The sequence below is a fragment of the Phaseolus vulgaris genome, chromosome 8 (genome assembly GCF_000499845.2).
Source record: "Phaseolus vulgaris cultivar G19833 chromosome 8, P. vulgaris v2.0, whole genome shotgun sequence".
In the NCBI taxonomy this organism is placed as follows: domain Eukaryota; kingdom Viridiplantae; phylum Streptophyta; class Magnoliopsida; order Fabales; family Fabaceae; genus Phaseolus; species Phaseolus vulgaris.
In genome coordinates this window covers 30976528-31120706 of record NC_023752.2, presented here as the reverse complement: position 1 = coordinate 31120706, position 144179 = coordinate 30976528, and the positions used below count along the sequence as shown (strand labels likewise).

Here is a 144179-nt window from a genome sequence, read left to right as displayed (position 1 = left end):
CGGGATGCTATCACAAATGCCCCTTTTGTACCTAAGTTTGAAAAAGATGATGTTTTCATTGAAAAACTTTGGTCCCAATGGACTGAGATTGAAATAAAAAAGCTCAATATGATTGCATTACCAAGAACATTGAGAAATCAAAAGATGTTATAAATAGAAGAAATGGACAAGGGCCAAAGCATTTAAAGTTCTTCTTATTAGTCTTTGCAAAAGATGAGGCCCAAGCCCAAGCCCAAAGCCCAAGCCCAAGAAGGCCCAAGCCCAAGAAGCCCAAGTCCCAAACCATGAGGGGCAAGGCCAAGCATTAAATAAAAGAGCATCATTTGAATGACTCTTGTAGAGGTGCAGATATTAAATAAATAGGTGTGCATGTATTAGGGAGAGTCACTTTGTCCATGTGACTTAGTAGGGGGTGTGGTGTAGTTTTTAGGAGGTGTCATAGTAGAAAAAGGTCACACCTCCCATGTGACTTGTTTTTGGTGGGAATTTCAAATGAGTTTTATTTGAAAATTCCCACCTATTTTTTCAGCACCTCTAGACTATAAATAAAGGTGCTTAGCTTGTACAATTCAGATTGGAATTTTTTATAGTAAGAGACTATACTCAAATTTGGAGAGAAATTGTGAGTCTTGAGTCTTCTTCTTCCTTTGCCTTATCTTGTGAGCTATGGTGAGCTTCAAGTGGCGGCACTCCATCACTTATCTTGGATCAAGGAACCAAGTGGCGTGAAGTGTTCTTCCAATTCTCAAAATCCAGCAAACTCCTTCTATAGTGTTCTTCCTTCATGTTCTTTCAATTCGGTAGATAGCTTTGTTTGTTGTTTCTTTTCATTTCTACCGTTTGAATTTCTGTTTTTCCAGCTTTTGCTTCTAGTTTCTGTTCGGTTGCAGTAGTTTATTATTTCAATTCTGTCCAGCTTTCAATTCTTGTTCTTCATTTCTTGTGTTTTGATTCCATTTGACAATATATGGACTTCCATATGAGTCTTGGTTGGTGCTAAGTTTTGGTGAGTTCTTGAATTAGAACATTGATCCAATTCTAAAGTAAAGTGCCTTTTCAAATCCAGCTCAAGTTGCTCCTAAGAATGTCAAAGAATCATGTATTCTTGTAGTTACATTCTCATCAGAACATTATCACTTATGCCTTGAATTTAATGATTTTTCAGGGTCTTTCAATGTGGATCTGCAAAAGAAGATGTGGGACATCCTGAAGTAACCCATGAAGGGACAACGAATGTGAAGATGGCAAGAAGCTCCTGACCAAGAATGAAATGTTTAGATGCTGAAAGAAGAAACCATCTTGGACGTGCAGAAGAGATTACTCATTAGTAAATCACCTTATTGGTCTTGGCAAAATCTTTGAAAGAGAGAAGTTGAACATCAAGATCCTCAAATTCTTGGATAGATCTTGGAAACCAAAGGTTACAACTATTTCAGAATCCAAGGATTTCACTACATTGACCACTGCCTCCTTGTTTGGAAAGCTAAGAGAGCATGAGCTTGAGATGAACCGACTTAAAGATCAAGAAAATGAAGAAAAACATGTGAATAACATTGCCTTTAAAGTTACTAGTCAAAAGGGTGATCAAGACTCAAGTGAGTGCAGTGATAATGAGACTCTCAACTTGCTCACAAGGAAGTTTGACAAGTTCTTGAAGAAGAACAATAGGGACAAAAACCAGCCATCAAACATGTACAATAGCAACAATGTTAATGAATTTAATTCTACAAACTACACTTATTTTGGATGTGGCAAACAGGAACACATCAAGGCTGAATGTCCAAGCAATGTGAGCAAAGAGAAAAGGGGTTATAAGTGTTGAAGATGGATGAAGTCTCTTCTCTACCTAGTGTTGTGTGTGTTTGATGTAGAAAAATAGCTAGTTTGCTTTGAAGTTTGTAATAGGTTTAGATGATCTTGTATGTAGGCTTGTAATTGTGTAAGGTTGCCTTTTGCTGTATGACCCATCCTAGATGCCTAACCAAGTCTAGATCAAGCACATGATGTGGTTAAAGGGTTTTTGAAAAGCTTTTAAAAGTGCTCTTAAAAGTTTTAAATCAGTACAAAAAATAAATCTTTTTTATGGAGAAAGAATCGGTTTATTTCTTCTCTGTTAAAAAGGCTTTTCTAAAATTTTGTTAGGGCACCACAGGTAAAGCTTAGTTAGTTATTTCAGTTAAAGCTGAGCTGGCCTGTTTGCTATATTTTAATCTGTTTCACTGTGAAAGAACAGGTTTATTCTTTGGTCAGCTGAAAGGTTTTTCACAAGTTAGTTAGGGCACCAAAGGTACAACTCAGACAGTTATTTCAGTTAGCTGAGTTGGCGATTTTCACAAAATAAATCTGTTAAGTTCAAAAATGAATATGTTGTTTTCATAACTGCTTTTCAACTGTTTTTTGAAAAGAAGTTAGAAACTGTTTTCTATATAAAGAAAAGTCTCTCTCACATGAAAAGGTGCTGAGCAACTACGTTTTTGACAGAGATCAAACAATTTCCATGTGAGAAGAAGGTTTGAAAGATTTTTTGAAAGGTTTTCCAAAGAGATTTTCAAGTGTGCTTGTTCTAGGAAACCTTTGATCTTGGTGAAGGTGCTGGTGCAGTTCTGCAGCAAATTGAACTACTGGTTTTGAGTTCTTGCATCTTCTTTTCAGGTGTAATCTTTCCTTTATTCTGGTTTGTAAAGGTGTAAGTGTTAGTCACTCCTTGATAGGGTTTCTTGGAGTGCAAGGTGTGCTGAAATAGGGTTTTTCAGCATTGATTGTGTTGTTCTTGTAGTGTTCAAGAACTGTTGTGTTTGTAAGTAATTGGTACTGTTTTTTGTGGATTCCACCTTGGGGTAAGGTGAGACTGGACGTAGCTCTGTATGAGTGAACCGGTATAAAAACTTGTGTGCCTTTTCTTTTCATCCTTGCACTCATTTCTGGTTTTGCTTAATTCTGTCAAGAACTAAATCTGTTCTTTTGAAATTGAATCTGTTAATTCTGGGTTTAAGTAAAAATTGTTCTTCCTGATTTGTTAAAGTTCTCTAATCACAAACAAGACAGTTGTATATGATGGTTTAAGTGATCTGTGAACAAACAGTCTAATCATTAAAATCTGAGAAAGAATCATTCTCCTTAAAACCTTGTGTTGAGTAAATTTGTTTGATTTCTAAGCATAGTTGTATCCTTCATCCTCATAATATTAAGCAAATCTGATTCTGGTATAATTCTCTGTTGATCACAATTTTATTTTGAACAAATTCAAATTGTGCTAGACTGCTCTGAAGAATCAATTTGTTTCATGTAAAAACAATCTGTTCTATTTTGCCTCTGGTATACTGAAAATTGTGTGTTCTTGCGAAAATTTATAAGCTCAATTCACCCCTCCCCTCTTGAACTTAGACACTAATAGACCCAACAATAAGAAGCATGAGAAAAAAGGAAAAATCAAGAAGAGCATACAATGATGATTCATCCTCTAGCTCATCATCAAAGGAAGATGAAAAAGCCAATCTATTTTGATGGAAAAGGAAGAATCAAAATCAAGTAGTGTAAGTTCAAGCGCTTATTTTAATTTTGAAAATTATATCCAACTTCTTGATGCCTTCAAAGAAACTCACGAAGAAGCTAACAGGCTAGCCCTATTGAATAACCAGTTGAAAGAGTTAAACAACTGGATGGAAAATAAAGTCAAGACCTTGGAAGAAGAGTTGAGTCATTCAAAAACTGATTTTCTGGAAATGATTTATCAAAACTCTTCTTGCAAGTGTGTCAATTCTAGCTTTTTTGAAAACTATGAATCTCTTCAAAAGAAAGTTCATTATCTTTTAAAAGTTTTCGAGAAATCATGATTGTTATCACAGTGTTATCACAGTTTACAGAAATAAATCGATTTATTTGGAAATGAACAGATTTATTTTGGCACTGTTTGTGTTTGAAAAACGTTTATACAACCAGGTTAATCACAAGATTATGCAAATTGATTTTCCAGATACACACACAGATATTAGAAAGAAAAACAGTGAATCACAAAATAGCAAGCTTCAATTTCAATCAAGTGATTAAGGTTCAATTGATAGCTTGACAATTAATTGAGTAGCCTATCACAATCAATCTGATCCAGTGGCTTTTAACAGATTATATATGTTCTTTTCAGAATCAAACAGTTTTTCCAGAAACAAAGAACAGTATGTAACAAGCCCAGAAAGAACAGATTTATTATTAATTGAATAGATTTATTTATTGACAGATTAACAGTTATGCAGAAATTAAGTGCAGAGATTAAGGGAGAATGAACACGAGGCAATTATACTGGTTCACTCAACTGAGCTACATCCAGTCTTCACCTAAACCAAGGTGAAATTCACTAAAACACAATTCAAACAAACACAAATCCCACTGTTCTTGAACCCTACAAGAACTTAGGTACACTTGCTGAAAAACCCTATTTCAGCATACACACTCTTCAAGAAACCCTATCAAGAAGAGTTTACAACCACACTATTACAGAAAATGAAATGTGAAACGAATACACCTGATAGAGGATGCAGAAATCTGCCTTAAACCAGTAGAACAGATCGCTAAAACTGTAGCAGCACCTCTCACCAAGCTTTGGAACCAAACAAGAATAAGCACACTTATGATTTTTGAAATCTTTCAAGAACAAATGCTAATTCTTTGTAAAACCTTAATTCTCTTATGCAAAACTTGTTTTCTCAATTGTATGATCGATGTTTAAACTCAGAAACAAGTTTCCTATTTATAGAAAACCAACTTATAACAGATTTTTGAAAAACAGTTAAAGATGTTATAAAAAGAACAGATTGAAAATAAAATGAACAGATTTATTTTCAAAAGCAGTTAGAGAATCTGTTATGTAAGGAGACTTAATCAGCCATTCTGGAGCATGAACAAAACTGAAAACCGTTTAAGATGGACATGGCACCAGAGTCAAAAAGAATCTATTCATTTACAGATGAACAAATTTATTTTTCAAAACGATAACAGAAAAAGCTTAACAATTAGAACCCAGTCGTTTTGAAAGGTAGACGACTTAGTCAAAATACTTGATGCACAAAATCTAATTTTCACAAGACTAAGCCAAGGCATCAGTTTAAAAAAGAATCTGTTTATTTAGAAAATAACAGATTTATTTTTATGCAGTAAACGTGTTTTTTGTAAAACATGTGAAAAACAGTTTAAGAAATTTTGTGCTTGCTCTTATCACATGGTCAGTGGTTAAGAGGTGAGTTACTCCGCAAAAAACCTACTTTTAAACAACCTCTAAACACTACCTAAGACATTTTAAAGCAAAAAGAAATATACATGAATTGTACATAAGAGTCTTCATCAAACACATGTCTTGAAGGGGCAACAACCATCTTCAACAATCTCCCCCTGTTTGATGGAGACAAATCCCCATAGCTCTGTTGCTTTAAGAACCTGTACTGCACCAAATACTAAACCAGAAAAACAGAACATTGCATAACATGTAAAATGGTTTTAAGGTGCAGAACTTAACTTCCTGTTTCAGCTAGCTTCACCTAGCATGGTGAGCTATTTTTCTCCCCCTTTGGATTCATCAAACAACATTTAAGCATAAGGGAAGATAAACCAGAAACATAACCATAATAGTCCAAAAAATAAAGACACATTGTTCAGCATTACAGAATTTAAAACTGATAGAAGAAAGCATGGAAATCAAGATACTTCTAATCCTTGTAGTATAGCTCTGCAAGTTGCGCCTGAACTCCTTCAATTTGATCATCAAGGTGCTGAAACCTTGCTTGAGTAGTCTCAAAGTATGCCCTCTGTTCTGCAGTCATGACATCAAGGCGATACAAAACTTGCCTTTCAAACATGGACAATGGTTCACCTCAGTATTCTGGAGTTTGATAGGCAACAATCGCATTCTGATGAGTTGCAGCAGCTTCTTCATGCACATATTGGGGAGCAGGTGAGTCTCCTCTGACTTCTATAGATGGAGAACTTATCCTTTGATTTCCAGCATGTTCAGCAGATTGTTCTGCTACTTGAATTGTGTCATCCTCCATAGGAACAGCTTCATCCTCATCTTCATTGTTGAGGTTTGAGGCTCCATGTTCTTCTTGAGGATTCTTGCCTTTGAGAACCACCCAATTGTCCTCTATTTTGTGAAATCCCATTTTTGTGAGAGTTGAATTGTCAATCTCACTTACAGTCTTGATGGGTTCATTTCTCTCATTTGAAGCTTCAACACCAAAGAAATCAATCAATTTTGAAACAAGTATAGCATAAGGAAAGCGATAATTAGCCAACCTTTTGGATTTCAGCATGTGTTCATTGATAATAAAAACCCAGTTTACCTTAATGTGGTTCATGATGCAATATAGAAGGATTAAATCCTCTTCATGTAAAACAGCATGATTTGTACCTCTTGGGATGAGCTATCATGCTATAATGTAGGCAACAAGACGTGGTGTTAGGTTCAAATGACCTGCATGGAACCTGCTTATGCTCTGGGTAGGGTTCCTCATACAGCTCTTGTAATATTGCAGTTTATTGAATTCTTGAATCCCACTGGTGTTTCCTTTTCCTACTTTTAGTCCAGCATACTTGATTCCAGCCACAGAATTCCAAACATCACTTGTGATCTTCATTTTGATCCCTTTCACATAAGAGACAATGTTCTTTCCATCCAAGGTTAGATTAGTGTAAAAGACCTTAACTAAATTAGGATATACATTACCTGTTAATTCCAGCAGCTTTTTCAGTTTCTGGTGCTTCAATACAGCCCTTGTTTCTGCCAATTTTTATGATTTCAGCCAGTTGAAATCCAGCACCTTGGGTATATTAATCTGCTTTCTGCTTGTCTCGTGGATGTAGGCATTGATACCTTCTTCATTTCCAGTGAACCAACCTTCTAGCACACCTTGAAAGGTGCTTTGCTTGCCCTTATTTTTCTGTTTTTGTCTTGAAGAAGAAGCCATGGTTGAACCAGAATTTTCTCTTTTTTCAAATGGTGAGAACCGAAAATAGGTTGCCAATGTGGGTAGCAGATTTTCACACAGATTTATATTGAGAAATGAATAGGTTGATATGGCAGTTATGAATGGATATGCATGAAGATTTTATGCTCTGAAATTCTGCAGAGAATCTTTGAAAATATACAGCAAATATTTAGGGTCACGATGCACACAACTCATACCTTTATTGAGCACCCAAACCATCAAATCGGTTACATAACCATGACCAAAACCGTCAAAGGTACAGAGGTTAATGCCCACTAAGTCAGTCAAGCAGTCAAAGATCAGAATTTCTCTTTCCTAGTCATCAATGCATATCAGTACCAAAAATAAACACATTCAATTACGAATAAACAGATTTAATTTTTCACTGCTAGGCACAATTGACATTTATAATACCCAATTCATTAAGCAGAAAATTAAATCTATCTTTAGCCAATGGTTTTGTGAACAAATCAGCAAGCTGTAAATCTGTACCAATGAACTTAATTTCACATGTTCCATTTGAAATGTGTTCCCTTAGGAAATGATGCCTAATTTCAATGTGTTTGGTTCTTGAATGCATGACAGGATTTTTGGTTAAGTTGATTGCACTTGTGTTATCACATAGCAGAGGTATATGGTTAAATAAGATACCAAAATCATTTAATTGATGTCTTAGCCATATAGTTTGAGCACAACAACTCCCTGCTGCAATGTACTCTGCTTCAGCCGTGGAGAGAGCTACACAAGCCTGCTTTTTACATTGCCATGAGATCAAGCTTGATCCAAGCAAGTGACAGGTTCCACTTGTGCTCTTTCTATCAATTTTGCAACCTGCAAAATCTGAATCAGAATATCCAATTAAACTTAATGAGATGTTACCTGGATACCACAAGCCAACTTCTTTAGTTCCTTGCAAATACTTCAAAATCCTTTTGGCAGCATTGTAGTGTGATTCTTTAGGAGCAGATTGAAACCGAGCACACATGCACACTGCAAACATTATGTCAGGCCTGCTGGAAGTGAGATACAATAGTGATCCTATGAGTCCTCTGTATTTGGTTTCATCAACAGCAATTCCAGCTTCATCATGATCCAAGTGACAGCTAGTTGAGAAGGGTGTGCTGATTGGTTTACACTTGTCCATTTCAAATTTCCTTAGCAGATCTTTGCAATACTTAGCTTGATTCAAGAAAATGCCATCCTTGAGTTGTTTGACCTGCAAGCCTAGAAAATAGTTCAACTCACCCATCATTGACATTTCAAACTCACTCTTCATGACTTTCACAAATGTTTCACACAATTCTCCATTGTTTGATCCAAAAATGATGTCATCCACATATACTTGTACTAGAATTGTGTCATCTCCTTTCTTCTTAATGAAATAGGTCTTATCAGATGTGCCTCTGTCATAGCCTTGTGAGGTGAGGAAATCACTTAGCCTCTCATACCATTGCCTAGGAGCTTGCTTGAGCCCATAGAGAGCCTTTTTGAGTTTGAACACGTATTCTGGATGCTGATGGTCTTCAAAACCTGGTGGTTGTGAAACAAATACCTCTTCATTTATATAACCATTCAAGAAGGCACTCTTCACATCCATTTGAAATAGCTTGAACCCTTTGATGCAGGAGAAGGCAAGTAGCAATCTGACAGCTTCTAGCCGAGCCACTGGTGCATATGTCTCATCATAGTCTATTCCTTCTTCTTGATTATACCCTTTAGCCACTAGCCTAGCCTTATTTCTGGTAATCACCCCGTGCTCATCCATTTTGTTTCTGAATACCCATTTTGTTCCAATTATATTCATCTCAGGTATTCTAGGAACAAGAGTCCAGACCTCATTAAGAGCAAATTTATTCAGTTTCTCTTGCATGGCTAAAATCTAGTTGTTGTCCTAGAGAGCTTCATTCAGATTCTTGAGTTCCACTTGAGATACAAAGGCCTTTGCTTCACAGAAGTTGTTCAAGGATTTCCTAGTTGATACTCCTTTCTCAATGTTCCCGATGACATTATCAAGGGTTAGGTCTCTAGGGGTTTTCCACTCTTTTGGCAAACCTGTAGGCACAATAGATTCTTGCATAGCATGTGTATTAGCAGTATCAAAATGAATCGATTCATTTTGATTTAAAACAAATTTAAATTCATCATTGTCAAGGTCATCAACAACAGTTTTAGATATGCTATGATCAGTTTCATCAAATACAACATGCATTGATTCTTCTACTATGAGCAACCTTTTATTGAAGACTTTATATCCATGACCATTCAAAGCATAACCAATGTGCACACCTTCATCAGATTTAGCATCAAACTTACCAAGATTTTCTTTGCCATTATTCAATACAAAGCATTTACACCCAAAAACTCTAAGGTGGCTCACACTAGGTTTTCTGCCCTTATACAATTCATATGGAGTTTTCTTAAGAATTGGTCTAATTAAGGTTCTATTTAACACATAAGCTGTAGTATAGACTGCATCTGCCCAAAAATACTTAAGGAGCTTAGATTCATTTAACATGGTTCTAGCTAGTTCCTCTAATGATCTGTTTTTCCCTTCAACTACACCATTTTGTTGGGGTGTCCTAGGGGCTGAAAAGGTGTGTGATATCCCATGCTTCTCACAGAACCTCTCAAATCTAGCATTCTGAAACTCTCCCCCATGATCACTTCGAATTGATTTTATGCAGCAACCATTTTCATTTTGCAGAATCTTTGCTAATTTCTTAAAAGCAATGTAAGCATCATTTTTATGTGCAAGAAACAAAGTCCATGTAAATCTAGAGTAATCATCCACAACAACTAAAGCATACAAATTTCCAGCCAAGCTAGCAACTCTAGATGGTCCAAATAAGTCCATATGTAATACATCCAATGGATTTTTTGTAGAGACAATATCTTTTAAATTGAAAGAGAATTTGATTTGTTTACCTTTCACACAAGCATCACAGAGCCTGATATCCTGAAATTTAATGTTAGGTAAACCAGAAACTAGATCTTTAGATTTCAGTTTATTTAAGTGATTAGTGTGTATGTGAGCTAACCTCCTGTGCCACAGCCAAGACTCATCACTTTTAGACAGCAAACACTCATTTGAAGAGTTAGTTTCCATGATATTCAAAAGATATATGTTATTCACTCTCTTACTAGTAAACAGCACTTTACCAGATGAATCACTTGAGATTGTGTAGTCCTTTGACTTAAAGTTCACCTTGTATCCTTTGTCACAAAGTTGACTTATGCTGAGAAGACTATGCTTGAGTCCTTCTACATAAAGCACATTCTCAATAGTGGTTGAATTCCCTGTTCCAACAGTGCCTCTGCCCAAAATTCTTCCTCGGTTATTATCATCATAGGTTACATGTCCCTCTGCTTTGAGCTTCAAGTTAGTGAATTTTGTAAGATCTCCAGTCATATGCTTGGAACAGCCACTGTCCAAGTACCACTGATTTTTCTTGTTGCTCATCTGCAAAACAGAATAAAAATGATACAAATGGTACCCTTTTCAGTATAGGGTCCAACACAGATTAAAACCTTCTCTTTGGTAGCCATTTTGCTAAATTCATAGGAACAAGATGCTTTCTAGCAATGCATGACCTAGAGGTATGACCAGATTTCATGCAGTAAAAACAGGTTACATGAGATGCCTTTTTGCCACTGTTAAAAGCTGAAAACCCTGATTTTGCTGGAACAAAAAAACTTGAAAGCTTTTTGACATTGGTTGCATTTCGAGGGATATAACCAAGACCATTTTTATTGAAAACAACATTCTTTGAGCCAAGGAGAGACTCAAGGTTTTCTCTTCCCTTGGTGAAATTGGAAAGGATTTTTAGCAAATACTCCACTTGTTTTTCCAAATTTTTGCAATTTTCACAGGTTTTAATAGAGGCATGCAAGCATGTTAGTTCAAGGCTTACCAAATCTGTTTTGGCCTTATGCAGTTCTTCCTCAAGTGTTTTTACTTTAGGTGAAGTACATTATTTACCTTTTGCAACTTACTGCATATTACAGCTAGCCTATTTGCTTCATCATGTGTTTCCTTGAAAGCAGCAAGCAATTGATCATAGTTATCAGAATCAACAGAAAAATCACTTACTGAATCAGAGATTGACTCCTCATCCTTCATCATGAAGCACAAATTGTATCATCATTTTCAGCATCTTCTTTATCTTCCTTGATCTCACTCTGTTCGCTTGCCTTCAGTGCAAGTCCTTTGGATTTTCGTTCCACTGTTTCCTGCTCTTTAAGTCTCTTGAGCTCCATCTCATGCTCCATTAGCTTTCCAAAGAGTGCAGCAGTTCCCAGCTTTGACAGATCACGGCTTTCTGATATGGCAGTCACCTTTGGTTGCCAGCTTCTGTCGAGGCACTTCAATATCTATATGTTGAGTTCCTCTCTGTCAAATTCTTTTCCCAAACCAGTAAGGTGATTCACAATATGAGTGAACCTTTTCTGCACATCAGCAATGCTTTCCTCGGGTTGCATTCTAAACAATTCATATTCTTGGATGAGAGAATGTTTTCTTGACCTCTTCACATCTTCAGTACCCTCATGAGTGACTTCTAAGACTTCCCACATCTCCTTAGCTGACTTACATTGGGATATCCTGAAGAACTCATCCATTGTTAATGCAGAGGTTATGATGTTCTTGGCCACAAGATCATGTTGAGCCTTCTTCCTTTCGGTCTCATTCCATTCAGATCTTGGCTTTACCACTTCTTCATCCTTGACAACCTGCATTGGCACATAGGGTCCATGGACCAGAACTTCCCAAATTAATGCATCAATAGATTCCATGAAAATTTGCATTCTAACTTTCCAAAAAGCATAATTCATTCAATTGAACATAGGTGGTCTATTAACAGCATATCCCTCAGCAAAAAGCACTTTAAACTCAGACATTATTGCAAACAAACTTGATTAAAATACAAGTCCTAGCTCTTGATACCAATTGTTGGATTTAATAGTGCCAAAGTTCAAGAGGGGGGGTGAATTGACCTTTTAAAAGTTTCTCGCAGAATCAGAGTTTATCACAGTTTACAGAAAATAAATCGATTTATTTGGAAATGAACAGATTTATTTTGGCCCTGTTTGTGTTTGAAAAACGTTTATATAGCCACATTAATCACAAGATTATGCAGATTGATTTTCCAGATACACACACTGATATTAGAAAGAAAAACAGTGAATCACAAAATAGCAAGCTTCAATTTCAAGCAAGTGATTAAGGTTCAATTGATAGCTTGACAATTAATTGAGTAGCCTATCACAATCAATCTGATCCAGTGGCTTTTAACAGATTATATATGTTCTTTTCAGAATCAAACAGTTTTTCCAGAAACTAAGAACAGTATGTAACAAGCCTAGAAAGAACAGATTTATTATTAATTGAACAGATTTATTTCTTGACAGATTAACAGTTATGCAGAAATTAAGTGCAGAGATTAAGGGAGAATGAACACGAGGCAATTATACTGGTTCACTCAACTGAGCTACATTTAGTCCAAGGTGAAATTCACTAAAACACAATTCAAACAAACACAAATCCCACTATTCTTGAACCCTACAAGAACTTAGGTACACTTGCTGAAAAACCCTATTTCAGCATACACACTCTTCAAGAAACCCTATCAAGAAGAGTTTACCACCACACTTTTACAGAAAAAGAAATGTGAAACGAGTACACCTGATAGAGGAACAAAACTGAAAACCGTTTAAGATGGACATGGCACCAGAGTCAAAAAGAATCTATTCATTTACAGATGAACAGATTTATTTTTCAAAACGATAACAGAAAAAGCTTAACAATTAGAACCCAGTCGTTTTGAAAGGTAGAAGACTTAGTCAAAATACTTGATGCACAAAATCCAATTTTCACAAGATTTAGCCAAGGCATCAGTTTAAAAAAGAATCTGTTTATTTAGAAAAGAACAGATTTATTTTTATGCAGTAAACGTGTTTTTTGTAAAACATGTGAAAAACAGTTTAAGAAATTTTGTGTTTGCTCTTATCACATGGTCAGTGGTTAAGAGGTGAGTTACTCAGCAAAAAACCTACTCTTAAACAACCTCTAAACACTACCTAAGACATTCTTAAAGCAAAAGGAAATATACATTTTTGTCCTTCCATTATGTTTTGTATAAGCCATCATTATGAGTAGTTTTGAAATGGGTTGTCTTTAAAAGTTGTGATTCAACGTTGATGGCTAGGTGAACCAATTTTTCCAAAGAGCAATACTCATATAACTCTACCACATCGTGGATTTCTCTTCTTAAGCCACCTACAAACCTAGCTATCTTTGACTACTAATTTTTTTATTCAAATCAATTTTAGTCAAAGTTGTTTCTAAGTCTTTATAGTACTCATCTACACTCCTAGGTCCTTGTTGAAGTCGTTAGAGCTTGAACAAAAGTTCCTTCCTATAATGAGGAGGAACGCAATGTGCGTGCATGCATACTTTCAAATTATACCAAGAGATCACGACTGGCCTCTTGTTTAGCCCAATGTCAAGGGTGGCATAAAAGAAATAGAACGGATCTTCGGGGTCAGAGTATTCATCACAACATACAGGATTATCTTCCCTACTCTACTATTCTTATGAACCTATCGTGCCTCTTACCAAAGGAACAACCACTCTTTCTTAAACTCCTAATACGTTCACAAGTAGTATATGTTAGAATAGATGGCTTTAAACTAGCGGGGGGTGAATTGTTTAAAGAGGATTTTCGCAAACTTTTCAAACAAGAATGAAATTATCTCAAGAAACAATTGATTCAGAAATTCAGTTTGCCAAAACAGCAAGCAAAAGTTGCAGTACCAGAAAAACAATCGGTTGTTTCGCAGAAACAATCGGTTGTTTATACCAGCAAACAACAAAATAAAACTGAATTTAAAGAGTTAGAGATAGAGAGATTGTACACAATTATTTATACTGGTTCACTCCAAACCCAGAGCTACATCCAGTCTTCTCAGAAACCCTGAGGAAATCCACTAAGCAATCACACCTTGATCACTTACACAACAACCAAGAGAATAATGACCTTGAACACCTCAAGAAACACACTCTCCTTGGCCAACACACCAACACTAAGATTGCTGATCTTGATCCCCTCAAGAACACACAGCCAATCTCAGCAAACACAGAAACGAAACTTGTTTAACAGAGTACAAGGATTACACTTGTTACAGAAGATAATCTGAAATCAATACAAGTTGAATCCTATTCCATAGACTTTGATCAATCACAAACTCTTAGCAATCTCAGCTCTTTTAAAAACTCAAAAACTCTTAGCAAAAACTTGTCAAAGATTAATTGTCAAATCTGTTTTTCTGAATTTATTCAAAGATGTTGTTTGTTATCAAATCTTAACAAACATTTAAATTGCATTAAAATATTGGTCAAAGCATTTAATGACTGGAGCGTAAGCAGTTAAAACATTTAAAGCTCTGATCCTGCCTGTTGACCGGAGCGCTGGAGAATACCTCGTCAAAGGACCGACGTGCGCGCCGCTTCTCACTTCCGTTCCTCCTCTGGATCTATCTCAAGAACCTGCAAAGAAACGACACGGCGCCGCTGCGGCCGATCGCACTCCGACGCTCAAGTCAGTGACGGTATCACCAAATGCTAAGAACTGGAACCGTGCAAACTCTCTCTCACAAACAGCTCTGTCACTCGCAAGCGTAAAGTGTATGAACTGAACGCGCGTACCTTAGGAAATCTGTTAAGAACTCTTATATACTTGGTGATTTTCTCTCTCCTGGCAGTTACAGACTTGAACACGTGGCTCGTATCCAACCGTACACGTGCCATCATCTGGAGGCTCCCTGACTTGGCGCTGCTTCTACTCTCATTTTGGCTAAGTTACCTATGCATGGTACTGCCCAGCGCATAGCTAACTTAGGAGTGCGATCTCTACTGAAACTGGCGAGTTAGGGCCTTCATACACCTTCCCTGTGGTCTCGCCGGCCGCCTTCATAATCTGCTTCTCCTTCGTCTTTCGGCGATGTGATCATTCTGGCGATCTCCGACTTCCTGGTCGCCTGAGTCTACATCTGGCGACTTCATCTTCAACCTGGCGATCGCCTATTCTGGTAAACTGGAAATCGGAACACGCCAACTTAACAATCGGCGACCACACGTGCCTCCCGACTTCCTTCCCATCTGCCAACCTGGCGCCTTGTCAACACGCCTACACCGTAGCAGGGTGCCACGTCATCGCACCCGACCACCAGGGCGGTACACAAGCCCCCCAGTCTTAAGCGAAGACTTATCTAGCGAAAAGACTGAAAAAGCCTTCGTTAACACCGGTCTACGTGGCATGGACGCAGAATTCCAAGCGATAGTACTTTCTGCTGCTCTGACGCTCCACCAAACCCTTCGCGCATCGTTCGACACGTGGCTTCATCAACGGCTCTCTTCATCTGCCGTTAGCGCTTCCAAACTTATTTCGAAAACCCTTAAACCCCTTACGCTCCTACTGTTCCATCACTTTCTTCACACTTGCATACGCTCTTATTTCCTTCTGCGAAAACTCTCGACGTTCCTCGACGCTCCAGATCACTACCTCCCTTCAACGCTCTCCTGATCATCGAAAGGTAACTACTTTCCTTCATCTGGTGGGTTTCCTTGCATTTTCACCGATTTCCATCATCCTGTAACTGTCTGGTGCATACGCTGTGGGCTGTTTTTCCATTTCTCCTTCTGCGTAACTTAGGGCTTTGTCGATCGTCGCAACGAACTCACATTCGTTCGTCTTTCACTTTCCTTCTATGATCGAGTCAGCCTTTGTAACCCTCCTGATTGTTCTTCCTTTCTTCTTCCTTTGCAGCTGCCATCATGACTCGCACCAAGATCACCCCGAACCCCCCTCCATCAGCGCGAAACCCTCCTTCACAAGCACACGACTCAATGCAAGTTCGTGGTGCTCCCTCTTCGCAGGCTGTGAGGCCTGCGTCTTCCCAAACCGCTCTGGCCCAGGCGACTCCACCAAACGCTGGAGGAGCCCCCATCCCTCTGCCAGACTTCAAGGCTTTATACCCATGGGCTAACCCAACCCTCTTAAAGGAAACCTCGTCGGTGAACACCGCGGGAGCGGTTCTGCGACTGACCAATGGGGACGAGGTCCACCAATCGTTTCACAAGGAGCACGATGAGAGAATGATGGTGCTGCCTTGCCCCGCCGCTCTGCCAGTGTGCGCCGATGATAAAGTGAGCGCCGATGGGCCCTTCTGCTTCGTCTACACCACCTTCTTCAAGAAGGTCAAACTCAGGTTCCCTCTTACCCGATTTGAGAGGGAGCTCTTAACCGAGCTCAACATCGCTGCCACCCAGCTTCACCCCAACAGCTGGGCGTTTGTCCGAGCCTTCGAGATAACATGCACCCACCTGGGGTTGCCCGCGTCAGTGGACGTGTTTTTATTCCTGTTCGAGGCCAAGCACCCAGGAGATCGCCTGTGGGTCAGCCTGAATGCCATTGCTGGGAGATCCATTTTCACCATCTTCCAGCAGTCGTACAAGGATTGGAAGGGGAAGTTCATCCAGGTTCGCGCAAATGACAAAGACACTTCCCTTCTCGACGGTTTCCCCTTGTACTGGGTGGACAAGGGGAAAAAGGAGTCCAAGAGCTGCTTCAGGAGGCCCAGAAGTCCTGATAGCATGGGAGCTTTGGATCGAGACCTCTGCCTATTCTAGAAGAGGGTGGCAGATGCCCACATAACATTCTTGACCCCCACCCTGATTTCCTTCGAGTTCTTTGAGGACCAGTTGGAATTCCAAATAGGTTAGGACACTACACCCTTGTCTTGACACTGCTTCTGATATCGTTTCTGGGCGTCTTGTGCGACACGCACAAGACTTTGGTTTTATCTTTTCTGCATATGCCTGTTTTTGCTGTTTCATTGCCTTGTACACTTACCCCTTTCTCCTTTGAGCTAACTTATGTACTTTCATTTTATGCAGACACCATGTTGGGTAAGAACATGCTCGCTGACTTGAAGGCGCTCGCCCGCAACCACGGGTTGGCGAGCGGTTCCCAGACGGTGCCCAACTCGGCGGTCGAGAAGGCCATCATTCATGGGCGATCACCGCCGAAGGAGCCCGCCCAACGAAAGAAACTGGTCCTTAAGAGGCCAAAGCGAAAAGCCCCCCAAGTTGTCCAAGAGGATGAGGAAGAGGACGACGAGGTCACTGAGGATGGCCTCGTTACAAAGAGGAAAAGGGTGGCACCACCTTCTCCACCTGCCCCACCCCCTCTTCCAGCTTCAACACCACCATCAACACCTGCCCCTCCTCCCTCATCGCCAACACCACGAGCCCCTTCACCCCCAGTCCAAGCAGTTCCATTGGCCACTGCGCCACCTGCAACTGAGGCCCCAGAGCCAAACTTCTTGGAGGACCCCCCGAGCGCCTCTACACCACATATATCAGCAGGAGGGGGCCCTCCTTCCAACACTTCAGCTGCAGGAATCGTTCCAATCGGGGATGAGGTCGCTCACACCTCTCCAATCCTAATCACCGAGTCCCCGATTGCGTCGCCACGCCAAGAAGCAGCCACCAAAAATATTGCTAAGGAAGGTGGCGACGAGAACCCTCAACAAGCCCCCCTGGCGCCTCTCCAAGCTGCAAATCTTTCCCTCGAGATCACGAGGATGTGGGAACCTCTGACTGCTAAACTCAAAACCATTGCAGAGGATATCCCATCGATCATAACGAGAGCTGTGGAGAGCTCCACCAGGCGGCTACAGGATGATATCTACAACCTCAAGACCGAAAACAGCACAATGAAGGTCGAGGTGGAGAAGGTGTCATTCAGCCTGACACTCGCGGAAATGGAACATTCTCGAGTAGAGGATGCCCTAAGTACCGAGCTTAGGCTTGCGCGCAAGGAAGCTGCTGACCTTCGCCGCAAAGTTCATGAACTTGCCCAAGAAAAAGTTGAACTTGAAAGCAAAATCGTGCCTCTGCGCACCAAGGCGAGCGACCTGGAGGCTCACATTCAAGCTAATGCCGATAAGGTACAAAAACTGGAGCAAAGGTCAATCGACCGCGAGAAACTACTTGGGCAAGTAGAGAAAGCAAGAGACGACGCCATGGCTGATCTCGCCGAGGCAAACAAGGAGAAAGGGAAGATGGCTGCCGAGTTGGCCCAAGCTCAAACTGAATCCAAGAAGGTTACTGACGACCTTCTCCACGCTCAAGAGACTAACAAACAACTGCGAAAACAAGTCGAAGAGTTGGAGCAGCAGAACAAGGAGCTTAAGCAACAGGTTGAAGAATTTCAAAGGCAAATTGAAGAACTCAAGCTAAGCTCCGCTCAGATTCTGGTTGCTGGATTTGATGCCGCTCGGGAACAATTCGCATGCCTATTCCCTGATCTTGACCTCAGCATGGTGTCGTTAAACAACGAAGTAGTAGATGGAAAGGTCGTCCCCGCCGAAGGCTCAACCAATTCTACTCCATCTGCTTCTTTATAAATTCACTTGTATTTACCTTGTAAAAACTCTTGCATATGTGTTTTGAGCAGCTACTTATTTCAATAGCGAAACTTGGATATTCTTCCTTCTGACTCCTTTTGAGCGCTTTCAATCTCTTTGTATGTTTAACTTTGCCGAGTTTAACTTAGCGATTATGCAAACACAATCTTTGGCGTAACTGCCTCGAGCCAATTCAAACTTAAGCAATAATCGCTTTAAACAACGTGTACTCTCGAAGCACTAACCTGATCATAAGAAAAGCTTCCAAGCAACGAACTGTAACTTAATCATTGGTTCAAACAACGTCCCACTCGACCTGCTTTATCAAACAGGCCTTTCAACCTTCTCGCCGTGTTTGAACTTTTCGCGATCACCAGGACCTCTTGGTAACACCAGCTTTTCTTAGCCTCAGGCTTTGGCAGTCATTTCTTTATCTGGGGCAGAAATGCCCTTTGGGATCTTCCTTTACCCCCCCGAACTTCAGAGCTAAAGACTGGCTGGCTAGGCGTTCTCTTCGAACCTGCCTTGGCCACCTTTCAAGCTTCTTCCACCCTCTTCGCCATACCTGAACTCGTTCAAGACGAGAAGGATTTTATCTTGCCTACACCCGCATACAAGCGAGAAGGTCTTTAACTCGCCTGAACTCGCTCATCGGCGAGAAGGACTTTTACTCGCCTGAACTCGCTCATCGGCGAGAAGGACTTTAAATGGCCTTAACTCGCTCGACGGCGAGAAGGACTTTGTCTGGTGCCTCAACTTGCCCAGGGTGTACATCTCCTCCCCCCTGGATGCACTGAGGACCTTTTCTTTCTCGCCTGCACTCGCTCAACGGCGAGGAGGTCTTTACCTTGCCTCGACATTGCCCCAGGAGTTACATCTTCTCGCTCCCAGAAACACGGAGGACTTTTTCTCTTTCTCGCCTGCACTCGCTCAACGGCGAGGAGGTCTTTTTAAACTTGCCTCGACATTGCCCCAGGAGTTACATCTTCTCGCTCCCAGGAACACGGAGGACTTTTTCTCTTTCTCGCCTGCACTCGCTCAACGGCGAGGAGGTCTTTGACTTGCCTCAAAACGCGCGAGGGCGTTGAGGTCTTCCATCTGGTGCCTCCGATCGCCGAAAGACGATGAGGACTTAAAAACTTAACTGGTGCCTCCAATCGCCGAAAGACGATGAGGACTTTAAACTTTTTAGAAAGCACGCGATATATCTTTTCTTGCCTCAAATCATGTACAAATGACAAGGTCTTTTTTCAAAACTTTCGAAAATAGCACACATGCAATCTGGAAACACCTTATACTTCGAAAACTCTTCTTTTATTGGGTGGCCTCATTAAAAACCCTCCTTAGGGAAAAAAGAGTGCCCCCTTGAAACTTGTTTTAACAGAGACATCGTAATATACCATTTGTGTTTGTCTTTACTTACAAAGCTCTTAACTATAGTACAACTTCAGGTGTGTGGCGTTCCAGGTACGAGGGATCGCCCCTCCTTCCAGCGTCTCTAAGCGGTAGGCTCCGTTCCCGAGCGCCTCGGTTATTCTGAACGGTCCAGTCCACTTGGGTGATAGTTTATTCTCCATCTCGTACTGGTGGGCCTTCCTCATCACCAGATCGCCTTCTCTAAACTGCCTTGGCATCACCTTAGAATTGTACCTTCGCTCGACCCTTCTCTTCACCGCCTCCGCCTTCAGCCTTGCCTCCTCCCTGACTTCATCCAGCAGATCCAGGTTCAGCCTTCTCTCTTCATTCGAGTCTTCCTCTACAAAGTTCTGGAATCTCGGCGAGCTCTCCTGGATCTCTACTGGAATCATTGCGTCACACCCATAGACCAAGCTGAACGGGGTCTCATGGGTTCCTGACTGCTCGGTGGTGTGGTACGCCCAAACTATACGGGGTACCTCCTCGGCCCAACCTCCCTTGGCTTTCTCGAGCCTTCTCTTCAAACCTCTCAGCAACACCCGATTAGCTGATTCCACCTGGCCATTTGTTTGAGGGTGTTCGACGGATGCAAACACTTGCTGAATTCCCACCCCTTCACAAAGCTTCTTCAACAGGTGGCTTGCAAACTGCGTCCCATTATCTGACACCAGGCGCTTAGGCACTCCAAACCGGCACACGATGTTCTTCCATACAAAACCTTCGATCTTGTGCGCGGTGATCTGGGCCACTGGTTCTGCTTCAATCCACTTGGTGAAATACTCGATCGCCACCACCAAGTACTTCATCTGCCTGATCGCCAGTGGAAAAGGTCCCAGGATGTCGATTCCCCAAGTATGAAACGGCCAAGGGCTATAGATCGACTTCAGCTCCTCGGGAGGTGCCTTGTGCCAATCGGCGTGCTGCTGGCATTGTTTGCAGCACTGGGCATACTTCTTGCAATCTTCTCTCATGGATGGCCAATAGTAGCCTGCATGGAGAGTCCTTGCGGCCAGAGCTCGACCCCCGACGTGACTTCCACATATTCCTTCGTGGAGCTCTGCCATAATTCTCGTGCACTTCTCACCGTGTATGCACTCCAGGAGTGGGTGAGTGAACCCAAATCTGTACAGATCGCCATCAATCAATGTATACTTGCTGGAATTTTTCTTTACCTTCCTAGCTTCTGTTGGATCCAGCGGGAGGAGACCATCTGCCAAGCACCACTTGTACTGTGTTATCCAAGTGTCTGGCTCATGGGTGGCGCAGACCTGCATCACGTCCACCTTGTCTCCTCGACAAGCTCTAATTCTTGGCGATCTCAGAGTTTCTTGCGTCAAAGACTTATGGCTTCTCGCTGCCCTCTCCGTCGACTTGCTTATCTGAAGGACCAGGTGATCTGCTACAAATGCCCTCGGCGTCTTCAGAGTTTCTTGAATCACCGTTCTCTGCCTACCCCCCTTGCCTGAACTGGCGAGCTTAGCAAGCAAGTCAGCTCGGGCATTCTGCTCTCGGGGCACATGCACTACTTCAAAAGAGGCAAAGGAACTCTTCAATTCCTGCACATACGCCAGATAAGCCGCCATTTGTGGATCTTTAGCCTGGAACTCGCCTGTTACTTGCCCGGTGACTAGCAGCGAGTCACTCTTAGCCATCAGCACCCTAGCCCCCATTTCTTTGGCCAGCAAAATCCCGGCGATCAGCGCCTCATACTCTGCTTGATTATTGCTGGCTTTGAAGGCGAATCTCAACGATTGTTCGATCAGCACGCCGTTGGGTCCTTCCAATATGACCCCAGCACCGCTACCCTGCTGGTTCGACGATCCATCCACCGAGAGTACCCAACGGAAGTCGTCACCTTCAACCCGCGTTGCCTCGGATGAGAGCTCGACTACAAAATCTGCAAAGATTTGCCCCTTGATCGGGCCTCGAGGCTCATATTTAATGTCCAATTCTGACAATTCTACTGCCCACTTCACCATTCTTCCCGCAACGTCAGGTTTCTTCAAGACCTTCTGGATGGGCAGGTCAGTCATCACCAGAATTGTGAAGCTGTGGAAGTAGTGGCGCAACCTCCTCGCCGAAAACACCACAGCCAGCGCGGCCTTCTCAAGGGCCTGATATCTCGTTTCTGGGCCCTGATATCTCGTTTCTGGGCCCTGCAACACCTTGCTCACAAAATAAATAGGCTTCTGAGCCTGATCCTGGTCCTGGGCGAGCACCGCACTCACCGCACTCACCGCCCTCTCAGTCACAGCGAAATACAACCTGAGAGGGATTCCCGCCAGTGGTTTGCACAGAACCGGCGGGCTCGCCAGATATTCCTTCAGCTTGACGAAAGCTTCCTCGCACTCTTTCGTCCAGGCGAACTTGTTATTGCGCCGCAGGCATTGGAAATAGGGATGTCCCTTTTCTCCGCTCGCTGACACGAAGCGAGATAGGGCCGCCATCCGACCCGTCAGCTGCTGGACTTCTTTCACTGTAGCCGGGCTTCTCATCGCCAAGATGGCGGCACACTTGCCCGGGTTGGCCTCTATTCCCCTTTCAGTCAAAAGAAAACCCAAGAACTTTCCAGCCTCCACGCCGAAAATGCATTTCTCCGGGTTGAGCTTCAACTTAAATTTGGCGATCGTCGTGAACAATTCTTCCAAGTCTGCTACGTGCTTGCTCTTCTCCTGCGAGGTCACGACCATGTCATCGACGTAGGCTTGCACGTTCCTTCCCAGCATCGGTGCAAGTACTCGATCCATCAACCTCTGGTACATGGCCCCCGCGTTCTTCAGCCCAAACGGCATCACCTTATAGCAGTAGCACGACCTCTCCGTCATGAAGGCTGTTTTTTCTTCATCCATGGGATGCATTTTGATCTGATTATAGCCCGAGAAGGCGTCCAGGAAACTCAGCAGCTTGCACCCTGCAGCACTATCGACCAGGGCATCGATGCTTGGTAAAGGATACGAATCCTTTGGGCAAGCCTTGTTCAGATCGGTGGAATCGACGCACATGCGCCATTTCCCGTTACTCTTCTTTACCAGCACGACATTTGCCAACCACTCAGGGTACTGGACTTCCCTGATGTGGCCTGCAGCGAGGAGTTTCTGGGTCTCGTCCTTGATTGCCTGCCTCCTCTCTTCATTAAATTTCCTTCTTCTTTGTCGTACCGGTCTCACCATGTTGTCCATCGCCAGATGATGGCACAAAAAGTCGGGATCGATCCCGGGCATGTCCGAAGCGGACCAAGCAAACGCGTCCAGATGCCGCTCAATCACCTTGGCGATCTGGTCCTGGAGATCGACCTCCAGAGTTCTTCCGAGCTTGAAAACTTTTCCCCCGATCTCCTTCTCGAGCCACTGCTCGACAGGTTTGGGCCTGGATTCTCTGGCGATCACCGCCTTGGCGATCCCCAGCTCCCTTGCTTCCTCAGGGCGATTCCGCGCCTCTTCTTCCTCCAGGCCGGCATTCCTCTCCCCCAGCTCAGCATCCACCATCTCTACATCCCTTCCGGCGGCCTCCTCTATTACCGGCGGTCTGGGCTTCACACCGGGAGGCGGGGTGGTCGTTACATAGCTCACTGATCTTTTATTTTTCAGGCTATTTTCATAGCACTTTTTCGCTTCTTTCTGATCAGACTTTATCGTGATCACCACCCCTTCCATGGACGGCAGCTTCACCTTCATGTGCCGAGTCGATGGAATTGCGCCTATCCTGTTAAGAGTGGGCCTTCCCAACAGGATGTTATATGCGGAAGGGGCGTTTACGATGAGGTACTTGATTTTCTCCGTCCTCGACCCAGCCTCATCGGTAAACGTGGTTCTCAGCTCGATGTACCCCCTGACCTCCACCTAGTCACCGGCGAATCCATATAAGCACCCTCCATATGGCCTCAGCTGGTCAAGGGGCAATTCCAGCTGCGTGAAAGTCGGCCAGAACATCACGTCTGCCGAGCTTCCTTGGTCCACCAGAACTCGGTGGACCTTCCTCCCTGCTGTTATCAACGAAATAACAATGGGATCGTTGTCATGAGGCACAACGTCCCGAAGATCCTGCTTGGTGAACGTAATGTCCACTTCCGGCGAGTGATCTTCAAACATGTCCACTGACATCACCGATCGCGCGTACTTTTTCCTCTGCGATGCGGTGCATCCACCACCTGAGAAACCCCCTGCAATGGTGTGGATCTCCCCATGGATAGGCATCTCGTGCTGCTGGGCTTCTCCACCTGCCGGCTGGGAACTCGACGCTCCTCCGGTCCTTCTGTCCAGCAGATAGTCGTTTAGGAACCCGCTCTTAACCAGATCGTCGAGCTGGTATCCTAAAGACAAACACGAGTCCAGGTTGTGGCCAAAGCACTGGTGAAACTCGCACCAAACGTCCGGCTTTGACCCCAGCACCTTGTCGCTCACCTTCTCGGGCGCCTTCAACCTAGCAGATATGTTAGGGATAGCGATCAGGTCCGCTAGTCCCATGACGAATTTGTGCTTAGGCGGGCGATTGTACTCTCGGCGTGCTGGTTGTTGGCGTGCTGGCGGTTGGCGCGCTTGGCTTCTTCCCTTATTTCTCCTATCGTAAGGATAGCGAGTCCTTTGGTCTTTTCTGGCCGCCGCTGCCGTTTCCAGCACCCTCTGTGGCTGGATCCTGGTCTGGGCGCGTGGCCTGGCGGGAGCCACGCTGCCTCTCTTCTCGGCGACTTCGCTCTCGTCGGCGATATGGGCCACCGCAAGTCGCCTGACTTCAGCAAACGTCGCTGGGTGAGCCCTGATCAAGGCCTCGCAGAATGGCCCTGGCTGCACGCCCTTCTTGAAGGCATAGACCAGCATTTCTTCATCCTTGGCCGGCGATCTGACCATCTGCGCTCCGAAGCGATTGAGGTAGTCTCTGAGGGACTCCCCATGGTACTGCCTTATATCGAACAGATCATAGGACACCCTGGGCGGTGCCTTGTTCACAATATACTGCTCGACAAAGATTTTCGAGAATTGTTGAAAATTAGTTATGTGGCCATTAGGTAGGCTCACAAACCACTCCATCGCCGTTCCCTGGAGCGTGCTCACGAACATCTTACAGTAGACAGCGTCCGACCCTCCCGACAGCATCATCTGCGTGTGGAACGTGGTCAAATGAGCCTCTGGATCCTCCACGCCAGTAAAAACAGCTTTAACCGGAACCACGCTCGTGGGAATTGGCGTGTCGGTAATCGCCTGAATGAAAGGCATTGGGAAAACACGAGGTGGCGTCGACGGTGCCACCTCTTCAGCTGAAGAACGACCCTGCTGCTCCTGAAGAGCTCGACGCAGCTCCTCAGCTACCTTGCTGAGCTCCTCGTTCCTGGCGCGAGAGGCGACCAGGTCTTCATGTATCCTTGCCTGCTCGACGCGCGAGGCTTCTACAGTGGCCTGCAACGAGCGCATCATTTCCGCCATCTGCGCCATGGTCATGGCGGCGTCGCCTTCAGCTGCGACGGGAGCCACGGGACTGGAACGATTGCTTCTCATCTTTCTCATTAACTTCAGCGAACCACAGAAATACAGCAAATAACACTTCAACCACGAACGAATCAGCGATCAATCGGGGAAAACTCAAGAAACTGCGTAAGAACCCAAGAACACCGCAAACCTTCGCAGAAAACCACCAAAGAACTCGAACCTCCACCAGACAGATTGCGCGCAAGCAACAAAAGACCTCGCTCCACCGATTGAAAAACAAACAAACGGCACAAAACGCAACTCACCGAACGAAACTCAAAGAAACTGCCAACGACGGTTGCACCAGCACACAACCGCGCAGAAAACCTTGAAAACTTCCACGAACTCACGCTGTGGATGGGAGCACGTTTTACACGGCCCCACGGTGGGCGCCTGATGATCCTGCCTGTTGACCGGAGCGCTGGAGAATACCTCGTCAAAGGACCGACGTGCGCGCCGCTTCTCACTTCCGTTCCTCCTCTGGATCTATCTCAAGAACCTGCAAAGAAACGACACGGCGCCGCTGCGGCCGATCGCACTCCGACGCTCAAGTCAGTGACGGTATCACCAAATACTAAGAACTGGAACCGTGCAAACTCTCTCTCACAAACAGCTCTGTCACTCGCAAGCGTAAAGTGTATGAACTGAACGCGCGTACCTTAGGAAATCTGTTAAGAACTCTTATATACTTGGTGATTTTCTCTCTCCTGGCAGTTACAGACTTGAACACGTGGCTCGTATCCAACCGTACACGTGCCATCATCTGGAGGCTCCCTGACTTGGCGCTGCTTCTACTCTCATTTTGGCTAAGTTACCTATGCATGGTACTGCCCAGCGCATAGCTAACTTAGGAGTGCGATCTCTACTGAAACTGGCGAGTTAGGGCCTTCATACACCTTCCCTGTGGTCTCGCCGGCCGCCTTCATAATCTGCTTCTCCTTCGTCTTTTGGCGATGTGATCATTCTGGCGATCTCCGACTGCCTGGTCGCCTGAGTCTACATCTGGCGACTTCATCTTCAACCTGGCGATCGCCTATTCTGGTAAACTGGAAATCGGAACACGCCAACTTAACAATCGGCGACCACACGTGCCTCCCGACTTCCTTCCCATCTGCCAACCTGGCGCCTTGTCAACACGCCTACACCGTAGCAGGGTGCCACGTCATCGCACCCGACCACCAGGGCGGTACAAGCTCAGTCAAAGATAAAACAGTTTTTCTGTTATGGTCCCAAAACAAACAATCGGTTGTTTCCTTGAATCAATCGGTTGTTTTGGTACTTAACAGTTCAACCATTTTAAAAACAGTTTTCAATCTTTTTCTCAAAACACCTAAGTATAAACAATCGGTTGTTTCGACAAAACAATCGGTTGTTTTAACTTAGTTTGAAAACATTTTACTTTCACAAAGATTGAGAATGCCTATGCTTTAGATTTAATCAAAGGGTGGATTACAACATCCAAACTACCCCAGAACTAAACTAAACCAGCACAACAACATTAAGCACAGCAGAGGCTTCAACATCCTTCAAAGGGTTTGGATTCTTCAAAACTTGAACACCACTTGGTTCAACAGTATAGAAAGAGGTTTCATTTAAAAGATCATTTTTTGCCCAGGGGTACATGGCATTGTAATCCATTACAGTTATATCTAGAACAAAAACACAAACCAGGAACGAGTACAATTCAGGACAGAGAAAATGGACCCAAGGGAAAGCACGGTTTAGATAAATAAAGCAAATTGAAAGAAAATCTAGTTCAGACAATGCAATCAGTAAGTTGAGTACGTATTCGACAATAAAGATTGGCACAAGGGAAATACCTGGTGAGATGGCTGGTTGAAAGAAGAAGTGTGAAGAAAGAGTTCTCTAGTGTGGGAAAGGTTTGAGAATGCAAGGAGTTATGAGGAATGAGGGTTACGTGAAGAGTAAGTGAGAAATAGGTTTTTTGATGTTTAAAGAGGGAAATGAAGCGGCAGTTCTTCCTGGCCGTTGATGCATGTGCCACGTGGACGTCTCCGATTTAGTGTGGTGAGATGTCTTGTTAGGGACGCTTCGGTAGTCGTGCCTCACCAACCCGCTGGGGAAAACGTCTCATCAGTCGCCAAACGCTAAGGAGCCTCTTCGCCAAGTCAAGCTCGGCTTGAGTTCGAGGGGCTTGTGTACTAGACAAGAGTGCTCGGAACCTCGGTCCAAGCATTCGGGCGTGGTCGGCTCGGTTTTGGGCTCAAAGGGCAGGTCATGAGCCCAATCCAATTTTAATGGTAAGCACGGTGAAGGGTAATTAAAGTAGAAAATATTAAGTTTGGTCATACGTAAATATAAAAGTTATTAGTTGAATATATATTAATGAATATATAAGTTGTTAATTAAATATGAGTCAAAGTTGTTAGGAATAAAATAGTTAGCACCTGAGAGTGATGATGCACACGTAGAAAAGAATGTTTTCTTGTTGTTAGTACCAGAAGATAAGAGATGCACGTGAGCAGGTGATTTTTCTGTTATGATTAAATGCTTTAAGTTAAAATCATATTCTCGTGGGTGAAAGATGTTAAAGGGATAACTATAAAAGGGATTTGAGACCCTCATAAAAGGAATGTTGTTTCTGAGTACTAGAGACTGAAACTGATTATTATTTTGTGTGCTCTCACTAACTTGATCGTCGGGGTGTGATTAATAGGTAGAACCCCCTCTATCTCAGCGGAGCGTTGTTCCAGTGCACTAAGATGAGACTGACTAGAAGCGGAGCTTGCCCATCTAGTCAACCCGAGGTCAACCGGCGAAAACATTAATAATACTAATAATATTTAATAATATTAATAATATTTAATAATATTAATAATATTTAATAATATTAATAATATTTAATAATATTAATAATATTTAATAATATTAATAATATTTAATAATATTAATAATATTTAATAATATTAATAATATTTAATAATATTTATAATATTAATAATATTTAATAATATTAATAATATTTAATAATTTTTATAATATTTATAATATTTAATAATATTTAATAATATTTAATAATATTAATAATATTTAATAATATTAATAATATATAAACATATTTAATCATATTTATAATATTTAATAATATTTATAATATTTATAATATTTAATAATATTTAAAATATTTAATAATATTTATAATATTTAATAATATTTTTAATATTTAATCATATTTATAATATTTAATAATTTTTATAATATTTAATAATTTTTATAATATTTAATAATATTTATAATATTTAATAATATTTATAATATTTAATAATATTTATAATATTTATAATATTTATAATATTTATAATATGTATAATATTTAATAATATCTATAATATTTATAATTGTTCTTGCCGGTTGACTTGGCCGCCGGTTGACTCTCGCGACTGGTTCAAGCTCCGCCTTTCCCCTCTGGAATCTGCTCTTCTCTTGGTTGTTGAATGCTTTTACCTGTAGAAACAGAGGACGCCCTTACGGTCGTTTGCACTCCGATGCTCAAGTTAGTAAGGGTTCACAGAAGCAACAATAATTCTCAGTGTAGTGTGTAAAAACAGCGTCTAAAAACAGCGTACCTTTACCTAGGGTTTTAGCCCCTTTTTATAACCGCACATGTAGCAATTGCCCTTGAGATAAGCAAATAACTTGACTCCAGGTCCATGGCTGAGTTGACCTCTACCCTACCCGAGAACCGAGTAGTAGCTGGTCCAAGACCGAGAACTGAGTAGTAGTTGGTCCAAGACCGAGGACCGAGCTCCTGTCTGGTACAATAATATTTATAATATTTAATAATATTTATAATATTAACAATATTTATAATATTAACAATATTAATAATTTTAATAATATTAATAATTATTATAATATTTAATAATATTCATAATATTAATAATATTTAATGATATTAAGAATATTTAATAATATTAGTAATATTATAATAATTAATAATGTTATTAATTTGAATAATAATAATATTAATAAAATTAATAATATAAAATATATTAATAATATTTATATTATTAATTATATTAATATTGATAATCATATTAATAAATATAATAATAATTCTAACACGAGAATAAAACTCGGTGTAATGTAAAGAATTTTAAATAATATGTTTCTCATATTTAAATTATTAAAAAATTAGTAAATTTATCGAGATTCATAAAGCTCTTTAGAAATCCCAAATGAATTTCTTGAAAGTTTGTATCTTCTTTTGCTTCCTTACATAATTTGATGTCTTTGTCTCTTTTTTTGTGTTCTCTTTTCTCAAATGTTATAGAAGCTCTTTCTTTCGGTTGAAACCTCTCTTTCAAATTACACTTTTTTAATAACAGAATTATAACTTAAATAACCTTCAATGATTTTAATTTAACTTGAAACTTAACCATTACATTCATGATTTCTTATTAAAGTCAGTGTATAGTTAAGTTAATATTAACTTAAAAGAATCTAGCGCTATATATCCGGACAGATAATAGGTTTTAATGAGTTTTGCCCGAAATTCTTGCTAAATAATCCTACCAACGACTCCACTGTCAAGTAGTACCGACTATAAATATTATATTCATATTTATGAATGTATCTTTCAAAACTTAGTTCGAACGGTTTATATAGTCGATTGTTTATTAAATAATCATATTGTAATTTTCTTCAATTTTTAGTTTAATTAAGATTTCAGTATTTGAAATTTATTACAATTTGTGTTCTAAAGTTAATTTTTTTTTACTTAAAATTGAGAAAAATATATAATTTCAATCTTTGAACAATAAATTTGAGAACTAAAATAAGCTTTTTAGAATTTTAGTATTTAAAACTTAAGGTTTAAAATACTTTTAATACTTCAAATTTAGTGTTTAGAAACTAAAACCATATACTTTTAAATTTGACGAACCAAAAGATCTTTTCAAAAACCAAAATCAGAATTATCCCAAAATTTCAAAGGTTCAAATTATAATTAAACCTAAAATTTTACCGTAATAACTACTTTGTGTATATTGAAGTTGTATTCATTGTGAGAAATAATTGATAGTTATATCATGAACCATATACATACAAAATGATATACTTAATTTTAGTGTATTATGTTAATTTTTATCTATTTTATATTTAATAAAATACTTAATCTCAAAGTTAAAAAATAGAATTAAATTTTTTTTTATCTATATGAAATTGATTTTCATTCCTAATTCAAACTTTAAATATTATGCATAATTTAATAAAAAAATTACGAAAACAAATTTTTGACAAAAAAATTTACATAGTAAATAAATTTTAAATATAAAATAAAATACTAAAATATTTTATATTTACCTCATTATATTATAATTTATGCTGAAAATTTATTTATTATTTTAAAAAAAAATTGATAACAACTCATTTTATTTCCTATAAGATTTAAACTTTGGATTAAAAAAAATAATAATTTCACAACATATCAAAGAAAAATATTTTTAACCCTTAAAAATATAAAATTATTTTTGCTTATTTGTTTAACACGCGAAGTTCGTATTGGAGTCACAGAAAAGTACACAAAGAAAGTCTCAAATGCAATGCAAAAAGCACATGCAGCCATAAAAATAATGTTGAAAAGATTGAAAGATCGTTTAGAAGAAGCAGAAGCTGCCTTAATTGTTGCCAAATATTTGGTGAGCTTGTCAACTTGAGACATTATCCATAATTGTGAACCGTTGGATATCCACGTGTACCGACTTAGTTCAACCGTTAATAACCTCCATTAACGGCTACATCAACGAACAACACGTTTCTCAAATTCAATTTCCTTTCACCACGATTTTGTAGTATTTTCTTGAAAGAGACAACGTCGTCCTTATACGGCTACATTAACCTACCTATGTTGCCCTAAAGATCGAAGTGGGTCCACCCATGTGCTTTTGCCCCCTTAGTAAACCCTTCCACCAAACACGTAAATGATGTTAATTAGTTTAAAAAGTGACTTATTTGTTGCATTTAACTCTGTTTGTTTATGTTTTCTTGGTGATATTTGATTTTTTAAGATAGTAATTCTTCTTGCCAGTTGACTTGCTCATCGGTTGACTTCGTCTTTTCTTAAATTTGTTCACTACTAGAAATAATAATATTAGTCTCCCCAAAAAATTCACACAAAAAGTAAAAAGGAGACACTAAATGATACTTAAAGCGAATTTAGTATCTCATTAAGTTGACACTAATTCAAAGGTTGCTAATGAATTAGTGGGGACTATGGGGAACACAACTATTTTTTTTTTATGATTTTAGTGTCCGTTTAAAACTTATTTGTCCACACTATAATTAATATTTAATTTTGTGTCTCAATTATGTAGGATTTGGGGACACTAACAATGTCCCTTATTTGACCCTCACTTTTTTTGGCAGCTAATTACAACTTTTCTTGTAGTGGTTATGCGTCTTATGCACTGGAACATAGCTCCGTTGAAACAGAGGGGTACCTACCTGTTGATTGCACTCCGACGATCAAGTCAGTACAAAGCTTATAAGAATTTAAGAAGTAGTAAGTTTCAGTCTTAGAAACAACGTATATTTACATGGGGTCTCAAGTCCCTTTTATAGTTTACCTCTTACAACAACTTTATATCACGAGAATCTAATCTCAATTGAAAACATACACAACCGAAAAATATTCTATTCAAGGACATACCCTCATGGTGTTGCAACAAAATCGAATCTTTTCTACAGGGAGCGCATAAAATAATAACAGAATAACCACCAGGGCACCAACTCATGTACCAACATTAGGGTCCAGCCTGTTTATGTAGGCACCTTCTCTGTGGTGCTACGCTACTTTTCATTATACATGCAACATAACCACTACGTGCCCTAAAACACATGAACTTAGGTTCAAAATTAAACTCTTACTTAACTTAGACCCCTTATGCACTAAACGTACCCACAGGTCCACAATTACCCTTCGCTAGCTGCTTAGGTTTTACATGCGAATGATTACCTTAATTATTCAAAGATTGAATTACTTATACAACCGGGGCCCAATCACATGGACCATTATACTAGTCCAATAGCTGAGCTGATATGCTTGTACCATATGTACGGAGATTCGACCATCTAGTGCTGAGTTCTGAGCGATCTGGTCCAATACAATACTAAAAACAATATAGAATTTAGTACTATTTAGATATGTGTAATATTGAAGCAAACCATTTTATGTTGTTAAATCAATTAAGAAAAGGAAAAATAAATTATCAAAGAAAATAAAAATCGTGAACATAAACGGTAGTAATTCTGTATTAATTGTTTAAAAAGAAAATATTCACTTTATATTATCTATGTTTAACATATCTATTTAACGTAATAATCATTATTTTTTTCCAACAGATATTTATATTAAATTTTATTTTACTAAATGAAATTTATTAACTTTAATTTTTTTAGTTGTATATGGCATATGATTGACTTGATCGAGACCGTGATTAATCAAATAATACAATTTAAAATATAATAATAGTTCAATTAACTCAAAGTCATTTATAAAAAATATTTAATTACAAATTCAGATTTATAGATTATCAACAAAGATAATTGTGGTTTTAATAGTTCTTACCACTAAAACAATCAATTCAATAAAATAGGTCGATTTCTATCTTTTTGCATTGGATTGGATTGAAGCAGTGTAAAAATAGATCAGTTTGATTAAATCAGATTTTTTTTCGACCCTTAATCCTAAATATGATATTAATTGATTAAATCAAATTGATTACCTGTATTTAGACTCTTAACCTTAATCACATTAATCAAATTAAAAAATGATGGTTAAGTCCCGATTAATAAGTAGTTGACCCAAATCACTAATACAGGTATGAAAAAAGATAAAGGTGTTCCAAATGAAATTTTGTAGCACAATTTCAAAATTAAACTAAAATATTTTGTTGTCCGTATACGCCAAGTTCGGGTTGGTCCAATAATCTAATTGGTTGGCTTATTTATTTTAAGGTGTATCGATATGCACTTGCTAAATGTATTATTAAGTATGCTCTTTCATTTAACTTTTTCGATTATGAGGGAGTTTAGGAAAATAAATAAAAATATTGAATCCTAATTTTAAAACAACTAGTAGAAACGTTTCAACTAATGATGTTTTCGATGGTGCTTTAAATAGGACTACACTATAGAAATTTTACTAATAGATCTTTACTTGTTTTAACTATATATGTTATGAATATGGAAGACATTAATAATATAATTGTTTCAAGTAATATTTAGTCTAAGATACATGATTTTGTTGTATAATGCATTTTTTTAATATTATTTTTTCAAAATTTTGGACAATCATATCGCATGATGTTTTTGTATGAATAAATTGTATTTTTTAAAAATTTATTAGGTAAAAAATGACATTGATTTATGATCAATATAACATAGAGTTAGACTATATTAAAATTTATGGTTGATTTTAAAATATATATTACTACTAGAAAATTATTAAATAAAAATTAATTTTAGACATAAAAAATAGTTAGTTACTTATTTTGACTAAATTAAATATTATTTTAGAAACTAAAAAGTTATTGGTATCTAAATTAGCTTCTATTATTGATAAATAATTTTTAAATTAATATTGAATTAGTTATCAAAATTTTAACTACCAACTTTAGAATCTAAATAATTTATTAATAATAAAAATTATTTATCAATAATAGAAGCTAATTTAGATATCAATAATTTTTTTTTAGTCTCTAAAATAATATCTAATTTAGTTAACATAACAATTAATTATTTTTTATTTCTAAAATTGATTTTTATGTAATAAATTTTTTTAATAATAAACTTGATTTGATTCATAATTTTTTCTTTTAATTTGATGGTGGAGCAGGCTGAGCCAAAGTCAATGGTAGCCTTACAAATATTAACAATTTGAAATTAAATTTAAGTTCAGTTAGATAAATTTATATTAATAAGTAAAATTAATTATAAATATAGTCTAAAAACTAAAATTAAAAACGTTAAATATGAATAAAAATAAAATCAGTTATAAATGACTTGTAGTTTCTTTTACTAATGATTTATTTTGAAGTCATTATAGTGTAAGATTTTTCTTTTTCTGTTGGTAAATCGAATTTTTCTTGTAATGACGTAATCATAATGTTTGGAAAAATAATATGTAATTAATTAAGGTGTAGGGATAACCGATTATCTTTTAAAAAATAATCTATAATTGATTATTGATCATTTGAATGACTTCAATAATAATTATGAGTGTTTTTCTCTTAATTATTCGGAGGTCATGTGACTTTGTTAAAAAAAAAATAAAGGATACCAACATAAATGACTACGGGTTTTCGCTACTTTATGCTCATTTCTTTAATTATATGTGAGGATTCTCTTTTCAATTTTATTAGTTTTTTTCTCACTCACAAATGAACGCAAATAACTGGATTCAAATATAATAAATCATGGCCAATAAATCGGGTGAACAATATTCACCCGAATAAAAACTCATCTGAAAAAGAACATACCGTTTTTAATTTTAGTTTGTATATGCGGGTGGGTAGTGTTTTATAATCTAAAGGCATGATTGCACCTTCCATAGACGATTTTGGAAAAGGAAAATAAAAATAAACAAAGGTTTATTATTTACTAATTTAAAATATACTTAATGAAAAAGTAAAATATTATCAAATTAAATTTAGGCATCGTGATTTTATTTTTGAAATAAGAGTATCTTGCGTGGATTAGCAAAAATGATTAAAAATTCATACAAATTTCTACATATGTATCAAATCTCCTATATAATGTCCTTTCTCATTTTTGTCTACAATTTTTCTTAGGAATACCTTAATATATAGAGTAGTTAAATAAGTGCAATCAGATAAAATTACTTATATGCTACCAGGTTCCTCTAGGGGTTCCTTTCATTCTCTACCACATTTTTTCAAGCAAATAGAGTGTGTTTTTTTTTTTTCAAAGTTAATTTGTTTCATCAAATTTATCATAACTTAATTTTTCTTTGAATGATCTTACAGACATATTTAGACCCATTTAGAATGTTGTTTATATTTCCAAGCATTTGCAAAACGGAAAGAAGTTCTTTAGAAAAATTGGCTTAGACCATCTTCCCAATTTGCAATAACAAAAAAGTCTTATACAATTAGACTTTTAAGTATTGGTCTAATATTCAAGCACGAATAATTATCATTTTGAATAATATGTTTATGACATTGGAAATCTTCAATAAGATATTGTCTAGACCATGAAGGGTGATGAATACCTGATAGATACCACAAATTCAAACATCACATTTGTCTTATTCTTTGAAGAAAGTGAGGCACAAACCTCTCTCTCATGGATCAACAATATTCTTTTATATTGCCCAGTGGAATAATTTTACTTGGGAGCAATTAAGAACCCGGTTACTTCTCTATAAATACCACACTAGCCATTGCAAATACATCACACCATATTCCACAGTTAGCTACAACCTACCAAAGAAACCAAAAAAGATTGCAGTGATTTGTGAATTCTGATAACATGGCTCTTACACTTCAACGTGCTTTATTTGATCTACTTACCCTTGTAGCTATACTCTCAGTATTCCTAGTAGTCCCTTCCTCTTGTTTCAACCCCAAAAAGCTCCTTAACGCTTCATATTATTCTCCATCTGGTTCAGATTGGTCACCTGCAGTGGCCACTTGGTATGGACCTTCTAATGGAGATGGAAGTGAAGGTAATAAATAGCTATTAGCAGTTTCAATGATTAGTATATATTAATAAGACGTTTTTTTGTCAAATAATGCTTAAGTTATGATTGAAATAGTTAATTTCTATGATTATTATATGTTTTGTACTTACATATATATATATATATATACATATATATATAGGTGGAGCTTGTGGATACGGCAACGCTGTTGGGCAACCTCCATTCTCTTCATTAATATCTGCAGGAAGCCCTCTGTTATATGACTCCGGCAAAGGGTGTGGTTCTTGTTATGAGGTGAGAACATTATTACGTCTTTCACAAGAGGAAGGCTAGCACAATTCTAACACTATTTCATGACTATTCGGGACAAGTGAAATGATGTGTGATGATGACCCAACTTACAGTTTTATTAAGTTTAAGTAAACTACACCAACTAAATTACAAAGTGAAATTTTTTTATTATCAAATTGTTAATCCCAATATTACTTAATTCAAATATATTAAAAAGAATTGGTTTTAGTATTAATAAGATAAAAAAATAAGAAAAACATAATTTTAAAGGAGAAATTATATTAAATTTGACTAGTCATATTTTTTTACCAGAGATTATTGTTTTCAATAAAATTAAGAAAAAATATATATACTAAAAATTTATTAATTTTTAGCTTAACTATCGTAAAAGTGATACTGTCACACTGCTAAGTTCTCAATTTTGAAATAGAGAGTGATCATGCATGCAAAGGAGAATCATATTCACAAGACTATGTCCATGAAAGAAAATTATTTTAAGTAGTGCAGTTTTTGTTCTATTTTCAGGTGAAATGCACAGGGAATTCTGCATGCTCAGGCAATCCCGTGAAAGTAGTGATCACTGATGAGTGTGCTGGGTGTGGCTCAGATGCTCAATATCATTTTGATTTGAGTGGCAGTTCTTTTGGAGCAATGGCAGATTCAGGTCAGGATGAGAATCTACGCAATGCAGGAAAAATAAACATTCAACATAGAAGGTATGCTCTCCAAATTCCAATAATTAATTAATTCCATTTTTAGACAAGCAGACTAATTAATTCTCAGTATCCTTATACTTTTCTATAAATATTTCAACATTATTGACTTTCACTTATATTCTTTTGACATTTATTTGGTTTATGTTTTTGTCATTACCATATTTTATTTTCAACCTTTAGGTTACAATATTGTAACTGACAAATTAGAGACGGGTTTTTGCTGCAGAATTGAATGCAACTATGGTAGGTCAATAGCTTTTCACGTGGACTCTGGCTCAAACCAAGAATATTTTGCTGCCTTGGTTGAATTTGAGGATGGGGATGGTGACCTTGCCAAGGTTGAACTCAAGGAAGCACATGATGATTCAAATTCATGGGATTCAATGCAACAATCATGGGGTGCAGTTTGGAAACTTGACAAAGGCTCACCACTGAAGGCACCTTTCTCTATCAGGCTAACCACACTTGAGTCTGGCAAGACCATTGTGGCCAGTAATGTGATCCCTGCAGAATGGACTCCTGGTCAGACATATAGATCAATTGTGAATTTTTGAAACCTAAAGATTTATGTGACCATCATTTTGTAGCTATCCTACTTATCATATTATATATATAACCCAAGATATGTATCTAATCAAATGTCATCCTGTTAGTGGACTTTCGATTGTCTTCTATAATCTACTATGAATGAAATTGTGCTTGCTACTAGCCATTTTAATTATTATATATAAAATTCATTAGTCAATAAATAGACCAATTAATTAGATAAACTTTAAAAAAGAATTAACTTTAATTCTTATATATAAAGAATTCTTTTAAAAAAGAAAACAACCACTACAAGAAACAGTAAATTAGCATATGCCAAAGCAAAGTCAAATGTTGGATTATGGAGGCATAACTTGGACTGCTGAGCAAAAACTAAAAGGATGGAAGCTAATCTTCATGCGAGTGGTTGCTGCTACTAGTGTAGGTTTAACCCTCTCTAGTTTGAAGCTAGTAGAGACGACCTAACTCTCACTGTTAGAGTAAGGTTAGAGTCATTTCGTCGTTTTTTAAGAGCAAGCTTCCTCTTAAAATAGAGAAGGTGAAGCCCTCACTTAGTCTAACCTAGAGAGGGTTAGACCCTTACTGAATTGTAACCCATTATGAACATGCATGCGCTAAACCATAGCTAAAGAATAAAAAGACAAGCTAGAGAGGGTTAAACCCTCTCTAGTTTGAAGCTAGTAGAGACGACCTAACCCTCACTGTTAGAGTAAGGTTAGAGTCATTTCGCCGTCATTAAGAGCAAGCTTCTTCCTAAAATAGAGAAGGTGAAACCCTCACTTAGTCTAACCTAGAGAGGGCTAGACCCTTGCTAAATTGTAACCTATTATGAACATGCATGCGCTAAACCATAGCTAAAGAAAAAAAAAGACAAGCTAGTGGGAGCTAAGCCCTAGCTAACTCATTGCGACTTAGAGAGGGCTAAACCCTAGCTATTGTGAAAGTGGACTTGGTGAGGGATTGGCCCTTGCTCCCACGTATAGCATAAAAAAAATAGTTGATGATCCTATTTAGAATCTCATTCTCACATTCATAATAACTTGCACAATTCCATTATCACATCTAAAATAACCTATCCATATTTCATTCACATTTAAATATCGCCTATCCATCCATTTAAAAATTTACCATGCACCATTTACAAATTTACAAATATCCAACATTATGCATTTTCAATCATCAAATCATTGTTTTCAATCATCCAATTACAAGAATGTAAGAAGTGTTTTTTTTTTTCAAGTGAATGTACTAATTGAAAGAAGTACGAATATTATGTCAATATTACATATTTAAAAAAAAGTATTCAACTTAATACATATGATGTTTCCCAAGAATAAGATTGAGTGAACAATGGAAACAATGGAAAGTACCTGTAAAAAAAATAACAATAATTAAAATGAAATAAAAATTATATTTAGTAATATAGAATATAGAACAAAATGATCAAGTAATTTAACTTACAGTAGAAATGGTAATCAAGGAACATGGTGATCATCAAAGTCTTTGGCATAGTGGGGGTGAACCTGACTAGTACTTGTTGAAGTGTCTGCATCATGTTTTTCCATCATCATAGCTAATTGTTGTTGCATCAACCTCACTGTGTCCTCTAACTGGACACTCCTCTGATCAACCATGTCTGCTTTTGCATTTGCCTCTAAGATTTGTTGTTAAAGTTGTGCATTCTCAGCTAGTTGATCATCATGATCAATACTAGAAGCTAATACAGAGGGTTGAGTGAGGGATGAGGTACCATGGCAAAAGTTAGCAGCCAAATCCCCAGTCTCATAAAATCTACCTCTACTATTCCCTCCAACAACATCTTTCTAGCACTGAAGCTTTATCGTTGCATCAATATGAGAGATACTAGAAGTTGATCCTTCTAAACTCCCTGATCGCATAATCCTTAACCGCTTATGATAGGTTTCCTAAGAGTAAAGGAAATTGCAAATGTTCGTAATTTACATTTAAAAATTTAATGAAGTATTAAATTTTAAACAAAACAATTACTTACACAAGTCTCTCGAGAACGATCATCTACCCAATCACCCTTCTTGTTTGTGTGAGTAACGAGGAATAATTCATCCGGTTCAACAAGTCGCCCATATTTACGTTCCTGATAAAGGTATTATGGTTACAAAGAATTTATGTCTTAGACTATTGAACAAGATGCTTTGATGTCTCCAAATCCTAGTGGAAAGCTTGAAGACCTTGCTGTTGTTGTGTGTGTGTCTAGTTGTTTGAAACTTGTTAATTCACTCCTTAAGTTGATCCAAGCTCAATTGAATCTTTAACATTTTGAAAAGATGGATTTTCTAAAAGGAAGTGAAATTTCAATAGGTTGAAATTTCGAATCAACAGGTTGTTTGACACTTAGTGGATTTCAAAATGATTTGGAAAAGCTTTGTCTTTGCCTTTACCGTCAAACAAATTTCATCAGGTTAAAATTTCGAAATTATAGGTTATTTGACACTTAGTGGATTTTTATGCTGTCAAATAAAATTCAATCAGTTATTTCGAAAAATCAACCGATTGTTTTGCTGAAAACTTTAACAAAATTCTGTTAAATGGTTTTTCTGTTTTAAATGAATCCAACTGCTTTTGGGCTTTTGTTGTAACTATTTTAACCATTTGATTGAAAGATAAAAAGGTGGTTTTACGCTCCTATGCATTAACTAAGTAAAAGAGATAAAATAAAAAACAGTTTTGAAGTTTTGAAAGAGCTTTGGATAATCTCAAGTGTGGAATAGGATTGGGTCTTGTATTTTGATATTTGATCTTGTGATTTACCCAAGTGTATTCTATTCCCTTCCTTCTTAATAATTGTATTTCTGTACTAGAGTTGTCAAGAAGTGTTGTGTGTTCTTGAGGGGATCAAGATCAACATTCTTGGAGTGGTGTGGTGTTTGCCAAGAAGTGGTGTGTGTTCTTGAGGGGTTCAAGATCATTACTCTTGGTGTGTGTAGTTTGTAATATGTGATTGATTACATAGTGAATTCTCAGTGGTGTCTGAGGACTGGATGTAGCTCAGGTGTTGAGTGAACCAGTATAAACATTCTGTGTGAATCTCTTTATCCTTACACTCTTTAAATTGCTTTAAATCTGTTTTGATAAAACTGTTGATAAAAACAACCGGTTATTTAGTAAAAACAACAGGTTGATTTTTTGCATCAAGCTTAAAACAGTTTTATATTTGGCTAGACAGTTTTTCCATTGATTAATTCTTCATAGCCTTTCACTTTACCTTCAATACTTGTGAAAATATTTCAAAAACAATTCACTCCCCTCTTATTTTAGCCTTATAATTCTAACTATCCCGACCAGTCCTCGGTCATCGACTCAAAGACTGACGTGAGGTGGGCCCTAAATACACTTACCAGGGGTTTGGTTAGTCTTTGATATTGCTATCCTTAGCCCGATGTTGGAGATCGATATCGGACCTCGCCAGTAGAGGGAGAAGATCGGACATCGGTCGTTTGAACGTTGTAAAGGGCCATGTAAGGTGGGTCCAAGAGTCATGATAAGTTAATAGCTAAATACATGCACGTGGTGTGTATGACGCAAGAAGGCGCAACACGTATGGATAATCCTAGGAGGCGTTAAGGCCCATTAGGGTTAGGATTTCCAGGGAAAGCTGCACCCACGAAGCAGATGGCGTTAGAAATTAGGTGCACAAGTTGGTACCCAAGCGACCACTCTGTTATTCGTTGCATTCCAGTTAAGGGAAATTCATGTGCCAGATACGCTAAGATTCTATGAATAGCGGCGCAAGGACATTCTCTAAGGAACCCTAGACAAGGGTAACGACACAAAGGTAAACCCTAGTTTTAGCCTATATAAAGGGTGCCAAGAACCCTAGTAAGGTACGCAGTTTCTAAGATTGAAGCTAATATACACACTTGGTGTTTCTTTGCCCTAATACTGACTTGAGCGTCGAAGTGCAAACGGCTGCTAGGGCGCCCCTTTGTCTTTGCAGGTGAGAGGTTTCTTGATCAAGAAGGCAGGTATCTCAGGCGGAGATAGAAGGGCCAAAGCAGCTGTTAGAGTCAACCGACAGGAACACTAACATAGACATCTAAATTGAATTACATATAATGTCTTACATATAAGGAATGAGTAATATTTATCAGGCCTAATGCAATATCCAAGTGTGATTTTGGGCCACTTAAATGCAATGCTTCACCTTTAAGTGAAGATCGATTGATTTTGTTTTGGGATGATTTGTCTTTGAACTTTTCAGTATCCTAATAGTTCAAAAGTTCACCCATGCTTCTTCTCCTCTCCAAGTAGGTCTAGTGCCCTTTACGCGAGCTTTACTAAGCATGTCACAAGCATTTCCTGACTTTAGACTTGTAAATCTTTCTAATTTGTCACTCATCATGAAAGACCCAAGTCACTCTAGTTTAAAAAAATAAGAACAATTATATAAATATCATAATATTTAAGCATGAATAAATTGTTATTCATTGTAATTAATAATAAAACTGACCTTAAATTCAATCACTTTAGTATAAAAAAATGAAGAACAATTATATCAATATCATAATATTTAAGCATGAATAAATTGTTATTCGTTGTAATTAATAATAAAACTAACTGCTTCATAATGATGGTAGGACCCTTTGAACTGTGACCTAATTGAATGCCCAATGGCCTCAATAACATAATGATTAGGTGTCCATCTACACATTATATAAATGATTATTTTAAGCATATCATTTTTAACCATCAATTACAATATGAATAAAAAAATTTGCATACCATTTACCCACTGGTCGAATGATGACCCTTCCATTAGCATCACGCTGCACTTCCTCATGAGGGAGATCATGGTTTGCACTAACAATAGTGGAATGGACTGAGGCCTCATGGATGGGGTCAGAAGAGGGAGCAAAACTAGTGTGGACTGGGAGAATCGAGCTAGTGTGGATTGAGGGAGCATGACTCGTGTGAACTGAGGTAGCATGAGTCGTGTGGACTGAAGAATAGGACTATACTAGTGGACCTGGATTGGGAGTGACTAAAGGTAATGGAGCAATGGTGGCGTGAAGTGATAACATAACTGTGATTTTGTGATAAATTGGATGGCGGGGGTGATTAAAGGTAGGTTGTGGTAAAACATGTTCCCTAACAGCGATACAAGGAACTGAAGTGGTGCATTACAAAGATGACTGATCAAATAGGTGTTGCTCACCCGATGAAGGGGGGGGGGGGGGATGGTGAAGGTGATGTGAGTTGATTTTAGATTGACACATTTCAGAGGTTTCACTTTTGATTAAGCATTTTAAGATTAACAATTTAAGGTGAGAACCAAAAGAAGATCCCCACTGGACATGAACTTATGGAAGAAGAAGGGTTATCACACCACTTGGAGAAAGAAGGCATTCCAAGATGAGTGGTGAAAGAGCCGCCACTTGAAGTGCTCACACACTCAAGATAAGACCCACTATGAGAACTCTCAAGTCTCACAAAAACAGTCATGCAAAGTTTCTTTACTATCCAAATTCAATGTGTGAAATACATGAGGCTTATAGGAAAGAGTGTCTTGGAGAATAAGTTAGAGGGGTAGGGATGTCATTTGTGAGAATCCTTCTAGAAGGTAGGTCAAAAAAACCCTAAACCTAGAAGCACTTGTCATGAAAGGTGGGTTTGGCACAAGCCCAAATTACTGAGCATACCCTACTCAAATTGCTAAGCACACTCTACTCCTATTATTAAGCACACCCCACTCAAATTTCTAAGCACACCCTGTAAGAATTGATGGCTTAAACAAGAGGGCGGGGGGGGGGGGGGGGGTGAATTGTTTGTCAAAGTTTTTCACAAAGATTGTTTAAGAATGAACCTTTATCAAACAATCACAGATAAGCAATTAAGGAAAGCAATCAACCAACGATACAGAAACTGTTTTCAAAATTTTAACCGATTGAAATTGCGTTTAATCGGTTGTTTATATCAGCAGCAGAAACGTAATTAAAACAAACAGTTATAAGGAGTTAGAGATAAAGAGATTTACACAGAGAATTTTATATTGGTTCACTCAACTTTGAGCTACATCCAGTTCTCAGAACAACCTCTGAGTTCCACTAGTAATCACTTATAGATTACACCAACACACCACAAAGAGGTGACCTTGAAAACCACAAGACCCACTCACCATCTTTGCAACACCACACACCTCAAGTCAAAACACCCTCTGACTTTGCAGGATTTCACACACTTACAAGTTTATGAAAGTACAATTACAAGAATCTTGAAAGGAATAGAAAACACCTGAGATTACAGAAACCAGGAAGTCATATGATCAGATCTTATACCAGTGCAAAGCTTAACAACAATCTTGCAAACCTTTTGAAAACTTCTTTCAAAAACTGTACCGACCAGTCCTTGGGCGTCGTTGAACACTAGTGGTGAAGAGGCCACGTAAGCTGGGTCCCACGAGCGGCGCGGGTCAGTGTCTCGGGAGGCACGTGCGCCAAGGTACCGAAGAGTGGTCAGACATTGGTCACCAGGATGTATCGATGTGTCACTAAGAAATGTAGAGAGGTCGGACATCGGTGACTCGAACAACAGAGCTGGGCCACAATGGATCCCAGACCACACACCAGTTATCAGTTAGGGAGAAGCCTAGGTCACGAGAGTCCATGCGTGTGGTGTGGATGACGCGTTCAGGCGTAACACAAGTATAGAGCCACTGAAAAAGATATGACCTGTGAGGGTCACGTTCCAAGGGTGAGCTGCATGTGTGGCACGTGAACAGCTCAAGGCGCTCCCAAGACGGGTGACCCCAGAGATCAGGTGCACAAGGAGGCATCCAGGTGGTCATCCTGTTAGAGGTTGCACTCTAGTTAGGGAACCCCACGCGCTAGGTTATCCTAAGAGTGGGTAACAGTGGCGCTGGGGCCCACGTCCTCAGGAAGCCTATTTTGGGTAACAAAAGCAGTGGAAACCCTAGGCTATATAAAGGGAAGTAAAAAACTTAGTAAGGTATGCTATTCATTTGCGCCGCTTAACACACACAGTGACACAGAGCTTTACGTTTAACAATTTTGGTGTTTCCTAGCCCTAAGATTGACTTGAGCTTCGAAGTGCAAACGACCTCTAGGGTGCCCTTTGTCTTTGTGTTTTCAGGCATTCGATCAGAAGGAAAGCATGTGCAAGCGCAGGGATTCTGGGAGTGAAATTGACGTAGACGCACAAAGACGTTTTTGGTCAACCGGTAGGAACATTTGACACCTACCGTGGGGCACGATCTAAAACACTGTCCCACCAGCAAGAACTAGAAAGATCCAGAAAATGAGAAATACGAGGCAAGCACCTGTTGCACCAAACGGAGGGGAAAACCTCACCCTGCAACAGGTTATGGAAACAATGCAGGCCCTTCAAGAAGAAGTGAGCCGTCAAGAGTGAATCAAGAACGCATCCAGGCTGATTTGGCTGCGTCGCGGGCGACAAACGAAGAACTACGTCGATCAAATGAAGAATTGCGCAGGGATCTGCAAAATTAGGCAGGCGAACGTGAGGAGGAAGATTAAGAACCTGCGATGCCGCCCAGGGAGTTCCCGATGCCGTTCTCGCAAGAGATCATGGATGCCGTGATACCAGCCACGTTCGTAGGACCCAAAGTTACCTTCACTGGTACGGAGGACCTAAAGGCCCATCTCACGGCTTTCCATACGCAAATGATGCTGGTTGGGGGCTCCGACGCGGTGAGATGTAAGCTGTTCATGACCACCCTGGTGGGAACAACGATGGATTGGTTCATCAACCTCCTTGATGGCCACATGACGTCGTTCCCACAACTCACTAAGTTGTTCAGAGCACAGTACATCGCGAATCGAGCCCCCCCCCCCCCCCCACCTATCTCTTATGATCTCTTTGACATAAGACAATATTAGGGAGAGTCCCTGAAGGAGTTCCTTCACCGCTTTGGAGCACAGGTGGTGAGGTTGAACACCAAGGAAGAAAGGATAATGGTGCACTCGTTTAGAAAGGGCATTATGTCAGGATCTTTCAGTGAATCACTTATCAGGAACCGCCCCAAGACTTTTGCCGAGATAAGGCATCGTGCGGTGGCTCATATTGCGGCGGAAGGGGAAGTTAACGAGAAGCGCACGTGTGTGGTACCCACGCGCCCGCGTGCATCAGGTCGACCTTAACCCCTAAGGGTGCATGAGGCGACGACAGAGAAGAAAGCCCTCGCGAAGCAGCAACCCTACCAACCAAGAAAGCCTCCAACCAGGGGGCGCGAGAGAGAGAATGTGCCGCCGAGGCACGACTTCATGGTAGAGTTAAAGGATCTCATCGCTATCCCCAACATAGCAGAGAGGCTGAAGATACCCCCCATGACCGACAAGAAGCTCGGGCCCAACAAGAATGCCAGGTGTGAGTTCCACCAAGCGTTCAGTCACCCCATACGCAACTGTCTGGCGCTGGGACACCAGATAGATGAGTTGGTGAAGAACGGTTTCCTGAGGGATTACTTGTAGGAAAAGAAGAGTGTCGAGGACGTGGCGGTGACAGGGGGTGAACGGGGGCATGAAATTCCCGTACATGGTGAAATCCACACCATTGCGGGAGGATTCTCAGGAGGAGGTTGCACCGCTTCCCAACAGAAGAAGTATGCGCGGGCGGTGATGTCGGTCGTGTTAGAATGCATGGCTTTAAACTAGAGGGGGGTGAATGGTTTAAAGAGGGTTTTCGCAAACTTTTTAGTCTAGAATGAAATTCCTTCGAGAAAAACTTGATTTAGAATTCAGTTTACCAAAACACAAAGCAATTTAGCACAACACCAGAAAAACAATCGGTTGTTTATACCGGTTAACAAATATAAACCGAAATTAAAGAGTTTAAGGGATAGAGAGTGATGGAGATCAAGCTCAAGAAGACATGGAGGCCAATCAACAAGATCAAGAAGAGGTAGAGGCACAAATGGAGGACGCCCATGGAGGTCAAAGCCCACCTCAAAGGCTTACAAGAAGCATGTTCAAAGCTTTAGGAGCTAGGGGACATTTATTTTCTCTTTTTGTAATTTCTTTAGTTGAAGGTGCTTAGAGGGAAACATTAGAAACCTCTTTTGTTATAGCATCTTTTAGGATTTAGTTAGGAGCTTTAGGGGGGTGTGTGTTAGTAGATAGGTGTAGAAGTAGAAAAGGAGGTACCAAAGTGAAGGAAGAGGTCACACCTTCCTCATGCATGGTTTTAGGCGCCGGTTCTAGAATAGGTTTAAGGGGAAAATTTGAATTTGTTTAGCTTGCATTTTCAGCACCTTAGGCTATAAATAGAGGTGCTCTCTTTGTAAATTTCAGATTTGAATTTATCTAAAGAAACTATACTCAAAATTGGAGTGAGCATTGGAGAGCTTTTGAGCCTTCTTCTCTAGTCTTATCTTGAAGGATCTATGGTGTCCTCAAGTGGCGGCAGCACACTCATCTAGGAGCAACCACACTTCTAGTGGCGTGATCATTCATCATTCATCCATCTTCATGAGCAATTCTCTTCTCCTTCCTTTCTTCTTTGTTAATTCCTTGTCTTAGCTTGTTTCCTTGTTGTTTTTGGTTCGGCTTTTTCAGTTTTAATTTGTGTAGCTTCGGTTCTTTTATGTTCCTTGTTGTTCTTCATCTTATTCTCTTCTTTTTCCAGCTTTTGTTCGGTTCAAAGTTGTTTTCATTCAATTCTATTCGGTTCCTTTGGTTTTTACCTCTTTTTGTTGGTTCAATTTGACAATAATTGGAACTTCTATATGAGTTTGTGTTTTGACACTAGTTTTGGTGAGTTCTTGTTCATAGAACCTTGATCCATTTCTATGATAAAGTGCCTAGCTCTTAACCAACTCAAGATGATTCCTAAGAATGTCAAGAATCATTCTAATTGTGCTAGTGGAATCACATCATAGAGATTGCACACACAAGTTTATATTGGTTCACTCTTAATCCAAGAGCTACATCCAGGCTTCCAAAAAACCACTAGGGAATTCACTAAGTAACCAAACCTAGATTACTTACAACACCACCAAAAAAGTGACCTTGATCCCCTCAAGACACACACTTCCTTTGGCTCAGCACAAACACCACCAAGAATGTTGATCTTGACAACCTCAAGAGCACACAACACTTCTCGGCTTCACACACAGAGTTTACACAAAGTACAGAAGGATTACACTTGTTACAGAATGATCTGAAATCAATACAAATGAAAATCCCATTCCACACTCTCTTGATCAAAGCAATCTTCAACTCTTGAAAAGAAAAAACAGTGAAAAACTCAAATATGTTTTTTTGTGATTAAATCTCAGTTCTTGTTTTTTTACATAATCTGAAAAAACTCTTTTATTGCTTTCAAAGACTGGTCAAAGTATTTAAAACTGGAGCGCATTCAGTTATAAAATCATTTAAAGCCCAGTCAAAGCACAAAACAGTTTCCTGTTATGATTCCAAAACAAACAATCGGTTGAATGCTCGAATCAATCGGTTGTTTTGGTTTGACAGCAAGTCAACCACCAAAAGTAGTTTTCAACCTTTCTCAAAACACCTAAGTATAAAACAATCGGTTGTTTCGACAAAACAACAGGTTGTTTTTCACTTAGTTTGAAAAACACTTTCAATTAAAAAGGTTTGAGAATACTTAAGCTTTGGATTCAATCAAGAGTGGATTTATACAATTGTGATTGTGGTGTGCCAAAGGAAGTGTGTGTTCTTGAGGGGATCAAGATCACTTCTTTGGTGGTTTTGTGTTTGTAATCTGGTTTTTGATCACTTAGTGGATACCAAGAGGTTTCTGGGAACTGGATGTAGCTCTTGGTATAAGAGTGAACCAGTATAAAACTTCTTGTGTGATTCTTTCTCTCCCTTAACTCTTGTATATCTATTTTTAGTTGTTTTTATACTCTGCTAATAAAAACAACCGGTTGAATCGCATAAACAACCAGTTGAATTTCTGGATTCAACTAAAGTTGTTTTATAACTTGTTTTCTTTCATTCCTTTGGCTGTGATTCTTCTTTGACTTTCATTATACCTTCAAAGTTTGTGAAAATCATTTATAAACAATTCACCCCCCCCCCTTTGTTTAAGGCCCTCAATTCTAACAATTAACACAACTTGTAATTTACAAAATCGTATTTACATAAAACCATGGCAAATAAGAGTCCTTATGAAGTGTGTCTAAAGATTATATAGAGTATACAAATCTAGAACTGAAGTGGTAGAAGAGGTTAATCATGTGAGATTTAATGACTATATGCCTAATAAGAAATTATCAAATCAAGAAAACTCCTTTGGTTTTAACTTGCAGAAATTAAAGGAAAACCTACCAGACGATAAAGATAAAAGGCAAGACAATCTCACAGAACCTCTTGATGATCCAAAAGAAAAATCAAATGTTTCTACAGATGATTCAATAGAAGAGATCAACATGGAGGTACTCAACGCTTATAAAGAACCACCATGTAGACGCTATCATTGGTGGTCAAAGTAGAGGTGTACCAATAAGATCCAAATCAAAGAATGAATTCTCTATGATCTCATAGCTTGAGCCTAAGATTGTTAATGAAGCTTTGGAAGATGAATAGTGGATAAGATCAATGAAGGAAGAGCTAGAACATTTTTAAAAGAAAAATGCCTAAATTCTCATTGAACCCGCACTGGGAAATCAATCATTGGAGCTAAGTGGATGTTCATAAACAAGTTGAATGAACAAGGAAGAGTTGTGAGAAAGAAAGCTAGACTTGTGGCTAAAGGCTATTCATAGAAAAAAGGTATAGATTATACTAAAACTTATGCTCTCGTAGCTCGATTACACGGTATTCAAATTCTATTATATTTTGTTGCCTTCAATAAGATAAAATTGTACTAAATGGATGTTAAAAACGCCTTCCTAAATGGATTCATCAAGGAAGAAGTCTATGCTGAACGACCCCTAGGCTTTATAGACAATGCCTTACCATAGCATGTCTTCAAACTCAACAAAGATTTATATGGACTAAAGCAACTAATTTGTTGTGCAAGCAATTTGTTAATTTTATGCAAAGAGAATTTGGAATGAGAATGATAGGAGAACTAAATTTCTTCTTAGAACATCAAATCAAGCAGTCAGACGATAAAATCCTTGTACATCAAACCAAGTATGTCAATGAATTGTTGTATAAGTTCTGATTATACGATGTTATGTCCATGATCAATGAAAAGCATGCCACAACATCCCTTGGACATAAGAAAGAATCTAAGCCAATAGACATCACTGAATATAGGAAGATGATTGGATCCCTACTTTATCTTACAACATCAAGACCTAGCATAATGTTTAGTGTATGTCTATGTTTTTTATTTCAAGCTGACCCAAAAGATGTTCACCTCAGGGATGTGAAAAGAATATCCAACTATCTCAAGAGAACTTCTAATCTTGGCCTCTACTATAGAGCTTAAGAAAAATACAACATGCAAGGTTATTGCGATGCTGCCTATGCTGGAAATAAGGTGGAATGAAAGAACACCAATGGAGGTTGTGACTTCATCAGAGGTAATATCGTTTCATACACTAGTAAGAAACAAGAGATGATTGCTTTGTCCATAGCAGAAACTCTGAATATGTGTTAGTAGCAAATTGTTGCACACAATTGTTGTGAGTCAAGAATTAACTTTAGAACTACGATGTTCATGAGTCACACATCCCTCTTCTAAGTGATAACAATGGTGCAATACTTTGTCCAAAAACTCTATTTTACATTCAAGGACTAAACATTTTAAAATTAAACATCACTTCATAAGAGATTATGTCTAAATATAAAATGTATATCAGCAATTTGTTCCTACTGGGGACTAACTTGTAAATATCTTCAAAAAAACATCTTGTAGAAGAAAGGTTTTCAAAAAAACATCTTGTAGAAGAAAGATTTTCAAAACTAAAAGATCTTTTGGGCATGAGTTTTACTGAAGGATAATTAAAATCAATTAGTAAAGCCAAAAATATTCGTTTGAGTAAATAGTATCATTCATCAGATGATTCAATTTTTTTTGTACATACATTAGATGATCAATTTTATTGACCATAGAAGAACGTTTTTCTCCAAATTCGTAAATTTTATAAGCGCCTTAGATATACTCATTTTTTCTTTTAATGCAAAAATTTGAATTATTTTTGGGAAAATATGTGTAAATATCTTTTGGGCCAACCAATTGGACAAGGTATGGAAGGCGTGAATGACACATGGCAACACCTCAATGGAGAGTCTTATAAACCAATGCCAACTCACCCCTTGTCAAGGTAGGAATGGAGAGGAATTTCCCCAATTATAGAATGCCATTTTTCATCCTATGAGTGGAAAGGATTTTCTGAATTTTGGCAACAATTAGTAGTATAAATAGAGGTGTTAATCACCTTGTAAATCAACTTGCGTTAGACTAATGAAATATTGTCAAAATTCAACGTCACTTGTCTCCTAACTCTCTCCTAGTTAGCATCTTTGTGAGAGTTTAGTTTGGAACTTCTTAGAGGTTGACCTCAGCTCTTCTAAGCTTCAACATTCATACACCAAATTCACCTTCTTCACACAAAATTCTTCATCCATCAAATCTAGAAAGTGCCTCCATCAATTCGTTCAAAATCAACAAAAACACAAAGATCAGCATGGATGCAATCTCGGATTGCATCATTTTGTATCTAGATCATAGGTTCACAGTTAAGATATGTGCTCAATATTTTATTTTCGTGTTTTATTTGAGATATTTTACATGTCTTAACATTATTTTGATTCGGTTTTACTGATTAGTTTTATTATTTTTATGATTTAATCGGTTTAAAATACATGTTCTTCGTTGAACGGTCCATGCATGCTTCATAGGATCTCTACTTGTGTGGTTTTGAAACATTTTATTCTTAATAGATGTTATTTGTAAGTGAAAGTGTATCAAGGGGCTCAAAGTGTCACTTGCACTTTCACACACTATAAGAAAAAATGGTTTTAACGGAGGTTATTTAGCGGAGGTTAATATAATCCCAGGAATGAATTTAGTTAACGGAGGGTTTTTTATCCTTCATTAAGTTTCAAAGGTTTATTCTAAAACCTCAACAAAAGAATGAAGGCTTTTTTAACATTCGTTAAGTTCCAAATGTTTAATTTAAAATCTCAGCAAAATAACGGAGGTTTTTTTAACCTTCGTTAAGTTGTAAAGGTTTACTCTAAAACCCTAGAAAAATAATGGAGTTTTTTTAACCTTTGTTAAGTTTCAAAGGTTTATTCTAAAACCTCAGCAAAATAACAGAGATTTTTTTAACTTTCATTAAGTGCAAATTATAACCTTCTAATAGCATCATGTCATCCGAATTGTGTTTTTCTTGAAATTTGAAGGATCGTGGCTGAAGTTGAATGGAAGGAGAGTTTCAAGGATGGCTCCTTTGGAGCTATGGATTCCTTGGAGTTACATGAAGAGTAGGGAGAGTGATGTGTTCGGAGATATCACTTGGAGAGGTGAAGGAGGAAACCAAAGATTTCTATCCTAGAGAGGTTTAGACAACGGAGTTCTTATGCTTGCAAATTGGCAGGATAACACTCATATATTTGATCTACTAATAAATGAGCCAAGCATTCCAATTTATAGGTTTAAGGGTCGGCCATTTACAGGGAAAAAGGGTGGGAAATTCCAATGCAAATTGGTTTGAAAATAGGCACCTAAAGGAAGTCACAAGGCCAACATGATCAAGCATGCACCATGTGACCTAATTAGGTCTAATGACCAGTCTAGGGTTTAATGTGGGCTGTAAGTAAGTCCAATTATACTCTAGGTAGGTTTTAGAAGCCTAACCCTAACCCTAATTTACTTAAAGAAAAAACTACAAGCAAATTTCCAACTCTACTTTTTAAGCAAGCAAACTAAAATCCTACTCTAGAAAATACACTAGGTTATGGCATTTTTGAACATGTATAAAAGAGTGTCTCTGCCATCAGTAGCAGATTCCCAATCTTTTTGTATCCTCCTTTCCATAGCTCTAGTGGTTGGTCCTGAGCTGTGGCCTCTGCCATCACCTTTGCTTACTAGACAAATTAAAAAAAAAACAAAAAACTATGCAAACTGCATTAACATGATACAAAGTTAGTTATTTTGATTTTAGATTCATTATCATGATTTAACTTTTTGTTCCACAATCTTGTGTCCATTAGTTTTGTTGATATCATATTATATTCAACATTGATTATCTGGTATGTAACATTGATTATCTGATTTTATATTGTAGGTTTCTGATAAAGAAAGTATCCCAACTAACAGAACAATTTTTGGACATCAAGAGGAGAATATGTGATAATTTCAAATGTGAAAATGATTTGTCTTATTAAATTTGTGAACAAATGTTAGTGATTTTAATGTAATCTCTTAGTCAAACTCATTTATTGTGCCACACATGTGCAGGTGATGCAAGGTGAATAACGACAAAATGATTTCTAATACTTCCAAATATAGCTTCTTTTTATCCTTAGACTTCTTTACATGATCTAAATCACTCAATTTTTAATTTGTTTTCTACTTCTGATTGTTGGTAAGATTCACTTTGTGTGGCTAATACTTTGTGTGTTATTTGATAAAAAAAATAGATATAGGGGAAGTGTCATCTCGTGCTAAGTGAAATCACTAATCGCCCAATAGTTAGTTGTTCGTAATAAAAGTTTTACTTGAAAATGGTATGTTAATTATTTAGAAAAAAAGATATTTTTGTAAAATACAAATAGAAAATAAAGTGGTAGGAGAATTCAGAGTTCAATCTTCCAAAATGGATGTAAACAGTTGTGGTTGGAAAAACACATGAATGCTTAAATGATAAATAAGTAAAAAATGTTTATTTTGAAATTATGGTACTTTATGCAGGTTTTGAAACCTATGATATTTTATGGAGATTTTGAAACCTATGATATTTTTCAGAGGTTTTGAAACCTATGATATTTTACAGAGGTTTTGAAACCCATGGTATTTTACGGATGTCCTAAAACCCATTGTATTTACGGAGTTTTTAAAACCCATGATATTTTACGAAGGTTTTGAAACCTATGGTATTTTACAAAGGTTTTGAAACCCGTGGTACTTTACGGAGGTCTTAGAATCCAAGGTATTTTACGTAGATTTTGAAATCCATGGCCTTTTACAGAGGTTCTTAAACCCATGGTATTTAACAAGGGTTTTTAAAGACTTTTCCTGGGGTTTAAAAAAATGGGGAACACATTCCCCATGGATGGTTTAGCGGGGGAAACAACAACTCTGGGTAATTGACTTAATGGAGATTTTAACCCTTGGTAATGTAAAAATAAACTCCGTTAAAACCATTTTTTCTTGTATTGACATAGGACACGTCTAGTTTACTTTCTTTATAGTTTCTTGCTTTTCTTTACTTCTTATTAGACAAAGGACCATCTAGCCACCATAAATTTCTCTAGCATCAAAAATTTGTGTAGAGTATTGTAGGTTTTAGTTGATTGGGCCAATTAGAGTATGGTGTAAATAGGAAAAGAGACTCTAGCTATAATTACAATTAGGCCTCCTTGGACCCAATGCAACTCTAAGGTTCACAAATAAATGTCTAGAGTGCAAATAGAAAGCATGGAATGGCAAGGAAGGCACGAAGGTCCACATGTCATTCCCTCAAATGGAAAGGATTCCCACCAGTGAAGGAGAGCCACTTGTCAACCTCTAATTTGATAGGATTTCCTCCAATGAAAGGAATATATTTGTCACCATGGGAGTGAGGAGTTTTTAGGGTTAAAAATTGCACTTTGGTTGCCTTTAACACTATAAATAAGTGTGTTAGGCCTTTTCTAAATACAACTTGAATTGAGTAAGAAATTTATGTCAATACTATTTGTTTAATTTCTTGTTTTCTTTTATTTTATATGTCTCCATGATACTTAACTTGTTCTCTCAACTTTGTAGTTGACTTTTCTTTGGTCTCTAGAAAACCTGACAAACACACATTTAGGGAAAATTGTTTTGAAGTTTCTTTTGAGGAAAATAGGTATTTGAGGAATCCTTGGTTGACAAAGAAATTGGTACTTAAGCGGTCCAATTGACTTGCCACTCTTTTTTGGGAGTGAACTCAAAGAAACCATGACTATTTGACCTTGATAAAAACTTCCAACTTTAAAAACCTATTTGTGAAAATTTTATCAGTCATTGTTGAATGCAATTTTTTGTGAAAACCATTATTTTTAATTCAAAATGAGTGATTGATGACTATTTTATGGCAATTGTACCGAGTCATAAGTAATAAATTGTCCATAAGGACGAATATCAAACCCACAAGGAACAATTCTAAAATCTTGAGTATAATATTCACTAAATATGAAAATATGTGTCAAAATCTGTTTGAGAGATTGTTTGTATCATGAATTTTTAATGAATTAAATAAAAGTAAATTAAATGATTTGGATGAGTCAATTGGGAAAATTGGGATGGGGGTTCATCTTTCTCACTTGTTTGTATTTTCAATGAATAAATCTTGATTAACATTGATACAGATATAAAAATAATTCATATAGATTCCTCTCATACAAATTTATTAAGAATGTTTCCTAAATATCGATTCCTCGCATATTTATAAAATCTCTTATCATTACGAACAAATGTTATAAAGAAATTAACATTTCAAATTTATTCCTAACATTCAAATATGTTAAGCATTATCATTTAGGTAAGATGCTTAGAAGTACGTTCAAATCTAAGGATCAAAATCATGAATAAAGATTCAAACTTTAATAATAAAATGATAATACCAATCATCAATCAAGAACATAATATTATAAGTAAATATCACCTCAACACATAAGAGTTTGAACAAATTACTCTCAATCCCAAAGGAAAGAATTAGCCACTCATGTTGTCCATTACAAACATGGAAAGCAAGAAAGGAAGATTCAGGATGTTTCTCCTTCACGGTTGCTTCCTCTAGGGTTTTTTTTTATCTTTTTTCTATTCTCCCAATGGTGTCTAGGTTACTTTCATGCCTTTTATTTAACCTAATTAGGCTTGGACTAAGTGACATCTCGCTTAAGCTAGACATTACTTTCTTAAGCGAGTTTTACGAGAAAAAATCCAACTTCACTGGAGTGAACTCGCTTAAGCGAGCCTTGGACGAGTCTTGGGCGAGTTCCTATGGGGTGATCATGCTTGGGCGAGTTCCTATGGGGTGATCATGCTTGGGCGAGTTTTCAATGTTTCAACCTTTTCTTTATATCTTGTCTTTAACTTGTCCTATTTATCCCTTTTATCTCTATTTTCCACTAGAATCATGAAATTAACACAAATTTGGGAATAAATCATTCAGATTCATCTTATAATCCAAAAATATGTAAAAAGGTTCCAATTTCTAAATTAGGGATTGAACTATAACTATTTTATCAATTAAAATCCATAAGGGTCTATCTTTTTGTATGAAATATTACTGAATTATGACACTTATCAATGATCATATGCATGCATCAAGTGTACAAAGTAGCAATAAGGATTTAGAGAAAGAGTTTGGGTGGAGAGACGAGGTGAGATGTATAAAATAAAATGTAGAAAAAAAATAAGAAAAGATGGAAAATATGAATAAAAAAATTGAAGATCTGAGGAAAGATTTGAGGAATGATCTAAGGTATAATCTAAGGGATATGTTTGCACAAATGGCCTTAAATCAAAATATAGGTCAGGACCATAGGAAGAGAAGTCTAGTAACAAAAGTAATGAATCCTGAGCTCAACATTAAGGGTGGTATAATCCTTATAATAATGAAGACTATCATGCACCACACCCAAGAGATCATTATAGGCCTAGATATGAACCTTTCCTTTGAGAACCAAGGGTATACCTTCCTCCCTTTTACATTAGAGATAATGTAGAAGAACTTTTAGATTGGGAGATGAAGCTAGAGCAAATCTTTAAGAGTCACCATATTGATGAAGAAAGGAAAGTGTCCCTAGCTACACTTAACTTTCAAGGATCAATAATGTGTTGGTGGATTTCTTCAGTGAGAGATCCTCTAGTTGAAGTTAAATATTAAAATGAAATTATAAAAGCCCTTAAGAGACTTCATATACCCTCTTATTATGAAAGGGAGTTGATGTATCAACTCCAAAGACTTCAATAGAAGGATAAAATTGTATAGGAGTAAAGGCAGAAAATAGAATTATTAATGTTAAGTGTTGGTATAAAGGAAGACCCTAGATGATGGAGGACCATCCCAACCACCTAAATTATGTGGCTTCCCTGTATTGAAAGATAAGGATCTGAGAACAAATCCTTTTCGAAGATGGAGGGACTGATGGAGGACCATCCCAACCACCTAAATCGTTAGGCTTAGAAGAAAATAAGTGTTAAATAGAAGATTCTCTTTCTGAAGCCTTGTAAGTTTTTATAAAACAATTAGGAACTTCTCATTCAATCTTTAAAATTCTGTATTAGACTTTTTGGGCCTTATATTTGAGCCAATTTTTAGATTAGAATAGAAGAGCTTTAAGGGAAGTCTAAATGGCATCCACATATGCGCCACATGGACACTCATATGGAGCCTTTTCCTTCCTTTTCCTAAAGTGACTAGTCTTCTACCACATGGAGCAAAGAGGTGCCTCCTACTTGCCTTCTCCTCTTTTTGATGCCACTTGTCACATCTTGAATGGAGAGCTTTAAGGTGCAAAGACTACCACATGGCAACTCATGAATGGAGAGTATTTTAGATGCCACATGTCACTCCATGAGTGGAGAGTTTTTAAGTTCAATTAGTCCCTTTTAACTTCTACATCCTCGATAGCATTGACATAACGAGTTCTTATATCACTTTCTTTCATGTATGCATTGTTCACCATTTCGGCTAATGACCCAAAGTCATCATAACACCTGATGTTATCATAACTAGTGGATGCAATGTTTAAGTTAACCTCATTTGTCCTTGCTTCTCCATGATAAACTCATACCCTGTAGTTGGGTTGAAATCCATGTTGAAGCAGACGACTCCTGACATGAGAAGGTTTCATAATTTTCTCACAACAACATTTCACACACGAACACCTTACCCTTCCATCTGGTATGGATGAAACTGGATTTATTGCCTTGGAAACAAAATCATGAACGCCATCTATGAAGGGTTGTCTTAATCTTCTTGAATAATCAAGCATTTTATACATCCAATCTCGATCCATTGTTATGCATGTTGATGATGAAATGATCCACACTTAATGGTATACTTAAACCTTACAAATGATCTAATACATGAATCAAGTGGATATCAATGTCCAATGCACTGCATATGTCACATGTGAACTTTATTGTTTAAATTTAGTATGTAAATAATTAAAACATATTAATTCATGTAATTAATTATCGTGTTAGTGTAAGAATTTTGTGTTTGTCAATCCTAGACGAATAAGATACAATAATGTTCGAGATAAATATAATACAATAATTCATACATCAAAATTAATTAATCGTGGTAGGGTAAGAATTTTGTATTTGTAATTCCTAGACGAATATGATACAATAATGTTCGAGCTAAATATAATACAATAATTCATACATCTAAATTTTAGTTAACGCGCACATATAAATATTATAATTCATACATCGTAATTTCATTTAACGCATATGTATAAACATCGTAACTCATACATCATAATGCATATATCGTGATTTCATTTAACGTGGACATAGAAACACCTTAATTTATACATCGTAATTCATAAATCGTAATTTCATTTAACACGTACCTTAATTCATTTTTTATCTATCATAATTTTTAAAATATTTTAGTTATTCGAAACTTGGGCAATTTGTTTTCTACACCCACTAGTTCACTACTTGCAACATAATAATGAAAACCATGGGCCCATTCTGTTGCCCTTCACTTTTACTCTATGCAGCCCCTATTTATTTTCCAACATATTAATATGAAAAACACGGGCCCATTATGCTGGCCATGACTTTTAGTCTATGCTTCCATTACTTTTATGCTATGAAAAACACGGTCCCTATTCATTTGTAACATTTTCTTGAAAAACATGGGCCCATTCTGCTGCCCAAAACTATTATTACTCTATGCAGCCCCTATTTACACCCACCAGTTCACTATTTGCAACATATTAATGAAAAACATGAGCCCATTCTGCTGCCAATCACTTTTACTCTAACCTCTAGTTTATGACTGTTTCTTCCTGCATCTCCATATCTTCTTCTCCCACCTCCATACACAACATGAAAATACATTTTTATCCTTTTTGTGTCACTCCCATAAACTAATTTCTGGATTATGTAATCCAAAATACATTTGAAAAAAGACTTCCGGATTACATAATCCGGAAGCTAAATAAGACTTCCAGATTATGTAATCCGGAAAGTAATCATGCATATGAAAAAAGGCTTACAGATTACAGAATTTGGAAGCTAATTATAAATTTGAAAAATGACTTCCGGATTACATAATCCGGAATATTATAGAGGTGCATTTTTAGAAATTTAAAAATTTATGGAGGTGAGAGAAGAAGGTATGGAGTTGTAGGAAAAATAAATAAAAAAACTTCTAAATCTACAATGTAGTTAATTATTACAAGATACTCAATGAAAAAATTAAAAATGCAATTTCGCAAATCATTTTTAAACAGTAATAAGTTTCTTTCCAAACAAAATTATCACTTCTTTTATTAATTACCTTTCCTTCTTTTATTAATTACCTTTCCTTTTATCTCCTCTTCATTTCTATTTTATAAGAAAACTTTAACCTTCAAATCCTATCAAAATAGTTTTAATCAAAGTGAAACCCTAAATCCTATTAAATCAATTTTAGTAAAATTAAAATGAACGTTTGTAGATCAATTTTGTACACACAATAATTTTCTTCTTCCTTACTTTCACGCACATAAGCTTTCAAAGTGTTCTATTATAGTTTTTATTTTTATTTTTTTAACTTCAAAAGAGAATTAAGTTTACAATAAAATCATTATGATAAACTCAAGCACAATCACATACATTCACATAAACAATAATAATCACAAAAACAATTAATCAAAAACTCTGAAATTTTAAAAGTTTACCTCAGATGAATGACGTTGGAGCAGCAACGGTGAAGGCACTTGGAGCTGAACGTGGTGGAGCAGGAGGTGGAGCTGGACTTCATGGAATAGCGACAGTGAAGGTTGGAGCTGAAATGAAGAACACTAAAAAAACTTACATCTAAAATGGAGAAGAAGAACAAAATGAAAAACAAAATAAGAGAAGAGAATAGAAGACAATCGGAGAAAGAACACACCAGCGGTGAAGAATGATGGAGCAGTGACGGCGAGAGACGGAGGCATAGGGTGGGGGCAGCAAAATGCGAAGACTGAGGAAAAATTAAGTTTTTTAATTTGGGGAAAGAGGGAAACTGAGGGCAGAGCAGGAAATTTCTATTTAAATAGCATGTTGTATATGTCGGTCACGTTCAACACATAGATGGAAGCACATTATGTGTTGGATGGCCGACGTCAACCCGTACTTATATAAAAAAATTTAATTTAATGCATATTTAATTCACCATTTTTGTAATATTTTAAACATTTTAATTAATTCTTAATAAAATGAAATACAAATTTAAAAAATTAATTTAATTTATACAACAAAAAATTAATTTAATTTATACAAAAAAAAATTAATTTAATTTATACAACAAAAAATTAATTTAATTTATACAACAAAAAATTAATTTAATTTATAAAAAAGGAATTAATTTAATTTATACAACAAAAATAAATACATAATTCAATTAAATTCTGGTTTGGAAAATCATTTATCCTTACAAGTGTTGCTTCTATATACTATTATCTAAAAATAATCAGTTTATTAATGTCTTGATGAAACCAAAAAATAACTCTTAAGGTGCGATATTGAAAAAAAAAAGGTTCCCTTTCAGATCAAACAATTCCATCAAATTAAGTATAATTGTATGTGTGATAACATCTACTACCAATAATATTAATGAACCCTATTATTGAATTGCTCGGGATATCCTGTTTTAGCCTTTACAATCTAGTTTTTAGTTCAACTCTTACCTTACTAACTGCAATAAAAACAAGTACATATGCTCCACCAAAAATGGTAATGGGCTAGGGTTATAAAATTATAATCCAAAATCTGATGATCAAGTCCATTCCATGATTCTATGTTCATTCTATATTGGACCCAATCGAAATGGAGTTATATATGTTACATTTATTAAGAATTAAGTCTAATAAAATTACTATGTCAAAGACCTATTATTCATGCAATGAGGATCGTTTTACATGGTATAATATTTACGTTGCTTAATATGAGGTCAATGACATACAGTAAAAGAAGTTAAATATATAGGAATCTGATCTTCAGTGCATTGGGAAACTGTATTAATGCACTTATATGGAATATTGCAAATGTACCATCTCGTTACTCAAAACTTACTACATTATTATGTGCTTAAGTTGGAAAACATCAATTTCTTTTGGAGATCATATTCAGTAAGTATAAGAATTCATGTTTTCTTTTTGTTTATTTCTTTTATTACTATTACTATATTTAAATCAAAAAATTTCATTATTGCATGGTATGAGGTGACTTGTAAAAACACACTCATATTCTAGATTAGTCACATCTTCCTCCATAAGAAAATGGAAAAGAGGTCCAATAATTAAAGAATAATTTTGTTATATATTCAATTTGTATTTATAGAACATGTGGTTAAGTTTGGGATACTTTAGGTATTGTAGTTCTAACTATTAAGAATAAGTTACTCACTCACTAATCTTAATGTTTGTATTATATGTTGTAGATAAATCTTTAAGATGATTTTATGCTTCATTTATGAGAAGTAACATATTTTAGATCACAATGGATATTAAAGGAAAATTACAAGTTCTTTCATCCATTACAGAGATATGAGCTTCAAATTTATTTAAGTTATCAGTCAAGAGTTTTATCTCACTTTTTCTTTTCTTAAGTTTACTTTCAGATTTTATGATAAAATTGACTCTTTATTTTTAAATATATCCATTAAATTTTACATTAATTAATTACTTCATGTTAAATTTATATTTCTAAATTTATATATATTTTATATAACATTTACAAAATTTAAATACGTATTTTTTAGTTAATTATTGTTTTTCTAATTTTTCAATTCTTTCTAAACTTTTTATGATAATTTTTTTAAATAATTTTAAAATCAAACACTTAATCAATTAAATAAATTTAATTTAACTAACTTATATCAAAATATTCAAAATTAAAATATTTACTACAATTTAAAAAAAAATTAAATTTAAAATAAATCAATCTATACAATAAAATTGAACATTCAATAAATAATTTAAAATTAAAATGTTTATTAAACTATTATAAATTAAATAAATTTAAAATTTTAAAAAATAAAATATTTTAATATACAAATGCATGACTAGTGATCACACAACATATTACAATTTTTTAAATTTATTGTCGTCTAGACCGACGCACAGCTTAAATTAAGCTCCAATCTTAAATGACACACAAAAATTAAGCTCCAATCCTAATTGACACACAAATTAATTTTAATATTTCTTTTTTACGTGTTTCACATGTAGTGATCTATCCATAAAAATCAATTTTATTTGAATTTTTGTTGGGTTTGTTGATGAAAACGACGCTACATTACACCAACACAAATGTATGACAGTTAATCATACGTACATTTTTTTTAATGAAAATTAAAATGGTTTAGAGACTTGCGTATGTGAAACCGACGTACGTATGTGTAAGGCCTATCCTCTGTTATTTTTTTTTCTTAACCCCAAAACTTTTCTGGGTTAGAATAAACGCAGTAAGTAATACTTCAAACAAAACGGATACAAAATATAATATGGTGTTCATATTTAGGTTAAAGAAGCAAATAGTGGTACACATTTTTTTTTGCATGCATTGTAATATTTGCTATCTTAGTATGATCCTAATTAATGATTTAATCTCCCTGCACCTCTTGAGAATTAACATAAGGAGGATCAAAGACACTAAACGCTCTGAAAGCTGAAATGACGGCTAAAAGAAAGAAGCAGCAAAATGTGATGGCATGCAGTATCAAAGCCAACTTAACTTTGCTGCAAAACCTGCCATAGGAACTGCAGGCTTCGCTCCAAGAATCTTCCTTTGCACCATTGTAAGCAAGGTAATAGATCTCACTTATTGCACCAACTGATGTCATCGTTAGATATGCCACAATCTGTGAGAAGGATCAATTGTAGATACCTTAATAGATAAGCCGAAATATCCTAAAAGCTATAAGAATTTAGAAAAACAAATTATAGAAATCCTAAAGAACCACATGCTTCTTTCTGAAATACAATGAAAGAAGTCACAAGCCATTTCATGATCATATTTTTTCACCTTAATATCCTTAAGGTGAAATGCTTGAATACTATCAATTTTAACCATCATAAAAAAAAGTGTCAATATTTAAGAAAAAGGGAATTAATTACTAATTTGTAAATTTTTATTATTAATAGAAATTATTTTAGATATTAATAGCTTTTTAGTTTATAAAATGATTTGTATTTTAGTTCATATAAATAATAATTTAATTATTTATTTCATTTAATTATTAAATGTTGGATAATAAAAAATACTTTTTCCTTGATTATTTGTATAAGAGTGAATTTTGTGAGAAAAAATTACTTTTTTTTAAAAGTCTTCTTAACTGAATTTTGATCTAGTTTAATCAGTATTACTTTTTCTAATAGAATTTTAGGTTTTCCTAAAAAGTGGTTTTGTTATCATTATCTAAATCGTAGGAAAAATAATAGATTAAAAAATTGATGTCTAAAGCTGAATGAGTTAAAAATTGTATTGATAAAAGCTAAAATAAATGACTTTTAAGTATAATTACATAAGAATTATGAGGTCGAGAGATTAAATTAAGAATCAAACTGAAACTGAGAAGTAGGCTCTGAGGAGGGGTCCCTTGTTTCCTTAATTCACTTATGAATGGAATTATAAGAGTATAAAACAAAAGTATGAAACCTGATCAGAGAGAAAGAAAATCCATGCTTTGGATGCGTAGTATCTGAACCATGAGCAAGCAGCAGCAACAAGAGCATAACATGCACAGAGGGCACTGACTAAAACCATATACCTGTCAAAAAAAATTGTAAAATTAAGTGCTTTCATCTGCAAATGGAAGAACTCATGAGAATCAGTGGCTTGAAAGTGGAGAGTGAATGTGGTTCTTACTTGAGAGCAGAGAATTTGTAATATTTCAGCATTCCATAGCTGCTGTTGTCCTGCTGGTTAGTGACAGTAACCCATATGGTTGCCACAGATAAAGGAACCGCACAGAGCCTTAGAGACGAATCAAAGAGCTTAAGCATTGGAAGGTGATGTTTCTTCCCAGATGCACTATCTTCAATGCGTTTTCTATTTTATATGCAACGAAGCTGTTTGAGAGATTGTACAACATTCACACACGGAGTCATCTTAATGGGGTTGGTGAGAATAGTGGGAAACGCTTTTTCAGAGTACTTTGTCGTTGCTTTTATCATGTCCCACAAATACCATGATTGTTTCCACTTCTCACTGCCTTTTCTCTCCTTTTTCTTTATAGAAATTATACAATGATTTAATAATATTTTTAGTCAAAGAAATTTGGAATAATTTTAGTTTTTATCTCCTAAAAATATTTTTTTTTTCAAAATTTAAAAATACGATATTAGTAAATAAATAAATATTAACTTTTAAAAAATAAAATAATTTTATTAAATTTAGGAATTAGATTTTAAGTTGAAAATTTATGGTCTATTATTTAAAATTTGAATATCTTTTAGTCACTTAAATTTTCTGTTTAGAAACTAATACCATATTATTTGGATACTAAAATTAAAAAAATTATATTTGAAGGACCGAAACTAAAATGTCCTAAATATCATATATTAAAACATAATTAAACCTAATACACTCCATATATTCTTTTTCCACCTCCATAAATTTTCATATTTTAAAAAATTCCCTCAGTATTATTTTGGATTACGTAATTCGGAAATTTTTTTTCAAATTCGTAATTAGCTTCTGGATTACATAATCTGGAAACCTTTTTTCATATGCATAATTAGTTTTTGGATTATGTAATCCGGAAGTCGTTTTTAGCTTCCAGATTACATAATCTGGAAGTCTCTTTTCAAATGCGTGTCCAAATTACATAATCCGAAAACTACTCTATGAGGATGACAGAAGAACCTATGGAGGTGCAGGAAGAAACGGTCTGAACTTATAAACTCTTAACCTAATTCATTCATGCCAAATTTTTCATGCCCATGAATATTTTCTTCTTACACTCCATACTTTTAAAAATTAAAAAATTACTCTTATATTTTATTGTTATTTTCTTTATTTTAAAATATGTAATATGAAGAATTTCTAAATTACAGAATTCAAAAGTTAATATTTATAAATTTTTTATTCTAAATTATATAATCAGAATATAAAATTTGTAAAGATTGTATAATTTGAAATGTAAATTTTGTATTTTACATTCTATAATCTAAAATGTAAATTTATATTATGCTATATCCCAAATTAGAAATAACCAAAATTATTGATATATTTAAAGGATAATATGTAATTAAAATCATGAAAAAAGAAATAGATATAAGATGATGTCAAGAATATATGACTTTCATTTCAGGACAATTAATATCAGAACTTATAATGCCTTCATATAGGATCCATACAAATAACAATAAAATCCTTGTTTATACAAGGAGTAGATACTCTTGTACTCGCAACACTAAGAGATAATAGACCAAAATAACTTATTGATCAAATATTAGCTATTTTTGAAACAAATCTACATGAAAGATCAATACATATAAATAATTATCCTGATTATTCGATAGTTTTAAACAACTTTCATGATATATGTTCTCGTCACTTGATCTTGGTTGGACTAGATGGAGAGCTCGATTTCTGGTATGTCTCCTCTTGGTGCACTGGAGGGGGCTCTACCTGTTGATCACACTCCGACAATCAAGTCAGTGAGAGCATACAAAATAAGTATTCAGTTTCAGTCTTAAGTATTCAGAAACAACATACATTTCTCGGGGGTCTCAAGCCCCTTTTATAGATATCCCTTTAACAACTTCTACTAATGAGAATATAATATCAACAGAGAGCATATAATCATAACAGAAAAATTACCTGATAACGTGCACCTCTTAACTTCAGGTGCTAACTACAGGAAAATATTTTGTTTACATGTGCACCATTGTTCTTGGGTGGAAACAACATTATTCTCAACAACTTTTATTTATACTTAACTAATATATGTATTATAACCAAAATAAAATATTTCTTTTATCTTTAATTATTTTTCTCGAGTTAACCATCAGTATCTGTGTCGAGCTCGTGACTCTTCTTTTGGGCCTAAAGCCGAGCTAACCATACCTAAATGTTTTCACCGAGGTCCCAAGCACTCTTGTCCACTACAAAAGCCCCCAGGCTCGAACCAAGCTTGATTACGCGAAGAGGTTTTCTAGCATTTGGTGGCTGACACAACGTTTTCCCCAGCGGGTAGGTGAGGTGCGGTTATCGAAGCGTTTCTGAAGAGATGTCTCACCATACTAGATTTTGGGTGTACACGTGGCATGGCATCAACGACCAGAAAGCACTACCGCTTCATTTCCCTCTTTAAACACTAAAACAAACCCATTTCTTTTCTTACTCTTCACGTAACTTTCATACCTCAGCTCTCTTGCGCTCTCAAACCTCTCATACACCAGAAAGCTTCCCTCACATTTCTTCTTCCCAATCAGCTATCACACCAGGTATTTCCTTCCACTAATCTCTATTATCGAATACTCATTCACCTTACCGATTGCATTGTCTAAACTGGGATTTTCTTTCTATTCGCCTTCTTTGTCTGAACTATTATTTCCTTTGGATTCAGTTTCGTTGTTTGAATAGTAATTTCCTTTGGATTCATTTTCTCTGCCTTGAACTGCTTGTATCTTTTGTATTCATATTCTCTACCTTGAAGTGCTTGTATCTTGTTTGTGTTTGTGCTTGTGTGCTAGTTATCTCTGCGATGGATTATTGTGTTATGTACTTGTACTAGACAGGAATGCTCGGGACGTCGGTCCAGGTATTTGGGGGAGGTCAGTTATGTTAGAATGTATGACTTTAAACTAGAGGGGGGTGAATGGTTTAAAGAGGGTTTTCGCAAACTTTTAAGTCTAGAATGCAATTACTTCGAGAAAACTTGATTCAGAATTCAGTTTGCCAAAAACACAATCAATTTAGCACAGCACCAGAAAAACAATCGGTTGTTTCGCAGAAACAATCGGTTGTTTATACCAGTTCACAAATATAAACTGAAATTAAAGAGTTCAAGGGATAGAGAGAATGCACACATAGGTTTATACTGGTTCACTCTTAAACCAAGAGCTACATCCAGTCTTCCCAGAAACCATTGGGGAATCCACTAAGCAATCAACCCTAGATTTCTTACAACACCACCAAAGAAGTGACCTTGATCCCCTTAAGACACACACTTCATTTGGCTCAGCACAAACACCACTAAGAATGCTGATCTTGACAACCTCAAGAGCACACAACACTTCTAAGCTTCACACACAGAGTTTCTTCAAAGTACAAAAGGATTACACTTGTTACAGAAAGATCTGAAATCAATACAAGATGAAAATCCTATTCCACACTCTCTTGGTCAAAGCAATCTCAAAGCAAACTTCAACTCTTCAAAAGCAAAATCAGTGAAAAACTCAAATTTGTTTTTCTTTGATTAAAACTCAGTTCTTGTTTGTTACATAATCTGAACAAACTCTTTATTGCTTTCAAAGACTGGCCAAAGCATTTAAAACTGGAGCGTAATCAGTTATAAAATCATTTAATGCTCAGTCAAAGCACAAAACAGTTTTCTGTTATGGTCCCAAAACAAACAATTGGTTGAATACTCGAATCAATCGGTTGTTTTGGTTTGGCAGCAAGTCAACCATCAAAAACAGTTTTCAACCTTTCTAAAAACACCTAAGTATAAAACAATCAGTTGTTTCGACAAAACAACAGGTTGTTTTTCACTTAGTTTGAAAAACACTTTCAATAAAAGGGTTTAAGAATGCTTAAGCTTTGGATTCAATCAAGAGTGGATTTACAAAGATAATCTACCCCAGATCCTATTCTAAAACACCTCAGCAACAACAAGCATATCCAGCCTTCCATCAAACTTCAAAGGGTTTGGATTCTTCAAAGCTTGAACACACTTGATTCAACAACTTAGGTGTTTGGGCCCAAGAGCTGGGTCGTCAGCTCGACCCAGATGTTGGTCAGGCCAGAAAAAGGTAATTAAGATAAAAGATAAAGAGATATTTTATTTGTTATCATATTATTTTGAAGATGAAAGATATAATTATTATTGTTTAAATCTGTTATCATATTATTTTGAAGACGAAAGATATAATTATTATTTTTTAAATATGTTATCATATTATTCTGAAGATAAAGAGATATTTTATCTCTTGTGATAATATGCAAGTTAGTTATATATTAATTAATACATGCTAGTTACATATTAATTAATATTGTTGAGAATAAAAGAAGAGCACCCGAAAATAATGGTGCACATGTTAAACAGAATGTTTTCCTGCTGTTAGCACCTAAAGATAAGTGGTGCCCGTTAGCAGGTGGTTTTTTTTGTTATGATTAAATGCTCTTATGTTGAGATTACATTCTTGTTAGAGAAAGTTGTTGACAGGATATCTATAAAAGGGGCTTGAGACCCCTGGTAAAACAAGGTTGTTTCTGAAGTCTAAAACTGATTTGATATCTCTAGTGCTCTCACTGACTTGATTGTTGGAGTGTAATCAACAAGTAGAGCCCCCTCTGTCCAACAAAGTCAAGTTCCAGACTTGCCAGGGAAGACTGATCAGAAGCGAAGCTCTCCATCCAGTCAACTCGAGGTCAACGGGCAATAACATTTGGCGCCCATTGTGGGGCACGATAAAACCTGACCCCATCTACAGTTGTGTTTGAGCTTTGAGCTTTGAGCTTACTAGTAAGGGACACTCTCAAGCCATTCTCACAGGCAATCATGGATGAGGTTGTGCCACCTCGCTATATCCCACCCAAGATGGCCTTTTTCACGAAGGTAGAGGACCCTGAAAGCCATCTTAGGAGGAACGAATGCCATTTGGTGCAAGATGTTAATGGGCACCTTCAATGGTTCAATGGGATCCCCGACGGACACATTACCTCTTTCTCCCAGTTCACCAGGTTGTTCAGAGAACAGTTCTCTGCCAACAAGGTTAAACCTCCAAAGTTGTATGACCTTTTTGGCGTGAGGCAAAGGGAGGGAGAGAGGTTGAAGGAGTATCTGATGTGAGTTGATTTTAGATTTATCCATTTTAAGGGTGACACTTTTTTTATGATTTGGATTTTTGCAAATATAAGGTGAGACCTAGGGAAGATCCCCATTGGACACGTACTTAACAAGATGAGCAAGGATATGATGGTAAATGTGTGAGGGGCTGCCTTTAGGGTTTGACTAGGTCAAAGCCACACCTTAGGGTTCTTCCTCTAGAAGCTAAGTCAACTTTCCTTCCTAAAGGGCTAGGCACAAGCTAAAATGATAACTATGTCCCCCTTTTATGCTAAAGGAACCTATTCTAGCCTATCTTACTATTTGGATTATGTGAGTTGATTTTAGGTTGTTCCATTTTAGAGATGACAATTTACTTATGATTGAGATTTTTGAACAATTACATGGTGAGACCTATGGAAGATCCACACTGGACCCGAACTTAACCAAGTGGTTAAGTAAGTGTGAAGGTTCACTTCCGAAGGCAAAAAGGAAAATCACATAATAAGGTGACAATGATGCATAGTTCAGAAATTAAAAGACATGAGAGTAAACACAATAACATGATGGAAACCGAATTGGAAAATGAAGCAAAAACAAATATAGGAAGCACAAATGAAAGTGGTGTATATGAATGGTAGAAAGGATGAAAGAAAGAATGCTTATGGTGGGAATTGAGAATGAACACGCCACTTGGAGTATGGTTTCTACAAGATGAGTGTAGGAGGGGCCGCCACTTGAAAGCTCTCAACTCATTCAAGATAAGACCTAAAGCTAGAGAACCAAGCCTCACACAATTTGTGTAGAGTTTTCTTCTATATTAAAAAATCAACATGAAAATACAAGGAGTAAGGCACCCTATTTATAGGAGATGGTGCATTGGTAAACAAGAAGCAAGGGTAGGATGGGAAACACTAAAAAGGGGTAGCCTTAGGCATTGACTCAATGTTGCACCCTAAGTCTTATTCTTCTATAAGATAGTTCAAATTCCTACCCTAAAAGGCTATGCTCAAGCTAAAGTGATAAGCACACCCCCCATATTATGCTAAAGGAAACCTATTCTATTGAGATTAAAAATAAAGACACTAGCTGATGCTCAGCTCCTAAGGCCTGTGCTCTACTCCTCGTGATCCTCTGGGGAAGGCTAGGCGTTGAAGCATTGGCTAGAAGTAAATCCTGACCTAGCCCTGTGTCTTGAGTCATGCTTCAAGTCATCCTCTTGGAAGGCTGGGCTTGGTCAGTGGGCGCACCCTCTTCTAGGTCCTCATCATGCTCTCCGGGTGGGAGAAAATTCGTCCACGAATTTGGAAAACTTGTAGAGAAAGGAGTCAGATCACTAGCATTGAAAGAATTACTTCCTAACTATGTATCAGGAAAATCTAACTCAAGCATTTTCATTAATCCTTTTGATACGTGATAGAAGTTTGGACTTCCTTTGAGTAGAGAAGCGATCCTTCCTCAAGTGAAGCCAAACCAAATCTTAAAATTTACTGCACCTTATTCCTTGGACTTTTTAACCTAAAATTTTTACCACACCTTACTTGATGTATTGTGGAGTTGGGATAAAAGTTTGGGATTAAAAATTCATTATAATTTTTCCTCAGTAAATTTTTGAATCATCTCTGCCAGTGCTAAAAAACAGTTTCAATCTCTTAATACTAGTACTACCGTGTTTGATTTATTTCTCTTAGAATACACATCCGTTTGATATAAAATTTGTTTATTTTGATCAAATATTGTGTTGAGATTCTCGCATGAAAGTTTCATACACAAAATGTTTCGAGATGAATTTTCACAAATTTTGGAAGTTTCATTGTCGGATTCATTCTAGAATTTCTCTTTTAAAATCTATTCTAGTTTTATTCTTAGGTTTTCTATTTGAGTGCTCACTGTTTTTGTTATCTTTAATTTACTAAAAAATCACTTTTAGCGACCACTCAAATCGATCGCTAAAAGCACTAATTTCGGTCGCTAAACACATTTGTAATCGAAATAGCCACCAAATAAAGATGATAGCGAAAACCCTAGTTGCAAAGTAATTAGCAACCAAAAAATAAATTGGTTGCAATTTTGCGACCAAAATTTCGGTCATTATTCAATCGCAGAAAATTTGATCACCAAAATTTCGAGAAACCAAATTAGCGACCAAATTTTAATGGTAAAATCGGTCGCTAAAGTAAAAGGTGATAGCGACCACCATTTTCGATTGCTAATAGGTTGAAATAATTAATTAAAAAAATAAATTGTAGTAACTAATTCGGTGGCTAAATTGAAGACCTATAATGACCAAATTTATTTTGGTGGCTAAATTAAAGTCCTATAGCGACCAAATTTATTTCAGTGGCTAAATATTATTTTTTTTAATTACTATGACCGATATTATTTTTTTGCTAGATGTTGGGTTGGTCATTAATAACAACCACACTCACTTTCAGTTGCTAATGAAAGACTTTCAGATTTATCCACCAAAAACTATATTTATATGTATTATTAATATCTATTTTGAATGCACAACACCTTTGTAATGCACATCCTTATTTGTGAACAGAAATACTAAAAGTTGGCCTTATTTAATGGTTTTATCTCTTTCCGTTCACATTTCTCGCTTTATATACTACTTTGTCATATTCCTAGTTAGTGTTAGATTTCTATCTGTTTACACCAGATTCGTTGGTTTTGTAGGTTTACCATATGATATGAAACTGGTGAAATCGTAGCAGCGTTTAGCATGCGCAACAAAAAATAAATAAAAGAAATGATGAGGTGAATGAAATATGTAATAGAGAGTAAGATAGGAATGTAAATAAATAAATTACAAATGATTTTTAGTAAATACATATATAATACCTACATATCATTACACCTTTCTTTTGAATTGTCTTTGAAAGCATAGAACCCGTAACAACTAACAAGTAACTCAATACACAATATTTTGGGTGTTACATATTAGCTGTTGATAATGATGGAAGAGGGCCAAGCACATCTAACCATGAAAGCCAAAGCCCAACACTAGACCATGAAGAGCGTCTAGACCATGATGAGCGTCTAGCTAGAAGGATGGAGCGTCTAGGACGTCAAGAGGAAAGGCTACCCATGGAGCGTCTAGGAGGAGACCTAGACCGTCTAGGACCTATCACAAGGTCAATGGCTAAGCATATTCAAGCCCAATTGAATGAAGCCACGGATGGAAGAGAGAAAGCTTTGTACATGTTGCATAAAGGCCCATTAGGGGTGCTTAGTAATTAGAGTAGTGTAGAAAGCATATTTGAGTGAAACATTCTAGAAACTCTCTAGGTTTGGCCGGTCATGAGCACATGGCACATGGCTTTGTGAATTGCATTTAATTTGGTTTTCATTTCATTAGGCATTAGCTTAAAACTTACGGCCAATTAGCTTATAAATAGGGAGGCCTACACCTTGTATTTGCAAGTTTATTGTGAGTAAAGTTATGCTGCCATTTTGTGCCAAGCTTTGCTTCTTCCTAGAATTCTAGGCTCTAAACTTCATCTCCTTCACCTCTCATTGGGTTGGCCGAACCTCCCTAGCTTCATACACATCATGCACCTTCAAGATCAACACCACTCTTAGGAGGATCTTGCTCACACACCTTCATAGCTTCCGCACCACTTTTTCTTACATGATTCAAGAAGACCTTCTTGAAATGCCATCATTTGGTATCATGAGCTATGGTTCTTCAAGATGAGTTGCTTTTGGTCTTTCATTTTTAGTTCTTCTTTACTTTCATGTTGTTCATCTTATTTTCCATAATTGTCTTGCTGTTTTTTACATTTTAATTTGTTTTGGTGTGCTTTGTGGAAGATCCAACCGAAGCACTTTTGTTCAATTGATCTTGAACAAGTTCTTGTGCAAATTGTGATAGGATTCCATACACCTTTGAGTTGCTATTTTCTTTTAGGCTTTTGAGTCTTTATTGCTTTCTTATTTGGTTCATATTATGCTTTTGAGTCTTTAATTTCTGAATCTTATATGTTTTGTCAAGTCATGTTCATCCACAATGTCAACAATTCTTAGTAGTCCTTTATTTGGCTTGATTGTTTCTTGATTTTAGGTATCTTTAATTGCTTTGAATCTGCTGTTCTTTGATCTTTTGGTGCCTTTTTAATTTTAGTTTGAGTTCATATTGTGTTTAGATCCTACACAATTCTATTTCACAAATTTCCATTGTGTTTAAACTTTGGTATCTTGCTGTTTTTGTTTTCAGTTTTCATAATCCCCTGTTTCAAATTTTCTGTGCTGGCTGTTTTGATCCAGAAAAATATTTTCACTCATAGGAAAATTTTGATTCTCTGGAATTTGCAAGTTTGAAGTGTTATAGAAAGGACAAAAAAAGAATTAGTCCAAAAGAATCAACAGAAAAAAATGATAAATCTTTTAAAATCAGTGTGCAAATATGAGGCGCTCCAGCTGGCGTAACTGAACACCAAAATTGCAAAATTTATTAAAAAAAATTGGTGTATGCGTTTTGAGTGATTCCAATGCCAGAATTTAGCTAAGATCTTGAATATCTTGCATATCAAATTTCAGAATCATATCTTAAAAACACAGCTCAGCATAAATTGGGGAAAAACACGTTTCTGGTCGACAACATTTTCCAGTGGTGCTGTTTTTTTTTATTTGGTCATCTAATTCTAGTGCCATTCTTAGGATTCTTTTGTGTGCCTACCTTTATTTTGGTACCTTTTATTTGCTTGCTTAATATTTCTTGGACCTCTTTCTAGTTGTCATAATCTAACTCCTTTTGGTGGTACTGTTTTATTCAATTAAATTGTTTCTTGCTTTTGTTCTTTGACCTCTAATTTGGTGCTGGAATTTATTTCTCCTTTGGTGCTTAATTGAATGGAAACTTGACTTGGGTAAGGTCTAGTCTTTTGATAGGTGTTGGAATTGGAGAATTAAAACCTTCATTCTAAGGGGAAACAAAGCCAAGGCCGAAACAAACATTCTTGAAAAACACTACAAACACTTGGAGGATCAACAAGCAAAGACAACAAGGAAGTGCATTTAGCAAAAAGAGGATCAACAAATGGAGTTTTTCTTAATTTCCTTACAACTTAATTTGTGTTAAATACTTCTTAATTACGTTTTAGACGGTGAGTGTGTTTTCAAGGGCTCAAAGTGTCCAAGAAGCCTCACCTAAGGCCGACTAGTATAGAATTCTTAATTAGCAATTGTTAATTGTTTGTAATTGTCTCTCTTTTTGTTTAGTAGTGACGCTTTGCATGCTTATTTTTGTGTAAACCGACTAGCTTTGTTAAATTAGTAGCATACATTTGTTTTCTTATTGCATTTGTTTTCTCAACTTACTTGTGTTCTAAGTTCTTTACTAAGAGAAAGTTTTGTGTAAAGACATTGGGGATAGTTTTTGGCAAGAAAAAGGCTTGGTACTTAAGTAGTCCTTTGTGACTCACCTCCCTTACCTGGAAAACTATCTTCTTTAACTTTCCTAAACTTTCTCAAGGTCAAACACCTATATACACAAAGTTTTAGCCATGTCTTCTTCTTCTCACTCTCCAAAGTCTATTGAAAGTGAAGTAAAATCTTTGAAAACTCTTTTGAAAGAAGTATCACAAACGGTACAATTGATTTCTTTTAGATAATTGGAGAATGAGAACAAAATCAATGAGATGGCTAAAGCTCAAGAAGAGAAATCACAAAAATCACAAAAATCACAAAAATAAAAAAAAACTCATACTCATGCGCAAAGGGAGCAAGAGGTGCCAAGGGAAACTAGAGTAGACCTACCTCATTTTCATGGCAAGGAAAATGTAGAAATCTATCTAGATTGGGAGATGAAGGTAGAACAACTCTTTGCTTGCCATAGGGTAAGTGAGGAACGTAAAGTACCCTTAGCCGCCCTTAGCTTCCAAGGGAACGCCATGTATTGGTGGACCTCTCTCGAAAGAGAAAGGCGTCTTCATAGACGCCGACACATACCTTCCTACTACCATAGGGAGTTGATGGACAAGCTCCAAAGACTCCAACAAAAAAACATGAGTGTGGAAGAGTATAGACAAAAAATGGAGCTCTACATGATGAGAGCCTCCATTAGAGAAGAGGAGGATACCACAATAGCTAGGTTCCTTAGTGACCTATCACTTGAGATAAGAGATAGAGTGGAACTCTTACCTTACCAAGACTTGAATGATTTGGTTCAACTTTGCATTAAAGTTGAGCAACAAATTTTACGCAAAACATCAAGTCAAAAGGTGAGCCCTTACTCTAACTTTTATCCCAAGAAAGAGTTTAGAAGGGAGGGTAGTACATCAAAAGAAAAACCAAAAGAACCTACCAAACCTTTTACCAAAGAAACCTCCACCCCACCCATTCGAGCTAGAGATGTCAAGTGTTTCAAGTGCTATGGTAGAGGGCATGTGCAAGCACAATGTCCAAACCAAAAGACTTTGTTTCTTAAGGGTGTAGACGAGTACACTAGTGGTGAGGATGAGAGGGTAGCTCCACTAGAGGGAGAATTGCTTATGATTAGGAGAACCCTCAACAATCACCCTAGCACATCCATTGAAACACAAAGAGAGAACATATTTCATACAAGATGCAATGTTTTAGAAAACATATGCTCTCTCATTGTGGATAGTGGATCTAGTTGCAATTGTTGTAGTGCTAGGATGGTGGAGAAGCTTAAGCTACAAGTAGTTCCTCACCCAAAACCTTATAAACTTCAATGGCTTAATGAAAATGGGGAACTACATGTAGACAAGCAAGTGGAAATCAAGTTTTCCATAGGGAACTACAAAGATAAGGTTTTATGTGATGTAGTACCTATGGATGCTTGTCATATTTTATTAGGGAGACTATGGCAATTTGATAAGAAAACCTTGCATGATGGTCTCACTAACAAAATTTCCTTCACCCACAAGAATAAAAAGTTTGTACTTAGTCCTTTACCACATTCTCAAGTGGTAAAAGACCAAATACAAATGAAGCAAAAGATGGATGAGGAAAACAAAAAAAAAAGAGCGCTAGAAAAAGAGAAAATCCTTAGGGATAGGAAGACGTGGGAGAAGAGTGTTCCTTCCCACAAGGTTGGTCAACAAGAAAAGCCTCTTGAAAACGTTTTTGAAAACTTGCTTCTTGTTGAACAACCAAGCCTTATCTTTTGTAAAGGAGCACTTACATGCACTGCCACAAGTAGTGAACTTATGAATTTACCTCCTCAAATAGAAAATCTTTTAAGTGAATTTGAAAATCTATTCTCCCATGAGGGGCCCATTGGGCTTCCTCCTCTTAGGGGGATAGAACATCAAATTGACTTCATTCCGGGGGCAAGCCTACCAAATAGGCCTGCTTATAGAACCAACCCCGAGGAAACAAAGGAGATAGAGTCACAAGTTCAAGACTTGTTGGAGAAGGGTTGGGTTCAAAAGAGCCTAAGCCCTTGTGCTGTACCTGTCTTGTTGGTGCCCAAAAAGGATGGAAAATGGCGCATGTGTTGTGATTGTCGAGCAATCAACAACATCACCATCAAGTATAGGCATCCAATCCCAAGGCTTGACGATATGCTTGATGAATTGCATGGGTCAACTCTATTCTCCAAAATTGACCTTAAAAGTGGATATCACCGAATTCGAATCAAGGAGGGTGATGAGTGGAAAACCGCTTTTAAGACCAAATTTGGATTATATGAGTGGTTGGTGATGCCCTTTGGGCTTACTAATGCCCCAAGTACATTCATGAGGCTTATGAATCACACCTTGAGGGATTGTATAGGTAAATATGTAGTAGTTTATTTTGATGATATCTTAGTATATAGTAAAACCCTAGAAGACCATCTAAGTCACCTTAGGGAAGTTCTTCTAGTGCTTAGGAAAAATAGTCTTTTTGCAAATAGAGATAAGTGTACCTTTTGTGTAGATAGTGTAGTTTTCTTAGGCTTCATAGTAAACAAAAAGGGAGTGCATGTAGATCCCGAGAAAATCAAAGTCATCCGCGAGTGGCCAACTCCACAAAATGTAAATGATGTAAGAAATTTTCATGGGTTAGCTAGCTTCTATAGAAGGTTTGTGCCTAATTTTTCTAGTCTAGCTTCTCCTTTGAATGAACTTGTTAAAAAAGATGTTGCATTTTGTTGGAATGAAAAGCATGAGCAAGCCTTTCAAAGGCTAAAAGCTCAACTCACCAATGCACCCATTCTATCTCTCCCAAATTTTTCCAAAACTTTTGAGATAGAGTGTGATGCATCGGGGGTAGGCATAGGTGCAGTTTTGTTGCAAGGTGGACACCCCATTGCTTATTTTAGTGAAAAACTCCATGGTGTCACCCTCAACTATCCCACCTATGACAAAGAGCTCTATGCTCTTGTGCGAGCCCTAAAGACTTGGGAACACTACCTTGTGTCCAAAGAATTTGTCATCCATAGTGATCACGAGTCTTTAAAATATTTAAAGGGCCAACACAAGCTCAACAAGAGACATGCTAAATGGATGGAATTTCTTGAACAATTTCCTTATGTAATCAAATACAAGAAAGGAAGCACCAATATAGTGGCCGATGCTCTTTCAAGACGGCATACACTCTTTTCAAAATTGGGTGCTCAAATTCTTGGATTTGATCACATAAGAGAACTTTACCAAGAAGATCAAGAACTCTCATCCATCTATGCCCAATGTCTACATAGAGCGTAAGGAGGTTACTATGTGTCCGAGGGATATCTTTTTAAAGAGGGAAAACTTTGCATTCCCCAAGGAACACATAGGAAACTCCTTGTCAAAGAATCACATGAGGGGGGACTCATGGGCCATTTTGGAGTTGATAAGACTCTAGATCTTTTAAAAGCAACATTTTGTTGGCCACACATGAGGAAAGATGTCCAACGACATTGTTCTAGATGCATCTCATGTTTAAAAGCAAAGTCTAGAACAATGCCGCATGGACTCTACACCCCTTTGCCGATTGCAAATGCTCCTTGGGAAGACATTAGCATGGATTTCATTTTAGGACTTCCTAGGACTGCAAGAGGCCATGACTATATCTTTGTGGTAGTGGACCGTTTTAGCAAAATGTCCCATTTTATTCCATGCCACAAAGTAGATGATGCTCAAAATATTTCTAAACTCTTCTTTAGAGAAGTGGTGAGACTCCATGGTCTCCCTAGAAGTATAGTGTCCGATAGAGATCCCAAGTTTATAAGCCACTTTTGGAAAACTCTTTAGGGTAAACTTGGAACAAGACTACAATTTTCAACTTCTTGTCATCCTCAAACGGATGGGCAAACCGAGGTAGTCAATAGATCTCTTGGAACTATGCTTAGGGCTATCATGAAGGGCAGCCACAAATCTTGGGATGAGTATCTTCCCCACATTGAATTTGCTTACAATCGAGTGGTTCACAAGACTACTAATGCTTCTCCTTTTGAAGTAGTATATGGTTTTAATCCTCTCACACCCATGGATTTGATACCTCTTCCTAATCCACAAGATTTTGTGCATAAGGAAGGAGTAATCAAAGCTGACTTTGTAAAGAAAATGCATGAGAAGATTAAACTCCAAATACAACACCAAAATGAGAAGTACACAAAATACAACAATAAAGGGAAGAGAGAAATAATTTTTGAGGAAGGAGACTTAGTTTGGCTTCACCTTCGCAAAGATAGATTTCCAACTCAAAGGAAGTCCAAACTAAGTCCCCGAGGTGATGGACCCTTTCAAGTCCTCAAGCGAGTCAATAACAATGCATATAAATTGGACCTACCTCTTGAATATGGAGTACATGACACTTTTAATATAATTGACCTTTCTCCATTTGTAGGTACCAATGACGATGACGAGCTGGATTTGAGGACAAATCCTTTCCAAGGGGGAGGGGATGATGGAAGAGGGCCAAGCACATCTAACCATGAAAGCCAAAGCCCAACACTAGACCATGAAGAGCGTCTAGACCATGATGAACGTCTAGCTAGAAGGATGGAGCGTCTAGGACGTCAAGAGGAAAGGCTACCCATGGAGCGTCTAGGAGGAGACCTAGACCGTTTAGGACCTATCACAAGGTCAATGGCTAAGCATATTCAAGCCCAATTGAATGAAGCCACGGATGGAAGAGAGAAAGCTTTGTACATGTTGCATAAAGGCCCATTAGGGGTGCTTAGTAATTAGAGTAGTGTAGAAAGCATATTTGAGTGAAACATTCTAGAAACTCTCTAGGTTTGGCCGGTCATGAGCACATGGCACATGGCTTTGTGAATTGCATTTAATTTGGTTTTCATTTCATTAGGCATTAGCTTAAAACTTACGGCCAATTAGCTTATAAATAGGGAGGCCTACACCTTGTATTTGCAAGTTTATTGTGAGTAAAGTTATGTTGCCATTTTGTGCCAAGCTTTGCTTCTTCCTAGAATTCTAGGCTCTAAACTTCATCTCCTTCACCTCTCATTGGGTTGGCCGAACCTCCCTAGCTTCATACACATCATGCACCTTCAAGATCAACACCACTCTTAGGAGGATCTTGCTCACACACCTTCATAGCTTCCGCACCACTTTTTCTTACATGATTCAAGAAGACCTTCATGAAATGCCATCAGATAATCTGCAAGGCAAGAAGACGAATTTAAGAGGAAAAAATAGTATGTTCTAATCAATGACGTATGTGCCGCCAAATGAAGAAGAGAGCACTTTCAGCTAACAGGGTAAAATTACAATTTGAAGAAATTGAATTAAAGAATTACCTATTCATCGCCAGCAAAATCGTTATCGGGAGTGAGAAATAGCATGCACTGGCATTCCTTCCTATCAAACAAAATCAAGAATTGAAAATCAATACCTAAGAGGCACAATTTAGGGCTAAATGATTTCTCATCCATGTTTCATAACCAAAAACAATCAATATACAAGCGTTTTCATAGCACAAAAGCAGGCAAATGGAGATATTATTTTGTATATATAACTCAAGAATCAAAGTTACACTGCATCTGACAAAAATATAAACAAAGGCAGTCAGGTTTTATACCTGATAAAAATATCCCCACAACAGTTTTTAATGGGGTTGATAGCTTTTATATCTGACACACCACAACACCCCAACTAAGTACTTGGATGAACCACCCCAACTGAGTACTTGATCAAGGAGATATAAATAGCATATCAAGAACTAAATTATCTCAAAAGCATAAGCAGTTAGGCACTTAGGCCCAAGCCTATGGATGAATGGATTTTACATATAGCAAGGTTGTGCTTCATCCCAAAATATAGCTTTTGTAGCCTAATTTTACCAAGGACACTTTTTTTGTTGAAGTGGATTTAGGCTTAGCTTTGAGATTGTAGAAATATAATTATAAATGGTTGTGATCAATGTTGTCAAGATCGGCGAGTGCGCTTTTACGATTTTTTTAGGCAAAAACGAGTTGGATCGGACCCTCTTTGGATCGGAGCGATCCAGTAATCCAAGGGTTGGATCGGACGATCCATGGGCTTCCCCAATCCATGACACGACCCAAAAAAAACCCTATTGCGCCGCTCGTGCTCGTTGCTGCCTTCTCATACCGCCGCGAACGTCGTCATCGCCTTCACACACCGTCGGGAACGCACGTTGTGACGACGGCGAAGCATGAAGAAGAAGGAGTTGCGGTGGCGGCGCCGCGCATAAGAAAAGAGGAGTTGCGACGGTGCTGCGTATAAGGAAGAAGATGTCGGCACTGTGGAATGTGGTGTGTGGTGTGCTGAAACCCTAAATAAAAACCTAATTCAAAATTTAAATATGGAATGTGGTGTGTGGTGTTCTGAAACCCTAAATAAAAATCAGAGCTTACTTAAGAGACATAACTTTGGACCAAAGCACATTTCAATTTTAACCTAATAAAACCTAATTAAAATTTAAATATGGAATGTGTTGTGTTCTGTGTGCAGGTGAAACCCTAAATAAAAATCATAGCTTACTCAAAATTAGGTTTTTTGAGCCCATTTAAAAACTTACAACTATTTTCATCTCCAACACATTTTTTGATCCTATGATTAATATGAATGATTTTGTTGGATAATTTATCTGTATTAAACATTATCTTGAATCTACTTTTAATTATGTTATGTATTTGAACCATTTCAATGAATTAGGAATTCATTTTTAATTATTTTATGTATAGTAACTCGAATAGTAACTCTTTCGAGTCGAGTTACGATCTCCGAGTTACGAGATTTTTTTCCCTCTCCGATCTGCTTCCGAGTTACGAGTTTGACAACATTGGTTGTGATTCTTGTGAGATCACAACAATGTCTCTCTGAAAGTGAATTCAAAGAAAATTATAATTGTGATTATGAAGAAACTAAAGGTAAACAACCTTTAAAGGTAAACTGTGATTATGTAATTTGCTTGAGTTGATTTGACACTTTACAATTTCTTTACATTCTAGCACCTTTAATTCTTGTCTTTAAATTCAAGTATTTTTTACTTTCATGTCCTTAAATTCAAGTACCTTTACATTCTTGTCTTTATTGTCTTGCTTTTTATTTTCCAGCACCTTATTTTCTTGCTGAATTTTTTTCAGCCTTTCTTTATATTCATAACATTTTTCGTTTTGAATATGTTTCTTATTATGTCTTCTATTGATCTTGCCTTTTACTTTGAGTCTTATGTTCATTAATGTTCTAGATGTCCTTGTTTTGATTCTACTTACTTGCTTTTAATTGTGAAGTTTACAAATTAATTAGAAACTTGTTTAGTAGAAGTAGATTTAAAGTTCCAAACACATGATTTCAAGTGTTCAATTATATTGAATCCAACTAAACTTTTTTTTTTTTGTGAAAATTGAAAGTTCTTGAAAATTTGCATGATGCAACCTATGTTCATTCTTTGCCATAAGTCACATTAGTATAAAAAAAAAAACAGTAACGATTTTCAAAGAAAATTCGTTAAAAACAAAAAACAGCAAAGAACATTTTACAAAAGAATCTTTGGTTATCACTTGGTAAAGAAAATCATTTTCCAAAAAATTATGGATTCAACTTGATTGGCAAATTGTTTTTAACATTGTGGAATTTTTTATTCTTTTGTTTTAACATTTTTCTAAATAGACATGTTTCATAGTTAAAAGTTTAGTGAGTTTCTTAGAGTCTTCTTTTGTACTTTTTCTTGCTTGTCATTTTTTTTTCAAAGTTTTGTCATATCTCTTTTCCAACTTTGGTTTAGCCTTTTCTTGTTTAAGTTTTTCTTGTTTGTCTTTTCTTTCTTTCCTCAAGTTTTGTGGTGAATTACCTTGAGAAAGTGTTGAGGCTTTGGCATTATTCACTTGAGAGTTTGTCAAACCACAAGAAAGACCTTGGTTAAGGGAATAAATTTTTTCTTTGAGTGGTTGAGTGCTTTTATTCAAATTGTCGCAAGCTTTACATTTCTTACTAACTTCTTTTCTTTAAATTGTTTGTTCCTTGTGTTTCTTGTTTGTTATGACTCATATTGCAAGTGGTGCATCTTCCAAACCGCAACCCTATCACAAAGTCCACCTTTTGGGAGAACTTGTGGAGGTCAAGAAGTGCCTTGTCCACAAAGAAGAGAGAATATGCCAATTTGCGAAAAGATTGCAAAGACTAGAAGAAGCTCAAGCGAGGCACAATTAAGAAGAAAAGGAAGAATGGATATTGCACACTTTTCACAAACGGCACCATCAACACCAACCACAACCACACCATTCTTTTGCTTTTGTAAAGTTACCTAGTTTTAGTGGGTCCAATGACCCTTCTTTTTATTTAGCATGGGAAGCTAAGGTTGAACATCTCTTTAATTTGTATATGGTCACCGAGGACCAAAAGGTTAGATTAGCTTCCCTAGTTTTTTTAGACTATGTCAATCAATGGTGGCAACAAACTGTAATGGACATTGAGCTAAAGAGGCCAACCGTGGTCTTTTGGTATGATTTGAAAGCATGTATGCATGCACGGTTTGTTCCTCCTCCTTATAGGAAGGAACTCTTGTTGAAGCTCCAACGGCTTCATCAAGGACATATTACAGTAGATGCATGATAATGAAGAGTCAAAGATAGTTAGGTTTGTAAGTGGTTTAAGGTGAGATATTCAAGATATTGTAGAATTATATGAGTATTCTTCTTTCAAGAAAGTGGTTCACCTAACCATCAAGGTGGAATCACAACTTTTAAAGAAAATCTTTTCCAAAAATAGTCATAATGATGACTTCTACAAATCTTCTTGGAAGGATACAAACAACAATTCTACAAACTCTTCTCCTTCCAATTTTTCAAAAGAAACCAATTCTTCCCACAAAGTTTCTAAACACAATCTTTTTCCCTCTGCCCCTAAGTCACCCACCAAAACTTCAAGAACAAAATGTTTTAAATGTTTAAGTTTTGGACACATAGTTACCAATTGTCTAAATAAACAAACCATAATGTTACAAGAGGTAAAACAAGACCAACTTACATTAAAAACCAAAAGTGAAAATGAAAGAGAAAAAGAAGGACAAGATAACATGGGTCTCATCCCTTCACCTCCAAGTTGTTTTTCTTCCTTGTCTTTTTCATTACCTAAACATTCTAAATACCTGACATATTTGATTAAGAAGTTTAGGGATGGTATTCCAAAACCTCCTAAAGGTTATCATATGAACCTTCTAAGAGGATTTTCCAAAAATCATTTCATCCCCAAATACTCTTTCCAAACATGTCATGTAGCTAGAATTCAAACATGTCATCTCCCTAAGATTCATGAACATAAGTTTGATTCACACCTACCAGATACAACTCATGTGAACAAACTCACTATGTTATTTGCAAAAGTACTAAATTCGAGGACGAATTCTTTCGCACCTAGGGAGCATGATACAAACCCAGAGATGACTCAAGCCACAACTTGCAAATCCCAAAAGGGTCAGTCATCTTAACATCCAAAGTCGGGCCCCACCAAACCTCGAGACAACATCAGTAGAAGAAGAAGCTATAAACCAGAGCACCTAAAGTTCTTCCTGTTAGTCTTCTCAAATGTTTAGAATATGTTTGTAAATAATTTGGACTCACTTAAGGGGTCCAAATAGCTAATATAGGCTAGAATAAGGTATCATTAGCATAATAGGGGGTGTGGGTATCATTTTAGCTTGTTCCTAACCCATTTGAAGGAATTTTGACCTAGTTTCTAGAAGGACAAGTCTAGGATGCGGGATTGACTTAGTCAAACTCTAAGGTTGTCCATTTTTTTCCCTTTTCTCATCCTTCCCCTTTAGCTTGTTCTCCAAGGCTCTTTCACCTATAAATAGGAGGCCTACCTAGTGTATTTTACAAGTTGAAAATATAGTAAAGAAATTCTGCACAATTTTTGTGAGTAGTGAGTGAGTGTTCTCCTCCAAATTAGGTCTTATCTTGTGAGATATGAAGCTCTCAAGTGGTGGCCTCCTTTCACTCATCTTGGTGATTCCATCCCATCAAGTAGCGTGATTCATCCTTGTTTCACCATCCATAAGTTCTTCTTTCATAATCTCTTCCATTATTCCATTTCCATTTCATCATCTTAAACATGTTCTTAGTTTTGCTTATTTGAATTTCAATTCAGTCTTATCTTTGTTTCTTTATTGTTTGTTCAATTTCGCACCATATTTGTCATCATTCTCACCATATAATTGTGTTTTCTTTTTACCTTTGTGAAATGAACATTCACATCTACTTAATCATTTTGTTAAGTTAATGTCCAATGAGAATTTTCCTTAGATTTTCACTCTTTAATTGTCTTAAAACCTCATTCATAAATATTAAAGTGTCACCTAATGATCAATCCTAAAATCAACTCACATCAAAACTTGAAGGAAGACAATCAAGAAAAAGGCACACAAAAAGGATTCAAAGATACTTACTAAACTTTTAACAATGAAACTTTTTCTTTAGAAATTGTTAAAGCAAAAGGATAAAAATTCCACAATGGTTGAAATCAATTTTTCCAATCAAGTTGAAACCCAAAATTTTGAAAATTTTTCTTTAAGAATTGATACCACAAATTTGCGTTTTCACTTCTTCCTTTTTTTTAATACTAGTTTTTGAATTATGAAAATGAAATGTCCATAGTTTTAATCATGCATAATTTCCAATAATTCCAATTTTCACAAAAAATTTGGGATTCAATATAATTGAACACTTGAAATATTTTGTTTGGAACTTTAAATCTACTTCTACTAAAACAAGTTTCTAATTACTTCTCAAACTTTCAAAATTAAAAGCAAAGTAAATAGAATCAAAGTAAGGACTCCAAGAACACTAATGAACATATGACTCAAAGCAAAAGGCAAGAACACAATAAGACACAAAAAATAACAATCCAAAAATGAAACAAAGCTATGGAAAATAAAATGGCTGAATGAAAATTGCAAGGAATGTAAAGACAAGAAATTAAAGGTGCTTGAATGTAATGAATGTAAAGTGTCAATCAACTTAAAGCAAAATAAGCTCAAGAACCTAAGCTCTGATACCACATGATGTGAGTTGATTTTACGATTGTTCATTTTATGGTGTGACACTTTACTTAGATTGAGATTTTAGGAATTTAAGAATGAATACCTTAGGAAAATCCACATTGAACATTAACTTAACCAAGTGGTTAAGTAGATGTGAAGGTTCATTTCACAAAGACAAAACGAAAAGACAATTATAAGGTGAAAATGATGCTAGAAGGTGTGGAATTAAAGAACAAGGAAAAGAAACCAAAATAGAATTGTCGAATGGAAACAAGGAAAACCAAACAAGAACATGATACAAAGAGTAAAAATGGAATGACAATGGAAGAATAGATAAAGGAAGAAGAAAGCTTATGTGATGGATTTAAGAAGTGGAACACGCCACTTGGAGTGTGATTGACCTCCAAGATAAGTGAAGATAGCCGCCACTTGAGAGCTCTCAATACTCACAAGATAAGACCTAAATGCTAAGAGGAATGCAAACCTCACTAACACCTCACACAATTTGTGCAGAGTAACTCTTCTCCTATTAATTTCAACTTGTCGAATATAGTAGGTAGGCCTCCTATTTATAGGTGGAGGAGCCTTAGAGAACATGTTAAAGGGGTAGGATGGGAAAAGAGAAAAAATGGGCAGCCTTAAGGTTTGACTAAGTCAAACCCGCATCATAGGCTTGTCTTTCTAGAAATTAGGTCAAAATGTCTCCCAAAAGAGCTAGGAACAAGCTAAAATTCTACCCACACCCCCTATTATGCTAAAGGTACCTTATTCTAGTCTATATTTGTTATTTGGACCCCTAAAGAGAGCCCAAATTATTTACAACATATTTGTATCTTATAGGAAGACCAAAAGGAAGAATAGTTGGTGTGATGGTTTATGTTCAGCTCATCTGGTGAGGTCCATGTGATCCTTGGTGGGGTTATCAATTGGTCGTTGAGATGACTGTTCACCATGTGCTTTGTCTTTTGCTTCCTTGGTCATCTTTGTAGCTACTTGGGTTGTATCAAAATATAAGGAATAAAATAAATACAGGACAAATGATATGGACTTCCCATGCGTGGAAGAAGCTCTTGCACAACACCAATTTTGCTAAACTAGTTATAGCAAGTTTCTTTGGCATCAACACAAATATCCCTTACTTGAAAGTTTTCTACAATGTTGGAGATCCCACATCGACTAGAGATTAGAGCCTTTCATTATATATAAGTGGGTGCAAACCTCAACCCTATGAGCCGGTTTTATGGGGTTGAGTTAGGCTTAAAGTCCACTTTGTAATATGGTATCAGAGCATGTTTTCGAGTCTATCCTAGCGAGTATTTGTTGGACTTATCGTGCCACCCGCTATCGGGCCGCTATCGGATCACCCATAATATATAGTCCCACGCTCGAGTTGGCAGTCTCGGCGTGAGGGGGGTGTGTTGGAGATCCCACATCGACTAGAGATTAGAGCCTTTCATTATATATAAGTGGGTGCAAACCTCAACCCTATGAGCCGGTTTTATGGGGTTGAGTTAGGCTTAAAGTCCACTTTGTAATATACAAGATTCAAATAAATCTTTTAAGAAAAAGATGTGACTTTAAATGAGATCCATTTATCTCATACAAATCATCAAACTTGTATGACATGTACAAATTAGTTCCAATAAGCAAGATACAAAATGAGAATATTTAGTGAGTTCTGATTTTAGAGACAGTGAGAATTATTATGGTTTAAGGCAAGGATTCAACAAATCTAGAGTAACGACAATTAAGAAATATGTAACTAACTTATCCTCAAGTGTGTGACCTAATCAAAATTCTAACAGGACAAGTTCAAGCCAAATAAAAGAGAAGTATAAAGAAGTACCTTATTATTTACAAATAATGTGACAACACTTCAGCATTAGTATATCTCAACCTGTAGCTTTGTCCCAACCCAAGTGAACATCACCAAAAACATACCTGCATTATGATACACCCAAATTTTAAAAGAATTAAAAAACAAAGGATATTATTATGTTTACAACTTAGAAGGTTATGTTATACAAATCTCCAATTAGGAAAGACTAACCCGTAGGTTCATATGGAATATATCATTAGTTTTGATTCTTTCTCAATTTGAAATGTGCGTGTGAGATTACCAAATAAATCAAACCTTGAACAAAGGAGAAAGAAAAACCTATATTCATAGTAGTCGGACCATGCACCACAACGAGCCTTCCCATAATCCAAATAACAATCCCCATCTCTTAAGGGACCCGCTTAGCTGTAACAGAACAAAGTAATTAATTGGAGATTCTCAACTGAAATTGTTTATAAATATAGTCCGAAATACCTTTTTTTACTAACTCTAATTTCGCATCAGGATGGATATCATGCCACATCTCAAGCCATAGTTCCCTCATTAGCACTGGTGATCTAACTATGTTCTTGTGATTTGCTACATGAATATTATGTCAATTTACTTGTATGTATACTTGTAGTCAACTATTTTATGTTAAAATTTAGAACCTTGAAGTTGTTGAGATCAGACTTACTCATCTATGAAAGTATTAATCACTACTAATCAATCAATAAAACAAATTATGGGTTGCAACTTTCCCTATGGATTTTTTCAGTCACCACTTAATCCTCCAAAATGTTTGCCATCAAATTACTCTGAGATATTTTTTATCATCAAATTAGTCCTCAAAGAACCTTTTTATCATCATTCTAGTCCCTTCATAATGACCAATATGATGACATTTTATATCTACCTAGATATAGTCTTCCATAATCATTAAGTTGCTACCAAATTAAACTTTTTCACCACTTTATTCCTTTACAGAGAACCAATACAGTAATAATTCAGATCTTTGAAAAACAAATTTGGTGACAAGATAAAATTTTAAAGAACTAAGATGTTGACAATTTCAATATTTGAGACTTTGATGACAATTGGTTTTAGGGTTAGAATGGATAAGCATCACGCCAGCAACAGTTCTATTGAACCAGATGCAACCTGGCTGGAAACATCTCACTCAAACAAAAACTCAGTGATTGACTGTATCCTTAAACCAAATACCTGACCATCCATTATTTACATAAGCAGAGAAACTAGCATTCACAGTTTAACATGCACAAAGTATTTTATGTTATCTATTATATAATTCTGTTTTGTAAATGTAGTAATAAATGGTAGATATGCATTCAAAAGTTGTCTCCATTTGTATTAAAAAGATCTCATAGATATAGTAACCAAAATTGCAACACAAAACAATAGTCCTCATATAAAAAACCCAAAAACTGCAGCAAGTGATCCAAAATCATAATTCAATTAATCAAAATTTGTACAAAGAATAACCTAAATGGGCTAATCAGAATTTAAAATAATCTCACAAACCATTCTACTCCTTGGTTCGCGCCTTCCCCATTCTCTCCCCTTCCTCCAAACTCAGCCTCCTCGAAACTCTCCGCTCTAACCTCGTCGTCCTCCAACGTTAATTTCCTCTCCAGAGCCTTCGACGACCACGTCCCCCTCTCCTCTCACCGAAACCCTTTCCAAGTATACTCCTTCCTCCTCCTCTTCGTTCTGCTCGCTCTACACTCCAACACCTCTAAGATTCGTTCCCTCTCACATTTCAAATGCTCCATTTCGTTTCTCAACTAGACGGACAAATTATTCACTACTTCTTCTCAGAAATTCTTCAATCACGGAAACAACGCTCTACAGTAAATCACGTTCGTCGCTCCTTCAGATGTAGGGTCTTGTAACGATTAAGGGATTTTTTTGTGTGATGTAATGTTAGGATAGGACATGAAAACAGAAGGCAATTTTGTGCGAACTGAGAAACTAGTAATGGTATTGTACATATGTATTTAATTTATAGTATACATAATAAAAATAATTATTATTTTGTGTGCACTAACTATCACATAGATTTAATGAATTCAAAATAAATTATAAAAGTTATAAAAAAAATTACTGTCGGTTAAACTTACATTTAAATAATATTGTGTCCACTTTGTATGTTAATATTAATAAATATAATTATTATTTATAATAATTATATTTTTTATAAATATGTTTATTAATTAATATAAAATGTTATTATGGATATTAATATTATTTTTATATTTGTTTATTTTAATATATGCATAATTAAATAAAATATAAATGTTAATTTAATTGCTAATTTGGTGACAGAATAACCAATTCCAATTAGCATTAGCCAGCGAAATAAAATTGGTAGTTAAAAAATAAACATATTCGGTCGATAATTCGGTAAAAGAAATAAGGAATTTCACTTAGTGACCTAACTAAAATCGGTGACTAAAACATAAACATATTTGGTGACTGATTCGGTGGCAGAAATAAGCAATTACATTTAGTAACCGAAAGATAATCGGTAGCTAAGAAATAAACATTTTCGGTCGCTAATTCGGTCGCAGATATATTTTTTCAAATTTATTGAAAACAGTCACCACTTTAGCGACCGACAGTTTTGTCACTCTCATGTTCAGTCGTTGATTCAGTTGCTAAACTAACTAACATCATTAACTATTCATCCAATCGCTATTTCGGTAGCAGATTTAAGACTAAGGGTATTCGGTTACTATTTCGATCGCAAATTGCAACCACTCATTTTCGGTCGCTAAATTCAGTGACTAAATTCTTATTTTCTTATAGTGATTGTTGATTTGTGTCTTAAATGCTCCTTGCAGTTGCCAAATTTTTTTTCTTGATTTTTTACTTGTTGCTCATAAGGTGAAATTCATAGTGAGTGGAAGTTTGGTTTTGAAGTTGTGAAGTTAATTTCTACTTGATTCATAGCTAAAGTCTAAAAAAACAGTGATTATGTGGAGAGGACAGCAATTGAAGGCAAGAATCAACTTCATATAAAGAGAAGGAAGATTTGAACACTTGAAGAAAATAAATTCTTAAAAAAAATTGTTTTATTTTTAGCTTTGTATCACGGAATCTTTGTGTTCAAGTTTATTTTCCTTGCTTATTTTTGCTTACATTAGTTGGTGGGGAAAATGATTTCAAAGAAATCTCATTAAAAACATTGTAATAGCTAAATTCGTTCATTAGTAGTGAAAGTGTGTCAAGGGGCTCCAAGTGTCACTTGCACTTTCACATAGGACACGTCTAGTTTATTTTTTCGCCTTTCCTTCTTTATTTTCTTTGTCTTTAATTCTTTCTTGTTTAATTTCTTGCTTTCCTTTATTTTTCTCAGTCTCCGTGATACCTAGGTGATTGCTCTCCGTTTGTAGTTGATCTTCCTTTGATCCCTAGGATGCCTTGCATACATCATGTTTAGGGAAAATTTGTTTTGAAGTTTCTTTTGAGGAAAAAAATTGTTAAGGCAATCTGAGGTAAGCTATGGCTAAGGGAGGAATTGGTACTTAAGTAGTCCCAGTGACTCACCTCTCTTTCCTGGGAGTGAACTTGGAAACAGTTTGACTTGTTGACCTTGATTGAAACTTCACCAACTCTAAAACCTATTTGTGAAAATATTTTATCACTCATTTGAAATAAATTTTTTGTGAAAATAATTTCTTTTTAATTTCAAAATGAGTGATCATTTACATGCATCAAGTGTATAAGGACGTAATAGGGAACAAGAAGATGCCTATGGGTGGAGAGAGGAGAATATAACTCTGAGAGAAGATAAAGATAGAAAATGGGATGAGATAAAAGAAATGTTTGGAAAAATGGTTTTCAACCAAAATAAGAACAAAAGGTTTGAAGAAGAAAGACATATTCATAGAAGAAAGATTTATAACTCCCATTATTAAAGAATGGAAGAGGTGTGTTTTGAGCCTAGAAGTTTATATTATTCTATAGAGCCTAGAGTATACATTCCCTACTTTGATGGAAACAAAAATGTTGAAGAATATAAAGCTTGATCAAACTTTTAAGAAATACAAAGTGGATAAACATAGTGGATTTTTCATGGCTACCCTATTTTTCAAGAATATGCTAGGTCTCGGTGACAACATAGGCAACTTGATGATAGAATTGGTACAAAATCAAAAGTAGAGTATTAGAGTGATTTAAAGGCATTTATAAGAAGAAAATTTGTTCCGCCACCACATGATAGAAAAAGGAAGCTTAGAGAAGAAATGAAAGAGCTTGTTAAAATAAGAAGAAAATTTGTAGATGGAGAAAAAGAATATGTTAGAAGAGAAAAAGAGTTTAAAGAAAAATTGCAAGCTCTTGTTAGAAAGAAAGAAAAGAAAGAAAAAAGAGAAAGAGGGGAGAAAGAAAGGAAAGATAAAGAGAAGAAAAAAGAGAAAAAGTAATGATAGAAAAGGAAAGTACAAAAAAGTCTTTTTTCTGGAGATGAACTAGATATTGATAACATTTTCCCTTCTATTACAAAACCTTGTGAGGATGTGCTTAAAGAAAAATATGTTTCTGGAGCTGAACCAGATATAGAAATAAACTCTTTCTGCACAGAAAAGGCATATGCAGGTTTGATTGAAAAGGAAGAAGAGGAAACCAACAAAGAAGAAGAGTCTTTTATGACACTCCATGCAAGCTAGCCGAGAAAGAACCCTTAAAAGGGGATTGCAATACTTTGAACTCTTCTTTTCAATTATATAATGCTTATTCTTCTTCACAAAAATCTCAAAACAACACTTTGTGATGTTGTTGCCTAGCCTAGGCAATAAACAACACAAAGTGAACAAAAATATTTTTGAAATAGCCCTTATGTTTTACATTCAAAAAATTTATAAAAAGCCTTATTTCTATTCTATTTTATTTTGTTTTAATTTTATTTTAATAAATAAAATTATCTCATATTTGTTTGATTTGTATTATAGAATGACATTTGATCCGGGAGGAAAATAACAAATAAATAGAGGTTGTTGTCATTGAACATCATTCATATATGAGGACAAATCCTTCTCAAGAGGGAGGGAATGATGAAAACTCATCCAGCCTCGAAACATTTGGCTAAAGAGGGAGAGTCACTTGTCCTTATATGAGTGGAGAGTTTTTAGGGTTAAAGATTGTACCTTGGCTTCCCATAACACTATCAATACAAGTGCTAGCCCCCTGGTAAATGAGATTTGAATTGATAATGAAATGCTGCCCAAGTTGCTAACTCATTTGTCTTCAAATTCTCACTCTCAAGTTTGCACTTCTATTAGTGTTTTGCTTGAATCTTCTTAGAAGTTGGTCACACCTCTTCATTTCATCTTCTCCACACTTCCATTCAGCCATTGATGTCATTTTCAATAATGTCCAGCTCAAGGTGATTCCTAAGAATGTCAATAATCATTCTCTATATGGCTAGTGGAATCACATCATGTGGTATCATGAGTCTTAGGTTCCTTCTTGTTTAATTGTTGAGTTGTGTGCACTTTAATTTCAAGAACTCTTTAATTTCTTGCAATTTAAGTTTCTGTTTTCGAATTTTGCTTGAGTTTTCTTGCTGTTTTTCTTTTACACCAAGTGTTTGTGAAAAGGTTTATGGCACTCATTCTTCTTATGAGTATGGTTGCTCTTTTGGAATGGCATTATCCTTCCTAGAGTTTACCTTAAGCTTCCTTTCACTTGTTGTTAAAATTTGTGATGTGTCTTTTAATTTTGTAATCATGTCAAGTTTTGTCTTAGTCATGTTATTCCATATATGTCATTACTTCTAGTAGTACTTTTATTGCTTTGATTGTTTCTTGCTTTGGTGTCATATAATTATTTTCTGAATTGATATTGATCCTTTGTGCATTTTTCTTTTTAGAATTGAGTTCATACTTGTATTCTAGACCTATACAAGTTCCAATATATCATTTTCCATTATGTCTTTGCTAGTTCATAATTCTGTTTTTCATTCCTATTAGGATTCCTCTGTTTCTGAAAAAAAGTGCTTACTGTTTTTCCTTATTGCAATTGATTTACGTACTGGAAAATTCTGAAATTCTGGATTTGAGATATTCAAAGTGTTAGAAAAGAATAGAAAAAAGAATCATTCAAAAATTCGAAGTACACAAAAAATGATAAATAAAATAAAAAAAGTGGACAATTCTGCCGAAAAGAATACGGTAATCTGGCAGCGATTTTAAAAAATTTATCTCAATTAATTGGCTTACTGTTTTTAATTGATTCCAGTGCCATTATTGAGTTAACATCTTGAAGTTTCTATGGTTTAAATTTCATAATCCAGTTCGCTCTACATCATTCCAGTTAAATCAGTGAATATCAAGCACAGTTTGCATTAAAAAAAATTTCCAGTAGCTAAATTTTTGTTTTCTTCATCTACTCTAGTGCTTTTCCTTAAGTATTCTTTTGTGTGCCTACTTTCTCATTGAGTTCTTTATTTTCTTGATTGTCTTTCATTCCTTACTCTTTGAGTTTGTCTTACATATAGTTTTCCTTTTGCAATTACCTTTCTTTGCTTATACCTTTTCTTGTTTGTCTTTATTGTTTCATTGGTTTTGTGGTGGTTGCCTTTGAGATTGGTGTGCTTGCTTTGACATCTTTCATTTGAGGATTCCAAGACCTCAAGATCAGATTGGTGCAAGGACATTATTTCTTTGAGAGTGACCTCTTTTTCTGCCTCAATTCACTTCGTCATTTTGCTTAAAACACTCACTATTTTTGCTAATTTTGTTTCTTGACTTGTTTGCTGTTTTGTGTGTTTGCTGTTTTTTAATTTCAAATAGCTAGATTTTCAAGTGATGCATCCTACAAGCAGAATTCTCCTTCCAAAGCTTCAATCCTTGGTGAATTACATGAAGCACAAAGAACTATTAGACGCTTGGAAGAGAAAATGCAAAAGATGGAGGTCCAACAAGCTAGACCATCTCCTTCTATCCATGATGGGCATCATTCTCATAGACCATCTTCAAGAGCCTCTTCAAATGATTTTGGCCGTGAAGAAGAGCATAGGAGAAGGAGGAATCCACCACAATTTCATGGACAAAGACCTCATCATCAAGGAGAAAGACATCACTACGGCAATGGTTACTACCAAGATGCAAAGGTTAGGCTACCTTCGGTCAAGCTTCCTTGTTTTAATGGCTCTAGTGATCCTAATGTATATTTAGATTGGGTTTGGCTTCACTTGAGGAAGGATCGTTTTCCTACTCAAAGGAAGTCCAAACTAATGCCTCGAGGGGATGGACCTTTCCAAGTCCTCAAGAGGATTAATGACAATGCTTATGAGTTAGATATGCCTGATACATTCTTAGGTAGTCATACTTTTAATGTCAGCGATCTAACTCCTTTTTCTGTAGGTCTCCAGAATTCGTGGTCGAATTCTCTCCAACTCGGGGAGTATGATGGAGATCAAGCTCAAGAGAACATGGAGGCCAATCAACAAGATCAAGACGAGGTGGAGGCACAAATAGAAGACGCCCATGGAGGTCAAAGTCCACCTCAAAGGATTACAAGAAGCATGTTCAAAGCTTCGGGAGCTAGAGGACATTTATTTTCTCTTTTTGTAATTTCTTTAGTTGAAGGTACTTAGAGGGAAACATTAGAAACCTCTTTTGTTTTAGCATCTTGTAGGCTTTAGTTAGGAGCTTTGGGGGGTGTATTAGTAGATAGGTGTAGAAGTAGAATAGGAGGTGCCAAAGTGAAGGAAAGGGTCACACCTTCCTCATGCATAGAATAGGCGCCGGTTCTAGAATGATTTGGGAGGGAATTTTGAATTGTTTTAGCTTGCATTTTCAGCACCTTAGGCTATAAATAGAGGTGCTCTCTTTGTAAAATTCAGATTTGAATTTATCTAAAGAAACTATACTCAAAATTGGAGTGAGCATTGGAGAGCTTTTGAGCCTTCTTCTCTACTCTTATCTTGAAGGATCATGGTTTCCTCAAGTGGCGGCTTGCACACTCATCTAGGAGCATCCATACTTCTAGTGGCGTGATCATCCAACCATTCTTCCATCTTCATGAGCATTCTCTTCTCCTTCCTTTCTTCTCTTGTTAATTTCCTTGTCTTAGCTTGTTTCCTAGTTGTTTTGGTTCGGAAATTTCAGCTTGTTTTGTGTAGCTATGGTTCATTTGTGTTCTTGGCTGTTTTTCATCTTTTCTTCTTCAATTCCAGCAATTTGATTCGGTTCCTTACTGTTTTGTATTGTTAATTAGTGTTTTTGCCTTTCATCCATCTCTTTTGGTTCAATTTGACAATATGTGGAACATCCAAATGAGTTTGGGATTTGGTACTAGTTTTTGGTGAGTTCTTGTCTTAGAACAATGATCCAACTCTAAGAAAAGTGCCTCAATAATGTCCAGCTCAAGGTGATTCCTAAGAATGTCAAGAATCATTCTCTATATGGCTAGTGGAATCACATCAATTCTTCCACAACATACAAAACTACAACAAAGAAGAAGCCAAAACAAACTAGTTTTGCATCAGTTATCAAGTAACCTTCAAGCCCAACATATGTGAGATATGGTTGCCCAAATCACAGGAAGTATTGTTGATTAGTAAAAGAATCAATGATGTTTATCTTCTTGATATCTCACATTCTGCATCTATTGGTTGCATTCTCACCAAACATGAGGAATCATTGTTATGGCATAAAAGGATAACACATATTCACATGCATCATCTAAATAAGCTGATCTCTAAAGATCTTGTGGTGTGTTTACCCAAACTCAAGTTTGCAAAAGACCATATATGTGAAGCATGTCAAAAGGGGAAGCAAATCAAACATTCTTTCAAACTGAAAAATGTTGTTTCTACTTCAAAACCCCTTGATCTGCTACACATGGATTTATTTGGTCCTTCAATAACTATAAGTCTTGGTGGAAACTACTATGCTTTTGTTATTGTTGATGATTTCTCTAGGTTCACATGGACATTGTTCTTGGAATCCAAGAGTGATGCAAATGTGATTAAAAAAACTTGCCAAGAGATTACAAAATGTGAAAAATAGTAACATTTCCCATTTGAAGTGATCATGGAGGTGAATTTCAAAATGAAAAATTCAGTGCTTTTTGTGAAAAAATTGGAATCTTTCATAACTTCTCTACTCCTAGAACTCCTCAACAAAATGGGGTTGTGGAAAGGAAGAATAGGTTTCTTCAGGAACTTGCTAGAACCATTTTAAGTGAGTCCTCTTTGCCAAAATATTTTTGGGCTGATGTTGTTAGCACAACTTGTTATGTGATGAATAAGATCCTAATTAGACCAATTTTGAAGAAAACTCCTTATGAATTGTTTAATGGGAGAAAACCCAACAATTGGTCATTTAAAAATGTTTTGCTGCAAGTGTGACATTTTAAACAATGGAAAAGAAAACCTTGGCAAGTTGGATGAAAAAGCGGATGATGGTATCTTTCTTGGTTATTCATTAACTAGCCATGCATATAGAGTGTATAACAAGAAGCTTATGACTGTAGAAGAGTCTATTCATATTGTATTTAATGAGACTAACCATGCAGAACATGAATCTATGAAGAATTATACAAAAGAAGATGATCAAAACATCACTCTGTAGAAACTAAAATCGTGCCCAAAAAACAACCAATTGATTATGCGAAACAACCGGTTGAAATTCTGCGACAGAGTGATCTTCCCAAATAATGGAGGATTCATATAGATCTTTCTATGGAGTATATTATTGGGCAGATTAATAAGGGGGTTTCTACTAGAACCCCTGTCTCTAATTACTGCATACATATGGATTTTGTGTCTCACATTGAACCTAAATTTGTATGTGAACCACTCAAGGATGAGAGCTGGATTGCTGTTATGCAAGAAGAGCTGAATCAATTCACCATAAATGAACTATGGACTCTGATTCCTCAATCCAATAGTATGAATGTAATTGGAACCAAGTGGGTATTCAGAGACAAACTAGATGAAGCTGGAGTGATTACAAGAAACAAAGCTAGGTTGATTGCCAAAGATTAAAATTAAGAGGAAGGTATAGACTATGATGAAACCTTTGCACCTGTGGCCAGATTGGAAGCTGTGAGATTACTATTTTCCTTGAGTGGTTTCAAACTGTTCCAAATGGATGTGAAAAGTGCCTTTTTAAATGGGTTCATCAATGAGGAGGTTTATGTCTCACAACCACCCAGTTTTGAGGATCATCAACATCCCAACCATGTTTACAAGCTGAAGAAGGCTTTGTATGGCTCAAACAAGCTCAAATATAGTGGTATGAGAAACTTAGCAATTTCCTCTTGTCTCGTAGATATGAGAGAGGCAAAATTGATAAGACTCTTTTCATTAAAAAGGCCAAATCTGCTATCATTTTAGTTCAAATTTATGTTGATGATATCATATTTGGTGCTACTAATGATAGTTTATGTGAAGAATTTGTGGCAGCAATGCAGGGGGAGTTTGAAATGTTTAAGATGGGAGAATTATCCTTCTTCTTAGGGCTGCAGGTTAAGAAATCAAAGGATGACATATTCCTTAGCCAAACCAAATATTGCAAAGATATTTTCAAGAAATTTGAAATACAAAACTACAAAGAAGCATCCACACCAATGTCCACAAGCTATTATATGGATGTTGACTTGGCTGGAACAACAGTAGATCAAACAAAATTCAGAGGATTGATTGGTTCTTTGCTTTATCTTACTACTAGTAGGCCAGACATCATGTTTGCAATTTGTCTTTGTGCTAAATTTTAATCCAATCCAAAAGAATCTCTCTTTAAAGCTGCAAAAACGAATTCTGAAGTATCTCAAGAGCACAACCACTGTTGGTTTATGGTATCCCTCTCACTCTTTTATTCATTTGGTTGGCTATTCTGATTCTGAATTTGCAAGGGTTAAGCTAGATAGAAAAAGCACAAGTGGGACTTGTTATCTTCTTGGTTCAACTCTCATATCTTGGCATAGCAAGAAGCAAGCTTGTGTGGCACTTTCCACTGCAGAAGCTGAATATATAGTTGCTGGTAGTTGTTGTTCTCAAATTCATTGGATAAAACAACAACTAAAGGACTTTGGATTGAAGGTTAACAAGGTGCCTTTGCTTTATGATAACACAAGTGTTATTAATCTCACAAAAAATCAGATTCAGCATTCAAGGACAAAGCACATTGAGATTCACCATCATTTTATAAGAGATCATGTGAGCAATGAGGATTATTAAGTTCAATTTATTGAAACTGGAAGCAACTTGCAGATATCTTCACCAAGCCACTGCCCAAGGATTTTCTTCATAAGAAATGAGTTGGGTTTCTTGATTCTCATGCTCTTACTTAATTTTGTTCTTAGCTACTTCTTCTACTCTATTTGCGAAAACAAATAGGGGGAGAATTATTTGGTTTGTATGCTGCTACATGTCTATTTTAATCTGGTTTAAACTATTTTAGTATGCTGTTGTAAAAACTATGATTATGCACCGCATCCACACTGGTTTTTCACACTGATTTTGGTGGTTTTCTTTATGAAAATCACATGGTTAAAACTGGTTAAGTGGTGCAAGTGAAATCTGGATATGATTGCTCTCTGATACATGCACATTTATTGTTTTTTGGCAGGTGCTTTCAAATTCAAACAGAACAACACAAGCAAACCAAGGATTTGTCTTCATCAAATAGGGGGAGATTGTTGAAGATAGACTTTGATGTCTCCAAATCTATAAAGATTGGTTGAAGGCTTTGTTGCTGCTTGTGTGTGTGTGTTCTGGATAGTTTGAATTTGTAATCCACTCTTAGTTAGGATCCAAAGTTGGTTTAAATCAACTCCTTTTGAAAAAGAGTGTTTTCTAAAGAAGTGGAAAAATAACCTGTTGTTTTTTTATCGTTGCAATCGGTTGCTTTACACTTAGTGTTTTTGAAACAGTTTTTGACAAAGCTTGAAATTGGTTGACCTTGTTGTCAAACCAATTCAATCGGTTATTTCGACATTTCAACTGATTTTTTTTTTAAATCCTTAACAAAAATTGTTAAGTTTGGTAAATCTGTTTTAATTGATTAAAAACTTATTTGGCTCTTGCATTAAATGTTTTTAATAGCCTTTTGGAGTTTAAATAATCTGTTTTACGCAACTGGTTGTTATGATATCAGATTAAATCTTTCAAATCAGTTTTCTCCAAGATTTCCTTCAAGCTTTCGATTTTTCAAATAGTGGAATAAGATTGCTTTGTAACTTTTGAATTCAATCTGTATCAGGTGTGATCATTCATTTTCTCTCTTGAATACTGTAATTTTGTGTAAACGTGTCCTGTGCAGATCCAGAGGGTGTTCTGTGATTTGTGGTGTGTTGTTTTCCAAAGGAGGTGTGTGTTCTTGAAGGGTTCAAGATCACTTCTTTAGTGTGTGGTCTGTAGTCAAGGTTATTTGATTACTTAGTGGAATACCCAGTGGTTTATGGGGATTGGATGTAGCTCTTGGATAAGAGTGAACTAGTATAAATTTGTTGTGTGATTATTTCTATCTTTAATCTCATTTAAATTTGTTTTGGTTTGTTTTTATTAACTGCTGATAAAAACAACCGGTTGAATCGCATAAACAACTGGTTGATTTTCTAGAAACATAATAAAACAGATTTGTTTCTTGGCTAACTGAGTATCTTTCTCTTTGATTCCTCATTGGCTTCTTTTATACCTTCAATATTTGTAAAAATCTTTTATAAACAATTTACCCCCTCTTGTTTAAGGCCTACAATTCTAACAGTATTGTCTTTGGAGACAAGGAGAACCTGATCGTGCATAGGAGCCCGCCCTATGCTTCACGGGGCCTGATCTTGAGGACGTGGTTTCCCAAGAGAATGATCCAGTGGTAATATCAATTGTCACTGTGGGGCGAAAGGTGCACAGAGTTTTGATCAACCAGCGGAGCTCGGCTAACGTGATGTTTTGGGAAACCTTCGTCCATTTGTAGTTATCCCCTTACCAGTTGAGGCTACGATGGGTGTTTGGTCGGCTTCGCGAGAGATCAAGTAGAAGTACGAGGGTACATCTAGTTGAGGACGAGTTTTTCTGATGGCACCTCAACTAGGACAATTACTGTAAGGTACATTGTGGTTAACGCATCTTCAGCTTATAACTTGCTTTTAGGGCGACCTTCCCTAAAGAAGTTAGGTGTGGTGGCCTCAACAACCCATATGAAGATGAAGTTGACCTCTTCTAAGGGAGGAGTTATTACCATAAAGTCCGACCAGAAGACGGTGCGGAAGTGCTACGAGAGTAGCCTGAAGAATAGGAGAACTTACACAATCACTGTTTAGGCAGGGGAGCCAGAATGGATTGTGGAGGGAAAAGTCGTCAAAGAGAGGCGACCTGGACTTGTTGGAGAGGTTCACAAAAGGAAGATAAAGGGGAGAAATTATGCCCACATAAACTCATAGACCTTAAAGAGAAGGGTGGAAGTTGAGGCAAAAGACCAAGACGAGACCTCGGCAGTTCAAGGTTGCCGACTTGGTAATGCGAAAGGCCCATCCTTACTAGTTAGAAAACAAGTTATCTCCAAAGTGGACTGGCCCATTCCGTGTAGTCGAAGTGCTCGAGAGTGGAGCATACAAGTTAGAAGCCCTGGAGGGGGGAGCCATTCGTCGAACGTGGAACGCGACAAACCTCAAGTTTTATTTCAGTTAAGACGTTTTTGTTTTAATTCTTTTTCTTTATGAACAATGTGATGATTAAGGTGATGCTCTTTTCCCCTGAAAGGGGTTTTTAACGAGGTCATCTAATGATAAGTTTGTTCTTGAAAGATGATGCATTAGTTTTGTTTATTTGTTTAGAGTTAGCACATGATAAGACGACTTGTCTTCGTAAGATGATCAGAGTAGGCGCCTTTTGTGTAAATTGATTATATATTGACAGATAAAACGACCTGTCTTGGTAAGATGATCCGAGTAGGTGCCCTGTGTATAAATTGATTATCTACTGTCAGATAAGACGACCTGTCTCGATAAGATGATCCGAGTAGGCACCATGTGTGTAAGTTGATTATCTATTGACAGATAAGACGACCTGTCTCGGTAAGACTATCTGAGTAGGCACCCTGTGTGTAAGTTGATTATCTATTTTCAGGTAAGACGACCTGTCTCGGTAAGATTATCTGAGTAAGCGCCCTGTGTGTAAATTGATTATCTATTGTCAGGTAAGACGACCTAGCTCGGTGTTAGTATGACCACTCGAGTATAGGCACCTTGTGGGTAAAATTGTTGTAGATAAGGGTACTTGGCATGGTAAGACGACCTAGCTCGGTGTCAGTACGACTACCTGAGTACGGGCGGTCTGTAGTTTAATTTGTTATGGTTAAGTTGTTTGATTTGAGGCAAGGTAAGACGACCTAACTCGGTGTAAGAACGAGTTATAGGCGCTTTGCAAACAGATGTCATGGTTAAGTTGTTTTGGTGCATGGTAAGTCGGGCTATCTCGGTGAGTGAATGATCAGATGATCAGCTGAGTAGGCCTCTGCGAAACAAAGCTTGGTGAGATCAAGATATATGGCCCTGGGCCAAGTTTGCGAGATACACCTATGCAAGTCGAGAGTGAGCATAGGCTTGTTGTAGCTATGGGTGAATAGTTCATCAAAAGGTTAGTTCTTTGTTAGTTGAGGACTCCACGATTTTTCATGCTTAGAGTTTGCCTAAGTTGCATTCTTGTTATCTTTATTACTTTATGCTTAAGAGGTAGAGATGGGCTAGTGTAAGTAATAGCGCGTCCGCATGTGTGTGATAGTAGTTGTTATACTTGAGCTAGTTTTTTATATGATAAGTTAAGTAGCGAGCACCCGTGAATAAAGTTGTACAAGATTCTCTTCTATTGTTAGCACCGTGAGTAAAGATCTGTAGGTAGAATATTTTTCTTTTATATATGAATTCAATTGAGATTATATTCTCATAAGCCTCTTCGCCTAGTCAAGCTCGGCTCGATCTTAGGGAGCTTGTGTACTAGATAGGAATGCTCGGGACCTCTGTCCAGGTATTTGGGGGAGGTCAGCTCGGTGGTTGGGCCCAAGATGTGGGTCGTGAGCTCGGCCTAAATATTGGTCAGCACAGAAAAGGTAGTTAAGATAAAGAGATATTTTATCTGTTATCATATTATTCTAAAGATGAAAGATATAATTGTTATTGTTTAAATTTATTATCATATTATTCTGAAAATGAAAGATATAATTATTATTGTTTAAATTTTTTATCATATTATTCTGAAGATAAAGAGATATTTTATCTCTTGTGATAATATACAAGTTAGTTGTATATTAATTAATACATGTTAGTTAAATATTAATTAACATTTGTTGAGAATAAAAGAGGAGCACCCGAGAATAATGGTGCACATGTTAAACAAAATGTTTTCCTGTTGTTAGCACTCGAAGATAAGTGGTCCTGTTAGCAGGTGGTTTTTTTGTTACATATGCTTTCGGTTGAGATTAGATTTTTGTGAGTGAAAGTTGTTACAAGAGTAGTTATAAAAGGGGCATGAGACCCCAGGTAAAGGTACGTTGTTTCTGAATACTACACTGAAACTGAAAATTTACCTTATTTTCGTAAGTTTTCACTGACTTGATCCTCAGAATGTGATCAACAAGTAGAGTCCCCTCTGTCCCAACAGAGCCACATTCCATTGCAACGAGGAACACGCATAACATAGTCTAAAGGAGACATGTTAAAAGTAGAGCTTTTCACTCAAGTCAACCTACGAGAAAGTCAACCGACGAGAACAATACTCAAATTAAATCTAATCTACGTTATTCATGAATTTGACATTGTGATCCTATGTATAAACTAATTATCACATTATTAAATGTATTCATAAGTTTACCGGTAAAAAAATGTATTTTGTGCTGGACAAAGCGCTCAGGGCTCAGTACTCGGTGGTCAGATCTTGGAGCATGACACAGGGTAAAGGGTATTTTGGACCCTAGGGGTACGCATAATACATATGGTGCCTAGGTTAAGTAAATGTTTCTTTAGCTTAAGTTCATGTGTTTTTAGGACACAGAGGGGCTAAGTTGCATGCATGATAAAAGATAATGTTGCACCATGAGTAGGGTGTCCACGAAGATAACGTTGCACCATGAGTAGGGTGCCCCGGTAAGCAGAATATCCCCTGATGTTGGCACATAAATTGGTGCCCTGCTGACATGTGATTGTTCTGTTATTATTTTATGCACTACTTATAGATAAGATTCCTTTCTGTTGCTGCACCTAGAGAGGGCGCCCCTAAACAAAATGTTCTCCTGTTGATATTAGATTCTCGTGAGAGAAAGATGTTACAAAAAATAAGCTATAAAAGGGGCTTGAGACCCAGGTAAAAGGACGTTGTTTCTAAGACTGAAACTGAATACTTCTTGATTTTTAGTAAGTCCTTTACTGACTTGATCGCCGAGTGAGGACCCCTCTGTTACGTTCCAGAGCAACAAGAGATATAACAGATTCTCGAAAAGACAGACGAAGCTAGAGCTTATCACCAAAGTCAACAGGTGAGCAAGTCAACCGGCAAGAACATATTCATAAAATAATTTGTAGCTTTAATGTTTTATGGGTGGCACAAAGAGTAAAATTTATTGGTTCTTTTTTCTTTTTGGTATAAAAAATTAAGAGTTCTTTATTGTTTGAATTGATAAAATAAATTCTCTTAACTTATTTTGTCGGGTAGAAGAAAAAGTAAATTGTAAAACATTGTTTATACTAATCGAAAAATATTTATTGAAAATATTTATTATGTTATACATATTATAAGTACTAGCGGAAACACAGGCGTTTTAGCGCCTGTGCATCTGCATTTTTATTATTATTACTATATTGTATATTATTATGTGTATTCATATCTTTTAAATATCAAATATCACTAAGTAAAAATAAGATAGAAACATTTTCTCTCATCATTTATGAGTTTCAACCAACTATTTTAATAATTAAGTTGTAGTAAAAAAATTGATCCTGCCGACAACTCGAGCGTGGAGGAATCGCTTCGTAGCACTCTCTGTCCCGTCTACGCGACTGGTGTTCTCTGCAAAATCACCCTCAGAACCTTCTCTAGGATCTCCAAACGCAACCTGCAAAACACACAGACGGCGCCTCTAGCGGCCGTTTGCACTCCGACGATCAAGTCAGGTCACAAAACCACCAAATGAGAAAACTAGTAGTGTGTGTGAAAAACTCTCTCTCTTTTTCTCTATCTCCCTCTCTCAATCTCCCCTGATTCTCTTTTATGCCTCCCTCTGTATCTAGGCCTAACAGAATTCTGTTATGCCCCTCTGGCATGTGTCAGAACCCTGTTATGCTTTTCTGAGACAACGTACCTCCAGAATCAGTAGAGTGTGAGTGTCTGTGCATGTCTGCGCGTCTCTGCGCTTGTCTGTACCTTTAGCGGTACGGAGTGCACCTTTATCTGGACCGCGCCCTTCTCAGATGATGACACGTGGAGGCATGCAACTCGCATCTAACCATACACGTGTCACTACTTGAAGGGCTCTAGCGCTTCTCTTTGTGCGCCTAAGTTATTCCCTTGCGGAGTAACTTAGCATATTTCTTCCCTCTGGGTAACTCGCATTCTCTCAGGAGAACGCCAGGTGTGGCTGGTCTAAGCACACTCACCAAGCGTTGCTCTCTGCGTAAACGACTTACCCTTCACGGTGTCACGCACGTAATGGGTTGAGGGAATCACCAATCACTGACCGGTTTACCAGCTCCCTCAGGCCACTCTCGTGCACGACTCCCTGAGATGTGCTCATGCGAGGTTCATGCGTAACGCTCTCGCTGGGAACCTCAGTCCCAGTTTAACTGCGTGTAACACGAGACCCCGATGACGTTGCACCCGATGACTGATCAGTGCTCTATTGCTTCTCGCGTTCTGCCCTCAGGCGTTCATCTGGGAACTGGTCTGTTGGTGGCCACTTGGTTACTGACCACCGATCACCGTTCTGGGTGATCTGTCCCCTGACTTCTCTGCCGCCTGATCTGTCGGTGGTCACTTGGTTACTGACAACCGATTACGTTCGCCCCGATCTATCTGTCACCTGGTCCATGTGTCACCCTGCGAGTGGTCCACGTGGTTCTCTGCTGCTGACGTCATCGACTACCGATGACCGATCGGATCACAAGCCCCCAGTCTCTAGCTGTGAACTCGTTCTCGGCGAAGAGACTAAGTGGTCGTGCCCTCAGTCCACGTGGCAAGTGGGACCGCATCACATGCCGCCTCACGTGCTGTTTCTTTAACGTTAGGACTTCCTTCCTTAATCTCGCGACACGTGGCCACATCGACTGCCAGCGTGGAGCGTCGCCAGTGCTTCCTTTTTTCAAATAGGCGCGCGCCTTCACTGTTTCTTCATCTTCTTCAATCAACTCTTAGACTTTCTGCGAACTCTCTCTCTGCGCTTCCATCCTTCTTCCAGTTTTCTACCTTCAAGGCTCTTGCGATCATTCAAAGGTATGGTAGTCGGAAGTGATGACGTGGCACCAAGCTACAGTGTAGGCGTGTTGACGAGCGCCAGGTTGGCAGAAGAGAAGGAAGTCGGGAGGCTCGTGAAGTCGCCAGTTATTAAGTTGGCGTGTTCCGATCTCCAGCATACCAGGCGATCGCCCAGTTGAGGGTAAACTCAGGCGACCAAGCGATTGGAGATCGCCGGAGCAAGCACATCGCCAGAGATGAAGGTGGTGCAGATTATGAAGGCGGCCGGCGAGACCACAGGGAAGGTGTACGAGAGCACCCTAACTCGCCAATTCCAGTAGAGATCGCGCTCCCAAGTTAGCTATGCACTGGGCAGTACCATGCATAAATAACTTAGCCAAAAAGGGAGTCAGAAGCAGCGCCCAAGTCAAGGAGGCTCCAGATGATGGCACGTGTACGACTGGATGCGAGCCACGTGTCCCAGGTCTGTAACTGGCAGGAGAGAGAAAGTGACCAGGTATATAAGAGTTCTCAACGAACTTTCTGAGGTACGCACGTTCAGATTATACTCTTTACGCTTGCGAGTTCTAGAGCTGACTGTGAGAGAGAACATTGCACGGTTCCTTGAGATTTCTTGAGTGTTCTTGCTCTTAGTATTTGGTGGTTCGGTCACTGACTTGGGCGTTGGAGTGCGATCGGCCGCAGCGGCGCCGCTCTGTTCTTTTGCAGGTTCTTGAGGTGGATCTTGAAGAAGGACGGAGGTTCGAAGCGGTGCACAAGTCGATCCCTTGACGAGGCAGGTTCCAACGTTCTGGTCAACAGGCAGGATCATCAGGCGCCCACCGTGGGGCCGTGTAAAACCTGTTCCCATCCACAGCGTGAGTTCTTGGAGGTTTTCGTGATTTTCTGTGTGGTTGTGTGCTGGTGCAACCGTAGTTTGCTGTTAGCTTGAGATTTGTTCGGTGTTTTCGCATTTTCCACCGTTCGTTTGGATTTTTGTTCGGTGAAGTGAAGTTTTCTGCTGTTTACGTGCGATCTGTTCGGTGGAATTTGAGTTCCTTCGCTCGTTTGGTTATCTGTGGGAGAAGCGGTGGTTTCTGGTGGAGTTGCAGGTTTCTTTGAAGGTTCGTGGTGTTCTTGAGTTTTTGCAGAGTTACGCGCAGTTTTCTCGATTGATCGTTGAATCGATCGCAGCTGAAGTAAGTGTTGTTCGCTGCATTCTGTGATTCGCTAAGTTTCATGAGAAAAATGAGAAGCAATCGTTCAAGTCCGGTTGCGCCCGTCGCTGCTGAAGGCGCCGCCGCCATGACCATAGCGCAGATGGCAGAGCTGATGCGTTCGTTGCAGGCAACTGTGGAAGCCTCGCGCATAGAACAAGCGAGAATGCATGAGGACCTGGTCGCCTCTCGCGCCAGGAATGATGAGCTTAGCAAGGTGACTGAGGAGCTGCGTCAAGCCCTTCAGGAGCAGCAAGGGCGTTCCACTGCTGAAGAGGTTGCGCCGTCGTCGCCACCTCGTGTTTTTCCTATGCCTTTTGTTCAGGCGATTACTGACACGCCCATTCCTACGAGTGTGGTTCCTGTTAAGGCTGTTTTCACCGGCGTGGAGGATCCTGAAGCTCATCTCACCACGTTCCATACACAGATGATGTTGTCGGGGGATCAGACGCCGTGTATTGCAAGATGTTCGTGAGCACGCTCCAGGGAACGGCGCTGGAATGGTTTGTGAGCTTGCCTAACGGTCACATAACCAGTTTTCAACAGTTCTCGAAGATTTTTGTCGAGCAGTACATTGCGAATAAGGCACCGCCCAGGGTGTCTTATGATTTGTTTGATATAAGGCAATATCAGGGAGAGTCCCTCAGGGACTACCTGAATCGCTTTGGGGCGCAGATGGTCAGATCGCCGGCCAAAGATGAAGAAATGCTGGTCTACGCATTCAAGAAGGGCGTGTTGCCGGGACCATTCTGCGAGGCGTTGATCAGGGCACACCCCGCCACGTTTGCTGAGGTTAGGCGACTTGCGGTGGCCCACATCGCCGACGAGGGCGAAGTTGCCGAGAAGAGAGGAAGCGTGGCTCCCGCTAGGCCACACGCCCAGATCAGGATCCAGCCACAGAGGGTGCTGGAGACAGCGGCGGCCAGGAGGGATCAGAGGACTCGCCATCCTTATGATCCAAGGAAGAACAAGGGCAGGGGCCAAGGGCGCCAGCAACCAGCACGCCGGGAATACAATCGCCCGCCTAAGCACATGTTTGTCATGGGATTGGCGGATCTGAGCGCCATTCCCAACATATTCGCTAGGTTGAAAGCGCCAGAAAAGGTGGGCGACAAGGTGCTGGGACCAAAGCCAGACGCCTGGTGTGAGTTTCACCAGGGCTTTGGCCATACAGTGGACTCGTGCTTAGCATTAGGATACCAGCTCGACGATTTGGTAAAGAGCAGGTTCCTAAATGACTATTTGCTGGACAGAAGGACGGGGGACGCGTCGAGCTCCCAACCAGCAGGTGCTGAAGCTCAGCAGCACGAGATGCCCACGCACGGAGAAATCCACACCATTGCTGGGGGTTTCTCAGGAGGTGGATGCACCGCATCACAGAGGAAGAGGTACGCGAGGTCTGTGATGACGGTGGACATGTTTGAAGACCACTCGTCAGAAGTGGATATTACATTCACCAAGCAAGATCTCCGGGATGTTGTGCCTCATGACAACGATCCCATAGTAATTTCGTTGATAACAGCAGGAAGAAAGGTCCACAGGGTGCTGGTGGACCAAGGATGCTCGGCAGATGTGATATTCTGGCTGACTTTCACGCAGTTGGAGCTGCCCCTTGACCAGCTGAGGCCCTATGGAGGGTGTTTGTATGGGTTCGCTGGTGACCAAGTGGAGGTCAGGGGGTACATAGAGTTGAGGACAATGTTTACAGATGTGGCGGGTTCAAGAACGGAGAAAATCAAATACCTCGTTGTAAACGCTCCTTCAGCATACAACATCCTGTTGGGAAGACCCACGCTCAACAGGATAGGTGCCTTACCGTCGACCCGGCACATGAAGGTGAAGTTGTCGTCCATGGAGGGGGTGGTTATCACCATCAAGTCCGATCAGAAGGAAGCGAAGAAGTGCTATGAGAATAGCCTGAAAAACAAGAGATCGGTGAGTTACGTAACAACCACCCCGCCTCCTGGTGTGAAGCCCAGACCGACAGTAACAGAAGAGGTCGCCGGAAGGGACGTGGAGATGGTAGACGCTGAGCTGGGGGAGGGGAACGCTGGTCTGGAGGAGGAAGAGGCAAGGAATCGCCCTGAGGAAGCGAGAGAGCTGGGAATCGCCAGGGCGGTGATCGCCAGAGAAACCAGACCAAAACCCGTCGAGCAGTGGCTCGAGAGAGAAATCGGGGGAAAGATCTTCAAGCTGGGAAGATCCCTGGAGGTTGAGCTCCAGGACCAGATCGCCAAGGTGATTGAGCGGCATCTGGACGCGTTTGCATGGTCCGCTTCGGACATGCCCGGGATCGATCCCGACTTCCTGTGCCATCATCTGGCGATGGACAACTTGGTAAGACCAGTACGACAAAGAAGGAGAAAGTTCAACGAAGAGAGGAGGCAGGCGATCAGGGACGAAACGCGGAAACTCCTCGATGCAGGCCACATCAGGGAAGTCCAGTACCCTAAATGGCTGGCAAATGTCGTGCTGGTAAAGAAGAGTAACGGGAAATGGCGCATGTGCGTCGATTTCACTGACCTGAACAAAGCTTGCCCAAAGGATTCGTATCCTTTACCAAGCATAGACGCCCTGGTAGATAGCGCTGCAGGGTGTAAGTTGCTGAGCTTCCTGGATGCCTTCTCGGGGTATAATCAGATCAAGATGCATCCCATGGATGAAGAGAAGACAGCCTTCATGACGGAGAGATCGTGCTACTGCTACAAGGTGATGCCGTTTGGGCTGAAGAACGCGGGGGCCACGTACCAGAGGCTGATGGATCGAGTACTTGCACCGATGCTGGGAAGGAACGTGCAAGCGTACGTCGATGACATGGTCGTAACCTCGCCGGAAAAGAGCAAGCACGTTGCAGACTTGGAAGAATTGTTCACCACGATCGCCAAGTTCAGATTAAAGCTTAATTTAGAGAAATGCATTTTCGGCGTGGAGGCTGGAAAGTTTTTGGGTTTCCTCTTTACTGAAAGAGGCATAGAGGCCAACCCTGATAAGTGTGCCGCCATCTTGGCGATGAGGAGCCCAGCTACGGTGAAGGAAGTTCAACAGCTAACAGGTCGGATGGCAGCCCTATCTCGCTTCGTGTCAGCTAGCGGAGAAAAGGGCCATCCCTATTTTCAGTGCTTGAGGCGCAATAACAAGTTTGCTTGGACGAAGGAGTGCGAGGAAGCCTTCGTCAAGCTGAAGGAATATCTGGCGAGCCCGCCGATTTTGTGTAAACCGCTGGTGGGAACCCCTCTCAGGTTGTATTTTGCTGTAACTGAGAAGGCGGTGAGTGCGGTGCTCGCCCAGGATCAAGATCAGGCCCAGAAGCCTATTTATTTTATGAGTAAGGTGTTGCAGGGCCCCGAAACGAGATACCAGGCCCTGGAAAAGGCTGCGCTGGCTGTGGTATTTTCGGCGAGGAGGTTGCGCCACTATTTCCATAGCTTCACCATTCTGGTGATGACTGACCTGCCCATCTAGAAGGTCTTGAAGAAGCCTGACGTGGCAGGAAGGATGGTGAAGTGGGCAGTAGAATTGTCAGAGTTTGATATTAAGTATGAGCCCCGAGGCCCGATCAAGGGGCAAATCTTTGCGGATTTCGTGGTCGAGCTCTCGTCTGAGGCGACACGAGTTGAAGGGGACGATTTCCGTTGGGTACTCTCGGTGGATGGATCGTCGAACCAGCAGGGTAGCGGTGCTGGAGTCATTTTGGAAGGACCCAACGGCGTGCTGATCGAACAATCTTTGAGATTTGCTTTCAAAGCCAGTAACAATCAAGCAGAATATGAGGCGTTGATCGCCGGGATTTTGCTGGCCAAAGAGATGGGAGCCAGGGTGTTAATGGCTAAGAGTGACTCGCTGCTAGTCACAGGGCAAGTAACAGGTGAGTTCCAGGCTAAAGACCCACAAATGGCGGCTTACTTGGAGTATGTACAGGAATTGAAGAGTTCCTTTGCCTCCTTTGAAGTGGTGCATGTGCCCAGAGAGCAGAATGCCCGAGCTGACTTGCTAGCTAAGCTCGCCAGTTCAAGCAAGGGGGTAGGCAGAGGACAGTAATTCAAGAAACTCTGAAGACGCCAAGAACATTTGTAGCAGATCACCTGGTCCTTCAGATAAGCAAGTCGACGGAGAAAGCAGCGAGAAGTCATAAGTCCCTGACGCAAGAAACATTGAGATCGCCGAGAATTAGAGCATGTCGAGGAGAGAAGGTGAACATGACGCAGGTCTGCGCTACCCATGAGCCAGACACCTGGATAACACAATACAAGCGGTGCCTGGCAGATGGCCTTCTCCCACTGGAACCGATAGAGGCTAGAAAGGTAAAGAAAAATTCTAGCAAGTACACGTTGATCGATGGCGATCTGTACAGGTTTGGGTTCACTCACCCACTCCTGGAGTGCGTACATGGCGAGAAGTGCACGAGAATCATGGCAGAGCTCCACGAAGGTATATGCGGAAGCCACGTCGGGGGTCGAGCTCTGGCCGCGAGGACTCTCCGTGCAGGGTACTACTGGCCATCGATGAGAGAAGATTGCAAGAAGTATGCCCAGTGTTGCAAACAGTGCCAACAGCACGCCGATTGGCACAAGGCGCCTCCCGAGGAGTTGAAGTCGATCTACAGCCCTTGGTCATTTCATACTTGGGGAATCGACATCCTAGGACCTTTCCCGCTGGCGATCAGGCAGATGAAGTACTTGGTGGTAGCGATTGAGTATTTCACCAAGTGGATCGAAGCAGAGCCAGTGGCCCAGATCACCGCACACAAGATCGAAGGTTTCGTGTGGAAGAATATTGTGTGCCGGTTTGGAGTACCCAAGCGCCTGGTGTCGGACAATGGGACTCAGTTTGCAAGCCACTTGTTGAAGAAGCTGTGCGAAGGGGTGGGAATTCAACAAGTGTTTGCATCCGTCGAGCACCCTCAGACGAATGGCCAGGTGGAGTCGGCTAATCGGGTGTTGCTGAGAGGTTTTAAGAGAAGGCTAGAGAAAGCCAAAGGAAGCTGGGCTGAGGAGGTACCCCGTATAGTCTGGGCGTACCACACCACCGAGCAGTCAGGAACCCATGAGACCCCATTCAGCTTGGTCTATGGGTGTGATGCAATGATCCCAGTAGAGATCCAGGAGAGCTCGCCGAGATTCCAGAACTTTGTAGAGGAAGACTCGAATGAAGAGAGAAGGCTGAACCTGGATCTACTGGATGAGGTCAGGGAAGAGGCGAGATTGAAGGCTGAAGCAGTAAAGAGAAGGATCGAACGAAGATACAACTCGAAGGTGATGCCGAGACAGTTTAGAGAAGGCGACCTGGTGATGAGAAAAGCCCACCAGTACGAGATGGAGAATAAACTGTCGACAGGGCCGTTCAGAATAACCGAGGCGCTCGGGAGCGGCGCCTACCGCTTAGAGACATTGGAAGGAGGGGCGATTCCTCGCACTTGGAACGCCACGCACCTGAAGTTGTATTACAGTTAAGAAGCCTTGTAAGTAAAGACAAACACGAAGTTATATTACAATGTCTCTGTTAAAACAGTTTGAAGGGGGCACTCTTTTTTCCCTAAGGAGGGTTTTTAATGAGGCCACCCAATAAAGAGAAGTTTTCGAAGAACAAGTTGTTTTAGATTGCGTGCCTGTTGTTTTCAGAAAGTTTTGAAGAAAGGCCTTGTCACTTGTATGTGGCTTAAGGCAAGTTAAAGATATATTGCATGCCTTCTAAAAAGTTTTTAAGTCCTCATCGTCTTTCGGCGATCGGAGGCACCAGTTAAAGTTTTAAGTCCTCATCGTCTTTCGACGATTGGAGGCACAAGTTAAAGTTTTAAGTCCTCATCGTCTTTCGGCGATCGGAGGCACCAGTTAAAGTTTTAAGTCCTCATCGTCTTTCGACGATTGGAGGCACAAGTTAAAGTTAAAGTCCTCATCGTCTTTCGGCGATCGGAGGCACCAGCTAAAAGACCTCAACGCCCTCGTGCGTCCTGAGGCGAGTTAAAGACCTCCTCGCCGCCGAGCGAGTGCAGGCGAGAAAGAGCGAAAAGTCCTCAGTGTTTCTGGGGGCGAGGAGATGTAACCCATGGGGCAATGTAGAGGCACCAGTGAAAAGTCCTCAGTGTTTCTGGGGGCGAGAAGATGTAACCCCCGGGGCAATGTAGAGGCAAGTAAACTCGCCTATGAGCGAGTTCAGGCAATTAAAAGACCTTCTCGCCTATGAGCGAGTTTAGGCAAGATAAAATCCTTCTCGTCTCGAACGAGTTCAGGTACGGTGTTAAGGGTGGACGAAGTTTGGAAGGTGGCTAAGGTAGGTTCGAAGAGAACGCCTAGCCACCCGGCCTTTTGTTCTGAAGTTCAGGAATGTAGAGAAGGATCCGAAAGGCGCCTCTACCCCTAGATAAAAGAGCAATGGCCAAGGCATGAAGCCAGAAAGAAGCTGATATCGCCAAGAGTCTTTGGCGACCAGGAAAAGTTCAAGCAGTGGCGAGAAAGTTAAAAGACCCGTTTTGATGAAGCAAATCGGGTGAAGAAGTGTTTTAAACCAGGGGTTGAGTTAAAGTTCGTTGCTTGAAGAGTGATTTCGTGCTAAGGTTAATTGCCTTAAGATTACGAGTTGTTAAAGTGATTATTATTGCTTGAAGTTGAAATGGTTCGAAACAGTTAAGTACAAGATCGGGCCTACAAAATTACTAAGTTATTTCTCTGAAGTGAATTGCGCAAGGGAAATTAAAGCAGTCAAGGAAGTTACAAGAAGAAATACATAAGGCAATTTCATTAAAGTAAATATCAGTTTGGGGTGCGTAAAAAGAAAAAAAAAGAAAGTTCATTACAACTGCATACAAAGAAAAAGCATTAAGGTGGTGGATGAGGGGAGATTGATTAGTCTTCGACGGGAACCACCTTCCCATCCACCACCTCGTTGTTTAAGGACACCATGCTGAGATCCAGATCGGGGAACAAGCATGCAAACTGTTCCCGTGCAGCAGCGAATCCAGCAGCCAGAATTTGGGCAGAACTCATATTAAGATCTTCAATCTGCTTCTGGAGTCCTTCAGTTTGTTCCTTCAGCCCCTTATTCTGCTGCTCCAGCTCTTCAACTTGCTTTTTGAGTTTTTCGTTGATCTCTTGAGCCTGGAGAAGGTCTTCAGCAACCTTCTTGGATTCCGCTTGCACTTGGCCCAATTCAGCAGTGATCTTCCCCTTCTCTTTGTTGGCCTCGACAAGCTCAGCCATGGCGTCATCCCTCGCCTTCTCCACCTTACCAAGGAAGATCTCCCGATCAGCAGACCTCTGCTCCAGTTTTTTCACCTTGGCGGCGTCAGTTTTTATCAAAGCTTCCAAGTCAGCCACCTTTAACGCGATAAGGCACAATCTTGCTCTCTAGTTCAATCTTTTCTTGAGCCAGTTGCTGCACCTTATGGCGGAGGTCGGTGGCCTCCTTGCGCGCCAACCGGAGCTCGGTGCTCAACGCATCTTCTACTCGGGAGTGCTCAATCTCCGCGAGTGTCAGATTGAAGGACAACTTCTCCACCTCAACCCTCATGGTGCTGTTCTCAGTTTTAAGGTTGAAGAGGTCGTCCTGGAGCTTCCTGGTGGAGCTCTCCACAGCTCTGGTTATAATGGCAGGGATGTCTTCTGCTATCGTCTTCAGCTTAGCAGATAAAGGCTCCCACATCCTCGTGACCTCGAGAGGGAGGTTTGCTGCTTGTAGAGGCGTTGGGTGAGCCTGTTGCTGGTTTTCGTCGCCACCTTCTTTAGTTGGCTCTTCAGTAGGCACTTCTGGGCGCGGTGGCGACGTCGGGGATTCAGTAATCAGGATTGGAGAAGTATGGGCAACCTCATACCCGATTGGAGCGATGACTGCGGCTGAGGTATTTGAAGGAGGACCCCCTCCAGCTGATACATACGGTGTGGAGGCGCTTGGGGGGTCCTCCAAGAAATTGGCTTCGGCGGCCTCAACCGCGGGTGGTGCAGTTGCCAATGGAATGGCTTGGACTGGGGAAGCAGGAGCTGGTGGAGATGGCATTGTTGGAGGAGGGGCAGGTGTGGATGGCGGTGTTGATGCTGGAAGAGGGGGTGGTGCAGATGGTGAAGAAGGTGCCACCCTCTTCCTCTTCGTAACAAGGCCATCTTCAGTGGCCTCGTCGTCTTCCTCCTCCTCCTCGTGGACTACCTGGGGAGTTTTCCTCTTGGGTCTTTTGAGGACAAGTTTCTTGCGTTGAGCGGCGGGTTGGGCATCGGAAGGTGCTGGGCCCTTGGGTGGCGATCGGCCCTGTGCGGCGGCGATCTCCACAACAGAGTTTGGCACTGTTTGAGAACCCGTTGCCAACCCGTGGAGTCGGGCGAGCGTCCTTAATTCAGCAAGTTTGCCCTGGCCCAACATGTTATCTGCATAGAGCCAAAATACATGGGTTAGCCAAGAAAGAAGATAAATGCATAAGACAGTATGCGACAAAGCAGACAAATAGTGCAGAAAAATAAAACCAAAGTCTTGCGCGCAACGCACAAGACGCCCAGAAACAGTTAACAGAAGCAGTGTTAGAAGAAGAACTTGAATGTTCTAACCTATTCGAATTTCGAGCTGGTCCTCGAAGAACTCGAAGCATATGAGTGTGGTGGTGAGAAAGGTGATGTTGGCATCCGCCACACTCTTCCAAAAGAAGCAGAGATCTCGATCCAATGCGCCCATGCTATCAGGACTTCTGGGTCTCCTGAAGCAGCTCTTGGACTCTTTGCTCCCCTTGTTCACCCAGTACAAGGGGAACCCGTCGAGTAGGGAAGTGTCTTTGTCGTTGGGGCGCACTTGGACAAACTTTCCTTTCCAATCTTTATAGGACTGCTGGAAGATGGAGAGGATTGATCTCCCAGCAATCCCATTCAAGCTTACCCACAGGCGGTCTCCTGGGTGCTTGGCTTCGAAGAGAAACAAAAATACATCTACGGATGCTGGCAACCCCAGATGGTCGCACATCACTTGGAACGCTCGCACGAACGCCCAGCTGTTGGGATGAAGCTGGGCGGCGGCGATGTTGAGCTCAGTAAGAAGCTCCCTCTCAAAGCGGGTGAAAGGAAACCTAAGTTTCACCTTCTTGAATAGAGTTGTGTAGACAAAGCAGAAGGGCCCATCGTTGCTCGCCTTGTCGTCGGCGCAAACTGGCAAATCGGAGGGGCAAGGCAGCACTGCAATCTTCTCATCGTGCTCCTTGTGGAATGATTGATGAGGTTCATCCCCCTTCGTTAACCGCAGAACTGCTCCAGCAGTGTTCACAGAGGACGTTTCCCTCAACAGGGTCGAGTTGGCCCAGGGATACAGTTTTTTAAAGTCTGGTGGGGGAACGGAGGCTCCTCCGGTGACAGGCGGAGTAGCCTGGGCCAGGTTGGGGCGGGAAGGTGCAGGCCTCTCAGCCTGGGAAGATGAAGCGCCACGTACTCGCGGTGGGTCGTGTGCTTGTGAAGAGGGGTTTCGTGATGAAGGAGGAGGATTCGGGGTGATCTTTGTGCGAGCCATTGTTGCAGCTGCAAAGGAAGAAGAAAAGGAAAAATGGTCAGGGGTCACAGAGGCTGACTCGATCATGGAAGAAAGGCGAAAAACGAACGAACGTAGGTTCGTTGCGACGATTGACGAAGCCCTAAGTTACGTAGAAGGAGAAATGGAAAAAGCCACCCACAATGTATGCACCAGACAGTTACAGGATGATGCGAATCGGTTAAAATGCAGGAAAAACCAGCAGAAGAAGGAAAGGAGGTACCTTTTGATGATCAGGAAGACGATGAAGGATGCTGGTGATTCAGAGTGTTGAAGAACGTCGAGAGCTTTTTTGCAGAAGGAAGTTAGAGCGTTTGCGAATACGAAGAAAAGTGATGGAACAGTGGAGTGAAAAATGGGTTTAAGGGTTTTTCGAAATGGGTTCGGGAAGCGCAAACGGTAACTGAAGGTAACCGTTGATGAAGCCACGTGTCGAGCGATGGGTGAGGGGTTTGGTGGAGCGTCAGAGAAGCAGAAAGTACAACCGCTTGGAATTCTGCGTCAGTGCCACGTAGGTCGGTGTTGACGTGACTCTTTCAGTCTTTTCGCTGGACAAGTCTTCGCTTAAGACTGGGGGGCTTGTGTACCGTCCTGGTAGTCGGAAGTGATGACGTGGCACCAAGCTACAGTGTAGGCGTGTTGCCGAGCACCAGGTTGGCAGAAGAGAAGGAAGTCGGGGGGGGCTCGTGAAGTCGCCAGTTATTAAGTTGGCGTGTTCCGATCTCCAGCATACCAGGCGATCGCCCAGTTGAGGGTAAACTCAGGCGACCAAGCGATTGGAGATCGCCGGAGCAAGCACATCGCCAGAGATGAAGGTGGTGCAGATTATGAAGGCGGCCAGCGAGACCACAGGGAATGTGTACGAGAGCACCCTAACTCGCCAATTCCAGTAGAGATCGCGCTCCCAAGTTAGCTATGCACTGGGCAGTACCATGCATAAATAACTTAGCCAAAAAGGGAGTCAGAAGCAGCACCCAAGTCAAGGAGGCTCCAGATGATGGCACGTGTACGACTGGATGCGAGCCACGTGTCCCAGGTCTGTAACTGGCAGGAGAGAGAAAGTGACCAGGTATATAAGAGTTCTCAACGAACTTTCTGAGGTACGCACGTTCAGATTATACTCTTTACGCTTGCGAGTTCTAGAGCTGACTGTGAGAGAGAACATTGCACGGTTCCTTGAGATTTCTTGAGTGTTCTTGCTCTTAGTATTTGGTGGTTCGGTCACTGACTTGGGCGTTGGAGTGCGATCGGCCGCAGCGGCGCCGCTCTGTTCTTTTGCAGGTTCTTGAGGTGGATCTTGAAGAAGGACGGAGGTTCGAAGCGGTGCACAAGTCGATCCCTTGACGTGGCAGGTTCCAACGTTCTGGTCAACAGGCAGGATCAAAAGGTATGGTTTTTCTTCTTCCTTGGCCCACTTAGGTTACTTTTACCGATTGCATTTATCTTTCTTGTTATCATGCATTCATCTTCTCTGTTTTCCCTCTCTCGACCCGCGCTAGGGTTTTTCGCGTTCTTGCTCTGATTTCTGCTTATCCTTCTTCCTCTTTTCACCTGGGCATTTCTTTCTCCTTCCCCTTCTCTGTTTTCACCGAACCATTCATCATTCCCTCTTCTTCTATTCATTCTGACTTTTCGTTTTTCCTCCATTGCATCTATCTCGCGATGGCTCGCTTGAAACAAACCGCTCGCATTATTGCCTCGTCTTCTGGTGCACAGCCTTCCGCAAGTGCGCCAGCTCCACCACCACCCGTTGCAACCTCCTATCATGACAACGCCAGGGTCTACGACTGGGCCCCCCTGGCGTTGCTTGCAGAAACCTCCACCCTACTGCCCCAGGGCCACCTCACATCCTTGCTGAGCAACAACCCCGATGAGCCTTCCTGCGCCATCGACAGGGAAAACGACTTTAACATCCAAATCCGCATTCCTCCTCGAGGGATGCCCATCTGCGCGGACGATAGGGCCACCAATGAGGTGCCCTTCGTCTTCATCTACTCCGCCATCTTCAAAAGGTTGAAGCTACGCCTGCCATTCACCTTTTTCGAGAAGGAGCTGATGATGGAGTTAAACGTTGCGCCCTGCCAACTCCATCCAAATGCCTGGGCTTTCATCCGGGCATTTGAAATTCTCTGCAACTACTTCGGGCATAACGCCTCCGTGGACGTGTTCCACTATTTCTTCGAGGCGAAGAACCCTGGGGACAGGTCTTGGGTTAGTCTGAACGGGGTTGCTGGACGGGTGCTCTTGGGCCTGTATCAACAATCCTTCAAATATTGGAAGGGCAGGTTCTACATGATATCTGCCACCCCAAAAAGTCCAACGCTGCTCGAGGGGTACCCCCTCTACTGGGTTCCTGCGGTTGAGTTCAAGAAACCCCGGGACCTCGAAGCCATGGCCCCCTACGAGCTCGAGCTATGTGGGCTGTTCCTGGGGGCCAAGTACAACTCTGCTCGCCTCATCAAAGATGAGTTCGATGTGTTGGCCCTGAAAAAGTACATAGGTAGCTCTTCTTCTTCCACCTCTTAGGATACTTGCACATTCTCATGCATGCTCGCATTCATTTTGGCTTACTTGCGTGACCAGGCCATTTAACTCTTCCTTTTCCCATCGATGTAGATTCAATGTCAGGGAAGGACAGGAGGAAAGCTTTGCTGGAGCTTGCCAAACTCCGGGGGGCCCAAGGGACTGGCTCCTCTTCTTCCACCACCGAGCCTCTTGCAGCCCCTCCTCTCTCGGTCGCGCCAACTGATGGCACCGAGCAAGGAAGGAAGAGAAGGAAGCTGGTGAAGGCCTTTGCTTCATCTGCTGCTGCTGCTCCCTCAACAGAAGAGGAGAGTTTTGGCTCTCCTCTTGTACATCGCAAGAGGAAACTGCCAGCGGTTGAGGGGGCCTCATCACTTCAACCTGGGGAGATCGAGGTGGTGGAGGTAGAGGAAGGTTCACCCCCTCCTCCCTCTACTCAACCTGCCCCAGAGCCCACGTGCCTTCCCTCTCCCCGCCAACAGCCATCTCCAGCTCTTCGAACACCATCTCCCCCCCAGCAGGCCAATCTCTTGGTCAATCTGCTCCTCCTGCTGGGGGCGCTTCTGCCCATTCTGGGGGTCTCCCACCACCACTGCCAACCTCCTCTGCTGCTGCTGAATGTGGTGGATCCAGCTCGCGACCAAGCGTCTCTGGGGTTAGCCACGAGAATTTCAGCCGGGTCATCACCTTGGTTCGACATCTCATCAGCAACCGAGAGCTCGTCGAATGGAGCGGAGATGAGGTGGACATGCACCTGGCTAGGCAGATGGTGCTCTCTTTGGAGTTTTCCACCCAGCACCGCAAACAAATAGCCCTGGAGAAGAGGGTAAAGGAGCTTGAGCATGACAAGGAGTCGCTGCAAAGTGACTTCGAAGCTGCCCAAGGGTCTGTAGATCTGATGCGGGGCATGGTGGAAAAAGCTAGGAGGGAGTACCTAGCGCAGGTCCAAGAGACCATCAAGACTGAGATCTTGATGGGGCAAACCGTCAACTCTCTGGACTGCGAGGTGGTGCAGCTGCGGGCCGAGACCTCCTCCCTACGCCAACTGAACTCTCAATTAGTGGGGGAGCTCGAGTCCACCAAGGAAGCGGCCGCTGCTGGGGAGAAGAAGCTTGAGGAGGTGGTGGGCAAACTGTCTGAAGCCAAGGGCCAATTTGAAGAAGCTGCCTCTTCCCTTGCTGCCCTTACCACCGAGAAAAATGCTGCGGAGGCCTCAAAGCAAAAACTGGAGGCTGAGAAAGCCGATCTTATGAACGTGGGTGCTGACGCCCTTACTGACGGATTCGAGTTGGCACTCGAGCAGATCCGATGCGTTCTCCCAAACTTGGACCTCTCGCAATTCAGCATTTATCACGAAGTGGTAGATGGAAAGCTCACCCCTCCTCCTTGAGTTTATCTCTTTTTTGTAAATTTATACTTATGCACAACTTTTTGTACTTGGAATTTGTATAAGACTCGGTGTGAATACATACTCATTTCAGCTATAAGCTTCTTCTCTTGTATTTTCTTGAGCTTCACCTTTCTTTATGCACACGACTAACTGTTAGCTAGCTTAGGTTTAGCGCGATCTTGTACTCTTCGATCTTGGCCTCTACTTTGATCGCGACTAACGACTTCCTTAGCTTTGTCTTTAACAGCCCTTGTGCGCTGCTTTGTACCACTAACCAATCACTGACGACTCATCAGTGATCGTTCTTCGGTTTTCACTTAGCTTCTCTGTCGCTCTAGCGCTAAGTGCATAGAGGACTTTGACATCGATCGCTCGAGGTGATGCCTCGTTTTGGGGAAAGAAAAGTGTTTCTCGCTAACCCCTCTTACCTTCCCCAAGGTCATCACCCTTCGGTGGATTGGGTCGTTCATTCCCTGCCTCACTCCTGGGGTGAGAAGGGTTTCGAACTAAGAGCCTTACTAGGCCAATATTGGTGTATGCCAAGTGGGTAAGGACATTTGTCAAAATCTTTCCTTTCCCCTAGCACCCCTGGCTTTTCAAACCCTAGTCGCCTGCGCTCACACCTGGGGTGAGGAAGACTTAGATCAGTGCCAGTACTCGCGCCTAGGGCGAGTAAGGCCTAACCGATCACCTGCACTTGCGCCTGGGGCAAGGAGGATTTTAACTTTAATACTTGCGCACACTTGATATGCTGGAAATTTTTTCATTGGGTGGCCTCGTCAAAAACCCTCCTTAGGGAAAAGAGTGCCCCTTGTCTGTTCAACTGTTCCCACTATATACAAAGCATGTATCTTTAGCGCGAGAACGCAACTACTTTACAACTTAACTGAAGTAAGATTTTAAGTGGGTGGCGTTCCACGTTCTGGGGATTGCTCCTCCCTCCAGAGTTTCTAGCCGATAAGCTTCGTTCTCCAACGTCTCAACCACTCTGTACGGGCCTGTCCACTTTGGAGACAACTTGTTCTCCATCTCATTCTGATGCGCCTTTCTCATCACCAGGTCACCTTCCTGGAAGCGCCTGAGCCTCACCTTAGAGTTGTGCCTCCGTTCTACTCTTCTCTTTACGGCTTCAGCACTGACTCTAGCTTCTTCTCGCACTTTGTCCAGTAGGTCGAGATTCACCTTTCGCTCTTCATTGGACTCTTCAGCAATAAAATTCAAGAATTTGGGGGAGCTCTCCTGTATCTCCACGGGAATCATGGCGTCTGTCCCGTAGACAAGGCTGAAGGGTGTCTCATGGGTGCTGGACTGTGGGGTGGTATGATAAGACCATACGATTCTGGGACCTCCTCTGCCCAGCCTCCTTTAGCCTTGTCTAGTCTTCGCTTCAGCCCCCTGAGCAGTACTCGATTGGCCGACTCCACCTGCCCATTGGTTTGTGGGTGTTCCACTGAAGCGAAAACCTGTTGTATCTTTAACTCCTCGCACATCTTCCTCAGCTGGTGACTCGTGAGCTGGGTGCCATTGTCGGAGACCAACCTCTTGGGTATTCCGAAGCGGCAGACGATGTTCTTCCAGACGAAGTGCTCGACTTTCTGTGCGGTGATGTGTGCGACTGGTTCTGCCTCCACCCACTTGGTGAAGTACTCGATGGCCACGATGAGAAACTTCATCAGCCTTATCGCCAGGGGAAAAGGTCCTAGGATGTCGATCCCCCATGTGTGGAATGGCCACGGGCTATGGATGGACCTCAACTCCTCAGGAGGTGCCTTGTGCCAGTCTGCGTGCAGTTGACACTGTTTGCAACGCTGAGCAAACCTCACGCAGTCTTCCTTCAGCTTTGGCCAGTAGTACCCCGCGCGGAGTATCCTACTTGCCAAAGCGCGACCACCCACATGGCTTCCGCACACCCCCTCGTGCAACTCAGACATGAGTCTGGTGCATTGCTCGCCGTGCACGCAGATCTGCACAGGGTGAGAAAATCCAAATCTAAAGAGGTTTCCATCAATTAGAGTAAACTTACTTGAGCTCCTCTTTATCCTTTTTGCCTCTGCCACGTCAAGTGGGAGTACACCATCTTCTAAGTACAACTGGTATGGTGTTATCCAGGTGTCGGGTTCCTTCACCGCGCGGACCTCCATCGACTCATCGATTTTCGACGGTCGCGCTCTCACCCTCGGTGCTTTCAACGTTTCTTGAGTCAACGACCGATGACCGATCGTTAGGCGCTCCATTGATTTGTACACATGAAGTACCTGGTTGTCTGACACGAATGCTCACGGTACCTTCAAGGTCCCCTGAATGACGGTCCTCTGCTTCCCCCCCTTGCCTGAGCTGGCCAGCTTGGCAAGCAGGTCTGCTCTGGCATTTTGCTCTCTTGGCACGTGCACCAATTCAAACTCGGTGAAGGACGTCTTCAGGAGCTGTACATACTCCAGGTAGGCTACCATCTGGGGATCCTTTGCGTGGAACTCCCCTGTAACCTGCCCGGTGACTAGCAAAGAGTCGCTTTTGGCCAGCAGGTTTCTTGCTCCCATTTCTCTTGCTAGCAACATTCCTGCGATCAGGGCTTCATACTCCGCCTGATTGTTGCTAGCCTCGAAGGCAAAGCGGAGGGACTGCTCGATCAGTACCCCGTTTGGGCCTTCCAGGATGACTCCAGCGCCACTCCCCTGCTGATTAGAGGAGCCATCCACCAATAACACCCATCGAAAATCTAAACCTTCTGCAGGTGTCGCGATCGACGACAGCTCGACTACAAAGTCCGCGAACACCTGCCCCTTGATCGGTCCTCGGGGCTCGTACTGAATGTCAAATTCTGACAATTCCACCGCCCACTTGACCATCCTTCCTGCTACGTCAGGTTTCTTCAGCACGTTTTGGATGGGCAGATCTATCATTACCACCACTGTGAAGCTGTGGAAGTAATGCCTGAGTCTCCTTGCTGAAAATACCACCGCCAGGGCAGCCTTCTCGAGGGCCTGGTACCTTGTTTCAGGGCCTTGCAGCACCTTACTCACGAAGTACACAGGCCTCTGGGCCTGATCTTGCTCTTGCACCAGGACTGAGCTGACTGCTCTCTCCGTCACCGCGAAGTATAGACGAAGAGGGATGCCTACCTGAGGTTTGCGCAAGACTGGTGGGCTTGCCAGATACTCCTTCAGTTTGATGAAGGCCTCCTCGCACTCCTGTGTCCAAAGGAATTTGCTGTTGCGTTTAAGACACTGGAAGTACGGATGACCTTTCTCCCCTCCAGCGAACATAAATCGGGATAAGGCTGCCAGGCAACCGGTGAGTTGCTGCACCTCCTTCACCGTCGTCGGGCTCCTCATTGCCACGATCGCCGCGCACTTCTCTGGGTTAGCCTCGATCCCCCGTTCTGTTAAGAGGAAACCCAAAAACATCCCAGCCTCCACGCCAAAAATACACTTCTCAGGGTTGAGCTTCAGCCTGTACTTGGCGATGGTGGTGAATAGTTCCTCCAGATCAGCTGCATGATGCTTCTTCTCTCGGGACGTGACCACCATGTCATCTACATATGCATGCACGTTCCTTCCCAGCATGGGCGAGAACACCCTATCCATGAGTCGCTGGTAGGTAGCCCCCGCGTTCTTTAATCCGAATGGCATGACCCTGTAGCAATAGCAAGACCGTTCCGTCATGAACGCGGTCTTGCACTCATCCATGGGGTGCATCCTGATCTGGTTATACCCTGAGAAAGCATCCAAGAAGCTGAGCAGCTTCCCCCCTGATGCGCTATCAACAAGGGCGTCTATACTGGGTAAGGGGTAAGAATCTTTGGGGCATGCCTTGTTGAGGTCAGTGAAGTCCACGCACATTCTCCACTTGCCGCTTGCCTTCTGAACCAGTACCACGTTTGCTAGCCACTCGGGGTACTGGATCTCTCTGATGTGCCCTGCAGCAAGGAGCTTCTGCGCTTCGTCGTGGATCACCTTCCTCTTTTCCTCGTTGAATTTCCTTCGCCTTTGTCGCACAGGTCGAACCTTAGGATCCATCGACAGACGATGGCAAAGGAAATCGGGGTCGATTCCTGGCATGTCGGACGCTGACCATGCAAAGGCACCCATGTGCTTCTCGATAACACCAACGATCAGCTTTCGTTCTTCTTCAGCGAGGGATCCCCCCAACTTGAACTTTTTCCCCCTTATGTCCACTTCGACCCATCCTTCAGCTGGGTGGGGCCTTCTCTCACTGGCGATGACCGCCCTCGCGATCCCTGACTCGCGAGGAGCGATCGCGCCTTCCTCTTCTTCTTCAACCTGAGCTACTTGGGAGCCCCCCACCGTAGCGTTCTCCATCCTCTGAGCACCCTGTGTTTCCCTAACCACCGATCGCTCTTCGCGCACACCTGGTGGTGGTGTCGCGGTGACGTGACATACACTTCTCTTCTGTTTTAGGCTGTTCTCATAACAGCGTCTAGCCTCAGCCTGGTCCGACTTGATGGTTATTACGGTCCCCTCCATCGACGGCAGCTTCAGCTTCATGTGCCTCGTTGATGGTATTGCGCCCAACCTATTGAGGGTTGGCCTCCCCAACAAAATGTTGTACGCAGAAGGGGCGTTCACCACCAAGTACTTTATCCTTTTGGTGCGGGCTGTCGTTCAATCGGTGAACGTTGTCCTCAGCTCAATGTACCCCCGCACCTCTACCTGATCCCCTGCAAAGCCGTAGAGACACCCGGTATATGGCCTTAGTTGATCAGGGGACAACTGCAACTTGTTAAACGTCGGCCAGAACATGACGTCTGCCGAGCTTCCTTGATCTACGAGCACTCTGTGCACTCGTCTTCCTGCCGTGATGAGGGAAATGACCACAGGGTCGTTATCGTGCGGGACAACGTCCCGTAGGTCAGCTTTCCTGAAGACAATATCTACTTCAGGGTAATGGCTCTCATCTACCGAATCTACCGCCATAACCGATCGAGCGTACCTCCTTCTCTGTGACGTGGTGCATCCCCCGCCAGAGAAGCCTCCCGCGATTGTTTGCACTTCCCCGTGCACAGGGACTTCATGCTGCTGTTCTCCAGCCTGGGATCCCGACGCGCGATCACCCTGCGGCTCGCGCAGGTAATCTCCCAGGAATCCGGATTTTACCAACTCTGCCAGTTGGTGTCCCAACGCCAAATAGGAGTGGAGTGTGTGGCCAAAGGCCTGGTGAAACTCACACCACTCATTTTTCTTTCTTCCCAGTACCTTATCTGTCTTCTCCGGTACTCGTAATCTCGCTGCCACAGCAGGAAGGGCAATGAGATCCGCCAATCCCACCATGAAATTGTATCTTGGGGGTGCGTTATTCTCCCTTGCACGCCCCCTGCTCTGGTCCTTGCCTGGTGGATAGGGACGAGGTTTTCCCTGCACCCTCTTCCCCTCCTTGGCCTCATGCACCCTTGCTTGCTGCTGCGGCTTCCCTTGCCCTCCACGCGGTCTTGGTGGTGCAACACTTCCTCTTTTCTCAGAAACCTCTGTTTCTGCCACTATGTGCGCCACCGCGCGTCGTCGGTTCTCTGCAAAGGTGCTGGAATGGCTCCTGATGAGAGACTCACTGAAGGGACCAGGAAGCACTCCCTTCTTAAACGCATGCACCAGCATATCCTCATCCTTGCTGGGCAGTCTAACCACTTGTGCTCCAAAGCGGTTGAGATAGTCCTTCAGCGACTCGCCTTGGTACTGTCGTACATCGAACAGATCGTATGACACCACTGCGGGTGCTTTGTTAACGATGTACTGCTCAGTGAAAAGCTTTGAAAACTGAGGGAAGGACGTGATATGTCCTTCTGGTAGGCTCACGAACCATTCCATGGCGATTCCGCTTAGTGTGGTCATGAACATCTTGCAGTACACAGCGTCTGAGCCCCCAGACAACATCATCTGGGTGTGGAACGCCGTCAGATGCGCCTCCGAATCTTCTACCCCTGTGAACGACGCCTTCACTCCCACCAGGTTGGGAGGCACCATGGTTCCCATGACTTCAGGGGAGAATGGCATGGGAAACGCTCTTGGAGGCGACGGTGGCCTCGACACCCTTTCTTCAACCGCGCGTTCCTTCTGTGCCTGCAGCGTCCTCCTTAGCTCTTCATTGACGCAATTCAGCTCGTCGTTCCTACTCTGCGACGCAGCCAACTCCGTCTGTATCCTCTCTTGTTCAACTTTCGACGCCGCGGCGTTGTTCTGCAGCGTGCGCACCATCTCCAGGACCTGCGCCATTGTCACAGCTCCTTCGTCAGCAGATGGCGCAGGTGATGGTTGTCTGTTTCTTGGCATCTTTCCCTAGCAAAGAGCTTGGCAAACTTTGGTAAGCTTCAAAAACTGTGGTGTAAATGGGACCACGATTCACTCGAGCCCCACGGTGGGCGCCAAATGATCCTGCCGACAACTCGAGCGTGGAGGAATCGCTTCGTAGCACTCTATGCCCCGTCTACGCGACTGGTGTTCTCTGCAAAATCACCCTCAGAACCTTCTCTAGGATCTCCAAACGCAACCTGCAAAACACACAGACGGCGCCTCTAGCGGCTGTTTGCACTCCGACGATCAAGTCAGGTCACAGAACCACCAAATGAGAAAACTAGTAGTGTGTGTGAAAAACTCTCTCTCTTTTTCTCTATCTCCCTCTCTCAATCTCCCCTGATTCTCTTTTATGCCTCCCTCTGTATCTGGGCCTAACAGAATTTTGTTATGCCCCTCTGGCATGTGTCAGAACCCTGTTATGCTTTTCTGAGACAACGTACCTCCAGAATCAGTAGAGTGTGAGTGTCTGTGCATGTCTGCGCGTCTCTGCGCTTGTCTGTACCTTTAGCGGTACGGAGTGCACCTTTATCTGGACCGCGCCCTTCTCAGATGATGACACGTGGAGGCATGCAACTCACATCTAACCATACACGTGTCACTACTTGAAGGGCTCTAGCGCTTCTCTTTGTGCGCCTAAGTTATTCCCTTGCGGAGTAACTTAGCATATTTCTTCCCTCTGGGTAACTCGCATTCTCTCAGGAGAACGCCAGGTGTGGTTGGTCTAAGCACACTCACCAAGCGTTGCTCTCTGCGTAAACGACTTACCCTTCACGGTGTCACGCACGTAATGGGTTGAGGGAATTACCAATCACTAACCGGTTTACCAGCTCCCTCAGGCCACTCTCGTGCACGACTCCCTGAGATGTGCTCATGCGAGGTTCATGCGTAACGCTCTCGCTGGGAACCTCAGTCCCAGTTTAAATGCGTGTAACACGAGACCCTGATGACGTTGCACCCGATGACTGATCAGTGCTCTATTGCTTCTCACGTTCTGCCCTCAGGCGTTCATCTGGGAACTGGTCTGTTGGTGGCCACTTGGTTACTGACCACCGATCACCGTTCTGGGTGATCTGTCCCCTGACTTCTCTGCCGCCTGATCTGTCGGTGGTCACTTGGTTACTGACAACCGATTACGTTCGCCCCGATCTATCTGTCACCTGGTCCACGTGTCACCCTACGAGTGGTCCACGTGGTTCTCTGTTGTTGACGTCATCGACTACCGATGACCGATCGGATAAAAAATAGATTAAACAAATTTAAATTTATAACACAATAAGCATAACCAATTTTGATTTGTTGTTACTCACATAAAACTAAAAAAGAGAAATATAATAATAAAAATAAAAAAGAAGAAGAATAAGATGAGAAACTCCATAACAAACCTTAAGAAAATATTTATTTTCTAATAAATTTCCTCCTCTCTGCAAGAATGTTGTATTCAAAACGCATTCATCCTCCCCATAGATGCCCACATCAACAATGATGTCAAGATAACTTTGTACCTTAAAGCAATTAAGTCATCATTCTGGTGAATCACTAATTTTGATTTATTGTTACTAACATACAACTAAAAAAGAAAAATATAATAATGAAAAGAAAAAAAGAAGAAGAATAAGATGAGAAACTCCATAACAAACCTTAAGAAAATATTTATTTTCTAACTCCTTTCAACTCTCTGCAAGAATGTCATATTTAGAACGCATTCATCCTCCCTATCGATGCCCATATCAACAATGTTGTCAAGATAACTTTGTACCTGTGCAGTATTCTGCCTTCAGTGTACGAAAATTAAAAGCAGAGTAAAAAAATAAAAATGAGTAACATTAACAATTAAACAACCAAGAAAAGAAAAACCACTTACAGATACTAACGTGGTATGCGTGCTATTCTTCTTACTCTTATCTTGAAGAATGAATCTTTTTATCTAATGGAAATGATATGAACAAAAGAGATAAAGTGAGAAAGAGGAGGAGAGAAAAAAAATAAAAAAAATTCCAAATATAAATTCAAATTGAAAAGAAACTATGAGTGAAAACTGAAGAAATAAATATATATTTAAAAAAAACTAAATTCAAAACTGTTTTACGTTAAAAAATTTCATTCTGATAACTGTTTTAATATTTACAAAAATTAAAATTAACTTTTTTATATATAAAAAAACAGTTACATATATAAAAAAACAGTTATAAAGGTATAAATCTATACCTATATCTATACCTATATATAAAGGGGATTCCCCTCTTAACTACCATCTTATTTTATTTTAATTTTATCTCTATCTTTCTATCTTATTATTTTATTTGTCATTCTGTGAAGAGTTTAAATTTTATATCTCAAAAAGTTTAAACATTCTATAATTGCATCTTTTTTTTCCAGTTCATCTTCACTTTTATCCCATCAAACTTTCTATCCTCTTTTTCTCCCAATCATCTTCACTTTTATTCCATCAAAATTTATATCATATTTTTCTCCTGATCATTTTCACTTTTATCCCATCAAACTTTCTGTTTTCAAATTCAAATTACCAGAAGTTGCAAGTTCTAAAACCACTTCCATTCCACAACCACGAAATCAATCTGTAAGTGTTGTTTTTCAACTATAAAGTATATATTTTGATTTTACTTTTATTGATTATTCATTTATGAATGTCTCTGGCATTATATGATGACAATATTATAATTATTGTGCTCACACAAACAAATAGAACAATTAAAAAATTGAAAGAGAAATTAAGTACCAGAAAAAACTGAACCAATGAGAGGGTTACTATATGAGAAAACATATAGGAAATTTCCATCCAAAGCATAGTGATTGAGAGGCATTGCAGTGATGAGTGAGTTGCAGGGATTATGGTTTTCTTAGGGGTTTAGTTTTTTAAAAATTTCAAAATTAAATATTCAAAATTCAAAATTTAAAATGATAGTTAAGAGGAGATCCTAGGTAATTTAAAATTTAAAATTTAAAATTTAATATTTAAAATTCAAAATTCAAAATTCAAAATTCAAAATTCACTATTTTAAATTTTAAATGGTAGTTAAGAGGAGATCACCTATAAATAGGTAATTTAAAATTTAAAATTTAATATTTAATATTTAAAATTTAAAATTCAAAATTCACTATTTTAAATTTAAAATGGTAGTTAAAAGTAGATCCCCTATATATAGATAATTTAAAATTTAATATTTAATATTTAATATTTAATATTTAATATTTAAAATTTAAAATTTATTAGTACATAAAACGTATACGAAATTAAATATTAAAACTTAAATATTAAAAATTCAAAATTAAATATTAAAACATTAAAAATAAAATACAAAATTTTAAATTTTAAATTTTAATTGGTAGTTAAGAAGAGATCCTGGTAATTTAAAACATAAAATTTAATATTTAATATTTAAAATTCAAAATTTAGTTTTTAAAAAAATTAAAAATTAAATATTCAAAATTCAAAATTTTAAATTTTAAAATTTAAATTTTAAATTTTAAATGGTAGTTAAGAGGAGATCTCCTATATAGGTAATTTAAAATTTAAAATTTAAAATTTAAAATTTAAAATTTAAAATTTAAAATTTAAAATGTTTTTTTAAATAATTTCATATTTTATATATTTATTTTCACATTTTGAAAAATATATTCTGAATATATTTTTTATTTACGCTATCTATTTTTTCCATCTAAATAAATAATATTAAATAATATATACATAAAAATATTTTTTAAATATTACCATATTTTATGTATTTATTTTCATATTTCGTAAAATATTTTCTGAAAATATTTTAAATTTAGCTATCTATTTTCTGTCACATACTTTTTTTTTTCTTGCTATATGTATGTTTGCATTCCAACAGTGTTTTTATAATTTGTTGTGCTTTTAGTATTTATTTATATTTTAGAATTTTTAAATAATTATTCTAATGTTTATTATTATTTTTTTACATTTCAATACATTACATAACCAAATGGAAAATATAAGTGCTTTTTATACATTTATTTTCACATTTTGAAAAATATTTTCTAAAGATATTTTTGTTACGCTACTTTTTTAAATAATATATTGATGAAAATGTTTTTTAAAATATTATCTATATTTAATATATTTATTTTTACATTTTGCGAATTATTATATGAAGATATATTTTAATTATATTTTTTCATTTATATAAACAATATAAAGGGGATTCCCCTATATATAAAGGGGATTCCCCTCTTAACTACCATCTTATTTTATTTTAATTTTATCTCTATCTTTCTATCTTATTATTTTATTTGTCATTTTGTGAAGAGTTTAAATATTATATCTCAAAAAGTTTAAACATTCTACAATTGCATCTTTTTTTTCAGTTCATCTTCCACTTATATCCCATCAAACTTTCTATCATCTTTTTCTCCTTTTCATTAAACTTTCTATCATCTTTTTCTCCTGTTCATCTTCACTTTTATCCCATCAAACTTTCTATCCTCTTTTTCTCCCGATCATCTTCACTTTTATTCCATCAAAATTTATATCATATTTTTCTCCTGATCATCTTCACTTTTATCCCATCAAACTTTCTGTTTTCAAATTCAAATTACTAGAAGTTGCAAGTTCTAGAACCACTTCCATTCCACAACCACGAAATCAATCTGTAAGTGTTGTTTTTCAACTATAAAGTATATATTTTGATTTTACTTTTATTGATTATTCATTTATGAATGTCTTTGGCATTATATGATGACAATATTATAATTATTCTGCTCACACAAACAAATAAAACAATTAAAAAATTGAAAGAGAAATTAAGTACCAGAAAAAACTGAACCAATGAGAGAGTTACTATATGAGAAAACATATAGGAAATTTCCATCCAAAGGATCGTGATTGAGAGGCATTGCAGTGATGAGTGAGTTGCAGGGATTATGGTTTTCTTAGGGGTTTAGTTTTTTAAAAAATTCAAAATTAAATATTCAAAATTAAATATTCAAAATTCAAAATTTAAAATTTAATATTTAAAATTCAAAATTCAAAATTCAAAATTCACTATTTTAAATTTTAAATGGTAGTTAAGAGGAGATCACCTATATATAGGTAATTTAAAATTTAAAATTTAATATTTAAAATTTAAAATTCACTATTTTAAATTTAAAATGGTAGTTAAAAGTAGATCCCCTCTATATAGATAATTTAAAATTTAAAATTTAAAATTTAATATTTAAAATTTAAAATTTAATATTTATTAGTACATAAAACGTATACGAAATTAAATATTAAAACTTAAATATTAAATATTAAAAATTCAAAATTAAATATTAAAACATTAAAAATAAAATACAAAATGTTAAATTTTAAATTTTAAATGGTAGTTAAGAAGAGATCCCGGTAATTTAAAACATAAAATTTAATATTTAATATTTAAAATTCAAAATTTAGTTTTTAAAAAAATTAAAAATTAAATATTCAAAATTCAAAATTTTAAATTTTAAATTTTAAAATTTAAATTTTAAATTTTAAATGGTAGTTATGAGGAGATCTCCTATATAGGTAATTTAAAATTTAAAATTTAAAATGTTTTTTTTAAATAATTTCATATTTTATATATTTATTTTCACATTTTGAAAAATATATTCTGAATATATTTTTTATTTACGCTATCTATTTTTTCCATCTAAATAAATAATATATACATAAAAATATTTTTTAAATATTACCATATTTTATGTATTTATTTTCATATTTCGTAAAATATTTTCTGAAAATATTTTAAATTTAGCTATCTATTTTCTGTTACATACTTTTTTTTCTTGCTATATGTATGTTTGCATTCCAACCGTGTTTTTATAATTTGTTGTGCTTTTAGTATTTATTTATATTTTAGAATTTTTTAAATAATATATAGATGAAAATGTTTTTTAAAATATTATCTATATTTAATATATTTATTTTTACATTTTGCGAATTATTATATGAAGATATATTTTAATTATATTTTTTCATTTATATAAAAAATATTTAATATATAGATCAAAGTGTTTTTTAAATATTTAATATTTAAAATTCAAAATTTAGTTTTTAAAAAAATTCAAAATTAAATATTCAAAATTCAAAATTTTAAATTTTAAATTTTAAATTTTAAATGATAGTTAAGAGGAGATCTGGTAATTTAAAATTTAATATTTAAAATTTAAAATTCATTATTTTAAATTTAAATTGATAGTTAAGGGGAGATCCCCTATATATAGGTAATTTAAAATTTAATATTTAAAATTTAAAATTTAGTTTTTAAAAATAAAGAAGTCACAAAATAACAAATATCTCCTCTCATATATTTTTAAAATAATAAAATAAAACATAAATATTATAAGGATAAAATTTGAATAAATACTATTAAATAATATATGGATTAAAATTTTTTTTTAAATAATTTCATATTTTATATATTTATTTTCACATTTTGAAAAATATATTCTGAATATATTTTTTATTTACGCTATCTATTTTTTTCATCTAAATAAATAATATTAAATAATATATACATAAAAATATTTTTTAATTATTATCATATTTTATGTATTTATTTTCACATTTCGTAAAATATTTTCTGAAAATATTTAAAATTTAGCTATCTATTTTCTGTCACATATTTTTTTTTCTTGCTATATGTATGTTTGCATTGCAACAGTGTTTTTATAATTTGTTGTGCTTTTAGTATTGATTTATATTTTAGAATTTTTTAAATAATTATTCTAATGTTTATTATTATTTTTTTACATTTTAATAGATTACATAACCAAATGGAAAATATAGGTGCTTTTTATACATTTATTTTCACATTTTGAAAAATATTTTCTAAAGATATTTTTTTACGCTACTTTTTTAAATAATATATTGATGAAAATGTTTTTTAAAATATTATCTATATTTAATATATTTATTTTTACATTTTGCGAATTATTATATGAAGATATTTTTTAATTATATTTTTTCATTTATATAAACAATATTTAATATGTAGATCAAAGTGTTTTTTAAATATTATCATATTTTATATATTTATTTTCATATTTTGTAAAATATTTTCTGAAAATATTTTTAATTTAGCTATCTATTTTCTGTCACATACTATTTTTTTTTTCTTGCGCATTGCATTACTGATTCTTGGTTTGCAAAAGTGTTTTTATAATTTGTTTTGGTTTTAGTTTTGATTTATATTTTAGAATTTTTTAAATAATTTTTCTAATGTTTATTAGTTTTCTACATTTTAATACATTACACAACAAAATCGAAAATATAAATACAAAAGATGAAGAGTAGAACGACAAAACCAAACTTGAAGTTAAATATTGCAAACATAAGACGAAGAATGACCATGAAACAAAGGACAAATGAACTATCTACACAGAGCAGAAGTTATAAAGAAAGGAGATTGAAATCAGTTCGACATTTGACTCGATCAATCAATAATGTAGGTAACAAAAATATTATATAAACATTTAACTTTTCACAATTATTATTTTTAATTTTTTTTTATATAGTGTTATTTATTCCTTCATTTAACTTGACATTTGAAGGATCAAACAATAACGAGGCAGCACCAAGTAACACACATGTTACTGAACCTGGTTAGTACACTTTTATGCATAAGATGTCAATTTTTTTTAAAAAATATTTTAAAAGACTAATGGAATATCTATACGAAGAAAAACTTATAGAGAAATGACAAACAATATTATTCATATCCCAATATTGTTTTAGGAAGGAGATTGACATCTATTTGACATTTGGCTCGATCAATAAATAATGCAGGTAAACAAAAATATTACATAACAAAGCAAATATTATTTTGTAATAATTTTTTTAATATATAATTTTATTCATTGATTCATTTAACTTGATATTTGAAGGATCTAACGATAACGAAGCAGCACCAAGTAACACACATGTTACTCAACCTGGTTAGTACACTTTTATGCATAAGATGTCAATGTTCAAAAAGTATTTTAAAAAACAAATGTCTATACGAAGAAAAACTAATATAGAGAAAAGAGAAACAATACTATTCCTATGACAAATATTGTTTCAGGAAGGAGATTGACATCTATTCGACATTTGACTCGATCAATAAATAACGCAGGTAACAAAAATATTATATAACTTGATTATGTATGTAGTTTTATTCACTCATTCATTTAACTTGATATTTGAAGGATCTAACGATAACGAAGCAGCACCAAGTAACACACATGTTACTGAACCTGGTTAGTACACTTTTATGCATAAGATGTCAATTTCCAAAAAATCTTTTAAAGGACAAATTGAATATCTATACGAAGAAAAACTTATAGAGAAAGGAGAAACAATATTATCCACATTACAATTTCTGGTTTCAGGAAGGACATTGTCATCTATTTGACATTTGGCTCGGTCATTAAATAATGCAGGTAACACATATTATTGCTTTAATTTTTTCTATATAATTTTATTCATTTATTTAGCTTGACATGTTATACTTTTACCCCACATAACTTTCAAGGATCAAATGATAATGAAGCGGGACCAAGTAACACAAATGTCATTGACATTGAACATGGTTAGTATACTTTTATCGCAATATATACGCGATAAAAGTTCAATGAAATACTTTACTTTTTTGATAAATTATCATACATGTAAAAATGCAACATAGATTTCGATGAACGCATAACTGTGCTCGAAATTTTAGAAATACTATTGCGATGATAATGTTTCAATTGTCTACTCTGACTACATGTGCACATTCATTTATTTAACTTGACAGCTTATACTTTTACACCACATAACTTTCAAGGATCAAATGATAATGAAGCAGGACCAAGTAATACAAATGTCATTCACATTGAACATGGTTAGTATACTTTTATCGCAATATTTACGTGATGGACGTTCAATGAAATACTTAACTTTATTGACAAATTATTATACATGTAGGAATGCAATATAGATTTCGACGGATGCATAACTCAACTCGAAATTTTAGAAATACTATGGCGATGGTAATGTTTCAATTGTCTACTCCGACTACATGTGCACATTGTCATGCACGATTATTTTACCATGAATCACGTGATATGTGTTGTTCGGGTGGAAAAGTCATACTTCCACATGTTACTGCTCCGGATGAGTTGATTCAAATATTTTCCGATTGTTCTTCTGAAAGTAGACATTTTAGACATCATATTAGAAGTTACAACCATGTGCTTTCATTCACTTCACTTGGTGTTCACATGGATGAAAATATAGTTGCAACTGGTCGTGGTATATATATTTTTCGTGCTCAAGGTGCAATGTATCACAGGATTGGAGGGTTTTTTCCAAATGAGGGTTCCAGGCCACGTTTTTTGCAATTGTACATTTATGACATTGCACATGAATTACAAAATAGGATGTTGGAAACTCCTCATCTTCATCAAACCATTGTTAATAAGTTGCAACAAATACTACATCAGTGCAATCCATTTGTGCATGTATTTATACAACTTGCTCAAGAACAAAATATTCATGAATGTACTTTACTCATTAAAGAGTGTCCTGCCAATCAACCACAATATAATCTTCCAACTGCATCTCAAGTGGCAGCAATTATTGTTACTGGGGACACAGAATCAATGACACGTGGACGAGACATTAAAGTTGTAAGTCATGATGGGAACTTAATAAACATTCAAGAAACTGTGGGATATTATGACCCTTTACAATATCCACTATTATTTCCTTTTGGAACATATGGTTGGGATTTCAACACAAAAAATCTTAATGGCCAAAGTATCTCATGCCGAGAATATTATAGCTACATGGTTCAGGTAACTTCCAACACAATTATATATATCATTTCCAACAATTTACTTATCAATGTTGTATCATAAAATTAATACACATACATGATTACTTCAATGTAGATTCGACCCAATGATCAATCTACAATATTACAAGCGGGACGACTTTTATAACAATATGTTGTAGACAACTATGTCAAGATTGAAGCAGGAAGGTTACGATGGATTCAAAATCATCAAAATAATATTTGTGCTGAAGTGTATCAAGGTTTGCAAGATGCTTTGCACGAAGGACAAACTCACACAGGTACATAATATTTGTAACATACTACATCTATTACATATAAATATATCAAAACTCATAGTGTTTTTTTATTCAAGGAAATGTTGGACAAAGGACAATATTACCATCATCATTTATTGGTAGTCGTCGAGACTTGACCCAACGATATGAAGATGGCATGACAATTGTTGCTCATGATGGTAAACCTGATATTTTCCTTACAATGACATGCAATCCTTCTTGGAGTGAAATTTCATCAGAACTTAAAAATTTTCAAACTCCACAAGATCGTCCTGACTTGCTCACAAGAATATTTTGTGCAAAATTTGAACAATTGAAGGAAGATGTGATCGATAAAGAAGTTCTTGGAAAAGTTAAAAGTTACATGTATGTGACTTAATTCCAAAAACATGGACTACCCCATGTGCATATGTTACTTATCTTACACGATAATGATAAATTACGTGATCCAGAAGATTATGATAGCATTGTTAGAGCAGAGATACCAAAAAGTGAAGAAGAACCACAGTTGCACGAAGCTGTACTAAAACACATGATACATGGGCCTTGTGGAACTCTTAATTCAAGATCACCATGTATGAAGCACAATCAATGCAAGAAAAAATATCCTAAAGAGTTCTTGGAAGAAACACGTCAAGGTACTGATTCATATCCACAATACAAAAGACGTTTCAATGCACCGGTATCTATAAATAGAAATGCGACTGTTGACAATAAATGGGTGGTTCCTTATAACCCTTGGTTGTTGCTAAAATATGATTGTCATATAAATTTTGAGGTGTGCAGTAGCATTAAAAGTATTAAATATTTATACAAGTATGTGTACAAAGGTCCAGATCGAGTAGCAATGGAGGTTCGTAGAGGATCAATTGTAGATGAAGTCCAACAATATGTTGATGCTAGATGGATTTGCGCTCCAGAGGCTTTATGGAAAATATTTAGATTTACACTTTATAGAATGAATCCAAGTGTAGAAAGATTACAAATTCATTTACCAAATCGTCATCAGGTGTGCTTCTATAAGCATCAGAACATAAGTGATGTATTAAATGATGACAATGTCTCCAAAACCATGCTCACGCAATTCTTTGCACTAAATTTTCGAGATCCTCATTCTATAAGTTATTTGTATAGAGAAATTCCACAACATTTTTGTTGGCATAACAGACAAAAGGAATGGTACCCAAGAAGGTCAAGGAAGAAAGTTATTGGTCGAATTTATACTGTATCTCCTTCAGAAGGAGAAAAATTCTTCTTGCGTATTTTGTTATCCCATATAAGAGGGCCAACCAGTTGGGAATACCTATTATCACTGAATCAAACATATTGCCCCACATTTAAAAAAGCAGCTAAAAAATGGGGATTTTTAGAAAGCGATAATAGCATTCATGAATGCTTAGTCGAAGCATCAAGTTTACAGATGCCTTATGCTTTAAGGAGGTTTTTGTGACCATATTATTTTTTTGTGAACCAACTGATGTTCGAAGTCTCTGGAATGAGTTTTATATCTTTATGGCAGAAGATTATACTTTAAGAAGCACTTCTATGGACATCAACGTTAATATGCTATTAAGGGATTTGAATGAACTTCTTATTCAACATGGTAAAACAATCAATGATTTTGATTTACCAGCATTAACATTGGATGCATTTGAAAATACTTCAGTACCAAGAATTATACAAGAAGAGTTATCAATACAAATACCTAATGAAGATGTTGACAATGTACAGAGATTCAATACCATTTTAGATGTAATTCATCGTAAGCAAAGTCAAGTATTTTTTGTGGATGGACCAGGATGAACCGGTAAAACATTCCTTTACCGTACATTAATTGCATATTATAAAAGTAAAGGAAAAATTATATTAGCTACAGCCTCCTCTGGTATAGCTGCAACATTATTACCTGGTGGTCGAACTGCACATTCTCGATTTAAGATACCTATTAATGTAGAAGTTGGTTCCTTTTGTTCAATAAGCAAACAATCTGATATTGCAAAGCTACTAAGAGAAACAACCGTAATTATTTGGGATGAAGCACCAATGACTAATAGATATGCTTTAGAGGCATTAGATAGATCATTAAAGAACATTCTAGATTGTGATGCTCCATTTGGGGGAAAGTGATGATATTAGGAGGAGATTTTCGCCAGGTACTACCAGTTGTTCAAAAGGGTACAAAGGCACAAATGATTTTTGCATGTATTGTTAAGTCTCCTTTATGGAGTAACACAAAGGTATTGCATTTACAACAAAACATGCGATCATTGCAAGATCACAATTTTGCAGAATACCTCATGCGCATTGGAGATGGGATTGAACCTACAATTCTTGATGATATGGTGAAAATACCCCGATGAACTAGCAATACCATGGGAAGGAGAAAGTTCAATACAAAAACTTATACAAGAAACATTTCCCCAATTGCAATTTCATACATGGAATGCATCTTATATGGTTCAAAGAGCCATATTGACTCCAAAAAATGAAGATGTTGAAATACTTAATAACATGATTATCGATCATTTTCCAGGAGAACAACATAATCTATTGTCATTTGATGAAGTTGAAGGAGACACACATAGTCTATACCAACAAGAGTACTTGCACTCCATTGCTCCAGGTGGCTTTTAAAGCTTAAAAAAGGTGCACCATTAATGTTGTTGCGAAACATAGACCCTAAATTTGGGTTATGTAATGGGACGAGATTATTGTGTCGGGGGTTCTACATGAACATGTTGGATGTTGAAATCTTGACAGATCAACATGCTGGAAAAAGATCTTTCTTACCAAGAATTAAACATAAAACAACAGAAAGTGCAGGTCTCCCATTTGTGCTTATTAGGAAACAATTTCCTGTGAAATTAAGTTTTGCCATTACTATAAATAAATCACAGGGGCAAACTATACCTAATGTTGGAATTTACCTTCCACGACACGTTTTTAGTCATGGTCAACTATATGTTGCACTATCAAGAGGTGTTTCTCAAGCTTCAACAAAAATTCTTATTAAAGAAGGATACCTTGAGGGAGAAGATGGAAATTTTACAAAAAATGTTGTTTATAAAGATATTTTGTTATCACAAAATCAGGTATTGTTCGTTTTATAAAGATAAGTATAGGTTATTATTCTACTTACACTATTTCTTATATATATCAAAGGTAACATAATATACAAGAAGCCCTTACAGTTGAATGAAGATAACAAAACAGGGCATTCACACATTTATCTACACAAACAGGTAATTATCAATATATGTATATTGCATATATTTGTGTGTGTATTTTACACTTTATTCATAATTGACATTCTTTCGCAGGGAACAAAATATGTAAAGACGAGAACAATTATAAGGATGATCAATCATTCGCATTAGTTAAGCCAATTGACATCAAGGTATAATGATTTTACATAATGATGATGATAATGTCATTTTTTTATTCATAATGTATTATAAATTTATATTGTTAATATAAATGTGTGAAAAATAATATTTTTCTTATTTTAATTTTGTTATTAAATATAAATACAATATAAATGAACACATAAAATATGTGGATACACAGGCACGAGAGCGCTTGTGTGCCCGCTAGTATATATAAAAAACAGTCATGGAGGAATCCCGCATTATATATAGGTATAGATGTAAGCATTTATTAAAAATAATTTTATTTAAAGAGTAATTTTAAAAGATGAATATTATATATTCGTCATCTGTATCTATCCGTTCATCTTCCATTTCTTTTTCTCCATTTTCTCAACCAAAATCACTATAAAACATTCAAGAATTTAAAATTGGCACAGACCAACCAAAAATCAGCAAAAGAATTTAAAGAATTCAATGGTGAAATCAAAATAGTGCCTTGCGTTTAACTTGTTCTTCTCTGGTAAATTCATCTCCGCATTACATTTTATTCTGTGTTTTGCGTTCACTATTCTTCATTTTCGTGGAACAATTTCTCTTTTGTTTTCCTTTTCCATTCACAAAATCATGGTTGAGATTGTTGTGCGTTTTCATTTGCGGTTCTCTTTAGTTTCATTTTTGACGCAAATCTGAAAACAAAATCACACGAGGAGTGCAATTGCGTTCATGATTCGTTGATAATGTAGATGGTGAATATCAATGTTGATTAGCGATATGGGAATTTTTTTTAGTGAATCGTCGGTGTTCAGTGAAAATGTTGGAAAGCAACCGTGAATTGGTTCATTGACCTAGTTTCTGATTTTGCAACAGAGAAATAGCAAAAATACTGAAATTTGTGTTGTTCATGAATCGACGACAACAATTTAAAAAAATGAAGCCTTGGTGGAATTTGATTTGCTTGTTGTAGTGATTTTAAAACGCCAATTGTTTGAAAAAATTACAGTACATACGCCTGTTGTCTTTGGTGCAGCTGAATCAACATAGGTTGACAAACCATTTAGTTGAAGCAATTGTTAAAGGATTTAGGTTGTTGATTACTATCTCGGTGTTTGATTAATGAGCAGTTGAATCAGTGATATTAAGTGAAACAGCTAAATAATTGTGTTTCCTGAAAATTTGTACTGGCGCAAATTATCAAACACTTGGTATGTAATTATCTGATTTTGAATTGTGGTTAAAATTGTGCAGATTTTGGGTGCAGTAATTGATGGCATTGAGCTCTTCTCTTTTGTGATTTTTGGGTGGTTTGCGAAAGCTTAGTGATTTGTTGATGGATCAAGGCCCTCCTAGGAGGTGTGGCTGCCTTGGAGGTGCATGAGAGTAGGGAAATTGAGGGAGGTTCGGCCAGCCCCCTTTGGTAGGTGAAAGGATTGAAGATTAAGACCTAAATCTTAGGCAAGGGAGTAAAGTATGACTCAAGTTTGGCAGCATAACAATAATCAATTTAATCTTACAAAATGAGAGCCAAGCACCTCCTTATATAGGATTTGAGGGCTGGAATTTGAAGAGCCAAATACAAATGAAATGCTAGCCAAATTACATGTAAATGTGAGCACATGGAAGCACATGGAGCACATGGCACATGGGAGCACATGGCCACCTAGCCTTCACATGGCCGACCTAGATTAGAGTGGTAGGTTCTAGAAACCGCAACTAATCTAGGTAATCCAAACTTAATCCTAATTTGCAAAAATTAAACAAGGTTCACAATGCTATGTTATTTGCACCACAAATACAACTATGCTAACGCTTGATGGGCCTTCTTGGAACATCAACTCTCTTGGTCATGGACCTTGTTGGTCCTAGACGCTCTTGTGGGTGCCCTTCATGCAAGGTTGGTCCTATACGCTCTTTTGGCTGCTTTTCATGCAAGGTTGGTCTTAGACGCTCTTGTGGTTGCCCTTCATGCAAGGTTGGTCCTAGACTCTCTTTTGGTTGTTGGGGCCTCTTCCATCAGTAATTTTTGTGCCATGAGAAATTGAAGACAGTGGTATCGGCGCTTATTTGACTGTATATTGTTATTTTTTTAATCCATTCTATAACCATTCTTTAGTTAATTCTTTTTTAGTACCTACTTTTTAAAAGCTTTTGATTTCTTGATTTGAGTCTTTAAAAGGTATGAGTTTGTCTCATCAATAATCTCTTTACTTTAGCTTTCTTAATTTTGAGTTTTTCATTATTTGAATTTTATTGACCTTTTGAGATGAGAATTATTCTTAGTGTGATCTTTAGAAAAGATTGACTAATATTGCTAGGTAGCATCTTGGAGAAGAAAAAGATTAAGCTAAGGATGATCACTCTCTAGAGAACAAACAAGTGCAAGTTCAAAAGAAGAGTGATAAAGACTTGAGAGGAAGATTTGGCAAGTTACAAAGATCAAACATAATTTTTTTTGTTTTTCATATTGTATCATGAAACCTTTGTGTTCAAAGTTTAATTTCTTGCTTATTTTTGTTTTGTTTTGGAAAATGTTTTCAAAGCAATCCCATTAGGAACTCTTGTAATAGAAAATCGTGCATTAGACAATGCAAATGTGTCAAGGGGCTCAAAGTGTCACTTGCACTTTCACATAGGACAAACCTAGTTTAATTTTCTCATATGTTTCTTAGTTTCTTTATTCCTTTCTTGCTTAATTTCTTGTGTTCTTTTATTTTGAAGCCTATGTTATACTTAGGAAATTTCTCTCCATTTATAGATAACATTTCTTTGGTTATTAAGAATCCTTGACACACCACATCTAAGAGAAAATTGTTTTTTTTAAGTTTCTTTTGAGGATAATTTGGTTAAGACTATTTAAGGAATCTTTGACTAGGACAAACGTTGGTACTTAAGCGCGATCCAAGTGATTCACCACTCTTTCCTGAGAGTGAACTCAAAGAAAACTTGACTCTTTGATCTTGATAGAAACTTCTAAACCTTAAAACTTATTTGTGAAAACTTTTATCACTCATTTTTGGAGCAATTTTTTTTTGTGAAAACCTTTTTATTTTTAATTCAAAAAAGAGTGATCATAATCATGCATCTCGTGTACAAGTAAGCAATAGGGAACACAAAGAGGCTTTTGGGTGGAGAGAGGAGATTAGATTTTTAAGAGAACAAAGGGTCGACCTTCCTCCCTTTTATGGAAGAGTTGATGAAGATGAATTTTTAAATTGGGAGATGAAGGTGAATCAAATTTGTAATAGGCACCATGTAGAAGAAGATAGAAAGGTATCCCTAACTACATTGAGCTTTAAGGGACAAGCAATGTATTGGTGGACTTCTTTAATGAAAGACCCTTATTTTAACCTTAGATACTGGAATGAGCTAAAGAATGCCCTTAACAAATGCCATGTTCCCTCTTACTACGAAAGGGAGTTGTTGTATCAACTCCAAAAAATTCGACAAAGAGATCTAACTTTAGAGGAATATAGACATAAAAATGAATTACTTATATTCAGGGCTAGTGTCAAGGGAATGCCTGAGGTTACCATTGTTATATTTAATAGTGGCATAAACCTTGAAATCTAGGATAGGATTAAACGTTTTCCATTTAATTACTTTAAAAATTTGGATAACTTGGTTCAATTATGTGTTAGGGTAGAACAACAGCTTAAGAGAAGGACTACCATTGGGGAAGATTATTCTAACAAATCTTATTCTAGGAAAGAGTTTAAGAGGGAGGGATACTCCTCCAAATCCAAATACGAAAGGTCATATGAGGAAGATAGGGAAAGAAGAATAGCAAAGGAAAGTACAAAAAGGTCTTTGTCTGGAAGTGAACCAGATATTGATAATATTTTACCGTCCATAAACAAACCTTGTGAGGATGTGCTTGAAGAAAAAATTATGTTTAGACCTGAACCAAATATAGATATAAAAATTTTCTCTACAGAAACTGAGAAATAATCCTTAAAGGGGGATTGCAATGCTTTGAACTCTTCTTTTAAATTACATAATGTTCATTCTTCTTCACAAAAATCTCAAACAGAACACTTTGTGATGTTATTGCCTTGCTTAGGCAATGAAGAATATAAAGTGAACACAAATATTTTTGAAAACGGTCCAATTTCTTCTTTCCAAAACTTTTATAAAATTAAAGGGCCTTATTTCTTTTCTATTTTCTTGTGTTTTAATTTTCTTTTAATAAATAAACTTGTCTTATATTTGTTTCATGTCTATTGTAGATTGACATTTGATCCAGGAGCAAAATAATAAATAAATAGAGGTTGCTTTCATTGAGC

At 38.1% G+C, this 144179-nt stretch overlaps 4 protein-coding genes, 2 long non-coding RNA genes and 1 pseudogene across 6 annotated transcripts; 4 read left to right on the top strand and 3 right to left on the bottom strand.

Annotated features, from left to right (window-relative positions):
* The first annotated feature begins 35730 nt into the window (after nucleotides 1-35730).
* On the top strand, nucleotides 35731-37711 carry LOC137826499 (putative expansin-B2). Its single transcript, XM_068632476.1, has 4 exons — nucleotides 35731-36020; nucleotides 36178-36290; nucleotides 36813-37003; nucleotides 37230-37711. The coding sequence occupies exons 1-4, from the start codon at nucleotides 35825-35827 to the stop codon at nucleotides 37555-37557; spliced, it is 828 nt and encodes a 275-aa protein (XP_068488577.1). The 5' UTR covers nucleotides 35731-35824; the 3' UTR covers nucleotides 37558-37711.
* Nucleotides 37712-38823: 1112 nt separating this feature from the next.
* On the bottom strand, nucleotides 38824-59929 carry LOC137825767 (uncharacterized). Its single transcript, XR_011083342.1, has 4 exons — nucleotides 59793-59929; nucleotides 59578-59685; nucleotides 39011-41944; nucleotides 38824-38919 (listed from the first exon to the last, which is right to left on the bottom strand). It is a non-coding gene; the product is annotated as an uncharacterized lncRNA (long non-coding RNA).
* A 2445-nt stretch (nucleotides 59930-62374) lies between these two features.
* On the bottom strand, nucleotides 62375-64026 carry LOC137826481 (CASP-like protein 2D1). Its single transcript, XM_068632456.1, has 3 exons — nucleotides 63752-64026; nucleotides 63542-63653; nucleotides 62375-62744 (listed from the first exon to the last, which is right to left on the bottom strand). Exons 1-3 carry the CDS (start codon nucleotides 63886-63888, stop codon nucleotides 62487-62489), a joined length of 507 nt encoding a protein of 168 aa, XP_068488557.1. The 5' UTR covers nucleotides 63889-64026; the 3' UTR covers nucleotides 62375-62486.
* Nucleotides 64027-65219: 1193 nt separating this feature from the next.
* Nucleotides 65220-89085, bottom strand: LOC137826136 (uncharacterized). Its single transcript, XR_011083415.1, has 4 exons — nucleotides 88648-89085; nucleotides 87445-87531; nucleotides 87133-87227; nucleotides 65220-65518 (listed from the first exon to the last, which is right to left on the bottom strand). It is a non-coding gene; the product is annotated as an uncharacterized lncRNA (long non-coding RNA).
* A 44693-nt stretch (nucleotides 89086-133778) lies between these two features.
* LOC137824929 (uncharacterized) lies at nucleotides 133779-136910 on the top strand. The gene is made up of 9 exons (XM_068630603.1): nucleotides 133779-133884; nucleotides 133987-134037; nucleotides 134320-134370; nucleotides 134499-134549; nucleotides 134623-134673; nucleotides 134949-135005; nucleotides 135213-135299; nucleotides 135383-136254; nucleotides 136593-136910. The coding sequence occupies exons 1-9, from the start codon at nucleotides 133779-133781 to the stop codon at nucleotides 136908-136910; spliced, it is 1644 nt and encodes a 547-aa protein (XP_068486704.1).
* A 30-nt stretch (nucleotides 136911-136940) lies between these two features.
* Nucleotides 136941-137981, top strand: LOC137824928 (uncharacterized). Its single transcript, XM_068630602.1, has one exon. The coding sequence runs from the start codon at nucleotides 136941-136943 to the stop codon at nucleotides 137979-137981; it is 1041 nt and encodes a 346-aa protein (XP_068486703.1).
* A 62-nt stretch (nucleotides 137982-138043) lies between these two features.
* On the top strand, nucleotides 138044-143844 carry LOC137824927 (uncharacterized; annotated as a pseudogene).
* The last annotated feature ends 335 nt before the right edge of the window (nucleotides 143845-144179 follow it).

Coding starts and splice junctions, on each gene's coding strand:
- LOC137826499 (XM_068632476.1), top strand. CDS start 35,825: ATGGCTCTTACACTTCAACGTGCTTTATTTGATCTACTTACCCTTGTA. Junction 36,021..36,177: donor TAATGGAGATGGAAGTGAAG/GTAATAAATAGC, acceptor ATATATATATAG/GTGGAGCTTGTGGATACGGC. Junction 37,004..37,229: donor ATAAACATTCAACATAGAAG/GTATGCTCTCCA, acceptor TTTTTGCTGCAG/AATTGAATGCAACTATGGTA.
- LOC137826481 (XM_068632456.1), bottom strand. CDS start 63,888: ATGCTTAAGCTCTTTGATTCGTCTCTAAGGCTCTGTGCGGTTCCTTTA. Junction 63,654..63,751: donor TACAAATTCTCTGCTCTCAA/GTAAGAACCACA, acceptor TTTTTTTGACAG/GTATATGGTTTTAGTCAGTG. Junction 62,745..63,541: donor TTTTCTTTCTCTCTGATCAG/GTTTCATACTTT, acceptor TCCTTCTCACAG/ATTGTGGCATATCTAACGAT.
- LOC137824929 (XM_068630603.1), top strand. CDS start 133,779: ATGACCATGAAACAAAGGACAAATGAACTATCTACACAGAGCAGAAGT. Junction 134,674..134,948: donor CACACATGTTACTGAACCTG/GTTAGTACACTT, acceptor ATAACTTTCAAG/GATCAAATGATAATGAAGCG. Junction 136,255..136,592: donor ATTATAGCTACATGGTTCAG/GTAACTTCCAAC, acceptor CAAAACTCATAG/TGTTTTTTTATTCAAGGAAA.
- LOC137824928 (XM_068630602.1), top strand. CDS start 136,941: ATGTTACTTATCTTACACGATAATGATAAATTACGTGATCCAGAAGAT.